The sequence below is a fragment of the Ornithorhynchus anatinus genome, chromosome 3 (genome assembly GCF_004115215.2).
Source record: "Ornithorhynchus anatinus isolate Pmale09 chromosome 3, mOrnAna1.pri.v4, whole genome shotgun sequence".
Lineage (NCBI taxonomy): Eukaryota > Metazoa > Chordata > Mammalia > Monotremata > Ornithorhynchidae > Ornithorhynchus > Ornithorhynchus anatinus.
Window position 1 is genome coordinate 15,469,916 of NC_041730.1, and position 104,144 is coordinate 15,574,059.

Sequence of the window (104,144 nt, forward strand, 5' to 3'; positions counted from 1 at the left end):
TTAGAAACAGCGTGGCTCAGTGGAAAGAGCATGGCCTTTGGAGTCAGAGATCATGGGTTTGAATCCCGGATCTGCCACTTGTCAGCTGTGTGACTTTGGGCAAGTCACTTAACTTCTCTGTGCCTCAGTTACCTCATCTGTAAAATGGGGATTAAGACTGTGAGTCCCACGTGGGACAACCTGATTTCCTTGTGTCTACCCCAGCACTTAGAATAGTGCTCTGCACATAGTAAGCGCTTAACAAATACCAACATTATTATTATTATTATTACAACTCGGTGGTTACCTCATTTGCTCGGAAAGGGTCCCCAGGCGAGTTGACTTGCCACCGGCTCCTACCACCCGTACTTCGGCTCCTCCGGGACACAAGGACCAGTCTCCCAGGGCGAAGACCACCAGCACCGAGGGGAAGGGGTCGGGCAAGGGCAGAGAGAAGCGAGGAGGTTCCGAGGGGCTGGAGGGCAGCCTGCAAGTGGAGGGGTTGGGGGGGCAGGCTCACGTCCAGGCGCCGTGGACCAGGGGGCCTGGCCTCGGGGAGGGTAAGGGCGGGTGGGCCTGAGAAGGGAGGGCAGCCCACCTGGGTTTTTCGAGGGCAATGCAGGGGGCCCGGAGGAGGGGAACGAGTCACCTGCACTCTGGGATGGACAGGGAAGTGGACGAGCCGGCGGAGGGACGGGGGAGGGGACAGGTCCTGGGGTCACCTACAATGAAAGGGTCAGACCCCTGGAGGGAGGATGGACCCCCCCCCTTCCCCGGTTTTACCGCTGCAGAGGGCACGGCGGCTGCTCCGGGCTGCAGAGGGCGAACAGCTGCAAGGGCTTCATGGCTGCAGGGCCGGGGGCAGGGCAGGACAGGGCCCCCAAGTCCGCAGGGCCGCAGGGACCTCTCTCCGACCTTCCGAAAATCTCCCGCCAAAAGCGCCCACGACATAGGCCCCGCCCACACCCCCAGTCCCCGCCCACACCCCAAACCCCGCCATACTAGAGCAGCGTGGCTCAGTGGAAAGAGCAGGAGTTTGGGAGTCAGAGGTCATGGCTTCGCATAATAATAGTAATGGTATTTGTTAAGCGCTTACTATGTGCAGTTGGGGGGATGCAAGGTGATCAGATTGTCCCACGTGGGGCTCACCGTCTTCATCCCCCTTTTACAGATGAAGGAACTGAGGCAAAGAGAAGTGAAGTGACTTGCCCAAAGTCACCCAGCTGACAAGGGGCGGAGCCGGGATTTGAACCCATGATCTCTGACTTCCCAGCCCGGGCTCTTTCCACTGAGCTAAGCTGCTTCTCGAATCCCGGTTCTGCCCCTTGTCAGCTGGGTGACTGTGGGCAAGTCACTTAATAATAACTATGGTATTTGTTAAGCGCTTACTATGTGCAGAGCACTGCTCTAAGCGCTGGGGGAGATACAGGATAATCAGACTGTCCCAGGTGGGGCTCACATTTTTTAATTCCCATTTTTGCAGATGAGGTAACTGAGGCACAGAGAAGTTAAGTGAGAGAGCCCGGGCTTGGGAGTCAGAGGTCATGAGTTAGAATCCCGGCTCTGCCACTTGGCAGCTGTGTGACTGTGGGCAAGTCACTTCACTTCTCTGTGCCTCCATTACCTCATCTGTAAAATGGGAATTAACTGTGAGCCTCACGTGGGACAACCTGATCACCCTGTATCTACCCAAGCGCTTAGAACAGTGCCCTGCACATAGTAAGCGCCTAACAAATACCAACATTATTTTATTATTATTTTATTACTTCTCTGTGCCTCGGTTCCCTCATCTGTAAAATAGGGATTAAGACTGTGAGCCTCACGTGGGACAACCAGATGAACCTGTATCTACCCCAGCGCTTAGAACAGTGCTCGGCACATAGTAAGCGCTTAACAAATACCAACATTTTTATTATTATTAGAAGGCCCGCCCACACCACAGCCCCCACCATACTCCTCCAAGAGGCCTTCCCAGACTGAGCTCCCCCACTTTTCTCTCTGCTCCCCCTTTCCCTCTGTTCCTCCCCCTTCCTTCAGCACTGAGCTCATTTGTATATATTATTTATTATCCTATATATTTTGTTAATGAGGTGTACATCCCCTTGATTCTATTTATCGTGATGATGTCTTATATTTGTCCGTCTGTCTCCCCCGATTAGACTGGGAGCCCGTCATTGGCCAGGGATTGTCTCTATCTGTTGCCGAATTGTCCATTCCAAGCGCTTAGTACAGTGCTCTGCACCTAGTAAGCGCTCAATAAATACTACTGAATGAATGTTTCGTTCTGTTTAGCTCTGCCGTCTGTCTCCCCCGATTAGACTGTGAGCCCGTCTTTGGAGGGGGATGGTCTGTATCTGTTGCCGAATTGCACCTTCCAAGCGCTTAGTCCAGTGCTTTGCACAGAGTAAGCGCTCAATAAATACTATTGAATGAACGACTAGTACAGTCCCCGCCCACGGTCGCTTCCTCCTCCCCCCGCGCGAGCGCGGGAACGCCGAGGGGCGGTGGCTGTTGGGGGGAGCCGTTCATTCTTTCACTCAATCGTATTTATTGAGCGCTTACTATGTGCAGGACACTCTACTAAGCACTTGGAATCACAATTCGGCAACAGAGAGAGACCATCCCTGCCCAATGTCGGGCTCACAGTCTAAACGGGGGAGACAGACAGCAAAACAAAACAGAACCAAACAAGTAGTCTGGCGTCGATACCATCAAGATAAATAATAATAATGTTGGTATTTGTTAAGCGCTTACTCTGTGCAGAGGACTGGTCTAAGCGCTGGGGGAGATACAGGGTCATCAGGTTGTCCCACGTGAGGCTCACAGTTAATCCCCATTTTACAGATGAGGGAACTGAGGCACAGAGAAGTGAAGTGACTTGCCCACAGTCACACAACTGACAAGTGGCGGAGGCGGAATTCGAACCCATGATCTCTGACTCCCAAGCTCGGGCTCTTTCCACTGAGCCACGCTGCTTCTCATGAATAGAATCATAGATACAAACACATCATTAACAAAATAAATAGAGAATATATACAAATATGCACAAGTGCTGAGAGGGGGGGAAGGGGTAAGAGCAGAGGGTGGGAGAAGGGGGAATGGGGAGGGGAGGGGGAGGAGAGGGAAAGGGAGGGCTCAATCTGGGAAGGCTTTTTGGAGGAGGTGAGCCTTCAGTAGGGTTTTGAAAAGCCTTCCCCTTCCCCTCTTTCTCTCTCCCCCCTCCCCTTTCCTTCCTTTTCCACCTCCTCCCCGTCTGATGGGGGAGCGGTCCCAAAGGGCTTCTCTCTTTTTCTCTCTCCTTTCACCCTTTTCTTTCTCTCTCCCTTCCTCCTCCCCTTCTCTCTCTCCCTCCTCCCTCCCCCATTGATTCATTCAATCATATTTATTGAGCGCTCACTGTGGGCAGAGCACTGGATTAAGCCCTTGGAAAGTACAGTTCAGCAATAGAGACACTCCCTGCCCAAGCCGTGTTTACAGTCTAGAAGGGGGAAGACAGACATCAAAACAAGTCAACAGGCATCAATATAAATAAATAAATAATGTATAGATAAGTACACATCAGAACAAGTATACAGGCATCAATAGAAATAAATAGAATTATACATACGTACATAAATGCATAAATGCTGTAGGGTCGGGGAGGAGAACAAGGGGAGTGAGTTGAGGTGATGCGGACGGGAGGGTGAGCTGAGAAAAAGGACAAGGGGGGCTTAGTTTGGGAAGGCCTCTTGGAGGAGGTGAGCCTTCAGTAGGACTTTGAAAAGCTCTCCCCCCCTTCTCTCCCCCTCATTCTTCCTCCCCCTCCCCCTTCCTCCCTCCCCTCCTTCTCTAGTAATAATATTGGTATTTGTTAAGCGCTTACCACATGCCAAGCACCGTTCTAGGCGCTGAGCATTGTTCTAAGTGCTTTCCCCCATCCCTTCCCTTTCTCTCCCCCTTCCCCTTCCCCCTCTTCTCTCTCCCCCTCCCTCCCTCCTCTCCACTCTCTCTCCCCAGCTTCTCATTCATTCAGTTGTACTTACTGAGCACTTATTGTGTGCAGAGCACTGTACTAAGCGCTTGGGAGAGTATGATACAAAAATAAAGACCCTTTCCCTGCCCACAGCGAGTCTCTCTCCCCTCTCTTTTTCCTACCCCCCACCCCCCACCACAAGCTTAGCCATCAAACAACTATTCAAACACACATTTACCCATAAACAGGCACACTGAATGAGGTTTGTACATGCAAGATTATACACATGTAGACATAGTACATATGTAAACACACCCAGAAGGAAAAGACTCCAACAGAACGTTTTTTAAATACACAGCCACATCACTACAAATCGAAACCAGAGGACAAAACTACATAAGAGACAGTTTTAACCCAACCACAAGCTCCGAAAAAAACAACTACCCAATCCTCTCTTGGGAGGTACCCCAGGGGGCCTGACTAACCCCCAGTCTGTCAGATGAAAACGTGGTATTTCCAAATTAAAAACAAACAACACAGAAACCTAGAAATCCGGGTTGTAATGGAGACGAGTGACTGAGATCAGAATAACTGAGGCAATTCTCTGGAACCCGGGGATAATTGAGAATGACATATGAAAGGTAGCAGATCAGTGAATCTGAGAGCAAGAAGCAGAACAAGAACCAGAAGAAGTAAGATCAGCCTGATCAGTGGCCATTGGTGAGAAATGTGCCAACCTCTTCTCATCTCTTCCCATCAACCAATCAATCCATCATATTTACTGAGTGCTTATTATGTGTGGCACTTGGGAGAGTACAATATAACAGTTGCTAGATATATTCCCTACCCAAAAGAAACTTATACTATAGAGGGAGAGAGAGATGTTAAAATAGGTTATGGATATGTACATAAGCACTGTAGGGTTGGAAAATGGGGTATGGTAGGGAACAGAATTCCAGGGGTTGCCAATCCAAGCACTTATGCATTCAATTATATTTATTAAGCCCTTACTTTGTGCACAGCACTGGAGAAAGTACAATACAACAATAAATAATCCCTGCCCACAATGGGCTCAGTCTAGTGGGGGGAGACAGACATCAATACAAATAAATAAAATTACAGATATATACTTAAGTGTTGTGGTACTGGAAGAAGGGGGAAGAGCAAAGGAAGCAAGTCAGGGTGACACACAGGGAGTGGGAGATGAGGAAAAGTGGGGCTTAGTCTGGGAAGGCCTCTTCTCTTCTCCTGCCTTGACTAGTGTATCAGCCTCCTCGCTGACCTCCCTGTCTCTTGTCTCTCTCCACTTCAGTTCATACTTCACTCTGCTGCCAGGATCATTTTTCTAAACAAAGTTCAGTCCCCGTTTCCCCACTCCTCAAGAACCTCCAGTGGTTGCCCATCCACTTTCACAGCAATGTGGAGTGGAGTGGGGAGTGGCAGGAGTCAGGGGGTCAGCCCAGAGGCTGATGCAATAGTCAAAAGCAGCATAGGACAAGTACTTGGATCAGCATCCCCCAGAATTCGTTTCCCACCACACCAAATTTTCCTTCCTCTCCCTTTCAGTCTTTTTCTATTTTTGCCACGTTCATCCAATTCCCCCAACTCCCTGAAACCCTCTTCTCCTCACCCTTCTTATAAATCCCTTAAAAAAGGCATATATTAGCATTAGCTGTCATTTCTCCAACAAAAATATCAGATGATTTAAGTTTGTTTTGTTGCTCAGTCCCTTTGTAATGTTCAGCACATTAACATATTCTCAGCATAATTTGCCCTTATTCATCTTTCCATATTCAGAGTATTTATTAAATACTGAGGTAGATGCTAGATTAGACAACAGTCCCTGTCCCCCACATGGGGCTCACAATCTACGTTATCCCCATTTTGCAGATGAGGAAACTGGCAGAGAGGTAAAACGCTTTGCCCCAAATCACACAGACCGGGGCAAAACTGGAAGTAGAACCCAGGACATCTGACTCCCAATTCCATGGTCTTTCCACTAGGCTATGCTACCTAACAAGTAATCAATCCAGCACGTTTCCCTCCCTTTCCTCCCAAACCCTGTCCTCTCCTGAACTTTTCCGTCACTGTAGACGGCACAGCCATCCTTCTCGTCTCACGAGCCCACAACCTTGATGTCATCCTTGACTCCGCTCTCTCACTCAACCCACATATCCAATCTGTCACCAAATCCTGCCGGTCTCACCTTCACAACATTGCCAAGATCTGCCCTTTCCTCTCCATCCAAATTACTACCATGTTAATCCAATCGCTCATCCAATCCCAAATGGATTCCTGCATCAGCCTCCTTTCTGACCTTCCAACCTCCCATCTCTCCCCACTTCAGTCCATACTTCACTTCGCCGCCCAGATTATCTTTCTACAGAAACATTCAGGGCATGTCACTCCTCTCCTCAAAAATCTCCAGTGGCTGCCTATCAACCACCATATCAAACAAAAACTCTTCACTGTTGGCTTCAAAGATCTCCATCACCTTCTTCTTCCCTCACCTCCCTTCTCTCCTACATCCTAGCCCACACACTCTGCTCCTCTGATGCTAACCTTCTCACTGTGCTTCGATCTCGCCTGTCTCACCGCCGACCCCTAGCCCAGGACCTACCTCTGGCCTGGAACGCCCTCCCTCCTCAAATCCGCCAATCACTCTTTCCCCCTTCAAAGCCCTCCTGAAGGTGCACCTCCTCCAAGAGACCTTCCCAGACTAAGCCCCCTATTCCTCAGCTCCCCCTCCCTTCCACATTACCTCAACTCATTCCCTTTGCTCTTCCCCCTCCTTCCTGCCCTATTGCACTTATGTATATGTATATATATATATTTGTCTATAATTCTGTTTATTTATATCGATGCCTGTTTACCTGTTTTGATGTCTGTCTCCCCCCTCTAAGGGCAGGGATTGTCTCTATTGCTATATTGTACTTTCCAAGTGCTTAGTACAGTGCTCTGCACACAGTAAGCGCTCAATAAATACAATTGAATGAATGAATAAATGAATGAATATTTATTGAGCTTTTACTATGTGCTGGGCATGGTACTAAGCACGTGGGAGAGAACAGTAAAACAGATTTGGTAGACATATTCCCAGCCCAGAAGGAATTTACAGTCTAGAGGGAAAGAATAAAGAAGAGGGGGAGACTGTTCAACAGCCATAATGTCATACTAATAGTGATTGACTTGGTTCTGTCTGGTTCCAGGGATAAGACTGCCAACTCCTTGAAGGCGGAGACCACTGAACTCCACTGAACTCTACCAAGAGCTTATACGGTGTACACAGTAGGTGCTCAGTAAATCCAAAGGATTAATTGCTCCCTGGAAGAGCTGAGCCACAATTTGACTATTCTATTGTGTCTATTTTAAGAAACAAGCTTCATGAGAGCAGGAAGCATGTGTTTCCTTTAATTGACCTCTATGCCTAAGGGTTTAATTCAAGGTTCTGCACCAGGAAAAAAGTAACCCCAAATAATTTGTATGGGGCTTCAAAACAAACTTGGTTAAATACATAAATACATGTGCATGCAGTGTAGGAAAATGTAGCTAGCAGTGACAAATTCAAATGATGCAACAATATAGCATAACAGTGGACTTAATCACACATTTATCTTAGTCTGCCTTGACTATTGCTCTAGCCTCTTTGCTGACTCCCATGCCCATCTCTCCCCTCTCCAGTCTATATTTCAGTCTGCTGCCCAGATCATTATTCTAAAAAAAACCCATTCAGTCCATGTCTTCCCACTCCTCAAGAACCTCCAGTGGTTGCCTATCCGTCTCCACATCAAACAGAAATCCTTACCATAGGCTGTAAGGAGACTTTGACACTCACCCCAGCCCCACATGACATGTAAATATACATACACTCTGCAATTTCTCCTTTCCCCTATCTGTAATTTATTTTAAAATCTATCTCCCCCTTTAAACTGTAAGCTCCTTGTGGGCAAGGACTGTCTACCAAATGTATTCTATTGTTCTTTCCCATGCATTTAATATTGTGCTCTGCACTCAGTAAGCGCTAAATACCATTGATTGATTGATTGATTGAAGATATTCAATTAACGGTCTCTCTTACCTTACCTTGTGGATTCCTACTACAACCCAGTCCATACACTGCTCTTCTATAGCCAACCTACTCACAGTACCTTGTCCATGTCTATCTCGCCACTCACCCCTTGCCCACCTCCTCCCACTGGTCTGGAACTCCCTACCCCTTCATATGCAACAGACCATTCATTCAGTTGCATTTACTGAGAGCTTACTGTGTGCAAAGCACTGTACTAAGACCACCACTCTCCCCACCTTCAAAGCCTTATTAAAAATCAGTGTCCTCCAAGAGGCTTTCACCAAATAAGCCTTCATTTCCCCTACTCTTTCTCCTTTCTGGATTAATAATAATAATAGTAATAATAATGATGATGTTGGTATTTGTTAAGCACTTCCTATGTGCAGAGCACTGTTCTAAGCACTGGGGTAGATACAGGGTCATCTGGTTTTCCCACGTGAGGCTCCCAATCTTAATCCCCATTTTACAGATGAGGTCACTGAGGCACAGAGAAGTGAATTGACTTGCCCACAGTCACACAGCTGACAAGTGGCAGAGCCAGAATTCGAACCCATGACCTCTGACTCCCAAGCCCGGGCTCTTTCCACTGAGCCACACTGCTCTAGTATTGCCCTTACACTAGGATTTGTACTCTTTAAGGACTTGTTATTCACCCCACCCTCAGCCTTACTGCCCTTATCTGTAATTTAATATCTGTTTCCCGCTATGGCCTCTAAGCTCCTTGTAGGTGGGGAGCATGTCTCCCAACTCTTTCGCATTGTACTCTCTCAAGAGCTTAGTACCGTGCTCTGCGCACAGTAAGCGCTCAATTAATATCGTTGACTGAATGAATGACTGTAAGAAAACAATAGTGGCAGAGAGGTGTGATGGGCAGCGGTCAGGAAAGAGGTGACTCTCCTTGAGCAGAGGCTTCGGTAAGGTTTCAGAAAGATTTGAAAACCACTTCTAATTCTACAAATGTTATCAGTGCAATAAAGGATAATCATAGGGTGCGCACAGAGTGGAAGGAACTTTTGCTTAGATCTTGGTCTTTTTAATCACAAACTTGGATAAGCAACATTTTCAAACACACAGGATAATTATAGATTTAATAAAACATGAATGCAATAGCTACATGGGAATGCAAATTATGATACATATCAAGCCTGTCAAAAATCCTTCTTAAATTACCCAAATAAGGGAGAGGGGGAGGCAGAGGCTGCTGGGGACCAAAACACCCTGAGAAGCCAGACACTTATGTTCCCTGGGGGCTGTGAGATTAGAAGATATAATCACCTAAACTCTACTGGATGCGAAGAACCTAAATTTGCCTCTAATCCCCTGTGAAATCCCTCATCACTATGGTCTTTGACAAACGACAAACGACTGTTGTAGGAGGGTGAGAAATCAGGGGACGTGGATTCTAGTCCCTTGGGCCCCACCCACTTCCAGAAGCTGAGAACAAAAACAGCCGGGCGACACACTTGCCTGGGCAAGGAGAGCAAAAGATGGGAAGTGGTTCGTAATGAAGCACCCCTGGTGTGAGTGTGCGTGTTTCTTCCAAGATCTTACAGTCCAAGGGATTGTCTTCAGGCTTGCATTTTCCATGCTACGAGTCAAAAAGAGTACCTGGTTCTCCTTGACAATATCTGCTATGACTAGCCTCGAACCCGATCTATAGCCTGTGCCCACCTTCCCCAATATCCCAGTCTCCATTCTATTGCCCCAAAGTCCTCTGTCCATCCTGTTGAGTATCAGGAAGCCAAAGAGTCTCTGGCAGAAGCAGTATGTGGCTTAGTAGATAGAGCACAGGCCTGGGAGTCAGAAGGACTTGGGTTTCTAATGCTGGCTCTGCCACATCTCCTGTGTGACCTTGGGCAAGTTGCTTCACTTCTCTGGGCCTCAGTTACCACGTCTGGAAAATGGAGATTAAGATTGTGAGCCCTATGTGGGACAGGGACTGTGTCCAATCCAATTACCTTACATCTACCCCAGGCCTTAGTACAGTGCCTGGAACACAGTGAGCACTTAACGAATATCACTATTATTATTAGTATTAATAAATCTCTGGGCCACTCCCACCCCTCCAAGAGCAGCTCAGACTTGTTTCCCAGGAGTAGGGTGGTTTTACCCCATTATAGAATTGCAGATGGAGGTGGGGCGTTTTGGGACAGATGTGTCCATGGAGTCGCTATGGGTCGGACACGACTTGACGGCATAAGACAAGACAAGACAAGTTGTCCCTGGGCACAAATGTGATCTGTAGTCTCCATAAATGCAGGCTTCTAAGGCAAATGCAATGTGTGTGCATGCGTGCTGCTCAGTGGGGGCAGAGTCAGTCAGTCAATTGTATTTATTGAGCACTTACTGTATGCACAGCACTGTACTAAGCGCTGGGGAGAGTACAACAATAAACATATTCCCTGCCCACACGAGAGCTTACAGTCTAGAGGGCGAGACATACATTAATATAAATTACAGTCCAGGGCACGAAGGAGGTGGGGGGAGGGTGTAGAAACCATGAGATTAGTCAGAATACATAGGGGCGGATCAAACAGGAAAGAAAAGAGTTTTCTGGTTCACAAAACTGCTCAGGGGGTGGGAGGATTTGGGGGTGACTGGGTCATAACCTCCTACTAAGAGCTCTGGAAGCCCAGTGGGCCAAGGACCTTGTACAATACGCATTTTCACTCAGCTCTAGAGGACTGCCGGAAAGTGGGAGGTGGCTCCATGGTAGGGTTGTGGGGGAGGACAATGGAGAGAAGGAGAAAGGCAGGAGTTGGCGAGGTCCTGGGATCCCCGACAGTCCCCAGAAACTGATGGAAGGGGAAAGAGTCTTGGTTTCCGGAGGGTAATGGGAAAATAGATTGTTCAGGGATAAGGACACAATGCTCCCAACCTCTTTTCCACTTACCTGGCCAGGTCCTGGAGCCTCCGAATGGCGACATGGGACACCAACCCAATCTGGTTACAGTCTCCCCCTCTAGACTGTAAGCTCGTTGTGTGCAGGGAATACGTCTGTTTGTTACACTGTACTCTCCCAAACGCTTAGTACAGTGCTCTGTACCCAGTAGGCGTTCAATAAATACGACTGAATGAACTGGGCTTAACCTGGGCCAATCTGGATCCCTTAAGGGCAACTGCCAATGAAAGGGAACCAACGAGGGGAACCCTAGACTAAACTGGTCCTAACTCCAACTCACGGGGTTGGGATGGCATAGAACTGTCTTCAGTTCGGCAGGAAGCAGTTACATTCAGTGTGCTCTAATCATACTACCGAACAGCTCTACCCTTCTCATTTTCCACAAGGTAGAGATCAAAGGGGCAGTAACCACAGTCATCCCCAACACAGCTTCCTCTCTCTTCTCAGAACCTTGTAGAGTCCACACTGCGACCGATCTTCATTAAAAAAAAAAATAATTTATTGCCAACAAAAGAGGTATTTACATGAGAACCAGAGGAATAAAGGGGGAGGGGGAACAACAAAAAACCCCCACGATGGCTCCTCTTCTCCACACCGTCGCTCCTGAGATCTCCCTCCCTGCTGGGGGAGGAGGGGGAAGGAGGTAATAGAGACCTCATCGACTTGGAGAGTGCAAAAAGGGATGTGGTGAAAGAAGATTCCCCTGAGGTAGTGGGGGACCTAGGGTCTGCCCCTCCGCCCCGTGGCCACCTGCTGGATAAGGCACTCTGCCAAGGGAAAGAAGTGGGCAGAATGGAGAGAGGGTAGATGTGTGAGAAGAAGTCTGGACCAGCTGAAGCGGTGCAATTTCTTGGGCATCAACAATTCTCCAGTGTACAACTTCAGCTTTCCTGACTTGGGTTATAGCCGGGCGCTGATCTCCTTCACCTGGTAGATGTTACCTGGGGCCCAATGGGTACCCTTGGCCCCTACGCAATCACCGATGCCCTACTTGATGGGGGAGGTGATTGGAGACCCATCAAGAGGAAGGGGGACCAGGAGGGCTCACACATCATGCTCTCTTTGGATGCCCACCTAGCGCCATGCTAGCATTTGCCAGCAGTCCCATCTGCCAACCTGAGGGTATCACATGTACCCACTCCCTTCGGTCCTTGGGGGTGATTGGGCCAGTCCTGCAGGAGGCTACCAGTTGGAGAGTCATCCAGGCAAAGATGGATCACCTTTAAACCCAGGGCCCCTCTGAGACCAGAAGAAGAAGCTAGGAGAGAGTTAGGGAGAGGGGGGAGAGAGAGAAACAGAGAGAGAGAGAAACAGAGAGAGAAAAAATCATTACCATAACCATCACCCTCATCAGTGGTATTTTTTAAGAGCTCACTTTGCGTACAACACAGTTCTAGGGATTCTGAGGAATTTACAGAACAAGTTATAGAGGTCTCTTGCTGTCAAAAAGCCTAATGGACAAAATAAGCCACCATTCGAGCAAGGCCATATAATCAGGTCAAGTCCTAGAAGCCAGGGGTTCTGTCCTCATTCACCCCAGGCCCAAAAGCAGTCAGGCCCCCGGTTCTCCCTACACAAACCAGACATCCTGGCCCCCAATCTGGATGCACATACCAGAATCCAACCTACAAAGAATCAGGTCTGCAACCCTCCTGCCCCTCCACCCGCAAGTTTTGGGGCTTTTAGTTTTCTTTTTAATGATACTATTGGCCAGGCATTGTAATGATAATAACAATTAGGGTATTTGTTAAGCGTTCAATATGTTCCAAGGGGTGGATACAAAATATTCAAGTTGGACAAAGATGAGTCTCACACAGGGCTCGCAGTCTAAGTAGGAGGCAGTAGGTTTTAATCCTCATTTTATAGATGAGGAAACTGAGGCACAGAAAAGTTAAGTGATTTGCCCAAGCTCACACAGCAGACATTTGATAGAGCCAGGATTAGAACCCAAGGTCTCTGACTCCCAGACCCACGGACTTTCCACCATGCCACGCTGCTTCCCTAAGCTCTCTACTGACCGCTATGTTAGATAAAAGGCAATCAGGTCAGACACAGCCCCTCTGCCCACATAGGGCTCACAGTCTAAAAGGAAGGGAGGAAGATTTAATCCTCATTTTCCAGATGAGGTAACTGCGGCCCAGAGGAGTGACTTGCCTAAGATCACCTAGCAGACAAGTGGCAGGGGCAGGATTAGAACTCAGGTCCTCCAACTGCCAGGCCTGTGCTTTTTCCATTAGGCCATGGTGCTTCCCTGAAGCAGCACTTTGTCCTCCTTCCCAACTCAACCAAGAGGGGAGCAGCCAGCAGTAAGGATTGGCGGTTCCCAGATCGAGAACCCCAATACACCTCTTGGAGGAGAGGAATATAGCCCATTAACTTCAAGGTACAAGAGGGAAGGATTACTCTTTGCATCACAGAGTGAGTGCTGCTCTTTTGAAAAGACAGTGACCACCTTCCAAGGGCAGGGCCTCAGGACAAAAAGGAAGTGGTCCCCCAGCAACCTAGGCCCACCTACTCAAAGAGCCACATTCAACCTGTGTCTCGTCTCCTCATCCTTCTTCCCTCCCTGCCGCTCGACCGGCTCGGCAGGCTTGGGCCCAGAGCCAGCTCCTCCCCTCCCGGGGCCTCCCGCCGGGCCCCTTCCAGAATCATAGCTTACCCGGCAAGGGGCTCTGGGCCTGGCTAGGGTCCCCTTCTGTGCAGCCCTTCTCTTCGAACGAGGCCCTGACCTTGGGGGACTCCATTCGGGACTTGGAGAAGAGTCGGAAGGTAAAGCCGGCGGGGAAGCTGCCATCGCTGAAGAGCCGGATCTCAGCTGGGGCTGCATCTGGCTCTGGAGAGGGGTGTGGAGAGGAGAACAGCGACAGAGGCATCAATGGAAAACCAAACAAAAAACCAGTAACTCGGGACTCCTGGTCTCCCTCCTTCCCTCCTCCCCAAATTCCTATTTTGAAACCAGGGCCCCTGCTCTATCAAACCTAACTTCCTTCTTACAAAACAGGCTCTGTTCCACCAGTGCCCAGATCTGCCCATCACCAGATCCCATCTCTCACCTGGAACAGGGTCTGGCGGCTCAGGGGTCACGCTGGCTTTGCAAGAAGTTCTCCCTCTCTTCTTTTTAGCCGCCGCTCGCCCCTGGAGCCCTGCCCACCTCCGGCCCCGTGGCTTCCTGCTCTCCAACTCCACGGTGGAGGGTGCTGTAAAGAGAGGCCAACCCTCAGCTCACTTTGGGCGAATTCCAGACCCAAGCTCGATGTGGGCTGGGAACGTGTCTGTTTACTGTTGTATTGTTCTCTCCCAAGTGCTCAGTACAGTGCTTTACACACAGTAAGCGCTCAATAAATACAACTGAATGAACAAATGAATTCCACAGCTGCGTGGTCCTTCTTGGAACCCAAAAAGCCTGTCCAGCAGCCCCCTCCCTTTCTTCTTCTGGCTTCCCAAAGGGTCTCACCAGGAAGCTGCATGGGGCGAGCAGCCCGTCTCCGGTGAAGTGGCTGTTCTTCAGGGTCGAGGGAGACTTCGATCTCAGCTGGCCCCTTGGGAAGGTCTGGGTTTGGGGGGAACAGAACTGAGGAGTATCCCTCTTTGGGGAACCCCCCCCATCCCAGCTGGCTCCCCTGCCGCTCTGCCCTTTCGCACCCTGCCCAGCACTACCCGCCAGTCCTCCCCGCACCTGAGCTGGGAGCTGGAGGGGAGTCGGCCCAAGTCCAGGCTGCCTCATCGCACCAGGCCTCGAGGATATTGCACTTCTCCGCGGGGCTGAGGCCCAGCGTGTGCGGGTGTTGGCCCAGGATGTGCTCTTTGGCCGCTCGGGCCGAGCGGGTGGAGAGTTTCTCCCCGCACACCAGGCACAGTGTCCGCCCACTCCCCCCGGGGCTGCTCCCGACCAAATACTCTTGCTCCCAGGACCCCAGCAGCTCCTTCTCTCCAGAGCCACCTGCGTCCCATTCCAACTGGCGATGTCCAAGCCGCCTGGTCTCGTCCAGGTGTCCAGCTGAAGGAAGAGAAAGGAGCTGGTTACCCTCTCTGAGCCTCTTTGGAGCTACTCTGGGCCTAAGGGATTCAGGATCGGTAACTCTGGGTCCCGTCTCTCAATGCATGAGAGCGGGAAAATAAGCCTGGGTCCTCTTCCGGGATGGGTCTCCTAGAGGATCCTCAATCAAGCAGTCTAATTCTTTCTCCAAGTCTCCGTTTCCCCATCACAGGACTTCTAGGTAACCACTTCTCTCTCTTTCACCCCACACCTAAGGAGAATAATAATTATAATAGTGGTATTTATTATTATTATTGCTACTTCTACTAATAATAGGAATAATGGTACTTGTTAGGCACTTACTTATTGTAAGCCAAGCACTGTTCTAAGTGTCAGGGTAGATACGAATCAATCTGGTGGATACAATCCCTGTTCCACATGGGGCTCACATGCTTAATCCCCATTTTACAGATGAGGTAACTAAGACCCAGAAAAGTGAACTTGTCCAAGGTCACAAAGCAGACATAAACCTCTTGCTATGTGCCAGTCTTGTAGTAGATACAAGGTAATAAGGTTGGACACATCCCTATCCCACACAGGACTCACAACATTTTGCAGATGCGGTAACTGAGACCCAGAGAAGTTAAGTGACTTGCCCAAGGTCAGAGAGCAGATGAGTGGCGGAGCCGGGATTAGAACCCAGGTCCTTCTGACTCCCAGGTTAATGCTCTATCCACTAGACAACACTGCTTCTCTCCAAAGCGCTTAGCACAGTGCTCTGCCCCCAGTTAAGTGCTCAGTAAATACGACTGATTGAGTGCCCAGTGTGTTACCTTAATCCTTGGGCAAGACCAGTCCAGATGAGCTTCGGGGGCTGCAGTAGCCCCAGGGAGAAGAGCAGGTCACTTTCTTCATCTTTCCCTGAAGCTCCACCTCCCTCCAGGCTCAATCCCATGCCCTTCTGAGGGGGTGGGCACATTCAGCGCTTAGTACGGATTTCTCCTCATTTCTCCTCCCCGCCTCCTTCTCTGTGCTTGGATCTGTACCCCCCCATCTTGTCATGCCATCGAGTCGACCCATAGCGACTCCATGGACACATCTCTCCCAGCACGTCCCACCTCCATCTGCAATCGTTCTGGTAGTGGATCCACAGAGTTTTCTTGGCAAAAATACGGACGTGGTTTACCACTGCCTCCTTCCAGGCTGTAAACTTGAGTCTCCTTCCTCAACACTCTGCCAAGCCGCTGCTGCCCAGCACAGGGGAGTTTTGACTTGTAGCCGATTGCCTTCCACTCGCTAGATACTGCCCGAGTTAGGAATGGAATGGACAGGCCTCTGCTTGACTCTCCCTCCCATAGCCGAGACTGGTAGAGGACTGGAAACTCTCCAGATGCGACCCTGAGAAGGGCTTTACCCTTTAAGCACTTCATATTCATTCCATCCATAGCCTCCCAGCACTTATACATGTATATATCCTTGCACTCTGCCATTTTCCCCTACCAACAATTTATTTCAATGTCTCCTCCTCTGGACTATAAGCTCTTTATGGGCAGGGACTATATCTACCACCTCTAACGTATTTACTTTCCCAAATGCTTACTACTTGTTCTTCACACATTAAGTGCCCAATAAATACCACTGATTCATTGAAATAGCGGAGCTGGGCTTAGAACCCAGGTTCTCTGACTCCCAGGCCCCTGTTCTTTCCACTGGGCCAGGCTGCTTCAGATGGTTGACTATTTTTTTTTTATAATGGTATTTGTAAAGCACTTACTATGTGTCAAGCACCATTCTAAGTGCCGAGGTAGATACGAGGTAATCATATTGGACACAGTCCGTGTCCCTCGTGGGGCTCACAGGCAAGTAGGAGGAAGAACAGAATTGAATCCCATTTTACAGCTGAGGAAATTGAAGCACAGAGAAATTAAATGCCTTGCCCAAGGTCACACAGCAGGCAAGTGGTGGAGTCAGGACTGGAACCCAGGTCCTCTGGCTCCAGGCCCATACTTTTATCCACTAGGCCATACTGGTTCACAATTTTCCAAGGCAGCAAATCTCAACTCTTGATCTTGGACTTCCAAGATCTTCTCCAGGCTGCCTGAAGCAGGTCATCCCTCTCTGGTTACTCATTGGTGTCCCTTCTCAACATCATCCCACCTGCCCCCATCCCCAATCTTTGCTTAACCATCTCACCCCGGACAGTTTCCGGGCAGCACCACACTTTTCTGGGGCAATTTATCCACATCCACTCAAGCCCCTACAGTAGCTGTATACATCCTATAGAGAAGCACCATGGCTTAGTGGAGAAAGCACAGGCCTGGGAATCCGAAGGACCAGGGTTCTAATCGCAGCTCCGCCACACGTCTGTTAGGTGACCTTGGGCATGTCACTTCATGCCTTTAGGCCTCAGTTACCTCATCTGTAGAATGGAGATTAAGAGTGTGAGCTCCTTGTGGTACAGAGACTGTGTCTAACCTGATTAACTTGTATCTACCCCAGCCCTTAGAACACTTCTTGGCACACAGTTAAGTACTTAACAAGTACCACAATTATTATTATTCTGGGGTTCCATTTGTTTTTTGCCTTAAGAAAAAAAGCTTCTCCTCCAGGAGGCTATCCCTCATTAAGTAGAGCTTGGATCCTGCCTGGGTCTTCTTCATCATCATCTGTGGTATTTATTGATCATTTACTATGTGCAGTACACTGTATTAAGTACACAGTACAATTCTACAGAGTTGGAAAGCATGTTCCCTGCTCACATGTTCCCTGTAGTCTAGTGGACCCATGTAGATCTATATTCATTGATTTTTCTATCAGAACTCAAAATATTTGCTATCTTTCACTTTGTCCTGACCCATTCATTTAGACTGTAAGCTCCTCTTAGGGAACCCATAATACCTAGCATAGCTGGAGTGACAGATTTTGGTACCCAGGACTAATTTTCAATCAGTTTCTACTAGTAGCACTTACTGAGGGCCCACCGTACTAGGCATTGGGGAAGTACAGACAAACTAAGTGATGTGTTCCCCACCCGCAAGGAGCTTCCACTTGAACCTTTGTGAATTCTTTTTTCTATGGTATTTGTTAAGCACTTACCATGTGCCAGGCACTGTACTAAGCACTTGGGCCTTGTCTTGTCTTTCATTCTTTCATTCATTCAATAGTATTTATTGAGCGCGCTTACTATGTGCAGAGCAATGAACTAAGCGCTTGGAATATACAATTCGGCAACAGATAGAGACAATCTCTGCCCAGTGACGGGCTTATAGTCTAATCAGGGGAGACAGATGAACAAAAACAAGACAACATAATCACAATAAATAGAATCAAGGGGATGTACACCTCATTAACAAAATAAATAGGGTAGTAAAAATATATACAAATGAGCACAGTGCTGGGGGTGGAGCAGAGGGAAAGGGGGCTTAGCTGAGGGGAGGTGAAGGGGGGGAGGGGGAGGAAGCAGAGGGAGGAGGGGGAGCAGAGAGGGAGCAGAGAGGGAGCAGAGGGAGCAGAGGGAAAAGGGCAAGCTCAGACTGGGAAGGCCTCTTGGAGGAGGTGAGCTCTCAGTAGGGCTCTGAAGAGGGGAAGAGAGTTAGTTTTGGCGAAGGTGAGGAGAGAGGGCATTCCAGGACAGAGGAAGGACATGAGCCAGGGGTCGACGGCGGGACAGGCGCAAACGAGGGACCATGAAGAGGTGAGCGGCAGAGGAATGTACAGGCTGGGCAGTAGAAAGAGAGAAAGGAGGAGAGGGAGGAGGGGGCAAGGTGATGGAGAGCCTTGAAGCCTAGAGTGAGAAGTTTCTGTTTCATGCAGAGGTTGACACTGAAGGTTTTTAAGGAGGGAAGTGACATGCCCAGAGCGTTTCTGCAGGAAGATGATCCGGGCAGTGGAATGAAGAATAGCATGGAGCGGGGAGAGACAGGAGGAAGGGAGATCAGAGAGAAGGTTGACACAATAATCCAGTCGGGATATTACGAGAGCTTGTACCAGTATGATAGCTGTTTGGATGGAGAGGAAAGGGCGGATCTTGGCGATATTGTACAGGTGAGACTGACAGGCATTGGTGACGGATTGGATGTGTGGGATGAATGAGAGAGCGGAGTCAAAGATGACACCAGGGTTGCGGGCTTGAGAGATGGGAAGGATGGTCGTACCATCCGCAGTGACAGGGAAGTCAGGAAGAGGACAGGGTTTGGGAGGGAAGATAAGGAGCTCAGTTTTGGACATGTTGAGTTTTAGGTGGCGGGCAGACATCTAGGTGGAGATGTCCTGGAGGCAGGAGGAGAGATACGAGCCTGAAGAGAGGGGGAGAGAACAGGGGAGGAGATGTAGATATGGGTGTCTTCGGCATAGAGATGCTAGTTGAAGCCATGGGAGCGAATGAGTTCACTGAGGGAGTGTGTAGATGGAGAACAGAAGAGGGCCAAGAACTGACCCTTGAGGCACCCCTAGAGGATGAGGAGAAGCCCGTGAAGGAGACCAACAATGAACAGCCAGAAAGATAAGAGAAGAACCAGGAGAGGATGGAGTCCGTGAAGCCAAGCTGAGGAGAAGGGGGTGGTCGACAGTGTCAAAGGCAGCTGAGAAGTCGAGGAGGATTAAGATAGAGTAGGAGCCACTGGATTTGGCAAGAATCCAAATCCATGGATTTGACCTCATGGGTGACCTTTGAGAGAGCAGTCTCGGTAAAGTGGAGGGGACGGAAGCTAGACTGGAGGGGGTCCAGGAGAGAGTTGGAGTTGAGGAATTCAAGGCAGCGAGTGTAGACGACTTGTTCTAGGAGTTTGGAAAGGGAAGTGCCCCTTTGCCATCAGCTCTTCTGACCTTTCTTGCTGGGTGATCTCGGACAAATCACTTAACCTCTCTGTTCCTCCCTTTCCTCCTCTGTAAAATGGGCATCAAAATACCCTCTCTCCCTCCCTTTTAGACTGTGAGTCCCGTATGGGGCAGAGACGGTGATTGATCGGATGATTTTGTCCTTTCCAACCCATAGTGACTCCATGGACGCATCTCTCCCACAGCGCCCCGACTCCATCTCAAATCATTCTGGTAGTGTATCCACAAGCTAATCAAGTTGGACACAGTCCTTGTCCCAAACAGGACTCACAGTTGTAATCCCCATTTTACAGATGAGGTAACTGAGGCCCAGAGGAGTGAAGTGACTTACCCAAGGCCACAAAACAGATGAATGGTGCAGCCAGGATTTGAGCCTGGGTCCTTCTGACTCCCAGTCCCGTGCTCTTTCCACTAGGCCACACTGCTTCCACAGAATGTTTCTGATGATAAAGCTCATACTTGTTTTGATGTGATATATTATTCTATTTGTTGATATTGATGCCTGTTTACTTGTTTTGATGTCTGTCAACCCCCCTCTAGACTGTAAACCCAGCGTGGGAAAGAGGCTGCCTCTCTTTATTACTGAATTGTACTTTCCAAGCAGTGCTCTGCACACAGTAAGCGCTCAATAAATACGACTGAATTGAATGGAACGTGCTTTCCAACTCGGTTACCCTGTAGTCACCCAACTCTGATTGACTGATTGACTGATCAAGGTTCAGGCCCAGAAAAGACTTTTGTTCAGGTGGAGTCTGAGGCTGAGGTAGGCAGAGGCCCCTGACCTCTCCTGGCTCTTTCAAAAGAGAGTAAGAGGAACTGAGGAAGGTTTAAGGGTCGTACTCGTTTTGATGTATATCTATTATTCTATTTATTTATACTGATGCTTGTTTACTTGTTTTGATGTCTGTCACCCCCTTCTAAACTGTAAGCCCAGTGTGGGAAGGGACTGTCTCTCTTTATTGCTGAATTATACTTTCCAAGCAGTGCTCTGCACACAGTAAGCGCTCAATAAATACGACTGAATTGAATGGAACGTGCTTTCCAACTCGGTTACCCTGTAGTCACCCAACTCTGATTGACTGATTGACTGATCAAGGTTCAGGCCCAGAAAAGACTTTTGTTCAGGTGGAGTCTGAGGCTGAGGTAGGCAGAGGCCCCTGACCTCTCCTGGCTCTTTCAAAAGAGAGTAAGAGGAACTGAGGAAGGTTTAAGGGTCGTACTCGTTTTGATGTATATCTATTATTCTATTTATTTATACTGATGCTTGTTTACTTGTTTTGATGTCTGTCACCCCCCTTCTAAACTGTAAGCCCAGTGTGGGAAGGGACTGTCTCTCTTTATTGCTGAATTATACTTTCCAAGCAGTGCTCTGCACACAGTAAGCGCTCAATAAATACGACTGAATTGAATGGAACGTGCTTTCCAACTCGGTTACCCTGTAGTCACCCAACTCTGATTGACTGATTGACTGATCAAGGTTCAGGCCCAGAAAAGACTTTTGTTCAGGTGGAGTCTGAGGCTGAGGTAGGCAGAGGTCCCTGACCTCTCCTGGCTCTTTCAAAAGAGAGTAAGAGGAACTGAGGAAGGTTTAAGGGTCGTACTCGTTTTAATGTATATCTATTATTCTATTTATTTATACTGATGCTTGTTTACTTGTTTTGATGTCTGTCACCCCCCTTCTAAACTGTAAGCCCAGTGTGGGAAGGGACTGTCTCTCTTTATTGCTGAACTATACTTTCCAAGCAGTGCTCTGCACACAGTAAGCGCTCAATAAATACGACTGAATTGAATGGAACGTGCCTACCAACTCGGTTACTCTGTATCACCCAACTCTGATTGACTGATTGACTGACTGATCAAGGTTCAGGCCCAGAAGACTCTTGACTAGGTGGAGTCTGAGGCTGAGGTAGACCCCCTGACTTCTCCTGGCTCTGTCAAAAGAGAGTGAGAGAAACTGAGGAAGGTTTAAGGGTCATACTCGTTTTGAGGTGTATATATCTATTATTCTATTTATTTATACTGATGCCTGTTTACTTGTTTTGATGTCTATCACCCCCCTTCTAGACTGTAAGCCCGGTGTGGGCAGGGATTGTCTCTCTTTATTGCTGAATTGTACTTTCCAAGCAGTGCTCTGCACACAGCAGGCACTCAATAAATATGACTGAATTGAATGGACGGTGCCTATCAACTCAGTTACCCTGTAGTCACCCAACTCTGATTGACTGATTGATTAACTGATCAAGGTTCAGGCCCAGAAAAGACTCTTGTCCAGATGGAATCTGAGGCTGAGGTAGGCAGAGGCCCCGACCTTTCCTGGCTCTGTCAAAAGAGAGTGAGAGGAACTGAGAAAGGTTTAAGGATCATATTCGTTTTGATGTGTATATATCCATTTATTTATATTGATGCCTGTTTACTTGTTTTGATGTCTGTCACCCCCTTCTAATAATAACAATAATAATGTTGGTATTTGTTAAGCGCTTACTAGTGCAGAGCACCGTTCTAAGCACTGGGGTAGATACAGGGTAATCAGGTTGTCCCACGTGAGGCTCACAATCTTAATCCCCATTTTACAGATGAGGTAACTGAGGCACAGAGAAGCTAAGTGACTTGCCCACAGTCACATAGCTGACAAGTGGCGGAGCTGGGATTCGAAGCCATGTCCTCTTGACTCCCAAGCCCGGGCTCTTTCCCCAGAGCCACGCTGCTTCTAGACTGTAAGCCCAGTGTGGGAAAGGGATTGGCTCTCTTGCTGAATTGTACTTTCCAAGCGGTGCTCTGCACACAGTAAGCCCTCAATAATAATAATAATGTTGGTATTTGTTAAGCGCTTACTATGTGCCGAGCACTGTTCTAAGCACTGGGGTAGACACAGTGGAATCAGGTTGTCCCACGTGGGGCACACAGTCTTCAATCCCATTTTACAGATGAGGGAACTGAGGCACCGAGAAGTGAAGTGACTTGCCCAAAGTCACACAGCTGACAAGTGGCCTAGCCGGCATTCGAACCCATGACCTCTGACTCTAAAGCCCGTGCTCTTTCCACTGAGCCACGCTGCTTCTCAATAAATACGACTGAATTGAATGGAACGTGCCTACCAACTCGGTTACGCTGTATCACCCAACTCTGATCGACTGATCGCTTGACTGATGGAAGTTCAGGTCCAGAAATGACTCTTGCCTAGGTGGAGTCCGAGGCTGCGGTGGACCTCTCCTGGCTCTGTCAAAGGAGAGTGTGAGGAACTGAGGAAGGTTTAAGGGTCCGGCCCCCCGTCTTACCACTGCCCTGGGGTTCCTGGATCACGGGCTCTTTCTTGTCCTTGCTGGATGCGAAGCAGAAGGGTTGAGGGGCGGGGTTGAGGCCATGAGGGGCCTGGGGCATCACTGCCTCTTCTTCCACCTTCTCACACTTCAGAGTCACCTTGATGTAGTCCAGCAGGGCCGGCTCGGCCTTAACCGCCATGGTCCTGCTGTGGGAGAGAGAGAAGGGGTCGCAGGACTGGGCCCAGAGGGGTCTTTGGTCACCCTGAGGAGAAACTCCCAGAAGCCTTTGCCCTCTTGCCCCCATGCCTCCCTCCAGGCCTTTCCCTTTTGCCCCCTCCCCGTCCAGTCCTCGCAGCCCACCCCCTCCTCGGCCGCCCCTGCCCACTCCAGCCCTCCCAGGAAACCCACCTCCTCTCCAACCGCCCCCACCCAGGTCCCCCTGGGCCACCTGTCGCCTCACCTCCTCTCCCCATACGCCCCCAATGGCAACCGGGCCCGAGTCCTCCCAAGCACCATAGAGTTTCCCGGCCCCGGCAGGGGAAGACCATCAATCCCGGGCCCCTCTTCCACTGTCGCTATTTTCTATGGTTTTTTTCCCCCCCTTCCCCCATTGTCAAATGTAAACCCCGCCCCCTCGGCCTGGGCGGACCAATCGCGAGCCTTGATCTCCTTCGACCCCGCCCCCAAAGCGGAGCGGCTTCCCGCAGTATCTTGGAGACGGGCGGCGGAGGCGGGGAAGGTGGCTGCCACCCCGCGGCCGAGAGGAGGCGGTGCAGGCGGAGAAAGGCCTACACACAATAATATATTCTTGGTATTTATAAAATAATAATAATGTTGGTATTTGTTAAGCGCTTACTATGTGCAGAGCACCGTTCTAAGCGCTGGGGTAGACACAAGGGAATCACGTTGTCCCACGTGGGGCTCACAGTCTTCATCCCCATTTTACAGATGAGCTAACTGAGGCACAGAGAAGTGAAGTGACTTTATAATAATAATGTTGGTATTTGTTAAGCGCTTACTATGTGCAGAGCACCGTTCTAAGCGCTGGGGTAGACACAAGGGAATCAGGTTGTCTTAATCCCCATTTTACAGATGAGCTAATTGAGGCATAGAGAAGTGAAGTGACTTGCCCACAGTCACACAGCTGACAAGTGGTGGAGCCAGGATTCGAACCCATGACCTCTGACTCCCAAGCCCATGCTCTTTCCACTATGTGCAGAGCACTGTTCTATAATAATAATAATGTTGGTATTTGTTAAGCGCTTACTATGTACAGAGCACTGTTCTAAATGCTGGGGTAGACACAGGGGAATCAGCCCTTGCTCTTTCCACTGAGCCAAGCTGCTTCATAATAATGGTATTTGTTAAGCGCTTACTATGTGCCAAGCCCTGTTCTAAGCGCTGGGATAGATACAGAGAAGCAGCGTGGCTCAGTGGAAAGAGCACGGGCTGAGGAGTCAGACGACATGGGTTCGAATGCTGGCTCTGCCACTTAGCTGTGTGACTTTGGGCAAGTCACTTCACTTCTCTGAGCCTCAGTTACCTCATCTGTAAAATGGGGATTATGACTGTGAGCCCCACATGGGACACCCTGATTACCTTGTAATAATAATAATAATGTTGGTATTTGTTAAGCTCTTACTATATGCCGAGCACTGTTCTAAGTGCTGGGTAGATACAAGGTTATCAGGTTGATCCACGTGGGGCTCACAGTCTTCATCCCCATTTTACAGATGAGGGAACTGAGGCCCAGAGAAGTGAAGTGACTTGCCCAAAGTCACACAGCTAAGTGGCGGAGCTGGGATTAGAACTCATGACCTCTGACTCCCAAGCCCATGCTCTTTCCACTAAGCCACGCTATTAAGCAGTTACTCTGTGCCAAGCACTGTTCTAAGCACTGCGGGGGGGATACAAGGTGTTCAGGTTGTTCCACGCAGGGCTCCGTCTTCATCCCCATTTTATAGATGAGGTTACTGAGGCATGGAGGGGAACTTCCCCGAAGGAATTCCTTTGTCATGGCAGGTGAGCAGATTCCCCACCGTGGGAATTGGTCCCTTTTTAGAGATGTATCAGAGAAACAACGTAGCTCAGTGGAAAGAGCCCGGGCTTGGGAGTCAGAGGTCGTGGGTTCTAATCCTACCTCTTCCACTTGTCTGCTGTGTGACTTTAGACTTTACTCGGTGCCTCAGTGACCTCATCTGTAAAATAGGGATGAAGACTGTGAGCCCCACCTGGGACAAACTGATAACCTTGTATCTATCCCAGCGCTTAGAACAGTGTTCGGCACATCGTAAGCGCTTAACAAATAGCATCGTTATTATTTGAGAAATATTTGTATTTGAGAAGCAGCGTGACTTAAGGGGCAACCTGATAACCTTGTATCTATCCCAGCGCTTAGAACAGTGCTCGGCACATCGTAAGCACTTAACAAATAACACTTGTTATTATTTGGGAAATATTTGTATTTGAGAAGCAGCGTGGCTTAGTGGAAAGAGCCCGGGCCTGGGAGTCAGAGGAGGTGGGTTATAATCCCGCCTCCGCCACTTGTCTGCTGTGTGACCTTGGGCGAGTCACTTAAATTCTCTGTGCCTCAGTTACCTCATCTGTAAAATGGGGATTTAAAGTGTGGGACAACCTGATTACCCTGTACTTACCCCAGTGCTTAAGAACAGTGCTCAGCACATAGTAAGTGCTTAACAAATACCAACATTATTATAGTCTATTATGTTATTAATTATAATGTATAATGTAATTTAAATATAATATAATACAATATTATTAACTATTAGATTATTAATTATATTATATATATAATATATTATAATAATGTTGGTATTTGTTAAGCACTTACTATGTGCAGAGCACTGTTCTAAGCGCTGGGGTAGATATAGGGTAATCAGGTTGTCTCACGTGAGGCTCACAGTTAATCCCCATTTTACAGACGAGGTAACTGAGGCACAGAGAAGTTAAGTGACTTTTCCACAGTCACACAGCTGACAAGTGGCAGAGCCGGGAGTTGAGCCCATGATCTCTGACTCCGAAGCCCAGGCTCTTTCCACTGTGCCACGCTGCTTCCCCTATTATTTCAAGCTCCATACATATTAGTAATGATGGTATTTCTGAAGTGCTTACTGTGTTCCAGTCACTGTACTAAGCGCTGGATAGTAGCTCTGTACCCACATTCTGAGCAGCAATGTATTTCTTGCTGTCTAAGCAGCCTGAAAGAGAGAATGCATCTCCAGAGACCCTGAGGTCCTGGGTTCTAAGCCCAGCTCTGCCACTTGTCTGCTGTGACCTTGGGCAAGTCACTTAACTTCTCTGTGCCTTAGTTACCTCATCTGTAAAATGTAAGACTGTGAGCCCTGCATAAGAGATGGACTGTATTCATTCATTCATTCATTCATTCATCCAATTGTATTTACTGAACACTTACTGTGTCCAGACCACTGTACTAAGCACTTGGGAAAATACAGTACAAAAATAAAGTCACATTCCCTGCCCACAACGAGCTTACAGTCTAGAGTAAGGAGTAGGGAGACAGACATCAATATAAATAAAATTACAGATATGTACCAAAGTGATTAGCTTGTATCTACTCCAGCTCTTAGTACAGTTCCTGTCAGTAAGTGTTTAACGGATATCATTTTTAAAAAATCATTTAAAAATATCATTTTTAAGAAAAATGTTTAAGGGGCCAGGCTTCCAGTGTCCCAGTCAGATCGAACATTTACTGGTGGCCAAGCTTCATCTCACAGAGTTTCCCTCTTGCATTGTCCCTGTTTTCTATGATCCCCCCTCTCCCAAAACAAATTAAATCCCAAACCCATTCCCCCCTCCTAAAACAAATTAAACCCCAAACCCACCCACACCAATCTCTACCCTTTATGTCCATACACCCCACCCTCAAGATGACAAGGGCTAGAGTAAAGATGAAGCTGAGAGTAAAGGTAAGGGGAAGCTGAGAGCAACCTAAAGGCAAAAACCAAGCTCAAAACCAAGGGCAAAGCAAGGGTGAAGTTGAGGACAAAAGGTAAGGACAAAGGTGAGGGCAAAGCTAAGGCTAAAACTGAGAGTGAAGCTGAGGGCAAAATCGAGGGTAAAGTCAACTATGAAAATACGGGCAAAGCTGAGGACTAGGTTAAGACCGAAGGAAAATGCAAAGCCAAGAGTAAAGGTATGGGCAAAGCTGAGGGTGAAGTTAAGGATGTGTCACCTGTTGCTGGGGATGGGTTCGTTCGGAATCGGCATGGTGAGAGAGAGGCCGGGGATGGAAAGCCTGAGTTTTTGTATGAAATTTATTCCACGGGACAAATTGAATTATTTGGTTATTTAGACGCAACAAATTGACCTTCCCTTTCGGGAGGAATATGGTGTTAGAGCTTCCCTAATGGGAGAAATACACTCTTATGTTACTCGTGTGTGGCCGGACATCCGGGCCCAACCAGGTGGAACCTAGTTATGATTAATTTACACGTGGTGTGGCAGCTAGCTTCCACCATGTGCGTGCCCCACTTGGGAGGAATCCACTTATGCGTTAAACCCACTTATGCGTTACCCACATATGGTGAGGCGGCTAGCTCCCACCATGTTCACGTCCCACTCGGGAGGCATCCACTTAGGCATCATTTCCACTTATGTGTTATTCGCTCTTGGTGAGGTGGGTGGCTCAGTGGAAATAGCCCAGGCTTGGGAGTCAGAGATCATGGATTCTAACCCCGGCTCTGCCGCTAGTCTGCTGTGTGACTTCGGGCAAGTCACTTCACTTCTCTGGGCCTCAGTTACCTCATCTGTAAAATGGAGTTAAAACTGTGAGCCCGACGTAGAACAACCTGATGACCTTGTATCCGCCCCCAGTGCTTAGAACAGTGCTTTGCACATAGTAAGCGCTTAACAAATGCCATCATTATTATTATGTTCACATCCCACTCAGGAGGCACCCACTTAGGCATCAAATCCACTTAAACGTTACATACCCATGGCAAAGCATCTGGCTTCCAACCCCATCAGCGTTCAGCAGGACGGGACACTCACCCATCCCACGGCTCCTCACTTGGTGCAGGTCGAGCGGCCTTCTCACGCTCCGCACAGAGGCGACCTGCATCCGGTTGCTGCAAGTCCCCTTCCTCTGCACAGAAGGTTAGAGCCGGCAGGTATTTATCACCCCTGCCCTTAGGCCATTCCATCGCCCGGCCTCAGTTTATCTACTCCCTGTCCTCCCCCCTCCTCCATACCTAATTTGATTGGCACAGGAGCGAGGGGCACCTTCTGTATTCCCAGCTTGGGCTGTCAATCAGGCAGTTTTGGTGGTGGGGGTGGTGTCCCACCTCACTTCTGAGTTCAACCTGCTGGCTCAGGAGGTCACAAGATAGCATTTGACCTTGGGATGGTCAGTACCCCAGGGTCACCTTGGGACAGGATGAAGCTGAAAATGAAGTTGAGTGTAAAGCAAAGGTGAAGCTGAGAATGTCCCTACCTAAGGTGAAGGTCAGGGTATAGGTGAGGTCGAAGCAAGGGCAAAAGAAAGAGTAAAGCTGAGGGTTAAGTTCTGGGTGAAGCCTAAGGTTTACTCTTAGGTTAGCTCCCAGCTTCGCCCTGACTTTGCCCTCAACTTTGTCCTTACCTTCCCCCTCAGTTTCGCCCTTACTTTGCCATCACCCCCACCCCCCCCAGCTTCATCCGTGGGTTGCCCATAGCTTTATTCTCGGCTTTGACCTTAAGTTTCACCTTAGGTTAGCCCTCAACTTCACCCTTACATTGACCTTGGCTTTGCCCTGAGATTTGCCCTTTCCTTCAATCCTTAAATTGCCCTTACCTTACCCCTCTGCTTTGCCCTCATTTTGCCCTCAACTTTGCCCTTACCCTCCCTGTTCTGTTTTGCCCTTACCTTGCCGCTCATTCATTCATTCAATCCTATTTATTGAGCACTTACTGTGTGCAGAGCACTGTACTAAGCATTTGGAGTGTACAGTTTGGCAACAGATAGAGATAACTTTGCCCTTACTCTATTCTCAGCTTTACCCTTATTTCCCCCTCCAGTTTTGGCCTTAGTTTGCCCTCATCTCCACCCTCGGCTTTACCCACAAGTTTGCCCTTACATTCATTCTTGGCTTTTCCCTCAGTTTTGCCCTTACTTTTGTCTTTATGTTGCCTTCACCTTTGCCCTCAGTTTTTCCCTCAGCTTTACCCATCCCTTTACCCTTTCCTTTGCCTTTAGCTTAGCCCTCAGCTTCACTCTTAATTAGCTTTCTTCTTCACCCTCACCTTCACCCTTACTTTGCCCTCCCCTTCACCTTTAGCTTCACCCTAGGCTTTACTCTTACTTTTGCCCTTACTCTTACTTTTGCCCTTAGCTTCATGTTTCCCTTTGTTCTTCCCTTTGCTCTTACTTGAAACTAGTTTTTCCCTAACCTTCACCCTCAGCTTCACCTATCCTTGGCCCTTATTTTGCCCTTTGTTTTGCCCTCACCTTCACTAACAACTTGGCCTTTAGCTTCATCCTCAGCTCTGCCATTTCTTTGCCTTCACTTTCTCTCTCAGCTTTTTCCTTACCTTTGCCCTCACCTTCACCCTTACTTTCCCCCTTATCTTTACCCCTTTTTAATGGTATTTGTTAAGCGCTTACTATGTGCCCGGCACTGTACTAACCGCTGAGGTAGATTCAAGCTAATCAGGTTGGACATAGTCTATGTCCCACATGGGGCTCACAGTCTTAGTCTCCAGATTGGAGGGGGTCGAGGAGAGAGTTGAAGGAGAGAAAATTGAGACAGCGGGTGTAGACAACTCACTCAAGAAGTTTAGAGAGGAATAGTAGGAAGGAGATTGGGCAATAACTGGGGCAAGAGGTGGAGTCAAAGGAGGGCTTTTTTTTTTAGGTTAGAGGAGACTTGAGCATGTTTGAAACCAGTGGGGAAAAGCCACTGGAGAGTGAATAGTTGAAGATGGCGGTCAGGGAGGGAAGAAAACTGAACTCATCATTTTCCCTCCCAAACTCTGTCCTCTCCCTGACTTCCCTGTCACTGTGGACGGCACGAACATCCTTCCCGTCTCACAGGCCCGCAACCTTGGTGTCATTCTTGACTCAGCTCTCTCATTCACCCCACACATCCAAATCTGTCACCAATGCCTGCTGGTCTCACGTTTACAGTATCGCCAAGATCCGTCCTTTACTCTCCATCCAAATGGCTCTTGTGCTGGTACAAGCTCTCATAATATCCCGACTAGATTATTGTGTCAGCCTCCTCTCTGATCTCCCTCCTGTGTCTCCCCATTCCAGCCTATTCTTCACTCTGCTGCCTAGATCATCTTCCTACAGAAATGCTCTGGGTATGTCACTCCCCTCCTCAAAAACCTCCAGTGGTTGCCTAACAACCTTTGCATGAAACAAAAACTCCTCACTCTTGCTCTTTCCACTAGACCATGCCGCTTCCCTGAGGTGTACAATTGGGTCCGGGACCAATGGAGAAACCTACTCTGGTGAGGGCTGGGAATTGGACCATCCCAATTTTAAGATGGTTCTTTTAAGAGGGGAATTGCCAAGTCCCGGGAAGCCTGGAGCCCTACCCCACTGACCCACAGGCTGGATGGTGAAGAGAACACCTGGCAGAACCGGTCATGAGTTATCAAGCACTTAGTACAGTACTCTGCACAGAGTAAGCACTCAATAAATACGACTGAATGAATCAACCAGTCTTGGTTGGATCAGGAGCTTCCCAGTCCAGGAAATATCCCAGAACTCCCATGGGTGACTGGAAGTCCAAATTAAAGAATCTAAAGTTAGGAACAAGACTATAAGGAGAAGGCTCAAAGAGCCTCGTCCCTGGGAGGGAGGATGATCGGTTATGATGCAATGTGAATATTTGCAGGGGTTAGGAAAAACAGGTTACAGGTAATTTTGGTAGTTGTGGTTATTATAAGCCTAGGGCAAATACAATTACTTTCTAGTGAAGGTTTTACATTTTATATAGACAAAAAAAAGCCCTTAGTAGGTAATAACTCTAGATTTAGTGAGTGTGGGAGGAATTCTGTTCTAGTTATATTTGTGTATTTTAAGGAGTGGATTTTAAGTGACGGCCCTAAGCAATATAGAGGGTTCTGGGGAAATTGTGTAGTGCATGGGGCCCACATGAATCAGCACAAGTCAGCAGCACTGAATCCTGGTACATACCAATCAATCAAGCAGTTGTATTTATTGAGCACCTACTGTATCCAGAGCACTGAACTAGGCACTTGGGAGAGTATGATATAACAGAGTTGGTAGACATGTTCCCTGCCCACAGTGAATTTATAGTCTACGGGGGGGGACAGATATTAAATAAGATATATTATATTATAATATATTAATTATATTATATTAATTCACTCCACACATCCAATCCGTCACCAAGACCTGCCGGTGTCACCTTTATAATATCGCCAAGATCCACCCTTTCCTCTCCACCCAAACGGCTATCTTACTGGTACAAGCTCTCATAATATCCCGGCTGGATTATTGTGTCAGCCTTCTCTCTGATCTCCCTTCCTCCCGTCTCTCCCCGCTCCAGTCTACTCTTCATTCCGCTGCCCGGCTCATCTTCCTGCAGAAACGCTCTGGGCATGTCACTCCCCTTCTTAAAAACCTCCAGCGGTTGCCTACCAACCTTCGCACGAAACAAAAACTTCTCACTCTGGACTTGAAGGCTCTCCATCCCCTTGCCCCCTCCTACCTCTCCTCCCTTCTCTCTTTCTACCGCCCACCCCTTAGGCTTCGCTCCTCTGCCGCCCACCTCCTCACCGTCCCCCGTTGTTGCCTATCCCGTCGACCCCTGGCCCACATCTTCCCGCTGTCCTGGAATGCCCTCCCTCCTCATCTCTGCCAAACTAACTCTCTTCCCCTCTTCCAAGCCCTACTGAGAGCTTACCTCCTCCAAGAGGCTTTCCCAGACTGAGCTTCCCCTTTTCCCTCTCCTCCCTCTGCTGCCTCTCTGCCCCCCCCTTCACCTCCCCTCAGCTAAGCCCCCTTTTCCCCACCTTTCCCTCTGCTCCTCCCCCTCTCCCTTCCCCTCCCCTCAGCACTGTGCTCATCTGCTCATTTGTATATATTTTTATTATCCTATTTATTTTGTTAATGAGATGTACATCCCCTTGATTCTATTTATTGCTATTGTTTTTGGCTGTCTGTCTCCCCCGATTAGACTGTAAGCCCATCAATGGGCAGAGATTGTCTCTATCTGTTGCCGAAATGTACATTCCAAGCACTTCGTACAGTGCTCTGCACATAGTAAGCGCTCAATAAATACTACTGAATGAATGAATATATTAATAAGAGAGTACAGCAGGGCATAGTGGATAGAGCACGGGCCTGGGAGTCAGGTCATGGGTTCTAATCACAGCTCCGCCATTTCTCTGCTGTGTGACGTTGGGTAAGTCACTTCACTTCTCTGGGCCTCAGTTACCTCATCTTTAAAATGGGGATGGAGACTGAGAGCCCCACTTGGTTCAGACACTGTGTCCAACCCAATTTGCTTGAATAATGGTGGTATTTGCTAAGTGCTTACTATGTGCAAAGCACTGTTCTAAGCTCCGGGGGTGGGGGTTACAAGGTAATCAGCTTGTCCCACGTGGGGCTCACAGTTTTTAATCCCAAATTTACAGATGAAGTAACTAAGGTACAGAGCAGTTAAGTTGAATCCACCCCAGCACTGAGAACGGTTCCTGGCACATAGTAAGCCCTTAGCAAATCCCATCATTCTTATTATTATTATTATTCAAAGAAGCAAATAAATGACAGATATGTACATAAGTGCTGTGGGGCTGAGGGAGGGGTGAATAAAGGTGCAAATCCTAGTGCAACTGGATACCAGACAATCACCTCACAGCTAAGAAGACCCAGAGGCAACAGGAGCAGAAACCCCAGCTCCACCCACTTCCAAGAAAGAAAGGGGACAACCCCAATCCTAACCCCATCCAGCACTCTAGCGCCATAACCTATCAGGCGTCTATTTCACTGGACTCTCCCAAGCACTTAATACAGTACTCTGCCTGTGGTAAGTGCTCAATCCATCCCACTGATGAATCGGTAGTTACTGTGCTCTTTGCCACCCTCAAAAAGCCAACCATTTGCCAGGATACTGGTCCATCTTGTGAAAGCACTGGGTGGTTTTTCAGCCATAAACCTTCACCCCTGATGGTAAGCCAACCCTTACTTACATGCCATCTCCAAGAGTCTGTAGACTATAAGCTCTCTGTGGACAGGGATCACATCTACCAACTCTAATGTCTTTGAAGCAGAAAATCGGCATGGCTTAGTGAAATGGGCACTGATCTGGGTTCTAATCCCAGCCTTGCCACTTTTTTGCTGCGTGACCTGGGGCAAGTCACTTCACTTCTCTGTGCTTCAGTTCCCTCATCTGCAAAATGGGGATCCAATACCTGTTCTCCCTCCTACTTAAGACTGTGAACCCCAGTGTGGGACCTGATTATTGATCCATAGAAAGCCCTTCACTACCACAATTATCATTATTACTATTATAGTGCTCTGAACATAATGAGTACTCAGTAAATACCATTAATTGACTACTTGCAGAACTGTGGGGAGAACCCAGATCCCCCAGAGCTGTGCTCTGCCCACTGGACTAACGGCAGGGAGTTGTTACCGTAACCTCAGACAAAAAAACTAACCATGGACAAACTCCATATGGCCTACTCACCCTTTCACATGCCTCCCACTCCCCCAATCCCATTCCCAGAAGCTGACTTCTGGTTCCAGAAAGTGGCTCGTGTCCTTGAAAAGCCCAGAACAGACTCTCCCATGCCCTCTTACCCACTCACCTGCACATTCAATCAATGGTACTTATTGAGCGCTTACTGTGTACAGAGTCCTGCACCAAGTGTTGGGCAAGTATAATATGACAGAGTTGGAAGACTTGATCCTCGCCCATAAGGAGCTTACCATCTACAGCACGGTGTAGTGGATAGAGCACGGGCCAGGGAGTCAGAAGGTCATTCATTCATTCATTCAATCATATTTATTGAGCATTTACTGTGAGCAGAGCACTCTACTAAGTGCTTGGAAAATACAATTCAGCAACAAAGAGAGATAATTCCTGCCCACAATGGGCTCACAGTCTAGAAGGGGGGAGACAGACATTAAAACAAGTAAACAGGTATCAGTAGCATCCATATAAATAGAATTATAGGTATATATACACATCAAAATGAATAAACAGGCATTAATATAAGTAAATAGAATTATAGATATGTACATATATACACAAGTGCTGTGGGGTGGGAAGGGGGTAGAGCAAAGGAAGCGAAATTGGGGCAATGGGAGGGTGTTGAGGAAGAGGAGGGCTTAGTCTGGGAAAGCCTTCTGGAAGAGGTAAGCCTTCAGTAAGGCTTCAAAGGGGGAAGTGTGATTGCTTTGCAGATTTGAGGAGGGCGGGCATTCCAGACCAGGGGTAAGATGTGGCCCAGGGGTCGATGGTGGGACAGGCGAGAACGAGGCATAGTGAGGAGGTGAGTGGCAGCAGAGGAGCGGAGTGTGTGTGCTGGGCTGGAGAAGGAGAGTAGGGAGGTGAGGTAGGAGAGGGCAAGGTGATGGAGAGTTTTGAAGCCAAGAGTGAGGAATTTTTGCTTCATGCAAAGGTTGATAGGCAACCACTGGAGGTTTTTGAGGAGGTGACATGCCCAGAACGCCTCTGTAGAAAGATAATCCAGGCAGCAGAATGAAGTATAGACTGAAGTGCGGAGAGGCAGGAGGTTGGGAGATCAGAAAGGATGCGGATGCAGTAATCTAGTCGGGAAAGATGAGTGATTGTACTAACGTGGTAGTGGTTTGTATGGAGAGACGAGGGCGGATCTTGGCAATGTTGTGAAGGTGAGACTGGCAGGTTTTGGTGACAGACTGGATGTATGGGGTGAATGAGAGAGCGGAGTCAAGGATCACCAAGGTTGCGGGCCTGTGAGACGGGAAGGATGGTACTGCCATCCACAGTGATGGGAAAGTCAGGGAGAGGACAAGGTTTGAGAGGGAAGATAAGAAGCTCAGTCTTGAACATGTTGAATTTTAGATGGTGGGAGGACATCAGGTGGAGATGTCCTGAAAGCAGGAGGAGATGAGAGCCTGGAGGGAGGGAGAGAGAACAGGGGAGGAGATATAGATTTGGGTATCATCCATGTAGAGATGATAGTTGAAGCCATGGGAGCCAATGGAGTGAGTATAGATGGAGAAGAGAAGGGAGCCAAGAACTGACCCTTGAGGAACCCCTACAGTTAGGGGATGGGAGGGAGAGGAGGAGCCCACGAAGGAGATCGAGAATGAATGGCCAGAGAGGTAAGTGAAGAACCAGGAGAGGATGGAGTCCATCAAGCCAAGATTGGATAATGTGTTGAGGAGAGGGGAATGGTCCACACTGTCGAAGGCAGCTGAGAGATTGAGGAGGATTAAGATAGTGTAAGAACCATTGGATTTGGCAAGAAGGAGGTCATGGGTGACCTTTGAGAGGGAGGTTTCAGCGGAGTGGAGGGGACAGAAGCCAGATTGGAGGGCATCCGGAAGAGAGCTGGAGGAGAGGAATTGGAGGCAGCGAGTGTAGACGACTCGTTCTGGGAGTTTGGAAAGGAAGGGTAGGAGGGAGATAGGGCGATAACTGGAGGGGGCTATGGGGTCAAGGGAGGGTTTCTAATCCTAGCTCCTTCACCTGTCTGTGTGGCTTCACTTCTCTGGGGCTCAGTTACCTCATCTATAAATTGGGGATTGAGACTGTGAGCCCCATGTAGGACAGGGACTGTGTCCAACCCAATTTGCTTGTATCCACCCCAGAGTACAGTGCCTTGCACATAATAAGCATTTAACAAATACCAAATACCAATACAGAGGAAACAGACATTACAGTAAATTACTGATAGGGAAAATAGTTTCTATGAGGTTATGCGCATAAATGCAGTAGGGCTGGGTTGGCTATCAAATGCATTCACTCATTCATTCATTCAGTTGCATTTATGCAGTGCTTACTGTGTGCAAGCACTATACTAAGCACTTGGGAAAGTAAGTACAACAACAAATAGTGACAGTCCCTACCCAAGATGAGCTTTACAGTCTTGGGGAGTGGGGAGTTTACAGTCCGGGGGAGAAAGGGGGAACCTCCATCCTCACTTTCATATCTTCTCCCTCATCTGCTTTCACTCACGCTGCCTTTTTCTCATCCCTTCTCCCTCCCTCCCGATTTCTACTCTTTTTTCCCCTAGTTCCCCTCCCACTTTCCGCATGAAGGAGGGGGCTTGTCCCACCCTTTTGGGGGGGTCCCAGGCTCAGTCCCCTCAATCTCTCTTACCTCTGGGATCTCAGGCACTGGCTCCTAACCCACTCCCCACTCCCCTTCTTGCCTGTCTCCCCCTCCCCTGCCTGGGGTCCCCCCCTCCCCATGGCTGCGAGCCAGGGCAGGTGGGAGTGGGGGGCAGTGCCGACCCTCACCTCCTTTTTTCCACAGGAGCTGCTGCTAGGCTGGGACTCTTCCAGCATCTGGTTCCCTCCCTCCTGCTGAGACTCCCCTCATTTCCCCCCACCCTCTGACCCCCATCTTCCTCCTCCTCCCCTCTGACCCTTCTCCCTCCTTCTACTCCCCTTCACCCCCCACCCTCTGACCCCCACCTTCCTTTCAGTCAACTGTATTCATTGAGCGCTTACTGTGTAAAGCAGCGTGGCTCAGTGGAAAGAGCACGGGCTTGGGACTCAGAGGTCATGGGTTCTAATCCCGACTCCGCCGCTTGTAAACTGTGTGACTTTGGACAAGTCACTAAACTTCTCTGTGCCTCAGTTCCCTCATCTATAAAATGGGGATTAAGCCTGTGAGCCCCACGTGCGACAAGCTGATCACCTTGTATCCCCCCAGCGCTTAGAACACTGCTTTGCACCTAATAAGCGCTTAACAAATGCCATCATTATTATTAGAGCACTGTACTAAGCGCTTGGGAAAGTACACTACAGCAATAAAGAGGGACAATTCCTGCCCACGACGAGCTCACAGTCTAGAGGAGGGGAGACAGACATCGATATAAAGAAAGAGACGTCAATACAGATTAATAAAATGACAGATATGGACATGAGTGTTGAGGGGCTCGGAGAGGGGGAGAGGAAAGTCAGAGCCAGGCAGAAGGGAGAGGGAGAGGAGGAAAAGTGGGGCTTAGGCTGGAAAGGCCTCCCCCCACCCTCCTTCTACTGACTCCCTTCCCCCTTTTCCCCCCTCCTCTGACCCTCCTTCCCTCTGTCCGCCTGGCTGCCCGCGATGCCCCTCCGGCCGCCCTCGGCTTTGGGGAACCCCGGGTGGGGAGGGGGATGGCCCCGGCCGGGAATCTTGGATGCTCAGCTCTCCCTCGGCCTCTCCTCCTCTCGTTCCCTCTGTGCTAGTGCCCAGTGCCCAGTACTTGGTGCCCGGTGCCCAGTACTTGATGCCCGTGACTCAGTACCCAGTACTTGGTGCCCGGTGCTCAGTATTTGGTGCATGAGGTTCAGTGCCCAGTGCTTGGTGCCCGGAGCTCAGTGTCCTGTGCTCAGTGCTTGGTACTCAGGACCTGGTGCCCGGGGCTCAGTGCCCGGTACCCAGTACTTGGTGCCCGGGGCTCTAGTGCCCAGTGCTTGGTACCCGGTGCCCAGTGCTTGGTGCCCGGGGCTCTGGTGCCTGGTGCCCAGGGCTCAGTGCCCGGTGCCCAGTGCTTGATGTCAGGGGCTCTAGTGCCCAGTGCTCGGTGCCCAGTACTTAGCCTAGGGCTCTAGTGCCCAGTGCTTGGTGCCCGGGGCTCTAGTGCCGGTGCCCAGTGCTTGATGCCCGGGGCTCTAGTGCCCAGTGCCCAGTACTTGGCCCAGGGCTCTAGTGCCCAGGGCTCAGTGTCCAGTACTTGGTGCCCAGGGCTCTAGTGCTCAGTGCCCGGTGCCCGGGGCTCAGTGCCTAGTACTTGGTGCCCGGGGCTCTAGTGCTCAGTGCCCAAGGTTCAGTGATTGGTGCCCGGAGCTCTAGTGCCCAGTGCTCGGTGCCCAGTACTTGGTGCCCGGAGCTCAGTGCCCAGTGCTTAGTGCCCGGTGCGGGGTCGTGGGGGGTGGAGAGGCGGGGCCCCGCAGGCCGGCTCAGCCCCGCGTCCGAGCAGCAAGACCCCCGCAGCGTGGGCCGGGGCCGCCCCCGGGACGCTCGGGGGGGGGGAGGTCGGGGGTCTCCGTCCGCTCAGCCTTCCCCCCCTCGCAGGTTGCGGGAGGAAATAGCGCTCGGCCCCTTTAAATTTACCCAGGAGCCCTCAAAGGAGCCCCGGGGGCCCCAGCCAGGAATCCCCACCCCGCATCCCTCCCCCGCAGCCCCCGCAGCCCCGCACAACCGTGCATGCCGCTGCCGGGCTCGCCGCACCCGCGCTGCACCCGCCCATGGAGCCCCGGCAGGACCAGCCCAGCCGTGCAGCAGCAGCAGCAGCAGCAGCAGCAGGAGGAGCAGGAGCAGGAGGCGGCGACCCGAGCCCCGCGTCCCGCAGCCCGCTGATGCTGCTGGCCTGTCCCGGCGGCGGCGGCCCGCAACGGGCCGGGGCCGGGGGAGGTAAAGGGGTCGGGGCGGGGGGGAGGGGCGGGGGGGGGGCGGGGCGGCTCCCGGGGCCCGCGGACGCCGAACAAAGCGCGGGGGACGCCACGGCCCGCCCGCTGCCGCCACCTGGCGGGCGAGGACCCGAACTGCAAGGAAAAGCCGGGGGGGGGGGGAGCGCGGGAGCGCCCCCCCCCTTAAAGGGCCAGAGCCCTCCTCGCCCCCACCCTCCCGCAGCATCAGACTCAGGCCATCTCCTAAGCGCTCACTCTCTGCCTTCCGCTCTTCTAAACGCACACTTGCCATCCCGTGCCCAGCCGCCTGTTTTATTATTATTAACAATAATAGTATTTGTTCGTGCCCAGCCGCCTTTATTATTATTAATAATAATAGTATTTGTTCGTGCCCAGCCGCCTGTTTTATTATTATTAATAATAATAGTATTTGTTCGTGCCCAGCCGCCTGTTTTATTGTTATTAATAATAATAGTATTTGTTCGTACCCAGCCGCCTGTTTTATTATTAGTATTAATAATAGTATTTGTTCGTGCCCAGACGCCTTTTTTATTATTATTAATAATAATAGTATTTGTTCGTGCCCAGCCGCCTGTTTTATTATTAGTATTAATAATAGTATTTGTTCGTGCCCAGCCGCCTGTTTTATTATTAGTATTAATAATGGTATTTGTTCCTGCCCAGCCGCCCTTTTTAATTATTATTAATAAAAATAGTATTTGTTCGTGCCCAGCCGCCTTTAGTATTACTGCTACTACTACTGGTTCGTGCCCAGACGCCTTTATTATTGTTATTATTATCAATTAATTACTAATAATTATATATTAATAATAGCGATGGTGGTATTTGTTCGTGCCCGGACGCCTTTATTATTATTATTATTATTAATAACAATGGTATTTGTTCGTGCCCAGCCGCCTTTATCATTACTATTATTGTTAATAATATCTGTTAGTGCCCAGCCACCTTAATTACTACTACTACTACCACTACTATTTGTTCATGCCCAGCTGGCTTTATTATTGTTATTATTATTATTAATAATAATGGTATTTGCTCGTGCCCAGCCACCTTTATTATTACTACTACTACTATTTGTTCGTGCCCAGCCACCTTTATTAATAATAATGGTATTTGTTCGTGTCCAACCGCCTTTATTAATAATAATAATAATAGTATTTGTTCGTGCCCACTCACCTTTATTGACAATAATAATAATGGTATTTGTCCGTGTCAGCCGTCTTTATTCATAATAATAACAATGGTACTCGTTCGTGCCACTCGCCTTTATTATTATTATTAATGGTATTTGATCGTGCCCAGCCACCTTTATTAATAATAATAATCGTATTTGTTCGTGTCCAGCCGCCTTTATTAATAATAATGCAATTTGTTCCTGTCCAGCCGCCTTTATTATTATTAATAATGGTATTTGTTAGTGTCCAGCCACCTTTAATAATAATAATAGTATTTGTTGGTGTCCAGCCACCTTTAATAATAATAATAATAATAATGGTATTTGTTCATGTCCAGCCACCTTTAATAATAGTAATGGTATTTGTTCGTGCCCAGTCGCTTGTATTAATAATAGTCATAATAATGATATTTGTTAAGCCTTTACTATGTGCCAAGTACTGTTCTAAGCTCTAGGGCATACAAGGTGATCACGTTGTCCGACGTGGGGCTCACAGTCTTAGTCCCCATTTTCCAGATGAGGGAACTGAGGCCTGGGGAAGTGAAGTGACTTGTCCACAGTCACACAGCTGACAAGCGGCAGAGTCAGGATGAGAACCCACCACTTCTGACTCCCAAGCCCGGGCTCTTTCCACTGAGCCACCCTGCTTCAAAATAATAATTACTACAGTGCTCTGCATTCATTCATTCATTCATTCAAGCGTATTTCTTGAGCACTTGCGGTGTGCAGAGCAGTGTGCTAAGTGCTTGGAAAGTACAACATTGCAACAGACAATCCCTGCCTACAGTGGGCTTAATGTTAATAATAGTAATAATTAGTACGGTGCTCTGCATTCATTCAATCAAGCGTATTTATTGAGCACTTGCGGTGTGCAGAGCACTGTACTAAGCGCTTGGAAAGTACAGTGCGGCAATAAAGAGAGGCAATCCCTGCCCACAACGGGCTTAATAGTTATAATTACTAAAGTGCCCTGAATTCATTTATTCAATCGTATTTATTGAGCGCTTACTATATGCAGAGCACTGTACTAAGCGCTTGGAAAGTACAATGCGGCAATAGAGACAATCCCTGCCCAGAATGGGATGCAGATGGTAAGCGCTCAATAAATACGATTGAATGAATGATACTGGTATTAAGCACTTACTGTGTGCCAGGCACTGTACTAGGCACTGGGGAGCGTCCAGGCAAATCGGGTGGGACACAGTCTCTGTGCCACCTGGGGCTCACTGTCTTAATCCCCACTTTACAGAAGAGGCAAATGAGGCACAGAGAAGTGAAGCGATTTTCCCAAGGCCATACAGCAGTGACAGAGCTGGGAGCAGCGTAGCTCAGTGGAAAGAGCCCGGGCTTGGGAGTCAGAGGTCATGGGTTCGAATGCCGGCTCTGCCACTTGTCAGCTGTGTGACTGTGGGCAAGTCACTTCACTTCGCTGTGCCTCAGTTCCCTCATCTGTAAAATGGGGATTAAGACTGTGAGCCTCACGTGGGACAAACTGATGACCCTGTATCTACCCTAGCGCTTAGAACAGTGCTCTGCACATAGTAAGCGCTTAACCAATACCAACATTATTATTAGAACCCATGACCTTCTGACTCCCAGGCCTGTGCTTTAGCCACTAGGCTATGCTGTTTCTCCGTCTGGCTTTAAGGGACATTCACCTCTTCCCCCCCCCCCCCCATTCATTCAATCGTATTTGAGCTTACTACGTGCAGGACACTGTACTAAGCGCTTGGAATGTACAATTCGGCAACAGATAGAGACAATCCCTGCCCACTGAAAGGCTCACGGTCTAAACGAGTCAATTTAGTCTCTTGGAGAGACGAGTCAATTCATAAAGAGGCGCGTTCTCCCATTTTAACATGCACCCCCCTCTTGCTATTACAAGAAAGCTATTATTGCTTTCTTAGGGTAGGTAAAACTGTGAGCTCGTTGTGGGCAGGGATTGCCTCTCTTTAATGCTGTATTGTACTCTCCCGGGCGCTTAGCACACTGCTCTGCACACAGTAACTGCTCAATAAATACCACGGAATGAATCGAATGAATGAAGTGGGTCTTCGCTCCTCTTAAAAGACCCAGCCCTGCCTTACCAACGTGTAATAATAATGTTGGCATTTGTTAAGAGCTTACTATGTGCCAAGCACTGTTCTAAGCGCTGGAACTCTTCTCTCAGAATTCAGAGCTCCCCGTTATTCTTGAAGGGCGAGCCCCGTCCCCTTTTTAAAACGAACCTGCCCTCCCTTGAAGGGACCAGATTCTGCATTCGACCCTAAATACTAACTCCCTCTCCCCATTCTATCCGTCTTGGAAGGGCCTGAGTTTCCCCCTGAAAGGAGAGCCCCCATTTGTAAAGTCATTTCACTTTCCGAGCAACGCTGTTCTCCCTCCCCTTCTCTACCCAGCGCTTAGAATAGTGCTTGGCATATAGTAAACGCTTAACAGATATTAACATTATTACCCTAAAACTAAAAACAACTCTCTCCTGCTCTTAATAGCCCCAGGACCCTTCCCCTCCCCAAAGGGCCATCAGCCTTCTCCTCTTTGCGGGATCAGAACTCCTCCCCTCTTTGCTTCTTAAAGGAGCAGCTGTTGTGTTTCTAAAGGATCCGCTTTCTTTTCTTTGCTCTTAGAGACCACCAACCTTTGAAATATGCAGAGCCCCCGCCCTCCCCCCTTAAAGGAATAACTCTTTCCCCTTTGACCTTAAAGGAAAAGCCGACCCTCTTGTGTGCTCCTAAAGCATTCCTCCTTTTTGCCCTTAAAGGAACACTATTCTCCTAGGTACTTAAAGCACCCATCCAACTCCTTTTTTGTTTTTTGTAAAAATTTATTTACTGTCTGGCCAGGCTGTCACTTGCCCAAGCTCCAGGCCGTACCCAGGAAGCAGAAAGGAGTCAAGCAGCATAAAGGAAAAACCAGCAGTCACAGGACTCTTTGGGGTGTACAAGGTGAGGGGGAAAGATGTGGGAGTGCGGCTCTTCTGTTTCTCCACCTCAATAGGGGGTTGGGATAGGGGGCTCCAGCAGTGGCTGGGGCTGCTGACAGTCCTTTTGTTTAATGGCGGGTGGAGGATGAATGCCGGGGTGGTGGTGGGATCTGGACCCGCCCCCCCAAAAAAACAAACCGACATTCTCTTGACCAAGACACCTGACTTAGTCTCAGGTGTGCAGGCTAGTAGCTAACAGCAGGGCTGGCTTAATTGCGTGGCCACTTCCATCCTCTCAGCTCCTCTGTGGACATTCTCCTCCTTTGTTCCTAAAGGGACAGGGCTCCCCCCCCCCCCTTCTCTTAGGTGCAGTCTCCTAACGGAATGGTCCTAGCTTCATCCCTCACGTCCTTAAAGAGGAGGACGCCTTCGCATCCTTCCTGCCTTTATTGTAGTCATCCCTCCCAGAGCCACATCCAGCCTCTGGATTAGGAGAGCCAGAAGGCTCTTTGTAGATGCCCTTGGCAGAGTTGGCACAGGGTGAGGTAGACTGTGGCATCTCCTCGTGGACAGTTATCAGATTAAGATTTTTTCGATGGCTTTCCTCGCGATCTCCATTTCTTGATTTTTTGTGTGCTCTTGTGTGCTCACAAAACATTCCTCCTTTTTGCCTTTAAAGGAAAACTCCGTTTCTCCATTTTTTGATTTTTTTGTTCCCCCTCTTCTCTGTTCCCTCTCACCTCCCTGACGCTCAATGTCCCGCATTCCCAGCTCCCGCTGTGGATGGCAGAAAAAGGGCAGGTGGAGCTGGGGGATGGAGGACCAACCCGGGGGAAGGGAAGGTCTGGGCTGTCAGAGGTCTCTGCCAGGTTAAAGTCGAAAGGACATGGTTTCATAGTGACCGGGCTGCTCTCTTTATGGGACTGAAGCATCTTCCAACGGAAACCGGCCACCTCTGCTCTTAAAGGAGCCAGATGCCACGCTGTGTAGCTGCTTGGCTTGCCATTCCCTAGTCCCATCCTGCCCCATTAACCTTTCTTTTGAGAGGATGCTTTCCACCCGGCAGCCCCCCCAAAACACCCACACACACACACTTAAAGCCATAGCTGGTCCTTCTATCACGTGTGCCTTTCTCTTAAAGAGACAGATGCCACCCTCTTCAACAATTCATTTTTCAACAATGCTCTTCACCCAGCTTCTCTTTCAGGCCCCTCTTTCTTTTGTTCTCTCTCCTCTCTTAAAGCGACAGTGCTTCTTTTTTAGTGCTCTTCCTTAAAAGATTTGCTCTCGGCCCCCTTGCCTCCCCATGTTTGTCTCTTGGAGACCGGGCACTGAGACCTCATCCCGCCCTCCGCCTCCTCCTCCCCCTCTTCCTCCTTCTTCCTCCTCGTTCCTCCCTCCCCCCCTCCAGCTCCGCAGCTGAGTACTTCTCTAGGTCTGGGGAGTGGGACCCCCTGGGTTCCTTTCCCACAGAGCCCACTGATGAAATCCACCCACCCTGTGCCTCCCCTCCCAGGACAAGACCAGCAGCCCGAGGGGGAAGCCTCAGGGCCCTGGGGGAGCACCCCTATCTCCTCCCCCAGGTCCGGGGGCCTGTGCCCGCCCTCCGGACGGAAATACTCGGACCACTGCGAGGCGTGGGCTTCCCGGCCTGGCAAGAGCCGCATCCCCGGCCGCGACCACCGGCGCTACTATCACGACCACTGGCGGCTCGAATACCTGATGGACTTCAACCCGCCGCGGCACGGCATGGTGTGCATGGTGTGCGGCAGCTCCCTGGCCACCCTCAAGCTCAGCACCATCAAGCGCCACATCCGCCAGAAACACCCATACTCCCTGTACTGGAGCCCCCGCCAGAAGGAGATCATCAGCAGCAGCTGGGACGCTCATCTGGGGCTGGGGGCCGGGGGCGAGGGGCCGGGGGCCGGAGAAGAGCAAGGGGCAGAGGAGGAGGAAGAGGAAGAGGAGGAAGGGGGGACAGACCCATCCGCCCACCTGTTGAAGAGCTCAGGTAAGGGGGAGGCGGTGGGGAGGGGGAGAAAGGGGAGTGAGGGGAGGCTGGGAGAGTCATCAGGCTGGAGGACAGACAAGTTGGTGGGGAGAGGACCGTAGGAAGGAGGGGAAGGAGAAGGTGTTGTGGGCCAATGGGAAAGGGGAGAAGGAATGAGGAGTCCGAGTCGATGATGAGAGAGGGAGAGGAAGGAGGTGGGTGTCAGGGAGAAGGTTAGGGGGAGGGAAGTTTAGAGGTGGGGAGAGGGGGCCCAGGGGCCAGTGGGACCTGGGGCTGTCGGGAGGGGACAGGGAGGAGAGGGAGAGGAGCAGCAGCCCAGGGCAGGCGTGGTGGAATGAGAAGTGAGGAAGCCGGGCAGGCCCTTTGAACTGGGATGGGATGTGTGTGCCTGTGAAGGGTGGGGTGGCGGGGCACTGAAGGAGAGGAGAAGGCGAGGGGCTGGGTGGTGGGAGAGGGGCCTCAGCCATTTAGCCTCCTCCTTCCACTCATTGCAGGCAATTCCCCAGCCCCTGGGGGCTGCTGGCGGCGTGGGGGTCCCTCGGCTCCCCGGGCCTGGCGTGCCTCTGCGGCCCGGTGGGCGGGGGGCGGGGGCGGGTGGGGGCAGAGTTTGGAGCGGCAGCTGAAGGAGTCTCTGCAGAGCTGGTTCCGGGCCGAGTTCCTCATGGATTATGACCCGCGGGGGAACCGGCTGGTGTGCATGGTCTGCTGGCGGGCGCTGCCCAGCCTCCACCTGGATGACATCCGTGCCCACGTGCTGGAGGTCCACCCGGGCTCCCTGGGGCTCACCGCTCCCCAGCGCAGCGCCCTGCTGCAGGCCTGGGGCGCCTGGGCCGAGGGCCCGGCGGGGCCCCCTTCAGGTGCGCGGCCCTTGCCCCCTGCCCCTGCCCCCATCTACCCCTCACCCCGGAAAGACTGGGGGACAGGCCCTCAGGACCCCCGCTTGGGCAGGGAGGGGTTAAGACCCCTACCCGGGGAACAGGAGTCCCGGGTTTTGAGCCATCTGGTGGGCAGAGCGTTGCACCGCCTGGTCATTTCTCCTGGGTCCTCTTTCCAGCCCACAACAGGATGGGGCGGCGGGTGGCCGGGGAGATGGGATGTGGATTAATCTGCTTCCAGGGCTTGGACACAGGCCTGGGGGGTGGAGGAGTGGGGGCGCTCCGGTGCCTCTAGCCCGGCTAGGGGAAGGGGGCTGGTGCACCCCGGAACACAGGTCACAGCCCTTGGTCCTGGGAGGGAGCTGGTGGCCGGGAGCCAAGAGGCTCAACATCCTTCCCCCTCCCCGCAGCAGACGATGACGTCGCCCCCCAGGACTTGAGCAGCAAAGCCCACGGCCTGGTCCCTCCCTCCGACGCCCCCTCACCCCCGGAGCCCAGCGCCTCGGGAGCGGACAGAGAGCTGGGCTGGGTGTCGGGGAGCCCTAGGGTGAAGGAGGAGGAGGAGGAGGAAGAGAAGGGGGCCTGGGCCTCCCCCAGCGTGCCCCGGGGCCGAGACCACCGGCGTTACTACCAGGAGCGCTGGCGTCTGGAGTACCTGATGGACTATGACGGGGGCCGGCGGGGGCTGGTGTGCATGGTGTGCGGGGGGGTCCTGGCCACGCTCAAGGTCAGCACCATCAAGAGGCACATCCACCAGCGCCACCCGGGCTCCACCCAGCTCAGCGGCCCCGTCAAGGCCCTCATCGCTCAGGAGTGGAGCCGCCAGGCTGCTCGCCTGCTAGCCCTGGGGCCGCCCTTCTGCGAGCTGTCAGGGGGGGCCGGGGGGGACGTTGTCACCGCTGCCACAACCCTGCAGGGGGACGGGGAGGAGGAGGCAGTGGTGGTGAAGGAGGAGGCAGTGGTGGAGGAGGAGGAGGAAGAGGAAAAGTGGGGTGAGCCTGGGGAGGGGGAGAACGGCTGCCCAAGGGCAGAAGGCAGAAGAACGGGGGAAAGGGAAGTCCTTAGGCAGGGGGTGGCAGAGTAGAAGGTGAGGGAGGAAGAACAGGGAGGGGAGGGGGGTGGAGGGGAGAGGGGCAGGCAAAATATGGGTGGTGGGGGGGGTCGCTCTCATGGTTGGGGGCCGGAGCTAGAGGCATCTGCTCTTGACTACCCCGCTATCTCCCTGCTACCCCGATATCTCCCCGCCCGGCCCCTTCCCCGCTCTCTCCGCAGCAGACCCTCGTCTGTCTTCTGAAGAGCCAGCAGGCGAAGAGGAGGAGGAGGAGCAGGAAGAGGAAGAAGAGAGCCTGAGCCTTCCCGTGAGGGCGCCCCCGCCCCCACCCCCGCAGCCCCTCACCCCCCGCAGCCGGGAGCAGCGACGCTACTACCAGCCGCGCTGGAGGAGCGAGTACCTGATGGACTATGATGGGGGCCGGCGGGGACTGGTGTGCATGGTGTGCGGGGGAGCCCTGGCCACCCTCAAGGTCAGCACCATCAAACGACACATCCTGCAGGTCCACCCCTTCTCCCTGGAGTTCTCGCCCCAGGAGCGGCAGACCATCCTGGAGGCCTACGAGGAGGCCGCCCTGCGCTGCTACGGGCAAGAGGGCTTCAGGGGCCCTGTCCAGAGTCCAGGCCGGGAAGCCGAGGTCAAGGCCGGGGGCGGGGGAGCCATCTGCAAGGTGTAGCCCGGGAGGGCAGGAGCGGGGTCCAGGGTGGGGGAGAAGCCCCCCCACTCGGGTCCCTGGGGAAAGGGTGGCCAACACAGCACTTAGGAGTCATTCGACCCAGGCCAGGCCCTTGGACTTGGATTCTCTTCCCCTGGAGGTGGGGCAGGGACCCGCCCCCATAGGACCGAGGGGGAACCAGGACCTGGGTAATTGGAAGATCTCACTCCCCATCCTTCCCTGGCGCTCTCCCTGCCCGGCTATACCCCCGATCAACCCAACCCTGGGAGCACCCTGGGAGGAAAAAAGGGATCTGGGGCAGTGGCTTCTGCCTAGGCCCCCATATGGTGCTGGGCTGGTTGGCTAGCGTGGAGCCACGAGGACCGACTGACCGTCATTGCGCCTTGGTTTTTGGTGTTCACAGCTCCACCTGCCCCGACCCCCTCTCTTTTCTTATCTCAGACCCCCTGAGCTTTGACCTTACCTTAGCTGGGGCTATTTCTCTCCCACCATCCCCGCTGGACGGGGGGCTTCTCTCTTGCCTCTCCCCTCTGGGGAGAGGTGTAAGCCTTTGCCTTCAGCTGGAATAAAGAACTGGGGCTGGGGGGACTGCAGGGAGGTCCTTTCCAGGACCTCTTTGGCTCCCCACCAGGCCTGGCCTCCGCAGGGCGGGGGCGCTGGGCCCAAGGAGGGGCAGGGAAGGGGACTTCCCCACCCCCTTCCTTTTTCTCTTTGCTCCGACGACCCCCGCAGGGCTGAAAACTCAAAGGAAGTGGGTGGGAGACCCGACCATAATCAGTGTTACAGCCGGCAGAAGGCATGAGGGAGGGAGCCCGAGTCCTCCGCCGGAGGGGAGCAGGGGGTTGTCTCCTGTGCCCATTGCACACGAAGAGACTCCTGCTTATTTCACAGGGGATCTGGGCCACCCACGCAGCCCAGCTGTCTCCAGACCCGTTGGGGTTGAGCGGGGGACAGGCTGGAAAAAGGAGACTCTCATCCGGAAGACTGAAGGACTTGTGGCCTGGGTGGGCAGGGGGCGTGTGGAACCTCGTTTGGGATCCCAGATTCCGGGCGGGAAAAAGAAGTGTCGGCTGAGTGGCAAGAGGAGGAGGGTGAAGTGTTTCAGTATGCTCTGGATGGGGGTGCCTGAGCAGGGCCTCCCACCCCCTCCCCATTTCCTGCCCTCATCCCTTTCGCCTCCTGCTAGTCTAGGTGGGCTCGATGCCAGCTTTCCTTCCATTCCCCAGGGGGTCTTAGAGTGCATAAAATGGATAAAGTGCATCCAAAGACCCCCGGGGATGGGGGGCGGGGGGGGAGAGCACGTGGCGATAGTATTATACGACGATGATGTGAAAAGGCCACTCTTGGGCCTGAATCCCCCTGCATGGGGTCCAGGGAGAGCCGGGCCTGGGGGCTGCGGGGTAGGGATTAGCACTTTTTTCATTGTAAACACACTTAACCCGCAGCCTCCTGGGGTCCGAGTGACCCTTCTGCCCCATGCCCAATTGCGAGACTAGAAGGCGGGCGGTCCCGTTGCCCCACTTCCCCAGGGACGGTACAAGGTCACGGATGAGGGGTGGTCTCCAGCGTCCCCCCGTCTATTGCTTGGGTTTGACCCCACAATGGGAGCCCCGGAACTGAACGCAGAGGGGACCTTCCAAGCCTTCCCAGTCCCTTGGACCCGAGGGTCTCCGGGGCCGGGTGGGCAAAGTCGGCCCGAGGTGTTTCGACTCATTCTCTCCTGTGGAGAACAGCTGGCCCCACCATTAGGCCTTTCTGCTCTTATTTTTATTTTATTTTGAAGCCGTATTTAATGCTTTTATATTGAAAAAGGGGAGGGGGGGAGGGAGGGAGCTGGCCCGATCACCTTTATGTGCAAATGTCTTATTTATTACCCATATCAGAGATAAGCTGTGAGGTGCTGGAGACCCCATGTGGGGAAGAGAAGATAGGTATTATTATAGGTATTTCCTCAAGAGCCCAATCGGGTAGAACCGGCATGGGCAACTGGAGGACACTTCACCCCACAGATCCTTTCAGGGGACTGGCCAGTTGGGCCTGATGCCCATTCTACCCAGAAGCGGGCAGATTCATGTCCCTTGAGTCTTGCCATCCGGTCACTATGGAGGAAGAGGGGAGGTGGTTAGGGCCAAGAGCAAATCAAATGGATTTTGAGCCAATATTGCCAAAAGACCTTGAAGATAATAATAATGGGATTTGTTCAGCATGTACTGTGTGCTAGGCACTGTACTATGCGCTGTGCCGGAATCAAGCAGTTGGGTTGGATCCAGTCCCTACCCCACATAGGGCTCACAGTCTCAATCCCCATTTTTCAGATGAGGTAATTGAGGCCCAGAGAAGTACTTGCCCAAGGTCACTCAGCAGACACCTGGTGGAGCCTGAATTAGAACCCATGATATTCCGACCCCCAGGTCCGTGCTCTATCCAGGTTGCCATACTAAAAAAAAAACCATTATTCTTATTAGATCAGATAGGGGCAGCAGGTCCCCACAAAAGTAAACATTTCTCATCCGTACTTTGGTGAAGGAGCCTGCGGCAAAACACTACATTGCTCCCTTGCCGTGGTCACAGCCACTTTAATAATGATGGTATTTGTTAAGTGCTTACTATGTGCCAGACACTGTACTAAGCGCTGGAGTGGCTCTTTGGCTGGGGCTAACCCAAGGTACTTGAATCTCCACCTCTCTGGGCGCTATCTGGCTCAGAAAGCACTGCAGGAGGAGCTTTGAAAAAATAACCTCTCCCTCCCTCAGGGGGCTGTAGATGGGACACTACCTGGCAGGATAGTGAAAGAGAGGCCGCCTTAACTTCCTCTTGCTTTACTGGCCTCTTGGAGAGCAAGGGATCATGTCTAACAAGCGCTTAGTACAGTGTTCTGATCGACAGCTTACTCCAAGTGCTGCTGACACCTAGTAAGTCAGCATGGCTCTGTGCCACTCCAACTTTGGCTACAGCAAGTCATTGTGGCCCTATTTTTTTTTAATGGTATCTGTTAAGCTCTCACCATGTGCCAGGCACTGCACTAAGCGCTGGGGTAGATTCAAGCCCTTAACCTAAGCCCCGAGGCAGCTTGCTGCCCTTTCCTATGGTTTAATTCTTTGACGCCAAGACATGGTGTGAAGTTGGCTTTAGCTAACGTCAAAGGTTTTTTCAATCAAGCTGGTCCCGTTATTTCAGTTGGCCCGAGAAGTCAGAATGGCTTGGACTTCCCCTCATTCTTCCCTGCGCTGGCCTTTCTGGGACTGTATCAGCCTGCAGTAAGACAATTCTTCCAGGCAGGTCCTAACAGGCACGGGACAACTATTGATCATGTTTTGCCATCTTCCAGCTTCAGCATTTCTTTGATAAGTCATGGTGGGGAATAGGAGAATTCTGGCTGGTAAAAATCTTGGGGGATCTATGGGAGAAAGCCAGGGGTCTCAGTCCCTAGTGTCCCTTGTGGGTACAGAAGGTTAGTAATCTACAGCGGGCACCAACGAACACACCAAAATGGCAGTGTGACCCAAGCCTTGGTTTGCCTTTCGGGGTAGGCTGGTCTGCCACTGGTATTCCCTGGCTATATATTTTTCACTCTGGCATCGGCCCAGAGTGAAGAGACATGGGAGAGGAGAAGCTGGGGATGGTGGCCGTGGTAGTCTTGGCCTTCTTGTGGCCAACTTGCTGCCTTTTCTCTTTGGTGCATCGACAAAGTCCTCAAAGCAAGGTCCAACTCAAAGAACTTTTCTGTGGCCGGAGCCCTGTGCTGAAAGGTCAGGGGGTTACAGCCTCATCTGGAGACAGAGTGGTTACCAGTATATTTCTGTTCAAGGCATATCACCGATTTTCTGCCTCTAGTCTGGGATAAACAGATGATGTTTTTCTCCATTCATTAAAAAACAAAACGGTATGCTCGCTCTTCTGGCTAATATGTAAATGTTACTCTGAATATATTATATTTATATGCCATGTTACTTCTTAGTGACACTATTGGAACATTTGTATGCGTATTTGTGAAAACTTGTTTGCCTCGGTCCATTTTTTTTATATCCGCCTAAGTTTTGTAAACAGGTATGTCAAATAAATTCTTTAAAAATCAAGCTGGAAGAGACTACGTAGCTGCACTTGTCTGCGGGGATTGGAAATAAAGTGCATCCGAAGTGATGTAATAAAATCCTTTCACATGAAGGGGAAATAGAGGTATTGTCTGGTTCCCCTTCTATTCTCTATTTATAATAATAATAATAATGGTATTTGTTAAGCCCTTACTATTTGCCAAGCACCATTCAGCGTGGTTTAATGGAAAGAGCCCGGGCTTGGGAGTCAGAGGTCATGGGTTCTAATCCTGGCTCCGCCACTTGTCAGCTGGGTGACTTTGGGCAAGTCACTTAACTTCTCTGGGCCTCAGTTACCTCAGTAAAATGGGGATTAGGACTGTGGGCCCCACGTGGGACAACCTAATACTAATGATGGTATTTGTTAAGCGCTTACTATGTGCAGAGCACTGTTTTAAGCACCAGGGTAGATAGAGGGTCATCAGTTCGTCCCACGTGAGGCTCACAGTCTTAATCCCCATTTTACAAATGAGGGAACTGAAGCACAGAGAAGTTATGTGACTTGCCCACAGTCACACAGCTGACAAGTGGCAGCGCCAGGACTCCCAAGCCTGGGCTCTTTCCACTGAGCCACTCTGCTTCCCCGATTGTCTTGTATCTACCCCAGCACTTAGAACAGTGCTTGGTACATAGTAAACACATAACAAATACCATCTTCATCAGCTATCATCTCTATATGGACTAATCCCAAATCTTCCTCTCCAGCCCCCACACCTCTCCTCTCCAGCCTCCCAATTCTTCTTACCTTCAAGACACCTCTTCCTGGATGTCCCACTGCCATCTCAAATTTAACGTGTCTAAATAAACCAAACTCCTCATCTTCCCACCCAAACCCTATCCTCCGGCAGTCTCTCATTACTAGAGACAATTCAGCCTCTCTCCCATGCCTGCAACCTAGACATTATCCTCTACTCTCCTTCAGTCCACACATTTGGTCTGTCATCAATCCTGTTGGCTCTACCTTTTCAACATCTCTAGAATCCACTCCTTCTCCACCCAAACTCCTCCAAACTGATCCAAATACTAGAACAGCACTGTGGTTTAGCGGAAAGAGCACGGGCTTGGGAGTCAGAGATCATGGGTTCGAATTGCAGCTCTGCCACCTGCTGTGTGACTTGGGGCAAGTCACTTCACTGCTCTGTGCCTCAGTTACCTCATCTGTAAAATGGGGATTAAGACTGTAAGCCCCATGTGGGACAACCTGAAAACCTCATATCTACCGCAGGACTTGGCACATATTAAATCGCTTAAATACCATCATTATTAATATCCCACCTTGGTTACTGCCTCAGCTTCTTTCACTTCCAAGGTTTTTGTCCCTACCCTCTCCATTCCATAATCCATTCTGCTGCACAGATGATTTTTCTTTAAAAAAAAAAAAGAAAAGAATAACCCAGTCTACATCTTCCCTCTCCTCAAAAACCTCTAATGGTTGCTCATCCAACTCTGATAGAAACCCTTTACCATTGGCTTTGAAGCACTCAATCAGCTCTCCCCTTCCACTTAATGTCGCCGATCTACTATAACCCAACCCACACCCTTTGCTCCTCTAACACCAATTTTTTACTATGTCTTGACTTCATCCCTCTAGCCCAACCTTGTGCCCACATCCTCCCTCTGGCTTGGCCCTCTCCCCCTTCATATCTGACAGACCACCACCCTCCCCACCTTCAAAAATCACATCTCCAAGAGGCCTTCCTCAACTAAGCTCTCACTTCCCTGTCTCAACCATCCCTTCTGCATCAGCTAATGCACTTGAATCTGTACCATGTCAGTGATATTCAACCCCTCCCACAGCGTTTATGTATGCAGCCATCTATAATTTTAGTCTGTAAACTCCTGGTGATTGTTTATACTTCTGCTTTCAAAATTGTGCTCCCCCAAGCTCTTAATACAGTGCTCTGCACCCAACACAAAATAAGCCCTCCAATTTCACACTGATTGGTACAGCTTGGACTAGACATTGGGTTCTCCGATTTCCAAAACAACTCTTTCCATTAAACACCCCCCATCTTGCTCTTACAGAAAACAAAAACCAACAAAAACAAGTTCCTTCCTGAGGCCTCACAAACAAAATTCAGGGTGCCAACATGAACTAAAATGCAGGTCAGGGGTCATCTAAAGATCCAGGATGCCTTTCAGTTTGACAAGCGGCCAATTACCTATTTTTTCAAATGCTGACGGGTCACAGGTAGAGTCGGCTCTCAACCGTCCCCCAACCGAACATGCCAAAGTAAAGAATAAGTGAGCCAGAATCATCTCACAGACATTGTGTTCTTTTTATTAATACCACATCAATTTGCAGTTTTACAGGAACCAAGATTCTTCAAGCTCCGTAGGTGCTACTGTATTTTATGCTGCACGTACATACACGCACACACACATAGCTTCATTAGTTTTTTTTGTCTACTTTGATTTTTTTTTTTCTTAAAAAAGAAAACCTGCCTGGCACAAAGATCTGTCCAATGTATCTAAACACAGCAGTAACAGAACAGACAGAAGAGCTAGGCCTGGGGGCTTCCAGTGCAGAAAGAGGTCCTTGGGAGGGGGAAGCCCGATAAGACAATCAGTGCATTGATTTCCTGGGAAAGCAGCGGGTGAAGATGGAAAATGGTTTTGTTGCCATGACACAACATCAGATAAAGATCGAAGAGGAAGGGGGACATGGGAGGGGAAAGCAAGGAAATGGACTAGGTGGACAGGAGCAAATCATTTAGAAACTTCCCATTCTGAAGTTCCCGGCCTACCCAGAATTTAAAAATGGATTTTCCAGGGAAAAATGGACTCAAATTTCCTTTCTATGCTCTCTGGAGCAAAAACGTCTAGAGAAATAGCACTCCATTTATCTTAAAAGCCCCCGGCCACAATATTCCGAGATTTCCTATGCTACCTACTTACATCTTTAGGGAGCCACGACTGGGGTAAATCCAGCAGTGTCAGTGTGAACTGTTTCCTAATTTACTGAGAGAAAAAGTTCTGCTTTGGGGAAGGGAGATACCTATCTCAAACTCAGGCTGAGGATTCAAACTTTAGGCCAGTTATCCCAGCCTCAAAGTGGACCCGGGCACCTTGGCTTTTACTTGTTCTCCTTTACCACTGTCCTTCAACCTTGCATGTTCCTCAAATCAAAAAAAAAAAGAAAAGGGGGAGATCCCTTTATGGCCTTTTCCTTGTCCAAAAACTTTTTTTCCTTAACTCCACTATAAAAGGTTTGTTGTCCAGATGGACATTTTTTGGGCCACAGCAAATCTGACAGCTCTTTCTCCTTTCCCAGAGTAAAAACAATCTCCCTAAAATAAAAACACTCAAACTGCAAAACTCTCTTCAAAACAAGTTAAAAAGACACCATACGAACCACAAAGCTAAGTCTCTGTCTGCATTCTACTCTTTAGTCGTTCATTTAAAAGCAAACCCTCAAGCCTTCCATCCTCCAACCCCAAAACATCTCTCCCTAACAAACCCTCCATAATGGGTGAGGTTTCCCTGTCTCTTGGGATCCAAGGGGCCACTAGGGTTCAGTCAGACTTCAACTTTGCTCCTTGGGATAAGGATGATGAGGGCAGGTGGAAGTAGGTGGGGCAGTACATGAGGGAAGAAGTAGGGGAGAGAAAGGGTAAGGGAAAATGTAGCATGGATCTTATGTTTCTGTAGTTCACCTTCTAAGAAGGATCCCCCCGCCCCCCGCCCTTGGACTGAGATAGAATTACAACGACTGAAGAGTCCACATGCAGTTACGTTTTTTTCTCTAACAGGTTTACAGCAGTGTACAGCAGTTACAGACATATTTTTTATTTCATAATAAGAAAAGTACAACCTTATTAAACTTGAGGTGAGGTGGGATAAAGGGAGAAAAGCACACTGCAGGAATGAGTTACCAGACGAAAGCTTGGAACTGGTGTCGAGGAAGTAAAGCAGACACCTACTTCTCCAACGGTGGGCGGGAGTGTGTGTGTGTGTGTGTGGAGGGGTTATTTTGCTTTTGGGCAATGGGAGAAGGTGTGACAGGGAGGCGGTTGCTCCGATTTTGGATTCCTTTCAGGCACCATTCTCCTTTGCCATTATGTTGAGAAAGCACGCTATCACTTGCGAGTCCTAAAACAGAACTGAAGCTTCCATTTTCCAACGGGGATAGAGGGAGACGACGGCACTGTGTAGAGTGGACAGTTTCCATTCGTTTTGCACTTGTGGGGCACAGAGGTGAGTCAGAGGATTCTAAAAAGATCGACAGGTAGGAGGACAAGTGAAAGCCATTTGTCCTCCTAACCTCCACACTCGTTCTCTTCCAAAGTCCATCAAAAGCAATCTGGTCTCCCGTAACCAAATTTTGAAGACTGAACTATAATGGGAGATGGGCTGAAGGCCAGTGGTGGGAGAAAGGTGTGAGGTCCGAGGCAGCCAGGTAGAGGGAAGATGCATTTTTCCACGCTACCTTCCTTCATTTCCTGCCTTACTCCGCCTCCCATCTTTCCCTCGTTCAAACTCGAGGCCAAACCCCACCACCCTTGGAGGTACCGGTTCATCGCACAAACTGTAATCACTCTTTATTCTTTCAGTTTCTAAGACATCAGTTATTTTCAGTCCAGTATGTTCTTGTGCTCGATGTTGGTCGGGGGAAAGGGTGAGGAAGGGAAGAATGTACCAAATTAAAAAAAAGCTTGGAATGCAGGCTCAAGCTGACACTGAGCATATTCCTTCATAGGTACAAGTAACGAAGGTTATAACTATTAAATGGTGTTTTAGTAACGGCTGGATTTCTGGCTTCCAAATGGTTATTCTGCCTTTTTCTTTGCGATGCCAGGGAGTTTCGCTTGGATCCTATTGAAGGAGAGAGAGTAAAAGAGAAGACAGACATAGGTCAACAAAGACTCTAACCAAGATGTCTGTGTGCCTTAGCAAGCCCTTATTAAAGTGTACTCCCTTCAGTCTGGAACACACCTCATTTGTTAGGGATGAAAAAGGAAGAGTGGATAGCTAAGTGGCAACTGTAAAGAACAAGTAATCTATAAAGAACAAGTAATCTATAGGGTTTCATTATGTCAACAAATGTCAGGAGATAAGAGGCCAGGAGGCACTTTCTTATGACCTAGAGAACAAGATAAGTATCCAGCCTAACTTGCACTTTAAGAATCAGCTCACAAAGGTCATGGGGAGTCCTTGGGGAGAGACCGTCAAGACACCCCCCCTACCCCCGAAAAAGGATATATACAACTGCTCCATGGCTCCTCATGTTTAAATATACACAACAGGAGGCAAAGACATTAGAATCCAACCTCTGGGGAAATTAAAACTTTTCCATTTTCTATCAACACACGGCTAACTGGGGGTATCTCTAAAAACTGCACTTTTAAAGGCCCTGAGAAATGGGCAGAACTTAAGGTTCTCAGAGGGTTTCAAACCTTCTTTATGAAACAAGTGGAATAGGAAATCTTCAATCAGATATATTGTCCTCAGCAGGACTTCTTTAAAGTACAAAGGACGGATCCTCAGATTTCAGATACAACAAAGCAAATAATCTTAAAAGCTGAAACAGAGAAGGTAGTCCAGATTTCATGGCCATTTTCCACTTAAGGAAACCAGTGGTGTGGCCTAGTGGAAAGAGCATGGGCCTGGGAGTCAGAAGACCTGGGTTCTAATTCGGCCTCTGCCACGTGTCTGCTGTGTGACCCTGGGCAAGAGACTTGACTTCTCTGAGCCTCATTACCTCATCTGTAAAATGGGCATTATAGTCTACCCCCTTCTTCTTAGAACTGTGAGCCCCATGTGAGACAGGGACTGTGTCCAACAGAATTAACTTCTATCTACTCCAGTACTCAGACAGTGCTTGGCACAAATTAAGCATTTAACAAGTACCATAAAAAAAAAAGGGCAGTACAAAATGTGCTTTTTTTTAAAAGCAGCCAGGGAAATGAAAAACTGCTGCTTAGAAAAAACACTACACTCTCAACTTTTAAAATAGCAATTCAACCTACCTATATTACTAAGTAGAAAGAAAAGAAATGATACTGGGGAATAGAGTTGGCTCTATTATTTTCTTGTGGATAAAATGCTCATGGGAAGAGTTTTCATGTGGTGGGCGTAGAGTGGTCCAAGAATAGGAAGAGAGCTAGAAGCTAATAAGAGACAGACAGAGCTACAAAGACAGACAGATGGAGAAAGAGATGCTGATCCAGACACAACTGAGAGACATGGCAAGGGAACACCTCCTCTTTCCTCCCTCGCCACCCTTCCTCCGCCACACTCACCCACATGAATCTCTTCTCTTCCACCACTCCATCAGAGACGGTGGCAGATGGAGGAGACTGACAGAGCGGAGAACGTGACATCTCCACATTTACTGAGGAACGCAGCTCATTTTTCAGAGCTGGAGTCTGTAAGCTTGTTTCGGGGCAGGGAACGGGTCTGCTGATTTGGTTCTATTACACTCTCCCAAGCACTTAGTACAGTGCTCTGCACATAGTAAGCACTCAAATTCCAGTGATTGACTGACTGAGGGTCAATCAGTTCCTAAGAGCTACCACAGCCCCCTGAGGTTTCTGCCACAGAAAGGTGGAAACCCCGGAGAGCGTGGCGATAGCTGCCCAAGCCAGGAATCAAACTGCCAGTGATGGAGATGGGCACCTCTGCTACAACTTCCTCCTTTTGCTTGCCTGTTGTAGGCAGCTGCCTGGGGGCTGGCTGCCCAGAAACTTGTAGGGGGCTGAGGGTTTGGCAGGGCTGTTTTAAACCATTTGAGATTTTCTGCACTACCATCTGGCCTCTTTGGCATCAGTGCTCTAAAAGTTTAAGGGGGAAACATTTTTGAGTGTAATGTTGCCCAGGAGACTCACTTTGCAACAATTGACTTGGTCTGGTCCCGGGCAATGCCGACATAGTGGTCGATCTGTGTCTGGGGAAAAAAAAAAAAAAAAGATCACAGGAGTAGATAAGTATTATAGGGCAGATGGCAGGAGAAATAATTTTCCATCAGAGCTATGTCCATCATTCTCCTCTCTCATAATTACTGCAGTCATACAGCACTCCACTGAGAATGAGCGAGAGTCACTGACTTGATGAATTTGATCCTAACGAGTTTAGTGGCCTTTCCTGGTATCCATCAAAAGATATCGGTCTAAGCTCTTAGGAACTCGTAATTTAATATGTCGCTGGTCGCAGGGTCACAATTTAATATGTTCCAGGAAACAGCAAGAAGTCTGCACGACTTTTTTAACCAACAAGCTCCCACCCCGTATTTTAATACATTTCCCTTTTTCACTTTGTTGGTCAATTTACTGGGAAGTTCAGTTTTGCAGAAAACCTTACCCTGTAGAGTAAGACCTTCTATTACACTTATTTTCACTGCATGGTTTGAATAGAATGTGGAGGAACAAGGGTATGTTCTCTCCACAACGCATATCCGTTTGAATGCACTGCAAGGCAAGGTTGGAAGAATCATGTGCGCCATTTACGCCGTGTCCATCAAGGCCCAGTATTACTGGAGAATGTGCATTTTCTGTGGTACTTCAAGAACACAACCCGTGGGTTAAAGAAGAACAGATTGCATTCCCTTGACAAAAACTCTGGATATAATCAGTTATCTGAATTTCAAGGATTATATAATCCCAGAGTTCTTGAGAAAATGCTGAGCAGTTTATGTTCAAAATCTTTTTGATGATGATTCCATTATTTCAACTACGCTGTGTGGCTTCTCTCAAAAAATCTAAAGTTGCAGAAAGTCAAATCCACACAAGACTTTTCCAAGTAAAACTGAGGGATTGGACATTAAAAAGAATGGTGTACAACACTTAATTCCTAAATGGCAGTAAACACATAACAAAACTCTAATCCCCTCTATATCTCCTGTAGTTTTTTGTTCAGAATGGACAGTTACTCACCTTATACTTTTCATAGACAATTGGAACACTGAAAATCAGCAGTTCGGCTGTAAGGAACAGAGTCAAAGGTTATGGGAAGGGAAAATAAGATCAAGCCTCAAGAAATCAAAAGATAAACACCAAAGAAAAAATTCCTACATTTTGATTCAAAACCATGCTCAGAGATAATGTGCTAAACAGAGAGGAAAACACTTGGGAAAATATCAAAACACGCAAAGAAAATGGCTGAGGATTAGACACGCACAAGCTGTTTTACCAATACATTCCAGTTTCCTTCAGTTTCTAAATTTACCAGAGATCTAAACATTTTCTGCCTTTCTAAGCTGCTCTACCCTCACCCCAGTTCATGATTGCTTTTGCACAATTTCTGACAGCTGTGACTAGCATGAAAAATACTGCTTGATCACATTAAGGGTCAGGACACCCAGAACTGATCAAAAATACGCTGGTCTCAGAAAGGCATGACCCAGGCTATTCATTAATTCAATCAATCAAGAGAGTTTATTAAGCACTTGCTGTGTGCAGAGCACTGTACTAAGCATTTGGGAGAGTGCTATAATATAACAATAAACACACTCCCTGCCCACAACCCATCTTACAGTCTAGAGGCTACTGCACAGACCTTGAGGGTCCTCTAGCCTCTATTATCCTCTACCCTGGTGTCTTCTCTTCCACATGTGCTCCGCTCTAGAGATTACGCTTCTTTCGTTAAAATATTTCTCCAAAACTTGAGAATGGGAACTGGCCCCAAGTGGATGAACAGGCATGAAAAGATCTCCCTTCCCACTTTCGCAGAGGGCCACCTCCTTACCTAAAATCAGAAGGGTAATCCCATTGAAAACGGCACCGACATAGGTCATCAACCACATGAATACAGCTAGCTGTAAAAGACAAGGCCAAGGCAGTAAGTAAGGAGAGTCACGATTCAAGATCCGGGTCCCGCAAATCGACGCTCAACCTCTGAACCAATTTAGCGAGCCGGTTCTCAGGCCAAGTCGACCCAAGGCGAGAACTTCAGGTCACTTAAATGGCCTAAATCAGACCTCAGAACAAACTCTTTCATATTCTACATTACCAAATGTCTGAGGACTGATCCAGCTCTGCATCACTCCCAACGTATACCTAACCAAGGGTCTGTGCATCTTACGTCTGATTCTTGCCCATTTTCCCTTCCACTTCGTCTCCAGCATGTGTGTGTTTCCCAGTAAGTCAAGAGAGCTTCTCCACTTACCCTTTTAGCCAAATGACAGTTATGAAAAGAGTTTACCTTGTCAGCAGAAACCTAGGTGGGGGTGGGATCCTCACCTACAGTTCTCACTGACCTTCAACGAATCAACCAGATCCTCCACCAGAAAGAGACGGATGATGAGTTTGAGCGCCCTGTTGATGTGTACCATAGCAGCATTCACATAGTTATGGAAAGCCTCTGATGAGAGAGCAATGTCCACATCCAGGTAGGCTCTAAAAAAGACAGAAAACAATCACACGTCTGAGACGGAGAAGCAGCATGACCTAGTGGAAAGAGCACAGGCTAGGGAGTCGGAGGCCCTGGGTTCTAATCCCGGCGCTGCCAACGGCTTGCTAGGTGGCCTTGGCCAAGTCACTTAACTTCTCTGTGCCTGTTCTTCCTCCTACTTAGACACCAGAGCACCCACACATATTCACATATATAGTATATAGTATACATATGTGTGTGTGTATGTATAGTATAAGTATATATAAGTATATAAATATAGTATAACTTTATTAATTTATTTAAAAAGTCAGCCTAGTCTAGTCAGTAGGCAGTGAGATGGACAATACTGACAAGACTTGAGTTAGGGTCTGGGTACCTCCACTAACATGATATAACCATGGACATTTCAATTCCTGTCCCAGTTATGACCTCTAATAATAAGAAAAATTATGTCCATCAACAAGGAGACTGCAAAATAGAATTAGATAATGTCTCCAAATGACTGGGCCTCAGAAAAATTAATGATTAAATACATGGCTATAATGCACTAAAGAGAAAAAAAATAGCACCAAGCTCAGACTGAGAGTAAGGTTGTAAGCAAGCTGTTCAATATACTTTGCTAGCAGGCCTATGATCTTCCAAGCATACCTACAAAGTAAGGTTTGTTTCTCCTCCTTTCCCCTAAGTGTCAGGAAAAGTGAAGAAAAGGGTGACGGCAGGAGTGAAGCAAGACATTAAGAGTAAAGTGCTGGGTAGCTCCCTGAGGGTAAGGATCATGTCCACCAACTTCCCCAAGTGCTTAATCTAGTGCTCTGCACACAGAGGGTGCTCCATAAATACCACTGACTGATTTCTAAGCACTGTTACCAATTCTCAGGTCAATGTGAGATTCACTCATTTCACTGTTGAAAATCCTACCTCCAACAGTTCTCTCAACAATCCTGGCAAGCTCTACATTCTCTAAGGACAAATATATTTGTCATGCCTCCCCTTGGAGACATGTTATTTCCTCAAACAGCAAGTTTGAGATCCATCAATAATATTTATTACTATGTGCAGAGCACTGTCCTAAGCGCTCGGGATAGCATAATACAACCAAATTAGCAGGCACGTTCCCTGCCCTCGAGTTTACGGTCTAGAGGGGGAGATGGACTTTAATAGAAATAATGTTGAGAAAAAAAACAATAACGCTACTCTGGGAGGGAAGGAAAGGACGGATACTAGAAGTGGAGCAATGTGGTCTATTGGAAAGAGCCCAGGCTTAGGAGTCAGAGGACCGGGGTTCTAATCCCAGTTCCTTGCCTCCTGTGTGACTTTGGGCAAGTCACTTAACTTCTCTGTGCCTCTGTTTCCTGACTGTAAAATGGAGATTCTCCTTCCTCCTTGGACTGTGAGCCCCATGTGGGACAGGGACTGTGTATGACCTAACTTGTATCTACCCCAGTGCTTTGAACAGTGCTCGACACATAATAGGCACTTAAATACCATAATCATCACCATAATGAAAGGGAGGAAAAAAAAAACAGGCAGCATTTTTGGCCATAGGAGCCTCTATTTAGACTGTAAGCCTTTTGTAGTAGTAGTAGTAGTAATAATACATAATAAAATATATAATTTATTATTGTACTTGTTAAGCACTATGTACCAAGAACTGTTTTAAGCACTGCAGCAGATATAAGTTAATTAGGTTGTTCCTGTCCCACACATGAGTCACAGTCGTTAACCCCACTTTACAGATGAGGTAACTGAGGCCCAGAGAAGTTAAGTGTCTTGCCCAAGATCACCCAGAAGACATGTCGCAGAGCTCCGATTAGACTCCCAGGCCTGTGCTCTATCTACTAAGCCAGGCTGCTTTTCTTGTGGAACACAGGGGCTGTGTCTAACTTGATTATCTTGTGTCTAACCCCATGCTCAGTACAGTGCTTGGCACAAAGTAAGAACTCAACAATTAATAATAATCCTTTCACCATGGACAATATGCAATTTATCTAAGAGCTTGTAGGCCCAAGAATAGAACCCATAACCCTTGACTTCTAGTCCATGCACTAAACACTAACATATAGCCACTTTGGAGTTAAGGCCCCTGGAGGAAAATACTGAGCCCTAGAAGAGACTGTAGTCTATCTTACTTGAACGGATGACCCTCTTCTGACTTTTGTACAGCTTGGATGACAGACTTGTAGACCCTGAAGCTGATGGTGACAGAGAGAAAAGCCAGGATGAGGTAAGAAGCCACACTGATGACGCTGAAGGCCGCCAGGGAGAGGAGCATGATCAGTGTAGTGCCAAAGACAAGCCCGGTCTTCTTCACGTCCCGCCAGAAAATCAGGTCATGCACTGCCAAGAAAAAAAGGGAAAGCAATGTTACAGGGTTGGAAGCAACAGCTGCTTCCCACATTCATATCCCGGGACCTCAGGGGTCTGTCCTCCTCTGGAAATGAAGTGACACCTGGGTCACAACAAATGAGGCTAAGTCAACCAGGCTTAGATCCCCCTTTGGCTGGACTGAAACAATAAGGCTCACTGAGGAGTACTTGGGAGGAATGGGTGCTGCCAACAATCCTAATCTTGACATAGGAAGATCGAGTCATTATCAGCCCCTGACCTGAGCTAGAGAGTATCCCTGGATGCCCTGCCTGGACATGCCAATTTCTGGCCCCACTTTGACTTTCCATATTAATAATAATGATGGTATTTGTTAAGCACTTACTATGTGTCAAGCACCTTTCTAAGCGCTGGGGTAGTTACAAAATGATCAGATTGGACACAGTCTCTGTCCCACATGGGGCTCACAGTCTTAATCCCAATTTTACAGATGAGGTAACTGAGGGCCAGTGAAGCGATTTGCCCAGGGTCACACAGCAGACCATAAATACGATTGAATGAAGTAGCAGAGATAGGATTAGAGCCCAGGTCCTTCTGACTCCCAGGCCCATGCTCTATCTACCATGCCATGCTGCTTCTAATCCTTGTTCAGCTAATCAATCAATGGTATTTGAGTGCTTACTAGGTACAGAGCACTGTACTAACCATACAGAATTAGCAGGCACGTTCCTGCCAATAATGAGCTTACAGTCTAGGGGACTGCTCAGGAATCACAAGGTGCTTCTTCCACCCAGCAAACTGCTGCCTGCTACTATTCAGGAGCCCCAAGCCAGGAAATTGTAGGTATTGCAGACACGGCACACATCCTACCTACTGTACCTCCACCATCCCTTGAGCTGGCAGAGCGAGGCAAAACCACGTCAATGACAAGTCTCAACAGAGCAGAAAACTTGGTGGGGCTCTTGGGGCACCCACCAGGGAAACCAGGAGCCTTGCTTCTCAGAACTAGGGATATGGAACGACAATATAGGAACCAGTAATCATTTGTCTTCCTGCACTGGATCTGCTCACCAGGAAATTCAATCCATCAGTCGGTCAGTTAGTAGCATTTACTGAATCCCTACCGGTCAGAGTACTGTACTATGTGCTTGAAACTGATAACGTCAGGAATGGCAGTACCTTTGTGGAAAGGGCATTTGACCCCAAGGTTCCAATGAAGCTGGCTTAAGCAATCACATTTATTGAGAAATAGCTTCTCGTTTTGGAAGCCGATATCGGCTGTGACTTTTGTACAGCCTGTTCTGTTGCCCAGTGGCAGGCAAGTGTGCTTTGGTTGGCTGATCTTTGACCTGCCTTAATGCAGTCCCCTGGAAGTTTAGGTACTTGGCTATTCCCTAAGCACTGGTAACATGAATGAGGAGATTGAAAGGGGATGGAGATAGGACCAGGAAGGCATTTTCCACATGGGAAGAACTATCATTAGAAAAGCTTGGGAAGTTGCTCCAGGGACCTGGTCACTTAGTGGTCTATTTGAGTGGTCTAGGTTGCTTCACAGCCCATTCTAGAGAACGGCCCATTGATGAAGGACTTCGTCATGGCTTTAACTGTCTAGGAGATAGACAGCAGTGGCCACATAGAGGCTGTTATGGTTGTGGGCAGGAGCTAACCTTCCCACCCCCAGTAACAACAATCAAAAGGGCGGGGAGGGAGTGCCTTGGGTGAAGGGAAGACTTCAGTTAAGGCGTTCTCCAAAACTTCTAATTCACTTAATCGTATTTATCAATCGTATTTTGCTTAATCAATCGTATTTATGGAGCACCTATGAAGTGCAGAGCTTGGGAGAGTACAATGTAACAATTAGCAGACATGTTCCCTGCCCAAAATAAGCTTACAATCTAGAGGGGGAAATAAACAAGTCATTTGTAATATATAATTTAAAGATATGCACCTAAGTGCTGTGGGGTAGAGACAAATATCAAATGTCCAAAGGTCACAGATCGAAGGGCACAGACGATGCAGAAGGAAGAGTGAGCTGGGGAAAAGGGGGGTTAATTGAAGAGAGCCTCTTAGAGATGTAACTTTAGTAATGCGGAGAGAGTGGTGATCTGGCATATAAGGAGGGGGAGGGAGTTCCAGGCCACGGGGAGGACGTAAGAAAGGGGTGAGTGGCGAGACAGATGAGATTGGGGCACAGTGAATAAACTGGCGATAGAAGAGCACAGTGTGTGGGCTGGGCGATAGAAGGAGATCAGTGAGGTGAGATAGGATGGGGTGAACTGAGTGAGTGCTTTAAAGCCAATGGTAAGGAGTTTGATGCGGAGGTTGGATGGGCAGTCACTGATGATTCTTGAAGAGTGGGGATACATGAACTGAAGGTTTTTGCTGATAAATGATTTGAGCAGCAGAATGAAGTACGGATTGGAATGGGGAAAGACAGGTGGCCTGGAGGTCAGCAAGGAGACAGACTGCAGTAGTTAAGGTGGAATAGGTTACGTGTTTGGATCAGTATGGTAGCAGTTTGGATGGAGAGGAATTTTAGCAATGTTGTGAAGGTAGAAATGATGGGATTTGGTGACAGATTGAAGATGTGGGTGGAATGAGAAAGGTGAGTAGAGGACAACGCCTTTGAAGGGAGGGAGGTTAGTGGTGTTGTCTATAGTGATGGGAAAGACACAGGGAGGACAGGGTTTAGGTGGGAAGACAAGGAGCTCAGTTTTGGCCATGTTTAATTTGAGGTGTCGGCAGGACACCCAACATTGCAAAAGTAATAGTTTGTGCTCTGGGTGATTCTCCATGTCACCTGAAATATGAAACTGCCCTTGCCTGGCTCCTATTGATTTATTTTGTACCAATCCTGCCATTGCTGGCAGCTAAAATTTTGAAAGTGAATGGCTTCCTGTTTGACAGCCCCCCACGGAAGCGCTCAAAACTCTCCAGAGGAAGACTGCATATACAAATAATAAACGTCTGGAAGATGCCCACTCAGAACAAGCCAATTTTTTCTACCTTAAAACTAGCTATTTGCCTGACCAATCCTAACGAAGTCATTCCGAAGATCTCAACGAGCCGTACCAAGTAATGACAGATGCTGTTGAAACACTTCAACTCATCGTTACCTTATATTAGTCACTTCAGTTTTCCTTTACATGGAATACCTCAAGCATTTCCTCAGCACGTACATTTGTAGGGAGCTGTGTCAGAGGTATTAACACCTACTTTAACTATCTGTTGTATCCTAACACAGTCAGTTTCAATATCAAATATAAAGGCACTTTGTCAGGAACACTGAGGCATCCACCATCCCTACAAAAAAGCGCGACATCCTGAAACCTGTTTTACTGCTTTTCTTCTAGGGTTTGTAGATCTTCTGCACATTTAATCTGATTACAAAATTGAGCAATATTATTCTAAAGAATCCCAGACCTCCCCCCACAAACACACGCACACATGCATGTGCTCTCTCTTTCTCTCTTCCCCTCCCTTCCTCCCTCCCTCTCCCCCTCAACTCTCGCTCCCAAAGACAGTCCAGGCCAACAAAGTGGTTAAGTGCTCAATTTCAGCATTTCATTTTAAAAGCTAAATCAAGAATTGCTTTTATCAGCCATCAACAATGACAAAAAAATCCCTTTGGAAGGAATAACCTTAAATGCAATTTATATACGCAAGGGAGTCAAACTACCTGAAAGCAAAACAGCAGAGCAAATTGACAGCATCTGGAGTGTGGCATTTTGGTTGAGTGATGAACTGAATCAACCCTTGCTGAGTCTTTGTCTTTTATAATTGGATTTATTTAGTCAATCAATAATAAGTGCCTTCTTTCTAAGTAGCTCAAAAGCACTTCACATAAACCACATGTCATTTCCTCCCATAGAGGAAGCTAGGGAACAGATTCAATACTACGCATATACTACAGATCAGGAACTAGGCCTAAAAAGATTTGGGACTGACAGCTAGTTGGTTGGCAGAGCCAGGACAAGTTCTAAATACAGCAGAGAAGTATCCAACCCGGCAGCATTTCTACCTCAGATATCAGTCAAATAATTAAGGGGAAAATAAAGGAGAACCAGGACTAGGGGTCAATTGATGAGGAAGTGGAAGGAGACGGACGGTTATTTTGCTGCTTATCGATGAGTTTTAGAAGGTATAAAGGTATACAGGTGTACAGTCAAGATAACATTAAGTGAACTCTTGGTTTTTCTACTCCAGAGTACTTAGCTTCAGAAACAGCATTGTAAAGCAGTCTCGGTCACCCCCTTTGCTCTAATGATGTCATTGTAATCACCTCATTACTACTCTGAATCCCCCTGCTCATTTCCAACAGTGACTTAAGATTCCCAATGGAGATGATTCATGAACATTTGACCCTTTTAACTTAAAATTACGGGATGGAGAACAGTGGCATGTAAGAACAGCAACAGGATGCCAGTTATAGCAAATTACACAACTTCAAACATTCTAGCAAAAAACACAACCCACCCCACCCCGCAACCTCAGACCCCCAAACTAATTGTATCAGCAGCTGCTCAAGTCATTTGACAATTCTGAGGTGTTGGTCATTCCACAGGAAGGTTCCCCACTTTAGAATCCTACATTTGATGTGCTAATTTTGTTTACTTAAAGCTCTCTTTTGAGGGGGGAAAAATCAATGCCCTAATTGAAACAATTAATCAATCAGTAATAGGTTTTAGGTTGACTAAAGTGAAAAGGTTGAGTTTTGAAAAAATAAAACTGAAATTTTAACTAAAGAGATATCAAAGTATCTTTCAGGGTTCCATGACAGACTGGCAGAAATTGTCACTTCCTGAGGAAGTGTTGTGTACTTGATAGTGTTTGGGTAAATTGCGCCCCACTCTTAGAAGAATGTAAACAGCTTTCCTGTCACTCTCCATCAACTGGACTCCAAATTCAATCCTCCTTCCCCCCTTGCTGGGCTGGTCGGAATTGTTTCTTTTTTTAATCTGCCCTCAAGCCCTCCCCATTCCATCCCCACTGTTCTCAACTTTAGTAGTCCCGAGAGGCAGAGTCTGCAAACCTGGGATGGGGAGCTGGAGAGGGGGAAGTGGTAGCAGCATAGCATTGTGAATAGATCATGGGGTTGGGAGTCAGAAGGTCATGGGTTCTAATCCCACCTCCATCACTTGTCTGCTGTAGAGGCTGTCAAATCTGGCAAGATGGTTAGGGAATACTGGATATGGTCCTTTGCTTTCAGCCCAAGGAAGGGGGAGAACTGGTATTTTTAACATATGAGGAGACGGAGGCATAGAGACGTTCAGCAATAAGCCGTGACTTACTTCACTTCTCTGGGCCTCAGTGACCTCATCTGTAAAATGGGGACTGAGACAGAGAGTCCCATGTAGGACAGGGACTGTGCCCAACCCAATTTGCTTATATCCACCCCAGCACTTCGTACAGTGCCTGGCACATAGTAAGCACTTAACAAATGCCATAATAATAAAGGAAAGATAAAGGGTCTGGGCCAGCCCGGTGACTGGAAAGGAAGTGGAAGGGGTGCTCTAGATGAGGTTCAGGAAGACTGTAGTATGGCCAGTGGAGAGAACATGGGCTTGGGAATCAGAAGGACATGGGTTCTAATCCTAGTTCCATCACATGTCTGCTGTGTGACCTTGGGTAAGTCACTTCACTTCTCTGGGCCTCAGTTACCTCACCTGTAAAATGAAGATTAAGACTGTGAGCCCCCTGAGGGAGAGGGACTGTGTCCAACCTGATTAACCTATATCTCTCCCAGCGCTTAGTACAGTGCCTGACACACAGAGAGCCCTTAAAAACACAATTATTATTATTAGGGAGGAAGTGGGGGATCTCAATGTGGGGTGGGCAGGAAAGCCGCACTGAACCTACTCTAAGAACAGGGAGCAATGGACTTACCTTGACAGGTTCGTGGAGAACAACAGCCAAGGTTCCTGTATTGGGGTATCTTTTTAAAAAAAAAATTGTGGTATTTGTTAAGGGCTTACCATGTGCCAGGCACTGTACTAAGCACTGGTGTAGATACAAGCTAATCAGGTTGGACATAGTCCCATTTACCACATGGGGCTCACAGTCTTAATCCCCACTTTCCAGATGAGGTCACTGAGCCCCAGTGAAGTAACTTGCCCCAGGTCACCCAGCAGAGAAGCTGCAGAGCTGGGATTAGGACCCAGGTCCTTCTGACTCCCAGGCTGGTGCTCTATCCACTAGGCTATACTCCTTCTATATCTTCTACTAGGTCTCAGTTTCACAACCCCTGACATGTAGGTATCATAGAGATTAAAATATTTTTTTAAAAAGAGGGCACTTCAAAATATTTAAATCAGTGCTCTCCTAGTCAACGTCTTCAATCCTCAGAGTGACCACAACCTAACTCTTCTATGCCCAGGCTCCAGGAGAGTAACGAAGCGAAGGAAACTATTTTAGTGCCCAGGCAAAGGGCTTCCCCAAAGAACCAAAAGCATGCTATTTGCCTAATCTTCCTCATCATGAGCTATTCCCGAACACTTGGCTCTCCACCACCTCACTACTTCTAATTCCATACCAAGTAAATCAAATAGTTTTAAACAGTGTTTTGATTAATGTGGTAACATCCTCTGATAGGGTTGGTTAGGACCTGCCTTCTCTTCATAATAGGAAGTCACTTTTAGTACCCTGTTTGCAGTGATTGAGCACATCTCTAGTGGCTATGGGTGCAACAGGTACACCCCAAACTATCCCCCCTGCTGTTTACTTTACAATGCTCTGGGGTGGGGAAGGAACTCTTGAAAGATGCCAGTTACAAACAGCCACTCCCTGAGGGCTGGCACAAGCAAAGTCAATACTATTTATTGAGCACTTATGATGGGCAGAGCACTGTACTAATCAACAGACACATTTCCCTGCCCATAATAAGTTTATATTTTTGAGGAGGAGACAGAATCATAAATGAATTACAGATACAATAATAATAATGTTGGTATTTGTTAAGCACTTACTATGTGCACAGCACTGTTCTAAGCACTGGGGTAGATACAGGGTGATCAGGTTGTCCCGCATGGGGCTCACAGTTTTAATCCCCATTTTACAGATGAGGTAACTGAGGCACAGAGAAGTGAAGTGACTTGCCCACAGTCACACAGCTGACAAGTGGCAGATCCGGATTAGAACCCATGACCTCTGACTCCCAAGCCCGTGCTCTTTCCACAGAGCTCTTTCCACTGAGCCACGTTGCTTCTCTATGCACACAAATATGCAGATATGCATACAAATGCTGGAAGGCTGGGGGTGTGTGGGGGAAGAGAGGAGAAGCTCACATCACTAAGGTGGAAGAAGTTTTTTAATGTCTCTCTTTGACAGGAATTAGGAAGGGAAGAAAAATCAGGGTTCTGCAGTTATCTAACTCAAGCTTAAAAGCAAACAAACAAACAAAAAAACCAAACCCAACCCCAGACTCTCAAGCTCCTTCTGTTAAGTACAGACACTGAATAGAAAAGTTTGTTAGCAACTGCGTCATTATCATTTTTGGAAGGAAATTGCTCCTTGAGGGTCAGGACATGTGTTTGATCTGATTACCTTGCACCCACCTCAGCACATAATAATAATAATAATAATGATAATAACTGTATTTGTTAAGCACTTCAAGCACTGTTCTAAGCACTGGGGTAGATACAAGCTAATCCAGTTGGACACAGACCCTGTCCCATATGGGGCTCACAATCTTAATCCCCATTTCACAGATGAGGGAACTGAAGCCCAGAGAAGTAAAATGACTTGCCCAAGGTCACAAAGCAGACAAGTGGCATAGCCAGGATTAGCACCCAGGTCCTTTGGACTCCCAGGCCCGTGTTACCTCCACTAGGCCTCGCTGCTCACTCAACAAAAACCATAATTATAATCTTGATTTCAAGTAAATAAGATAGTTAAGCTTTACATAATTGCAAAGGGAAAAGTCCATCAATGAAATGAAAAATGAGTAGTTGACTCCCAGAGGACTGAATCCTTCAGACAAGGAGAAGAGTTGCCAATCTGGTAAAATTAGATCTCCTTGATCAAGCTGGAAATACATGAAATGAAGACTAGCCTTGATCAGATGATACTGTGACCTCTGATTAAACTTTGTGCAGATGCTAAAATGGGTTAATCGACTGCTTTGCTGCAGATCTGTCCCCAGCCAAATCAATCCTCCTCAAAGTGGCACAGAGCAGAGCATTGACCGAGAGAGAGGGAGCACAATGCCGCTACTGTGAAATATGGTCCCTCACGCTCTCTGCTCTGGAAAAGCTGGCAGCGGCCCAAAAGAAATATGTAGGAACCCTTTTTAAACTGGCTTTCCCTTCAGACCTGTGGAAAAAAAAAATAGTTGCTACCCATTAAAACAACTCCACCATCCTTCTATACTCAATCTTAAATTTGCAAAACACAGAACATAAAACAACATTGACCACAAAGTTGACAACCTCGTGTGGCTGGGCAAGTTGAAACTGAGTGAGAACTTTTCATTTGGCTTCACAAAGGAGTTAGTGAAAATACTGAACATGTGGGGGGGAAAAAATGGAACGTCACAGTTTATAAATGCTACCGTTGATGCAATTAGGGTCCATTCAGTTCATTTCTTACATTTCTTAGCTACTTGCTAATTCGGACATATCATTCACTTAAGAAATGAACTAAGCTGCAGTTTGGAGGAGAGATTTTTAAGCAAAAACGAAATGCTTGGACCAAGGTGATCTAATTTATAGCATACAAATCTAGGCTCTCGGCCCTATGCTGTTATATTTTTTAACTTAGCTCAACAGGGAAGAGGTTCACAAAGGTGAAAACTCCCCTTTAAATAGCCATATCTCTTCCCTAAAGTTGTGAAGAAATGTCAGCCTCTTTATGCTACTTAATAATAATAATGATGGTATTTGTTAAGCGCTTACTATGTGCGAAGCACTGTTCTAAGCACTGGGGTAGATACAAGGTAATGAGGTTGTCCCTTGGGGGGCTCACAGTCTTAATCCCCATTTTACAGATAAGGGAACTGAGGCACAGAGAAGTTAAGTGGCTTTCCCAAGGTCACCTGGCAGACAAGTGGCAGAGCCAATTAGAACCACATCTTCGGACTCCCAAGCCCATGCTCTTTCCACTAAGCCATGCTGCTTCTATTCAGCATCTATTAATAATTGTATTTTTTAAGGGATTATAATGCGTCAAGCACTAAGTGCTGGGGAAGATACAAGATAAGCAGGTCGGGCACAGTCCCTGTCCCACACAGGGCTCACAGTTTAACAGGAGGGAGAATGAATACTGAATCCCTTTTTTACAGATGAGATAACTGAGGCACAGAAGCAAAGTGACTTGCCCAAGGCCACAACAGCAGACAAGTGGCAGTGCTGGGATTAGAACCCAGCTTCTCTTATTCCCATGCCTGTGCACTTAGCACTAGGCCTCGAGTTGGTTAAATGTTGGAGAATCAGTAAACTCTAGTAGTCCACAAAATACGACCATTCAGGACAAGAAAACAGCAGTGATACTTGTAATGACAGCACTGTTATTTTTTTATTAGTATTAATTGAAGACCCACTGGCTGCAATATGTTGTACTAAGTACCTCAAAAGTACAAAACAATGAAATGAGCCACTTCCTATCCATAAAGAATTTACACTTTAATGAGGGAAAGAGACATACGAGCAATTGAAAATAACCACTTCACTAATTTCACCCAGAATTGAAGAGAGTCTGCGATAATATATATACTCACTATGGTACTTTTTAAATATTTACTATGTGCCAAGCATTGTTCTAAGCACTGGGGTAGATACAAGTTAATCAGGCTGGAAACAGTCCCTGCCTCACGAGGTTCACAGACTAACCTCATTAATTCCCGGTTTTACAGATGGGGTAACTAATGTTAATAGAAGTTAAGTGACTTGCCCAAGGTCACACAGCAGACACATGGCAGGGTTGGGATTAGAATCCAAGTGTTCTGTCTCCCAGGCCCATGATCTTTCTACTAGGCTACATTGCTTTTCCTTTGGGATCTTAGTCCTCTCTGAGCACAACTCTCTCTAGACTGTAAGATTGTTGATGACAGGGAATGTTTCAACCTACTCTGCAATACTGTACTCTCTCCCAAGTGCTTGGCACATGCTCTGCACACACTAAGCACTCAATACCATTATTACAAAAAAGACAAAATAATTTTTAAAATGCCAAGTACAACAATGATGATTTATCTTACATAAAAAGTAGAGTCCAGTACAAAATGGAAGACAGCTGGAGGTTTATGTGGGTTATCCCCCACACCTTTACAGGGTTGCACCCTATTCTTATTGTGACTGTTCATATTTTTTTAACAGTATTTGTTAAGTGCTTGCTATGTGTCAGGCACTGTACTAAGCACTGGGGTAGATACAAGCAAATCGGGTTGGATGCAGTCCCTGTCCCACAAAGGGCTTACAGTCTTAATCCCCATTTGGGCTTACAGTCTTAATCCCCATTTTACAGATGAGGTAACTGAGGCATAGAGGAAGTGAAGTGACTTGCCCAAGGTCACATAGCAGACAAGAGGCGGAGCCAGGATTAGAACCAAGGTCCTTCTGGGCCCATGCTCTATCCACTCGGGTCACGCTGCTTCTTATTGAGCGACTGAAACGAATTAAGAACTTTGGACTAGATCCACATCAAATTCCTTGTCCTTTACCATAAAGAGTTCTTCCTGAACTATGAAAACACTACACACTGTGAACCTTTTGCGTGACAGGGATCATGTCTAATTCCCACCTATCTATTCTTTCCCAGTACTTCCTTCAGTACCCTGCACACAGTAAGCACTTAATAAATAATAATAAATGTTAAGTGCTTACTATTTGCCAAGCACGGTTCTAAGAGCTGGGGTTAATCAGGTTGGATACAGTCCCTTGTCCCACATGGGGGCTCACATTTTTAATCCCCATTTTACAGGTGAGGTACCTGAAGCTTAGAAAAGTTAAGTGATTTACCCAAGCTCACACAGCAGACATATCATGGAGCCGGTATTAGAACCCAGGTCCTTCTGACTCCCAGCCCCATGCTCTATCCACTAAGCCAGGCTGCTTCTCATCCTATTAGTAAGTAATCACCTTGACCCTTCCTACCTCACCTCCCTTCTCTCCTTCTACAGCCCACTCCATACACTCCGCTCCTCGGCCACTAACCTCCTCACTGTGCTTCGTTTACGCCTCTCCTGGCGCTGACCCTTGGCCCACTTCCTGCCACTGACCTGGAATGCCTTCCCTCCTCACATCTGCCAAACTCTCTTTCCCTCTTCAAAGCCCTACTGAGAGCTCATCTCCTCCAGGAGGCCTTCTCAGACTGAGCCCCTCCTTTCCCTCTGCTCCTCCCCCCCATTCCTCCTACTCCCTCCCTCTGCTCTACCCCCTTCCCCTCCCTACAGCACTTGTGTATATTTGTATATATTACTTATTACTCTATTTTATTAATGATGTGTATATCTATGATTCTATTTATCTATTTTGATGATGATACCTGTCTACTTGTTTTGTTTTGCTGTCTCTCCCTTTTAGACTGTGTGCCCGTTAATTGGGTAGGGATTGTCTTCGTTGCCAAACTGTATATTCCAAGCGCTTAGTACAGTGCTCTGCACACAGTAAGTGCTCAATAAATACGATCGAATGAATCTAATCTATTCCCCATCACAATGGGATACAGTCTCTAGACTGAAAGCTTCTTGTGGGCAGGGAATGCATCTTCCAACTCTGTTGCACCGTACTCTCCCAAGTATTTAGTGCAGTGCTTTGCACAGAGTAAGTATTCAATAAATACCACTGATTGATAGAACAGGTAGACGTTTAGGAGGCTCACCCCTGTTCAGTTTAGATTATGTAGCGAGGTTTTGGGACCGGGGATTACAGAAAGAACCTAGACACCAATGTTAACATATATTGTCCTCTTTGGGGAATCTCTTCCAATGCAAAATCCTTATAAACCACACTGAGTCAGCCAGGACCTATGAACTGAAGTTACACCTGAAGTAGCTATTCAGTTTGTTCCAGGGAAACTATACTATCAAGCCAAAGTTTTTCATTGGCCCCTTGGAGCTAAACAAGAATTCTATTACCCAGTCTGCAAAATAGTCAGCAGCATAATGAGACAAGTTAGAAGAAATCTATATCAAGAAGGCCAGAACATCCTACAGGAGATGGTCAGCTTGACAGTAGTATGATATTAGGGGTCAGAACAAACTGGAGGTCTTCCAAACTAAAGTGTCATCCAACCAACTTTACAGTTTTAGATCTAGATCCCCAACAGTACCTCACCCGATTCCGTGTTCAGTTCTATAAGTGTCACCTGGGGGCCACACTGAACCGCAACATGAGGTGAAGTGGTCTCCTAGCATTGAAGCGGTACTTTACCTCAAAAGGGTTTGTCATGTGGGGCGTGGGAGGAAAACAACTCCCATAACAACTGCAGCACGGTGAGCTGACACTAGGCATAGTGAATGCATTTAAGAGTGCAGTAAAACCATCTCCTAAAATACTGTGTCAACTAAAAACCGAAAGACACCCAAAAGACTGAACTGGAACACTATAGCCAAAAAAGGAGGGCTCTATTTGAGGAGAGGTTTCATAGGAAACATAAGAAAAAAGAGGCAGAAGTGAGAACAGCACTGGGATCTGCAAGCAACAATAAGAGCATGACAGAGGACAGTCTTTGTGTGCTTGAGATGAGTAAAACTGTGGGCCTCACAGGGTGCATGGGTGACTCAACAGGCCCAAGTGAACTTTACCATTAGTGGCATCTTCTTCAAATATCAATCACATTTTTAAATGGAAGAAAACTATAGAAACAGCATCAGGATGAGGAGGTACCGACAGAAAGCGCAAGGGGTTAGGTTTGAAAAGAACAAAAACAATTAATTCTTACTATTGGCTCTGGGCTGTTACCTAGAGAAGGGCCTACTGGGGCAGTCGCCAAGGCTCTGAGCCAGCTTAGAATGCAGGACTCTGGACTCCCAGTGCTGTGTAGAGTGGCAAGTGGGAGTAGATGATAGGTCCAGGTCCCCTTACTCCCCTCCTACATAACAATACATACTCAAAGATGAGCGGGACCCAAGGTTTTTTGGAGATTTGATAGGAGAGATGGGGAGAGAGGGCTGGTGCCACCGCCTCTCCACCCCATCCTGGCAACTCTCTGCGAAGCCCCAGGGCCCAGGCGGATCCCCGATCCAAGAGAGGAATTCAGGCCCAAGGCTAGTCAGAGTGTACCTGAAGGGGAAAGGGGAAGGGAAGCTATAATAATAGCAGCAGCAGCTGAGTCCCACATCAATTAAGAAGGGGCTGAGGATGGGATGATGATGCTGCTATTTAAGTGCTTACTTTTTGTCATAATTATAATAATGTTGGTATCTGTTAAGCACTTACTATGTGCAAAGGACTGTTCTAAGCGTTGGGGTAGATACAGGGTAATCAGGTTGTCCCATGTGAGGCTCACAATCTTAATCCCCATTTTACAGATGAAGTAACTAAGGCACAGAGAAGTGAAGTGACTTGCCCATGGTCATACAGCTGACAAGTGGCAGAGCCGGGATTCAAACCCATGATCGCTGACTCCCAAGCCCGCGCTGTTTCCACTGAGCCATGCTGCTTCTATGGGACTCACAGTCTTAATCCCTTTTACAGATGAGGTAACTGAGGCACAGGGAAGTTAAGCAGCTTGCCCAAAGTCACAGAGCAGACAAGTGGGAAAGCTAGAATTAGAACTCAAATCCTTCTCACTCCCGGGCCTGTGCTCTACCCACATGGGTCTCGCTTCCTGTGGGGGAGGGGGAGAGGGAGAGAAGAAGACATAGGGAGAAAAGATTTAAGGGGAAAAATTGCTGCCCTTCCAACTCCCCCATGACTGAAGCAGTCATACCAAGCTTACTGCCCTGGGTCCCGCCCCACCTCCACTTTCGACTTGATTATGAAAGGGGGATGCCTTATCTCTCCTGTGACTCAGGAACTTGAATTTTCCCTTTTCCCTCCAACTTTCATTTCTCCTCTGACATCAATACTCCCCAAGGTTACTAATTTCCCAACTTGGAGACTGAGGGCTGCAGACCACCAGGTCAGGAGAGTTACTAAATTGTCCATTAAAAGAGTTCTGCTTTGAGGAGAAGGCATGAGGTTTAAGTTTCAAACTCTAGCTTTATGATCATAACAATAATAACTGTGGTATTTTATATGCCTACTGGTTGCCAAGCACTGTACTAAGCGCTGGGACAGAGTCAAGAAAATCAGGTCCCATATGGGGCTCACAGTTTAAAAAGGAAGGAGAACAGGTACTGAATCCCCATTTTCCAGGTGAGGGAACTAAGGCACAGAGAAGTGAGATGACTTGCCCAAGGTCACAAAGCAGGCAAGTGGTGGATCTGGGATTAAAACCCCAGTGTCCTCTGACTCCCAGGTCCATACTCTTTCCAGTAGGGCACACTGCTATGACTCTTGAAAGTTAAGTTGGATGAAAATTATTGTTTTCCTGAAATCTCTATCCATGAAATTCAGCACAAGATAATTCTTCTGTAGAACAGGCGGTGTGGACAACCCAGTGATGGAGTCTGAGTCTTTCCTTAATAAAGGTTGGACAAGACTCAGTCCTGTCATGAAGACTTCAGAATGAGAACCTGTTGCATAGGCACTGAAGACATGCTAGTGAGTGATTGGCAGAGTGCCACTAAAGTGGCTTACAATGTCTTCATTCTTCTAGAGCTCCTGTTGGAACAATAACTTGACCTGGAGGATTTGTGCCTGCATTTTAATCAGAGGGATGAGATTTGAGCTTTATTACATATAAAACAGAATTCTGATTATCCAAATTAGTGTTATCTGTATCAAGGCTAGTCTGAATATCTGGAAAAGTTCAGATAACCAAAGAAACAAAGGGGGGGGGGAGGGGGCTCACTTGGTTGAGAAAGCCAAATCCAATTGTTCGCTTATTTGAACTTTATCATCTGATATAGGCTCAGTCACAACCTCACCAAATGCTGTAGGTTTTCTTCACAACTCCAGAATCTGCTCCTTCCCCTCAAGTCAAACTGCCAACAAGCTTGTCCAAGCACTTGTCAGAGCCCGAAGTGATTACTGCATCAGCCTCTTCGCTGACAAAGTCTAAAACATCTTCTGTGGACTTTTCCCTATTCCTCAAAACTTGATGCCCAATCCTCTGGGCAGCAAACAAACTGCACTCTCGAAATTTCTCGGCTCTAAGGCACTCAATCAGCTCTTTCCCCCAATATGTGACCTCATCCCTCTCCTGCAGCAACCCAGCCCACACACTTAGCTCCTCTAACACCAACCAATTCACTTTGCCACGCTCTGGTCTCTCTGTCTGTCACGTCCCTTGCTCACGTCCTCCCTCCTGCATGAAACTAATAATAATAATAATGATGATGGCATTTGTTAAGCACTTACTAGGTGCAAAGCATTGTTCTAAGCGCTAGAGAGGATACAAGGTGATCAGGTTGTCCCACATGGGGCTAACTACCCTCCCCTCTTCACTACTGCAGACTTCTGCACATATACCATTCCCCCCTCCCCCGGCCTTTCAACTCTGTTGCTTCCCGCTAATTTTACTTTATTTTAGTGCCTGTTTCCCCAGCTAATATTTAAGTTCTTGAGGGTGTGGATCATATCGACTAAGTCCTCTACGCAAAGTGCTCACTAAACACTACTACACACTGACTTGTTCATCAAACCACAAGGCAGCAAAGGGCTTCTGTAATATTCCGTTATTCTCACAGTATGACTATTAATCAACTTTTCCAATTATTTTTAAGACAAAGTATAACAGTAAAATGTTCCTACTTTAGGAAAAAAAAAGTCATTACGATACAGGTATATCCCTGGTTACAAACACCTCAGAGAAACAATTTACTCTAGATTATGTCAGATTTTCAAGGAAGTGAACTGGGGAGGCGGTGAACTGGGAAGGACACTTCATTTGGAAATGGATGATGTAAATATCAATGAGTTAAACGTATCTCATTCAGAGGAATCACCCAATGAACGTCAACTTCAACAATCCAATGCAGCATTGCAAGATTAGGGTTTTTCCACCACCAACTGAAAGTTTGGGATTAAAAAGTTTTACATCAATTTTCAAGAAAGCAGATGACCCTACAGATATGACTGAAGAAGACCCTTATGGAGAGAGGAATTGAAAGGTATGAAAGGAGCTGGCCTGCTATTAAGGACCATTAAGAAAAAAAGAAGGCCGCTGGTCTACTCAAACTGCACAAATTCTTCACTAAAGTTGAAAGGCCACTATCTCGGTCGATAAATTAAGCTTCTACTTCTGTCGACACCTGTAAAGACTGAAAATTAAATTATAACTCTTCATTTACTTAAAATTGTGATGTTATCCTTGAATTACCTTAATAAAGATTAAATAATAGGTGATGCTTATTACAAGTAAAAGAATTTCATATATTTTCAGAGGTTCTGGAATTTATATCAACATGTAAGCTTATAGGAAAATGTACCCCACGATAAAACCACATTTTCAAGGAAGAGTACACCTACACTACAACACTACAATTTATCGAATATACAGATGTCAGCAAGCTGCTCAAATTACTTCACTTTTTAATGTTCCTGATCCAAAGAACCAGAAATATTCCCTAGCCTTTTACTGACAAGTAAGGCACTTTAAACTTTTGTCAACTTTAAACACTAAAGAGGAATAACCTCCTGTTTCTTGGCCAAAAAAAGGAAACATATTAAAATGTTTTGACGACATTAGCAATAACCACCAATTATGGAATCAGTATAATGATAAAGAAGCAGCTCCTCTATAGTTCCTTTCATCTCCACTTCTTCACACGGTACCAATGTTAATTAAGACTCAACAAGGCTGTGAAGTGATAATAATTAGCCTTACTTTGTTGTACCCATGCTGACCCCACAAGGTAGGCCTGAATTATTAGACTCATTTTAATTACGGAACTGACTGAGGAGGTGAGGTTGAGTTGTTTTGTCTGAAGTCAAAGCAAGCATAAATCTGAACCTGGATAAGAAATCAGAGTTCTTAATCCTGATTCCCTTGACACATCACAAAGGTCACATTAATTCCAAGAGACAGGAAGACACTAGAACCTGGACCTCGTTTGTTCTAACTCGAACAATTTGGCCTCACCTCTGGGCGCCAGCAACTTAGATGTCAGAAGCTACGTGTCAATGGTCAGAATGGTTGAAGTCAAATTCAAAACTGAGGGGAAGGCAAGTGTCTGCTGAATACAAGAGGAGCAAGTCAATAGATGCTACCTGAATTGCTCGCTTCCTTGGCCAGAGAGCTGCATATTAACAAATCTCTCTTCAAACCACCTGAAAGTACTCAGCACTGTGTTTTTGACAGACTTTAGAGAATCAGATGTTTGTTTATCATAGTCCTATACTTTGTTCACAGAAATTCCTTTTAAAAACTCTAAAGCCAAACCAAAAAACTCGTAAGCATCCATGATTATGTTATTGCTTTCATTTCTGAAATCCCCCAACTCACAGAGAATTCAAGATAGTCCACTGTAATTTAGTCATTAATGGGGAAAACAACCCTTTTAAAACAAATACTACCACTTTAAAAAGGGTTACAAACAATGAAAACTGATGTAGCTTCTCTCTATTCTGATCATCTCAAAAATATTTTAAATAAAGTTGGACGAAGAGGTATGTTTTTGAGTTTTATCTAAGAGCACGCTACAAAAAGTGCCCAATCACCAGGCCACCCTCTTTCATAACTGCATGAAATTTATAACCAGGACAGGATCCATTAACAAAAGTTCTGCTTAACCTTTTTACTAATATGGACTCACCTTCTGTTGCTTGAATGCACTTCACGGGCCTTGTTTTTAATCAATCTAAAAAGCCCATTGCAGAAAAAAATAGCCATTTTTAAGACACGTCTTGTCTGGATGGTTGAGAATCTTGAATATTCTGTGGAACTGAGAAGCAACCTTCCTGACCAACCAAGTCACCTACAATTCTGAGAAGAAAGCTTGCAAATGATTACCTGAAGCTTACATTTTTGTGAAAGGTAGACCAATTTTAGCAAAGAAATGGTGAAAGAACAGGAAAGGTAAAATGCGAATCTTGAAGACAAGATTCTATCTTCCCCTAACTCAAGTACAACACATGATGTTACTTTTTACCAGTATGGCTTACAGGCGTTATGATGAGAGTTGATTATAAGACAAGGACAGAAAAACTCATTACACAATGTATTTCCAACGTAAAAAGGTTTACCTGAGAATTTGGTCAGAAGTCTTGTTAGGGCATGCTCATTTACCAGTTCGGTCTTGCTAGAGTTGGCTGTCATTTCTACCTGGGTAACCTCTTTGGGAACAAAAGGCTCTTTAGTACCCCCAAGGTCTGGACCAGAGGTAGCCTTCATATCTGTTTGTTCTGGGATATCACGTGAACTCTTTGGCCAAGTAGATTCTGGAGCAAACACAGAAGTGGCCAAATTTGTTGAAGTTGGTATGAGTCTTTCTTTTTCTTGTGGGGCTCCTATATCCTCTTGGGGAAGTTCTGATCTTTCACCTAATTCCTTAAGGGCCTTGATTGTGAGTTGTTCCTGTTCTAAATCTAGAGAGGTCACTGGTGTGCCTCCAGTAGGAAATTTCTGGAGTCCACTGTCATTTTTTCTTTGGCTTTCAATAGAGAATGTGCTCTCTTTGCCTCTGACTTCCATATCATCTGGCTCACCTTCATGGATCGCTTCCATGGGAAGGGCTGTTTTTGAATTTGGTCCCTTTCCCAGGGGTGCTCCAAAGGTATTCACCTCAACCTTGGCTGCACTTTCCTTTATCTCGATTCCTGGAAGTGCTCCTAGGACTTCTGTTGAGTCTCCTCTCTTAGAATTCGGACTCTCCCTCATGAAGCCTCCCAGTTTTTCTTCATGAAATGAATCCAGGCACCGTGGAGCTGCTAACTCTCTTAGCTCTTTCACTTGAATTTTGGTTGGAGAAAATCTGGAGGGCTCCATTTGGACAGGTTGTCTAGGAATGATCTGTTTCACATCTTTCGATGCTGTACTTACTGCAGATGCTTTTGGAAATGTGGCCTCACCGAGTGGACTGCCCACAAGAACGGCAGGCTGGGTCTCTGGAGTTTCAAAGTCATTTACAGACTCTCCGAGGTCTTCGGGTTTCTTCGACTCTTTGATTTTCTTCTCATCTGCCTCTATAATAGAACTTGGAACAGACATAACTTTTTGTCCCTGGATCATATCCCTATCTGCAGTTTGGAATAAAACCTTCTCAGATTCTTTTTTCTCCCTTTCAAACGATGTGTCAACTACAATATCTTCTATGACAGTATCATCAGATTCACCAGAGCTATCAGCTTCTGTCACTTCCACCTGCCCAGAGTTCTGCCACTTTGCATCGCCCTTCAGGTAATCATCAGGTAAAGCCTCCTTCACAGGAACTACCCCCACAGGACCTGAGGATGTACATTTCTCAAATTGAGATCCTGGTAACTCTGGAAGCACGCCGCCTATCTTCTGTACGTTATCAGCCACAGGTTCAACATGTATTCCCTTTGTGGCACCCAGGTGGGTTGGGGAAGCTTTTTTATCAATGGCACGTTCCCAGATGGGGGCTACTCCTGCCAGATCACCCACTGATTCAGGGAGGGAACCACTTCCATCTCTGGAAGAGACTGAAATTTTCTGATGAGGGGAAGTTCTAGGATTTATGACAGGGATTTCTGACTCACACTCGTCTACAACTAATCCCGAAGTCACTGTAACTTTGTCGGAAGGCTTTTCGGGCTGTTGTGCTTGCACTAAATCCCAGGTTAACATTTCATTTGTGAAGTTGTGCATGTCACTCACACACCTGGAAACCTCTTCGAGGGCAGCAGTTGTACGTGAAAACTGGCGGGTGAGCAATGCAGAAGTTGGAAACCGCCCTTCCTCCTGGCTTCTTGTTGGAAATACTCTATTACCAGTTGGAATGTCTGTGGGTGACTCTCGGTCACTATGCATGGCCCAGCTACCAAATTCATTGGCACTCTCCTTGTAAGACTCCTTAAACTCTTTGTCAAATGCTGCTTTGTCAATTATGACTTCAAAGGGTGATTCAGGGGAATCTTTTTCAATATTGGTCACACCGGCAATTTCCGACGGGGATAAGGAATGTGAATAAACACCTCCCGTCATAGATGGCTCATCATGTGATTTTTGGTCCATTAGCAAAGTAAACTTGGCATCATCATCATCAGACGCAGCTTTGTCATCCTTAGTTGGTTTCTTTGTTTGGTTCTTCAAGTCTTGGCCCTTGTTTACGTGGTGTGCTTCCCCAGTTTCCTTTGCAAGAAAGGTAGTGTGTTCAGGAAAACTGGTTGGAATGGATGGACGGTTACAATGAACATCTGTTCCAACAGAAAATGGAGATTCTTTTACGCTGGAAGATCCAAAAGATGGAGGACCAGTTCCCGAGCCTGCACCAGCCTCTTGAAAATGTTCTGGTTTTTTACTCTCTAGAGCAGCATTGGAATCTTTTCCTTCCTTTGGTAAAGCAGACTGGTCATTCAATGCTTTGCTTTTTTCCCCAGCTAATGTTGTTGGAACAGTAGGAATTTCAGAAGATGAAGGAAGAGAGGAAGTCTTAATTTCTGAAGGTGTCTTAGAATAGAGAGAACTCATTCTCTCTGAAGTCAGGATTTGAAAGAGAAAAGTGTTTACAGGATGCAATTTCAGAACAGCTAGTCAGGCAAGAAGCATGCTTTTAATTTTTATTTTTACTTCATACATATCTGTACAAGGGAAACAGTGGCAGATAGCTTTACTACAAGACATGCATGAAACTGCCAAGTGTGAAACAGGAAAGCCAACTTGTGCAAGGAGTTGCGACTTTACACAAAGTTTTAAGCAGTCCTATTCCTGTGACATCAAACCACAATACGAAGCTGTGCTAGGTGTGTACTTAGCAGCTGAGGGGTTGGGAAAGGTGGAGGGGGTCTGCATGCAGCTTCATCAATGAAAGCAACTCACACTATAACATTACTTAATATTTTATTTTAAAAAACCCTTATTTAAATTCATTATCATCCTCATTACTGAAATTTCAGTTTTTTTAAAAAAAGCAGGAATATTTATGGAACAGAGACAACTAAATATTTCAGAAATAAGCCATTCAAAAACGACTGTTTCTGGATGTAAGAATGTACCTCAGTCTTACAAAAGCAAAATATCCAGCTCTTTTCTACCCTTTGGTAGGAAAAGAACAGATTTTCTAAGTCTGAGGGAGAAGGGTCCGCCTACCCTACACAAGAAAGATTAGTGGACAATGACATTCTTCAGCAACCTAAGCGGAGAGCATGCTGAGAAACACCTTCTTGGATGAAGGGGAAAAGAGTGATAGTGCACAAGGCAGATTGTTTATCCAAGAAGGTACTCAGTCTCATGGGTACAGATAGAAGGGAGATGAATTTGCCCTACTCCTATCCACTTTACTGAACCATTTTTCACTTCCTTTCATCCCTTCTCAGAAGGCCTATAGTAACTATTCAATATGACCCTGTCTTTCAAAATACAAGTTAAAAGTAGGTAGTAGAAAAAAGAAAACAAATGAAACAGTGAATCTTTACTCTCAGGTGTGTCCTTTTGAGCTTGTGGACCATTTAAGATGAAAAGAAATAGTACACTTTAACTACAATCTGGAAGCTGAAGATGAAGCACGTAAGCACTTGGGGAATTTAGCAACAAGTAAATGAGTTATGAATTATGCACTGCTGAGGTAGAGGCTATTTGGCCCAACCCGCTATCCTATACCTATGCTAATAAAGCATCAAAACATATTTTTTTTCTTTGCCTAAAGGCAGTATATTTTCAGCAGTGTAGTCAGAACTCCCGCTCCTGTCCATACTTCACTTCGCTGCTCGGCTCATCTTTCTACAAAAACGTTCAGGACATGTCACTCCCCTCCTCAAAATTCTCCAGGGGTTGCCCATCCACCTCCATATGAAACAAAAACCCCTCACCATTGGCTGTAAAGGACTCCATCAACTTGGCCCCTCCCACCTCATCTCACATCTCTCCTTCTATAACCCAGCCCTCATAATTTGCTCTCTAATGCTAACCTTCTCACTGTGGCTGAATCTCACCTCTCTCCATGCTGACCCCTGGACCACGTCCTGCCTCTGGCCTGGAAAGCCCTCCTTCCTCAACTCTGACAGATAATTACTCTCCCCTCCTTCAAAGCCCTACCGAGGGCACATCTCCAAGAGGTCTTCCCAGACTAAGCCTCCCTTTCCTCTCTCCCACTTCCTGGATTGCTCCCTTTGCTCTTCACCCCCCGCCCCCAAACCCACAGCCCTTATGTATAAATCTGTAATTTTATTTATTTGTATTGATGTCTGTCTCCCCCAACGTCCCCCGACCCCCAACTGTGAATTTGTTTTGGGCAGGGAATGTCACTATTATTTTATTGTACTTTCCCAAGCGCTCAGTACAGTGCTTTGCACACAGAATGAATGAATGATCTATAGGTAAACATGAATCGATGGAAGAATTATCCCAGAACCAACACATGGGCTTCTTATGTTTTTACTTGACTTATTCACTACGTCCCACCAAGAAAGATGACTTAGACTGGATAGAGGCTAAAGCAACACTCTTAGGGAAGCCCTCCCTGCAAAGGGAAATGAGATTCAAAGATGAGCAAATTGGTTCCACCTCTTGGGGAGATAAAATGTCGCCCTGTAATGTTGGTTGTATTTCCTCCGGTGATTCGGACTTGCCTCCTGATCTTGTGAAAAACTGAAGACTTAGGAAAATCAGTGTGGGGATTTTTTTAAAAATGGAATTTGCATTTGTTTTCTATTAATGCATGGATGTGTTCCTAAAGAACTTCACTTTAAGGAGAAATCTCACTGAATTACTCATACTGTGTATGGTGCTGTGTGCACAGGCAAAACTATTTTCTCTCAAACCTTCACTGCACTGAATCCAGACAGATGTACATTGCTGGAAGATTCCACAATAGCCTCCCATCCAAAACACATCATGAAAACACACATTAAAACAGAACTGACTGTTCTTGGGGGAAAAAAACTGACTTTAAAGTACATCCTAAGAAAATTGCCACCTACTCCATATTAAGCTATATCCTGACAAAATGTTCAGTTAACACAAAACATTCAAATTTATTGAAATAAATTTTAAAAAAACAACGAAGGAATAAAGTCGAGCCCCAACAACACAAAAGGTAATTTGCTGAGGGTCACAGAGATGCTGACTTTTCATTTTGAGTCTGGTGGCGAACTTGGGAGCAGACCCTTGAGGGGAAAAGGAAAGAACAACGGGGAAAGGAGGAAAAGAGGAAGGGAATGGGTGAGGAAGGAAGAGAAAGTAAAAGGTACAAAAGGAGGACAGCTGCTTCCTTCACTGCCTTTATCTTTGGCCCTGACTAGGAACCTGCTGTGTGAACAGCTCTTTTTGCTCAGTCGAATGCCCATCACCACAGCAGCCTCAGTGCTGGGTGCCTCTGCACGGCCATGTTCGATAGGCTTGAAAGACTCTCTAGGAAAATGGCTGACATTTTAACTGTTAACTCCATCTCTACATCCTGAATAATTTAACTTACAACATTCAGATTTGGAAAGACTAATTGTTTTATTCCTGTGAAGAGACAGAAGTGAAGTCGCTGAACCTCTGAGCCAATTAATTCAAATCTCCTACTTGCAGCAGAAAAGTAGTTCCCTCTGAACATGCACTTTTATTCTCTGGTTTTGAACTGCAGCACTGGATTAAAGCCTGACAGCACCATTATGAATAGAAAATTGTTTGGCAATGTTAAAGCATTAGCACTCTTGGGCAGGACCTGCTTGCACCAAGACAAAGTACAAAGCTAAGCTGAAAGTAAATTAATAGGGTTTTATGTGATGGTGTGAAAGCACTTCAAATTCCCCGGACCTAGATCTAAGTCCATCAGCAATCTGAAATGGCCCATAAGGAACACAGTTCTGATGAATACCTCATTATTCCAAGTTTTCGGCATGGCATTTAATAGTCGGGCATGTAATGGGCAAAACTGGCAATATCTGACAGGGAGAGGAAGGAAGAAATTGGGAAATTTCTTAAAATCCCCAACATACATTATGGTTAGTCAGAGCATATGTTAGAGATTTTTTAAAATGTAGAGATACAATACTGGAAAGCAACTCTGCACACCATTTTATGGGCTGGAAAAGGATACGGAGACTACTGGTCCTTTTCTCCTTTGGGCTAAATGAAGAATTCCCATTTTCTGGAGGTTAATGATGATACTGTAAGCCTGTCAAACGGCAGGGACTGTCTCTGTTGCTGACTTGTTCATTCCAAGCGTTTAGTACAGTGCTCTGCTCATAGTAAGCGCTCAATAAATACTATTGAATGAATAAAATCAGAATGTCATTCAAATATATTAACAGGGCTTAAAAAACCTGGTAGAAAACAACAATCAGGCTTAGTAGAGAAGCAGTGTGGCTTAGTGGAAAGCTCACGGGCTTGTGAGTCAGAGGTTGTGGGTTCTAAACCCAGCTCCACCACCTGTCAGCTGTGTGACTTTGGCCAAGTCACTTAACTTCTCTGAACCTCATTTACCTCATCTGTAAAATGGAGATTAAGACTGTTAGCCCCATGTGGGACCACCTGATGACCTTGTATCTACCTCAGTGCTTGGAATAGTGCTTGGCACATAGTAAGTGCTTAACAAATACCAACCGTATTATTATTATTGTTCAAAACCTTGAGGTGGCTTAAAAATCCCGCTCTCTTATATTCTCCTGAAGAATTGAAAAGCCATCATTTAGGGGTACAAGTCTTATTTATACAAGGGAATACTGAAATTACAAGCTTTATTCCAGGTTTCCTGTCGGCCAGCGGATACATCCAGTTGGTAACAGAAACTCTATCTTCCTTTCCACAGTAACTACCAAAATTGGCATTCACTTAGAAAAAACACCAAGATAAAACTCAACTGTAAAAGGCAATGACTTCAGGGAACATTTTCGACTAGAAAGAGTAACAAAAACAATTCACTCTGCACAAAAGGCAATCTAAAATCATATTTTATATTCTCATGACTGTTTCTGCATTTTAAATTTGTGAGGCAAATTAATGCTACATGGCATATTCTGGAGAAACCTGGCTCACAGATAATGTGGCTTTCTCCCTCTATTCAGGCATATGGGAAAATCGTAATGGAGCTTAAAAAGCCTTCATTTTACTGCTTATAATCTGTACATCAGAAGTTCTTAACCAAAGTTGAAAAGTTGCTTAGTTGGGCTGCACCAGACCACTTGACCAGGTTTAAAAGTGCTTAAATATGGGTATATTTGTTCCTTACTCTTATCGCTCTGGTCTATATAGGGAGATGTCTTTATGATTTTATCTTGACCCCACCAACCTGAGATACTGGAATTCCAGGATTAATCCCCACAGTAAATTCTAGTTTATGGTAAAACTTGCCCAAATACTTGGCTAACATAATGATGAGGCACAACACAGGAGCAGCAAGTCGCTAATTTAACTTTCTACATTTTCAGGAAACAACACAAGATGAAATTGGCTACTGGTGTTTCAAAGGAAAGTTCTAACCATATTTCTCATAATCAATGAACAAAACCAAGAGAACAGATTTAAATAATAGTTCTTTGGTTCAGATAAATTAGGAGATTAATTTTAAGAACTCACATCAATCTTGCAAGATTTGTAAATGATTTAACCTCCTTTTAAGTTCTCCACTTTTAATAAAAGTGCCCCCTTATGCCTAGATTCCTTAATCTTCCCTCTTTAAACTTTCCTCAGTTTGTCTTTTGCAAACCCGGAATGCACAGATTAAGGGCCAATGTCTGAAAATTACTGAAACAGGCATCCACTTGGTTCAATCCAGATTAAGAAACTAGTAAACAGAAATAAATCTGTTATTCTACTTCATCAAGGGCAGCATTTCCATAGGGTGAGTGGCGTAGGATGTCATAGCTAACACTTGACACTTGATCAATTAATTTAACATTGCCACATACATTTGAACACACACCCACCAAGCTCTTGAAAAAAACACTCAAGCATAGGTTTCCCTACACGTGAATTTTTTCTAATTTACATAACAAGAAGGAAAGACGAAGTTGAAGCTAAATAACGTGCAAAGCAGTATCAGCAATTTCAGCCACAGCATCAAAATAGGAAGTTAGCCAGCAGACACTTTGCAGCCAAGATGGGTCCTAAACAAAGGGTTTCTTTTGAACAAAGAAAAATGTTGTTTTTGTAAAAAGGCTGTAACTGGCTAAAATACTTTTTCCCTAAATGCCTGCCCCAAAATCCTCAACACTGAAACTTCCTATTCAGGGTGTCTATGTATTACATTGACGAGACTGAATCCGCAGACATCCAATGAAGCGAATGTGCTTCTGGTACTGCACAATAGGGCTGTTTCAATTTGTTTTCCCCCTCATTTCTTCCCTAAGATTCTAAAGATGAAATCATTCATAGTATTCTTCCTGATTCTGCTTTTAGTGAAGGCAGAACATCAGGCTTGAACAAGGAAATCTAGGGAGAGCTTATACTTATTTCTAACACGGGATATCCCTAAGTACAAATTTACTGAATAGAACACAAGTTCTTAAGAAAAATCATGGTAATATGATTACAGCCAAAACTTCATGCTCCATTATTCCTTTGCTTTTAACCTTTCAAAAGAAAGTAACAGCTTCTCCAGATAATCACTAGGAAGAAAAGGGTGCTGGACATGATTCAGAAATGGGGGCAAAGTCTGAGCTTGTGGCTAACCACTTTTGGAGAAGAATCTCTCGAGATTCTCGAGAGCCTCTAGACTGAAGTGTGAGTCACTTCACTGATAAAAATCCTTCCCACCTCTTAGATCCCATAAATGCAGGTTTTAATGAATTGCACTTGGAAATTGAACAGATGTTACATTCATAAACACCTTAATGCCAAATTGGCATTATTTGTGGATGGAAGCAGCGTGGCCTTGTGGATAAAACACAGGCCTGGGAGTCAGAGAACCTGGGATCTAATCTCAGCTTTGTCACATCTCCTGTATGACCTTGGACTTAACTTTTCTGTGTCTCAGTTCCCTCATATGAAAAATGGGGATTCACTACCTGTGCTCCCTCCTACTTCAAATGTAAGCCCCAATGTGGGACCTGATAATCTGGCATCTGCCCCAGCACTTAGCACAGTGCTTGACACATAGTAAGTCCTTAACGAGTACATTATTATTTTCCTTTGAAAAATGAACACTAGCAGATAGTTGGATCCATAACTCATATATCACCTACCACTCCCATAGCTCCAGCAAAATGAAAGCATAAATTCACACAAATTTGTGTCTACAGTTCACAATAAATTGTGAAATTAAAAACTGTTTTGGGTGGATTTCAAATTAGAAAAAAATCTACTTTTTCTCTTCTCCACTCTCCATTAGTTTAAAAAATCATCAAACCTGGAACCTGCTATGGGTATGTCTTTAGCCAGCTGCTGCCAGTTATCTTCTCATCAATAAACATGTTTAGTGAGGTTACTCATACACAGGACAGCATAGGCATGCACAGCTTCCACTGGAAGAACTGTTCCTTTCCTCCACGCACAAAAAAAGTCCTGATGAAACTATGAGGCACGGATTTATGAAAAGGTATGAGATGACACTTGCAACAATGAGAACAGTGCAAAGCAAAATTTCCTTTCTGCCATCACCCCCTCAGATTCCACCAGTTAATTCTAGAGTATAAATTAAAAAATAACACCTTTTCAATTACATTATTTTATCACTGCAAAAAGAACACTGACCTGTGCAGAAGCAGTGTGGTCCAGTGAATAGCGCATGGGTCTGGGAGAAAAAGGATCTGGGTTCTAATTCCGGCCCTGCCATTTGTCTGCTGTGTGACCCTGGTCAAGTCACAACTTCTCTGTGCCTCAGCTAACATCTATAAAATTGGGATTAACACTGTGAGTCCCATGTGGGACATAAACTGTGTCCAACCTGATTAGCTTGTATCTACCCTAGTGCTTAGTTCAGTACCTGGCACATATTAAGCACTCAACAAATACAGTATTTTTTTTTTAATGCCAATCAATAGATTGTCTGACCTCACATCAGCAAATTGTATGATAGTAAGTAAACTGAGTGAAAATTATGCTATTCTTTTCACCCCATATGGGCTTTATTCTCCAAAAGATAATTAGCATTTCTAAGGCATCAACCAAACGGACTTCCAACCTACTGAATTTCACCTGGGATAAAACCTAGAGAAAATAAAAATGTATTTCATTCCCCTTAATAATAATTGGGTTTTTTTAAACAAAAAATGGGTCTTTCACTGATCTTTATAGGGCCCACAACAGCAGTAACAATTATAATCATTATGGTGCATGTTAAGCGCTTATGTGTCAAACACCAAGATAACCAGGTCGGGGCTCACAGTCTAAGTAGGAGGGAGTAGGATTGAATCTCCATTTTACAGATAATGAAACTGAGGCACAGAGATGTAAAGTGACTTGCCCATGATGACCCAGCAGACCAGGAGAGTGGAGCAGGGATTACAACACAGGTCCTCCCAGTGAAGCAGCAGCTATTCGAAGAAGTCAGTGAAATTTTAGAAAATTGTGAATGTTGTGGGGTTCCTAACCAAGAATTGTTAAACTGTCCCCTCCATACAATGTTTAACATACCTTTTATCTCTGATATTTTGAATCACTGGGTTTTCATTTTCACTCTGATATGGACTACATTCTTTTTTCCCCATTCTACATCACATTTTTGGAAATGTTACCACCACCAATTCTCCTCCCTACTGACGGCCAGATTGAAAAAAGGCAAAACTACAACAATCTCTAGGTCAGCAAGTCCTGCTGGTTGGTTAGGGATTCTTGCTTCAATATTCTAAGCTTTCCTGAGTGGTTCAATCTAAGGGCCCTTACAAGCAGGCTGATGATATTTAATAAACTGTCTTCCTCATTGGCAATGGAGGTAAATTTGCATCTTTCTTTTCCAAACCCTTAGTGTCTCAGTAACAGTTACACAGCAATGAGTGTCGCAGTTCGATCGTTCTGAAATTCTGAATATTCTGGAGGTCTGTGTTTTTTCTGAAGATATTCCCACTTGGCCCATGTTTTAGAGGACGGTTTGATTTTACTTCTTCAACAACATAAAAGTAAACCCCTGAAAGAAACTCAAATCTTAAATTTTTTAGATAATAGATCAGATCCTGAGGAATTTATACCCAAGAGTTTACTTGAACTGGTTAGAAATTCATGTTTTTAGGGATGTGGAGAAAACCTGCATCACATCCCCAGTTACAGCCTCTTTTGGAACATTTTTCTTTTATTAATGCACAAGAAAAAGACAGACTTGCCTTGGGAGGTCGAAAATATAGATACAGGCTGAGAGGAAGAAGAAGAAACAAAGGAATCTGAAAGAAAATATACAGGATGAGAATTTGACAACCTCACACAGGAAAAATATTGTTTACCTTTTGGTTAAGAATCTTTGACTTTTTCAGCTTTTAACCGGGCCACTATCACTCATCTTCAAAGGAAGGAAAACACTACTCAATTTTCACTCACCTGGAAGCAAAACCTCATTTTGCACTTCAAGAACTTAATGGGAATAACCATTTTGCTGAATATTCTCATGACTAAAGGAGAAAAAAGAAAGAACTTGTGTCCCCAAAAGTCCACTTCCCTGATAACAGATGGTTCTACTGTTACTTTTGTGGGGGGTGGGGAGGGGGGGAAGAAGAGTTTCATATTTATTCAGACAAGTCAGTTTTCAAATGTATTCACTTTTACTACTGTAGGTACTTCACAACCCCTCCCCCCTCAAGAATGGTTGTTCATGAGTTTTTTAAAACCCCGACAGTAAAATTGGAAAACTGAATAAATTCAAAAAAACCAAACTACAAATCCAATGCCAAAAATTAAAGAAGGATGGCAAAAGGAAATAACTTCCTTCCAATTTATGAACTCTCTACGCTTCATCCCTTCCAACTCTTTCACAGTGGAAAATTTTAACACGAAAGCATTAACTATGAAAAGTATTCTTCCAATACACAGCACAGATAACGAGTCATAGTAAGTTGCATCAGAGGCCTGTTTGGGGTCTTCTATTTATAGAAGCACATTATAGGGCATTTTATTTTATTCTTTAGGCTTACTCCCGCATCGTACATTTTACCCTTTCAAACACTATCAAAAGTAAGTGGTCAATAAATACCACTATCAAATGCCAGCTGTTCTTTCAATGAAGCCAGTTACTGTATTAACTATAAGACTATGCTTCAAATAATTCTCCGTTTATATACTTTTCAGCCCCTAGATTCTTACAGACCATACATTTCTCCACATACAAAGCCCTTCTAAAATTTCTACATCCTCAAGAAAGTTTCCCCACACCCCAAATTCTGTCAAAAATTGCATTTACCCATATAAGTATACTCAACTGTGTACTCAGCCACTCATCCTGACATATTCATCCCATTACTTGTTTTATCCTTGTTCTTGCTTTGGCTCCCACTACTTGTAAATCACTGATTTCTGCCTCTCTCCCTCATTATAGTGTCCAGTTCTTGAGGGTAGGGACAGTCTTTTGACCCTGATGCACTTTCCCAAGGGTTTAAGTGTACGATGTTCTGCGCTTACACAATAAATACCTCTGATTAACTGAAGGCATGCTGCAATAAATTATTACAAAAGAAACATATTTTCTATATTCTTAATTAGGCTTGTTTCTACTTTGTCATCAGCTGAAAAGAACAGATTAAATATACTGATAAATAACTTTATGAACAGGTTAAAATACATCCACTATGAGGAAGAATTACTAATCATGGTTATCCAATTTGAATGACCTATTTTGTTCTAATGTACTCTCCCAAGACCTTAGTACAGAGCTCTGCACACAGTTAAGTGCTCAATAAATGCGATTTATTGACAGAAGAGTCTGTAGCTTGGATGGATCGATCACACTTTACTGGGATAAACTATAGCTCGATTTCAATGAAATCAAAACAAATCACAAAAAAATGGACACATTCATCTTGTTTTCAGTTCTTTGTTTCTGTTTCAGTTCATTCTGTTATCTGGTTTGCTTTAGGGCAAATTCAAAAATACTCCTGTTTAGTACAATGCTCAGCACTTAGCGTGTTGCTCTGCACACAGTAAACACTTAATAAACACTACAACCATTACTGTTAATTTATTTCCTCCATTGACCTTCATACAGGGCTTTTGTTTTGCTTTTAATAGCCAAGCTATTTGATTAAAGCTTCTTCCAATCCACAAGAAAGTTAGAATTTTAATCAAGTTTATCTGAAACCAAAATCAGGGGCTAAGTTAACAATGAAACATGTCTAGGTCCTTGCTCTTATTTTTTCTTCTCTAATACTGGACTGGAAGCTAAATAATGGACAGAGTCATTGTTAAACAATGCACTAATTTATTTCCAATTAGGCGCCATTTCTTTTGTTTACCTTCAGTCACCTGTGAATGCCTTTCTTTTATGCCTCTCCTTAACAGTCACAATTATATGTCAGTTTTGGGTTTTTTGGGATTTTTTAATAATTTGTTTGACTTCTGAGTTTTCAACATGGTTTACTATAGCATTTTTACTCAAGAGCACTTTAAGCCATAATTTTTAATGGCAATCTTCTGAGTCAGTGTTTGATCTCAAACTGAACTAATTACATTTAATTCCCAACTGGGATAATGGCCAGCTGCACCCAAAACTCAGTAAACAACAATATATGTGCCATTTACTGTCTATATAATCAGCAGCAAAACAAGCAAAAAGATTTCAAATCACATACAACAAAACTGAAGTACTAAATATATCTGTAGACTAAACTCTAAAAATAATCCCCTTTTAAAAATTTTAACTCTAGTATCCTTACACCTGGATTTTCAATGTCAAGGACTGGTGATTTCCAGAGGTCAAATAAGGCTTTGGTCAGATGTGCAAGAGGTGGAGGAAGTAAAGATCCATTTCACTTCATCTTTTAAATATGAAATGGTCAAGAGGATAATCTCTTCTGCTTTTAAAGAATGCATCTGAAAAAGGGTTGCTGAAAGGAGTTATCTGCTTGTCCACAAAATGCAAAGAAAATTTGTTTGGCTATTTTTAGTCAGTAGGGAGAGCCGGGCTCAGAGTTGTCATTCCAGGCTTTGATCCCTCCAGCTGACAATTGCTGGTGATTGGCAGGTGGGGTGAAAGTGGTGGATTTTTTTTGTTTCTTTCATTATTAATCTGAACCTGCATGACTATTTCCAAACATGACTCTTCTAAAATACAGGCTTCTAAATCTCGGTTTAACTAGCGGCTTTCATTTATTTCTTGCAGCACCAAGAACCATTTACTAGATTAGTTCCCTAACCGAGTGCTTTGTAAAAAGCTACTGCCTGTTGGGAAAATATGCATCAGATTTTTGTTAGCTATAAAACATAATAAAACAGCTTCTAAAATGGGTATATCAGAGTGAATGCTACCTATTCCCTTCACGTTAAACTGGGTTGGTAAATTTTATGATAATCTCTTGCATGAAGTACAATAAATATCAAATACAAGAGGCCCAAGAGGTCTCTTTAGTTCTGCAAGAGAAACAAAATTAAAACACACAGGTAAATAAACCTGAAACCATATAAAACTGGGGGGCACCCACTGATTTATATTACTCAGGGACACCCACTTCCAAAAATAAGGCACTTTATATAGTTAAGCAACAAGTCCTGGATTTTGAATTCCGTCTGGCCTAAGGATTGGAACGTCTAACATTTTTTAAAGAAGGTTTGAGATCCTACCTGAATCGATTAATTTGGAAATTCATCTGCAACAAGTAATGAATTCTGTCCTAAACATTCAAATGGAAAATAAACAGGGACAAATACATATTGAAGAAATCAGCCTAGCAAACACCATGATAGTATATTGATTAATACGGTTACCTGGTTCTTTACTGTGCAACATGCCTATTCAAGCCACTGAAATAATGTGAAGGTCTTCAAATGATGCAATCATAAGCAGTGCTGACTGCAACTAAACATCCTTTCAGTAAGCAGACTTTTCGAAACTTTCACACAATAGCACAATGACAAACGGCTTCCCTTGTGGCAGGTTTGATCAGATAAGATGAAGTGGCAGATCGCCAGAATTTCCCACTGTCAACTGCTGCCTGAGAGATAACCTGAAATGCGTAATGCGTACTCTAAATAGAAAGCTTAGGGTCATTTACTTTTCTAAAATCGCACAATAGGTACTGTCATCAAAATGTCCACGTTTTCTAGGTGGAAAAAAAAAAGCATTAATTGCCACACTTGAATACGATGTATGTGTAATAGTTGGCTCTTTCTTACTAATTTATGTATTTCAGATGTTGAGTTAAACTTTTATTCCTTTTATCAATCATATTCACTGAGTGCTTACTATGTGCCAAGCACTGTGCCAAGCACTTGGGAGAGTACAACATAACAATAAACCGACTCAGCCCCTGGCCACAACGATCTCACAGTCTAGAGGACCTGGTCAGAATTGCTAGCATCTTGAACCTAAAAATTAAGGTTACAGCAAAGTTGATTTCGACAGGTCAAGTGATTCCTCATCTCACAAAATAAGACCTGTGCTAGACTCAAATCATGTTTCAGAATTCTCTCCCTAAAAAAAAGTACTGCAAATGGATTGTTCGTGGTACCAACTTCTTTACAGGGTTCCATGATGATTAACTGCCCCTGAAAGTTTTTGAAGAAGGGGAAAAATGTTCATTTTTACAGTTTTAAACATCCGGGCAGATAACTAATTTTAATGTTTGGCCTGGGTGGGGGTGGGGGGAGGTGTGGTTCTGATGTGAGTTATCTAGCAAGTGCAATATTTGCCAATTAAACCTATAAAATGAGATATCCTTCAAATGGCCATGAATGCCTTGTGTTCATATTACAATTTTAGCTAATTTCTTTAATCGTGTTTTCCAGATCACAAACATCACAATCACGTGGTACCATACCATTTTTTGTAGATTAAATTGTCAGTAATAAGGGGCACATTAATAATACCATCCCAGCAATACTGCTGTACACCCTTCCCTCATTTGAGAGGCGGGGTATTCACTCCTCAATGGAGAAGCCAGAAGTGGTCACTTGATTGACTGATCGCCTGTTCACCAGGGAGTAGGGGTACAGTTAATCCCCCTCCATTAGGATTGGATTAGGGGGGTTCTTCTACACTTATCTCTCACTCTCAATGACTTCTTAAAATCACACCTCCTCTAGGAGGCCTTCCCTGACGAAGCCCTCTTTTCCCTACTCTCTCTCCCTTGTGCATAGCCTATGCCCTTTTTAACATTTGATGGTCACCCCTCCCTCAACTGCACAATATTTATGAACACATCTGTAATTTATGTATTTATAATATTGTGTCTCCCGCTCTGGACAGTTGGCTTCTTGCAGGCAGGGTACACGTTTACCAACTCTGCATTGCACTAGGAGCAGCAGCATGGCACAGTAGATAAAGCATGGGCCTGGGAGTCAGAAGGTCAAAGGTTCTAATCCCGAAAGTCATTTCACTTCTCTGGGCCTCAGTTGCCTCACCTGTAAAATGGGACATTTTGGGACATGTGGAACAGGGACTGCATCCAATCCCATTCACCCCAGGGCTTAGAACAGTGCCTGCTACATAGTAAGTGGTTAACAACAATTATTATTACTCTCTCAAGCTAAGCTTAGTATAATGCTCTGTACATAGTACACACTCCATACCATTAATTGATTGTACTCTCCCAAGCTAAGTTTAGTGTAGTGCTCTGAACACAGTAAGTACTCAATAAGTACCAATGACTGATTGACTCTACTTTCCCAAGAGGTTAGTACAGTGTTCTGTACATGCTAAGCACTCAAATATCATTGAGTGGCTATCTGAACCATCAGTTCTCCTATAAAGAAGACTTTCAGCTGAGAAGGCCACAAGAATAGTTTAAATGATTTCAAGTATTAGGAAGAAATGCAAATAAACACTACACAATATTAAACAATGTGTGGAGAGAATGAAAGAATTTCTAAAAAGAACCCCCCAAAATAATTAAGTTTTATGGAAAGAAAAGATGGCCAAAAATGGCAACAAAATTGGTTTTAAAAAAAAGACTGTGGCCAAGCTGCATTTGCCTGGAGCTGATTTTAACAAGGAAGACGCAACCAGACGCAACCATAGTTTATTTTGGCATTGTGGTTCTAAACGTGAATCACAAATACTAGTCAAGATACGGAATTTCACAAGATACATAAATATACTTTATAAAGCAAAAGGAATGTCTTTTGGCTTACATTAAAGATGACAGACTCCCCTAAAGTTATAGTAACGGCAGCTATACTATATATAGTTGCTTTGTTTATTCTGAGAATTATACTCACATCTGAGTTGTTCTACTTCACCCCCATTATCAGTACCTTCACCTTTGGCAAAAAGACAAAATTCCACTAAGTCATTTTACACTATGGATCTCATCCTTTCTTCTCACAAATCCATTATAATGGTAAAGTCTGTTTTTACAATACACAAACACACTGCACAGCAAAACTGGCCAGAAAAGCCAAGAGACCCAGCTACCAGATCCTACAATTCCTTGTTCTGTACTGCTGGAAGGACTCTTGTTTCTAAAATTCACACCAGACAGGTCAGGTAAGGAAGGACTGTACCCTGCAGAACACTAGTTATTTTTGAATCTCCAAATCAACAAGACTTTGAGGGCATGTGTGTAACTGAAGGTTGATTACATCACACACACACAAAAACAATTCTCCCTTTAGGTTGTTCCAGAAAGGTGTGATGGAATACAAAGGGAAATCCATCCTGACTTTTCTGGCTGATTCAATCTTGAGGAAAGGGATTACAAGGCAGGATTCAATGAGGGGAATGTAGAAGATTAAGAGGATTCTAAAAAGATAAAACCCACCCCATCCCTTTTTGAAAAGCATCTGAATTAGCTGTGGACAAGGATGCTATTTACTATGTTATCATAGCATGTGAATCCAATGCTACAGGATGTATGTACATTACACAAAAGGTTATTTGAGACCAACAAAACCAACTTCATCTTACTTCCATGTAAGCTGAAGCCCAGGGTATTACACAGTATAAGTGTCGTGGAGACCATTTTGCAATGAGGAAGAGTTTCGGTAATAAATTGATGACTGTACACTCAAGCATCTTTAAATGCAGGGTAAGCTTTTGTGCAGTACTGAGGCACAGATCTAAAAATAGAAATGGCATAGAGAACACAAACTAACTGTTTGAAGAATTCAGATGTATCTCCAGATACAGTACATCTCTATAGACATATATGTTTCATCTAACACAGAATAACAGCTCAGGGAACCAGGAAGAAATTGAATTTATTTTAAACTTAGTGGTGAACATCACAGCACTCGTGTCATCATCATCATCAATGGTATTTATTCAGGACTTACTGAATGCAGTGCACAAAAATAAGCACTTAGAGTACAAAAGAGTTGGTAGACATGTTCCCTGCCCACATTGAGCTTACAGTATACAGGGGGACCCGGTCACTATAATTTATAATATATTATTTACCGAGATGCACATACGTGCTGAGGGCAGGGTGCATATCAAATACTCAAAGGTCACAGATCCAACCACACAATCAGGACTGTGAACTTGTTGTGGCCAGGGAATGTGTCTGTTTATTGTTATACTGTACTCTCCCAAGCGCTTAGTACAGTGCTTTGCACACAGTAAGCTCTTAATAAATTCGAAGGAATGAATGAATGAAATGAAGCCAGGGAAAAGAGGGCTTTATTGGGGAAAGCCTCTTGGAGATGTGACCTTAACAAAGCTTTGAAGATGGGGAGAGTGGTGGTCTGGCATATATGGAGGGGGAGGAGGTTCCAGACTAAAGGGAGGATGTGGGAAGAGGGTCGGTGGCAAGATAGACAAGATGTAAACACAATGGGATTATAAAGAATATTCATTTTTATAAAGTTTTGTGTATATAAGGAGCTATTGGGAATATATAATAATTATATTTATTAAAAGCTTACTATGTGCCAAGCATGGTACTAAGTGCTGGGGAAGGTACAAGCTAATCAGGTTGGACACAGTCCATGTTCCACTTGGGGCTCAAAATCTTCAACCCCATTTTGCAGTTGAGGCAACTAAGGCCCAGAGAAGTTCAGTGACTTGCCCAAGATCACACAGCAGACAAGCAGTGAAGCCAGAATTATAACCCGGGTTTTATATGAATATGGACCTATGTTTTTCCCCAAGGACTACGTTCTAAAGGGACGAAGCTTCCAAATGACTGAAAATAGGATGTTCTTAAAATATGAATTTTTTTAAAACTGACAATTTAAAACAATTATAAGCAATTTTTTGCTTATTTTTCCACTGTCAGAGGCAAACTATGGTGCGCTTCCACCACAGGACAGCTGCTAGATCTAATACTAATGATGATTCCAGAAATATGGTCAAGAACAGCTAGGACAGAAGGGAAATGTAAATTATGTCATCAAATTTATATTTCTTCCCAGAGTTTATCTGCTTTGTTTTGGAAATTAATCTGTCCTAAGTAGACATCCCTTGCCCCCCAGCTATTAATATTTTGGTGTGAGAGGGAAAACTGTATATAAATGCATATCGACCCTAAAGTTTTATTTTAATGTTAGGTCTAAATTTTTCATGTCTACTGCCAAATTGCTTAAAACTTTGGCACCGAGTTTGTTCTGTAAATCAGAGGTTCTGTTCTGCGCAATTGCCTGGTTACGAAAAACTCACTGTAGAAGCCATGTCTTGACCAATACCAGGCACATGTGCAAAAACATTTCTCTGACATTGCATTACACTCTTTCCAAATAGAAGTGTGTTGTTAGAAGAACATTCCCAATTCCCTAACAATGTTCTATCCAAAATGTACAGTGAAAGCACACATTAAGGAAGAATCAAGTGTACAAAGGTTTGATTCTCCGAACCATGAACCAAATCACAAATCGCAAGTGAAAAGAAATTGGGGCACGTAGGCCTTAGAAATTGGGTGGAGTGCACACCTCACAGAGATACCGAGGATGATGATCTTCACCCAGAAGGGTAAAAAAAAAAAAAAAAAAGAAAGAAAATTGGTTAGCAATATTTAATGCCCTCTTTTTAGAGCTAGCCAAAGAATAGATTCAAAGAGAAAAAAAGCAGAGTTAAAATAGGCTCTTGTGAATTATCAGGTTCTTTTTCGATTTAGAGTTAGCCACAGAACACGTATTTCATATTTGCTGCCTCATTCCTTTTCCAATCCAGATAACCCTTGACCCAGAGAATGTTACCTAAGCTCAGTTGCACAGAACCACAAAAATAATAAGGGGCACGACATCCAGAATCCTAAAAGGGCTTAAAAGTCCTATAACAGGTGGAAATGGCAGAAAATCATATATGCCACAGAATATATGCCTACAACAAACCACACTGATAGTTCTTTTCTTAATGCATATACCCCAAATGCCAAGGAGAAAGAAGAGTAAAGAATTATTTGACAAACCAAACTCTTTATATTAATTTTGAATGGAAAGATAAAAACGTCTGCCTTGGACACAGCTTAAAACCTTTAAACAAAAACAAATAAGGCTTATTGTGTTGTTTTCTTTTCCCTAAGAGGCTCAAGTCCCTTTAAGAACCATCACCTGCCTGGGTTGCCTTTTTTTTTTTCCTTCTGAGGAGGCATCTGCACTGCAGATCTCTGCACAAGGGGAGCTTGCCAGCCAGCTCCCACCACCAAGCAGACATGTATACAATGGAAACTAAAAAAGGCCCTGCTGCTTCTCTCCATGTCATTCAGAGGAAAAGAGAAGGGGGCTTCTCTTACTAAACCAGACCTTGCTTTGTTCCCATTCTGCCCCTTCACCCTCCCTTCAGAACCCTCCCTTTTGTTTTACTGCGATGGAAAATACCCTACCGAAAACACGATCAAATCGATGCATCTTTTCCATTTGGTACTATTACCTATCACCACTCCCTATAAAAATATGCAACTGCTTTATGCGGTAACTCCTGTAGCGAGATAAGGTACCCTCCTGTCTCTTCTCGATGGCGAATAGCAAAGGGACCGGTCACGTTGCAGAAGATGGTGAAATGGATCCATCTTGCACCAACCAAGAACTGCCTCCTAAATCTTCCCTGAGACATTACGGACAATCCAGTTGCTCCAGAGTCTCTTATACAAGAACTATTGCAAATATCAGACATTTCTGAAACGAATCTACAAATATAAAATAAAGGCACAAGAAAAACCAAAGTGTTAAAAATGTGGGGTCCGCCTGAAATTATATAAAGCCTTCTCCCTCCTCTCCATTATAAGACAAAAACACAAAAATCCTACATTTAGAGCTCTCCCCACTCTGTCCCCCACCCCCAATCGCCATTTGGTAAATTTCCTTCCTATTCATCCTCAACTAATTTGGCCCCCACCCCTTCGAAATCTTAGCCAGCGCTATTTATTTTAGCCAGACCGACCCCAGCAGTCTTAATTCCCCTACCAACCCCACTCCTGAATTTTCTCAGCAGGTCTCCAACTCCATCAAAAGCTTTTTCTGCCTCCTAATCGCAGCCCCTCCCTCCCCCAAACGATCCTTCTCCCCTGCCATTTCGTGGGCGTCAACTCCCACTCCTGGGAGCCCCCCCTTCCCCACCTGTTCCCTTCACAACCTGTTAGAGGAAAATAAAAATATCTTGTTTTTTCCCTCGTCACTTCTGCCGCTTCCCCTGCCTCCAATTCCCTCCACCCATCACACCCCTTCCCCTCTGGGCTCCCCCCAGTCTGGACCGTGCCTCAGTGGCAGGAGCCCGGGCTGGGGAGTCAGAGGTCGTGGGTTCCAATCCCTGCTCCACCTTTTGCCAGCTGGGTGACCTTGGGCAGATCACTTCTCTGGGCCTCACTTCCCTCATCTGTAAAATGGGAGGGGTGAAGGCTGCGAGCCCTACGTGGGACAACCTGATTACTTTGCATCCCCCTCTGCGCTTAGTACAAGCGCTTGGCAGGCGCTTAAATACCATCATTATTATTATTAACGCTACATCTGAGGGAAATTTGGCTTTCTGGTCTTTCGTCGTCGGTCCCAGACCCCTCCTCAGTTTACCCCCTTTGTTTCGACGGCCCCACCCCCATCTTTTACCTCACGATAGCGCCTTTTACCTCATCAGGGCCTTCCTAATGTGGTCAAGCTAACCCTGTGCCCCTTCACCCTGCTATTCCTCATTCAGCCTGGGTTTCCTGCACTCCCCATGGTGCCCCTCTCTTTCTCTCCCTTCTTCCCACTCCTCCCCGCCCTCCCTCTTCCCTCCCCGGGGCTCTCCTTACCCGCACAAGAGGAGGCGCAGCTCTTCCCCCCAAGGGCGGGGCAAACCCCGGGGCTGCTGCCCCCGCTGCCGGGCACGGCGGGGTCGGTCCCGGAGGAGGACGAGATGGAGGGAGATTGGGTGGCTGCCGCCAGATCGGCCATGGTCTCACGGACCCGAAGGGTGGGGACAAATAGGGGAGAGGGGAGGAAAAGACAAATGGAAGAGCGGCTCCACGCGTGGCCGTCGCTCGAAGGACGGACAGCGACTGACTGAACCTGAGGGGCGCGACGGCTCCGAAGGGCGGGAGAGGCGCAACTGCGCAGGCGCAGAGGCGGGCTGCGGACGCGCCGGAGGGGGGGGAAGCCTCCGCCCCCAGTGCGCAGGCGCAGAAACAGTTCCCCTCCGAGGAGAAGGGGAAGGGGCTCTCCGTCCCCACTACGCAGGCGCAGAAACAGTCTCCTCGGAGGAAAAGGGGCGGAGCCGCTCCGTCCCCCACTGCGCAGGCGCAGAAACAGTCCCTCTCGGAGGTAAAGAGGCGGGGCCGCTCCGTCCCCCACTGCGCAGGCGCAGAAACAGTCCGTCTCGGAGGAGAGGGGGACGGGTCCTCCGTCTCCCACTGCGCAGGCGCAGAAACCGTCCTCCTCGGAGGGAAAGGGGGTGAGGCCCCTCTCCTCAGTGGGTGGGGGTTTTTTTTTGACGAGTTTCGCCTAAGCGCTTTGTCTAGGCGGGCCTGGTCTATTCTCTGTTTCTCCGTCCTTGCTGGTTGGTTTAGAGTCGGGAGGGCTTTTTTTCATTCATTCATTCAATTCAATAGTATTTATTGAGCGCTTACTATGTGCAGAGCAC

The 104,144-nt window shown here is 46.4% G+C and overlaps 4 protein-coding genes and 1 non-coding gene across 9 annotated transcripts in view; 1 reads left to right on the plus strand and 4 right to left on the minus strand.

Moving 5' to 3' along the window:
- The window catches only part of LOC100083323 (rab9 effector protein with kelch motifs-like), a 7,771-nt gene extending 6,872 nt beyond the window's left edge, over positions 1-899 (minus strand). The window contains exons 1-2 of the mRNA XM_029059531.1: positions 763-899; positions 287-466 (exon numbers count right to left, since the gene is read on the minus strand). Coding sequence (XP_028915364.1) covers positions 287-466; positions 763-824 — 242 coding nt within the window. The 5' untranslated portion in view covers positions 825-899. The remainder of the gene's footprint in view (positions 1-286; positions 467-762) is intronic.
- Positions 900-11,387: 10,488 nt separating this feature from the next.
- Positions 11,388-23,525, minus strand: SPINDOC (spindlin interactor and repressor of chromatin binding). Of its 2 annotated transcripts, none has more exons than XM_029059075.2 (7): positions 23,435-23,525; positions 22,990-23,180; positions 14,843-14,899; positions 14,357-14,452; positions 13,956-14,099; positions 13,562-13,735; positions 11,388-12,160 (listed from the first exon to the last, which is right to left on the minus strand). In XM_029059075.2, exons 1-7 carry the CDS (start codon positions 23,488-23,490, stop codon positions 11,988-11,990), a joined length of 891 nt encoding a protein of 296 aa, XP_028914908.1. In that variant the 5' UTR covers positions 23,491-23,525; the 3' UTR covers positions 11,388-11,987. The 2 variants fall into 2 exon arrangements, with proteins under 2 accessions (XP_028914908.1, XP_028914905.1); XM_029059072.2 differs by having other exon boundaries at positions 14,579-14,899.
- LOC114810384 lies at positions 16,149-16,286 on the minus strand. The gene has a single exon (XR_003758084.1). It is a non-coding gene; the product is annotated as a small nucleolar RNA SNORA7 (small nucleolar RNA).
- Positions 23,526-43,811: 20,286 nt separating the features above from the next.
- ZFTA (zinc finger translocation associated) lies at positions 43,812-47,683 on the plus strand. Its single transcript, XM_039911388.1, has 4 exons — positions 43,812-44,650; positions 45,145-45,479; positions 45,902-46,517; positions 46,798-47,683. Exons 1-4 carry the CDS (start codon positions 44,122-44,124, stop codon positions 47,250-47,252), a joined length of 1,935 nt encoding a protein of 644 aa, XP_039767322.1. The 5' UTR covers positions 43,812-44,121; the 3' UTR covers positions 47,253-47,683.
- Positions 47,684-53,598: 5,915 nt separating this feature from the next.
- Positions 53,599-103,616, minus strand: RTN3 (reticulon 3). Of its 4 annotated transcripts, XM_029059690.2 has the most exons (9): positions 103,318-103,616; positions 92,341-92,397; positions 81,223-83,634; positions 62,800-63,007; positions 60,537-60,675; positions 60,026-60,095; positions 59,215-59,261; positions 58,171-58,229; positions 53,599-56,158 (listed from the first exon to the last, which is right to left on the minus strand). In XM_029059690.2, the coding sequence occupies exons 1-9, from the start codon at positions 103,457-103,459 to the stop codon at positions 56,113-56,115; spliced, it is 3,180 nt and encodes a 1,059-aa protein (XP_028915523.1). In that variant the 5' UTR covers positions 103,460-103,616; the 3' UTR covers positions 53,599-56,112. The 4 variants fall into 4 exon arrangements, with proteins under 4 accessions (XP_028915523.1, XP_028915526.1, XP_028915527.1 ...); XM_029059693.2 differs by lacking the exon at positions 81,223-83,634 and having other exon boundaries at positions 103,318-103,599; XM_029059694.1 differs by lacking the exons at positions 81,223-83,634; positions 92,341-92,397 and having other exon boundaries at positions 103,318-103,596.
- Positions 103,617-104,144: the final 528 nt, after the last annotated feature.

Bases quoted from the DNA above. Each gene is read 5' to 3' on its own strand.
- SPINDOC (XM_029059072.2), bottom strand. From the start codon at position 23,490: ATGGTGCTTGGGAGGACTCGGGCCCGGTTGCCATTGGGGGCGTATGGG. The intron at 23,181-23,434 runs GTGAGGCGACAG...TCTCTCCCACAG, and splicing joins GGGGCGTATGGGGAGAGGAG to CAGGACCATGGCGGTTAAGG. The intron at 13,736-13,955 runs GTGAGAGATGGG...ACCCCTCTCCAG, and splicing joins GCCGCCAGACCCTGTTCCAG to AGCCAGATGCAGCCCCAGCT.
- ZFTA (XM_039911388.1), top strand. From the start codon at position 44,122: ATGAAATCCACCCACCCTGTGCCTCCCCTCCCAGGACAAGACCAGCAG. The intron at 45,480-45,901 runs GCCGAGGGCCCG...GGTGGCCGGGAG, and splicing joins TGCAGGCCTGGGGCGCCTGG to CCAAGAGGCTCAACATCCTT. The intron at 46,518-46,797 runs GTGAGCCTGGGG...CTCTCTCCGCAG, and splicing joins GGAGGAAGAGGAAAAGTGGG to CAGACCCTCGTCTGTCTTCT.
- RTN3 (XM_029059690.2), bottom strand. From the start codon at position 103,459: ATGGCCGATCTGGCGGCAGCCACCCAATCTCCCTCCATCTCGTCCTCC. The intron at 92,398-103,317 runs GTAAGGAGAGCC...ATTTTCTTTCAG, and splicing joins CTGCGCCTCCTCTTGTGCGG to ATTCCTTTGTTTCTTCTTCT. The intron at 58,230-59,214 runs GTGAGTAACTGT...TTTTTTCCCCAG, and splicing joins TTGTCTATGAAAAGTATAAG to ACACAGATCGACCACTATGT.